This window comes from Python bivittatus, unplaced genomic scaffold, assembly GCF_059951505.1.
Source record: "Python bivittatus isolate LINGU-HERP-01145 unplaced genomic scaffold, Pbiv_v1 ctg000700_np1212, whole genome shotgun sequence".
Taxonomy (NCBI): Eukaryota; Metazoa; Chordata; class Lepidosauria; order Squamata; family Pythonidae; genus Python; species Python bivittatus.
This window is the reverse complement of record NW_028277098.1, coordinates 89,214,157-89,342,399: the sequence shown is the minus strand read 5'-3', so window position 1 is coordinate 89,342,399 and position 128,243 is coordinate 89,214,157. Positions and strand designations below refer to the sequence as shown.

General features: G+C 39.1%; 2 protein-coding genes and 1 long non-coding RNA gene across 4 annotated transcripts; 2 read left to right on the top strand and 1 right to left on the bottom strand.

The window, feature by feature from the left end:
- Positions 1-71,267: 71,267 nt before the first annotated feature.
- Positions 71,268-82,473, bottom strand: PFDN4 (prefoldin subunit 4). 2 transcript variants are annotated; one of them, XM_007430685.3, is made up of 4 exons: positions 82,239-82,473; positions 75,250-75,357; positions 74,152-74,292; positions 71,268-71,414 (listed from the first exon to the last, which is right to left on the bottom strand). In XM_007430685.3, exons 1-4 carry the CDS (start codon positions 82,260-82,262, stop codon positions 71,283-71,285), a joined length of 405 nt encoding a protein of 134 aa, XP_007430747.1. In that variant the 5' UTR covers positions 82,263-82,473; the 3' UTR covers positions 71,268-71,282. The 2 variants fall into 2 exon arrangements, with proteins under 2 accessions (XP_007430747.1, XP_088009579.1); XM_088153453.1 differs by lacking the exon at positions 82,239-82,473 and adding an exon at positions 82,028-82,181 and having other exon boundaries at positions 75,250-75,353.
- On the top strand, positions 82,038-95,314 carry LOC112540938 (uncharacterized). The gene is made up of 7 exons (XR_003084972.2): positions 82,038-82,174; positions 83,586-83,684; positions 83,865-83,907; positions 87,379-87,452; positions 88,207-88,295; positions 93,148-93,215; positions 94,571-95,314. It is a non-coding gene; the product is annotated as an uncharacterized LOC112540938 (long non-coding RNA).
- Positions 95,315-101,800: 6,486 nt separating this feature from the next.
- CYP24A1 (cytochrome P450 family 24 subfamily A member 1) lies at positions 101,801-118,237 on the top strand. The gene is made up of 12 exons (XM_007423503.3): positions 101,801-102,356; positions 103,101-103,291; positions 104,377-104,470; positions 105,297-105,393; positions 106,412-106,503; positions 107,458-107,569; positions 108,599-108,744; positions 111,320-111,486; positions 112,546-112,624; positions 114,475-114,666; positions 115,763-115,874; positions 116,328-118,237. The coding sequence occupies exons 1-11, from the start codon at positions 102,090-102,092 to the stop codon at positions 115,871-115,873; spliced, it is 1,548 nt and encodes a 515-aa protein (XP_007423565.1). The 5' UTR covers positions 101,801-102,089; the 3' UTR covers position 115,874; positions 116,328-118,237.
- The last annotated feature ends 10,006 nt before the right edge of the window (positions 118,238-128,243 follow it).

Below are 128,243 nucleotides of genomic sequence, written 5' to 3'. Positions count from 1 at the left end.
ACTGACTTGATGGCACATAATCAATCAAATAAGTATTTAGCAATATATACAAATGATGGAAATATTACTGTTTCTGTTGTAGGATATGTTAGGTTCTGAGTCTAAAAAAAATAAATAAGTGCAAGGCCCAGCTTGTTGAGGTCATCCCAACTGGGTGGCCCTTTCTCTTTCTGGATATGGTATTTTCTCAAGGGGTAATGTATATTGGTGATATAAATAAATACCTGCAAAACTATTTGCAAAGGAAAACGATTTTCTAAGAAGTGGGTTGGAGGGAAGAAAATCTGAACATATCAGTGACAAGAGAAGTTGGGTTCTTAGTGTGTTCTTAACCATCCTTCCCTCACCATCATTTATTTCAAAAAATATTGCGTTCTAACATGTTCTGCATCCAAGGAGGGCCATAAGTGCTTACATTGTCAATGTGGTGAGTATTCTGCTTCACACGCCTTGGGTTCAAAGGATGTGCTGGTTGCAAATTCTGAAACTGTAATCTAACACCATCTCAGGAAACTTAATTCTGTTGGAAATAAACGTCTCAAATCATAGCCAGAGGGTTTTTTTTTTTCCTCAAGCCCAACTCCCTGCTATTTCTAATACCAAATGATACCACAGATTTGAACATGGGATTTTCTACATTCAACACTTGATAATGACAATATAACAACTACTATTTAGAATTATATATAGATTTTCTACAGGATGATCTGTCCTCAATCTGGCCTTTTAGGTTTCTCAAGGGTGTATTTATTGTTACTGTAAAAAAAGTCCATCCAGCAAGGTGGATGCTTATCTTCTTTGCTTTCCTTCCACCTTTCCCAACATTACAGACTTCTCAAGTGAGCTGGGTCTATACATAATGTGTCCAAAATATTATAATTTGATCCTGATCATTTGTGCCTCAAGTGAGAATTCAAAACTGATTTGACCTATGATCCATTTGTTTGTTGTCCTGGTTATCCATGGTATTCTCAGGAGTCACCTCCAACTCTGAAGTTCAACACATCAGTATGCTTTCTATCCTGCTGCGTTACAAGGAAAACTATAGTCTGCACAATTCTAATCTTTGTACAGTACATATAAACATATCACAGCATCTGAATATCTTCTCCAAGACCTTCATTGCCACCATACCAAGTATTAGTCTGCAGTGAATGTCTTGACTGCTTGTTCCTTTACTGTCGACAGGTGATCTTAAAAGGCAGAAGCAATCCACCACTTCAATGTCTTCATTGTCAGTTCTACGGCTGGTTGCTAAACCTGTTGTCATTAGTTTGCTCTTCTTTATATTTAACTGTAGTCCCAATTTTCACTGTACTCCATGACTTTCATTATTAGAGCTTGCAGATGATCTGTATTTTGCCTATCAAAATACAGTCATCACCATAATGAAGGTTATTGACATTTCTTCCTCCAATTTTAAAACTACACACATCTTCCAATTCAGTTTCTCTCAGTATATATTCTGCATATAGGTTGAATAAATAAGAAGAGAGTATAGAGCCATATTCCATTCCTTTGCCAACCTGGCACCAATCTGTTTCACCACTTTCTGTCCAGACTGTGGCTTCCTGTTCTATGTACAGATTTCGCAAGAGGACGATAAGTTGTTCTGGGATCCCCATTTTCCTAAGGAAATTCCACAGCTTGACATGGTTGACACCACTGAAGGCCTTTCTATAGTCAGTGGAGCACATATTAACTTCTTTTGAGCATTCTTTAGCTTTCTCAATTATCTAGGATGCATCAACAATAATGTCTCTTGTTCCTCAACCTTTTCTAAAACTAGCTTGAATATATGAAATTTCCTTTTCCATGTAGGGGTCTAATATGTGTTGGATGAGGCTGAGCATTCTTTTGGAAGCATGTGAAGTTAAGTATATTATACAATACTATGCACACTCTGTTAAGTCTCCTTTCTTTGGTATTGGTATGTACACTGACTTTTTCCAGTTTGTTGGCCATTGTGTCATTCTCCAGCTTTGCTGGCACAATTTGGTTAGCACCTTTACAGATTCCAACTGTACAGTATTTTGGTATATTCATTCCACCTTTGTCCATGTATTGCTGCTTCTTGTTTCTTCTGGTTTTTGTTCATTTTGTTTTTTGTCTTGGCGGTCTCTTTTCACATTCATCCTTAACAACTTCTTTGATTTCGTTCCACATTTCTCTGGTTCCCTATCAATGAGGTTCAGGACCTCCAAGGGATTCCTGAAGTTCTGCTTGAAAATGGTGGGTATATGCTCACTCTCTTATCATGGAAACTGGTTGCCTTTGTTTTTCCACTTCAGCTTGATGTGGAATGTGCATCCTTGCAGTTCTTGATCTATTCCACACTCAACCCTTGGCCACATCTTTACTGTTATAACTGAGTTTTTCCTCCTCCTTGCATCAATAATGTGGTCAATTTGATTTCTGTATGCTGCACCCAGCGATGTCCGTGTGTTGTCTGGGTGGTTTGCAGAATGTGTTAGCATCTTCCCACATTGTGGGGAGAAAATTGAGATTGTCTTGTTATATTTGTTCTGGGTAAGCTGCAATCTTAAATAGAGACAAATGCTGCTACTCTGGATAATCTTCAAGCATTTTCCATTGTATTATCATTAGGCAATCTCAGCCCTGTGTTAGCATTTCTAATTGTGGGAGAAGAAAAGGTCCTCTGAAGTATTAGTGGCTCTATTATTAATAATTTACATAGATAGCAATTATAATTACATTATTCTGTAAAGTGGAAAAAAATACTTCAGTCTGTGATGCAGCTTCACAAAGATTTCTTTTGGTGAGAGAGGGAGAGGCATGACAGAAAGACACTAAATGATTAAATTGAAAGGATCAGCATCTCATTCCAGAGGTCTTCAGTTCTTTGCGCTTCTGAGCTTCTCTGCCTCCTCCTGAAGATGAATATGCGAATGATTCAGGTATCTTTCAACTATATCAACAGTAATATCCACCCTTAATCGTCTTTGATGAAGATAGGGAACAAATAACTTTTGTTTTTTGTTATAGCATATAGCCCATCCAGCTGTTGTGCTGTTTTAAAAGATATGACTGTTTTGCACATATGGACACCCTTGCCAATACACAAACACATATAGGTTATAAAAATTGGAAAAGCTGGTACAGGCATGAGTGGAGTCTCTAGATAGTCAACAGTATTTAAGGATTCTGGTGGATCAGGCTAAGGCCCATATTCAGAACAGGAGATGGAGATCTATCCATCTCTCACCATTGTCCTCCACAACTAGTGTTTGGAGGCATACTGCCCTCAACTCAGCAGTAACACTGAGTCTTCAAGATGGATAACCCTTAGTTTAGGAAAAAATTCTCCCCATCTACTTTCTCCATGCCATGCATGGTTTTATACACCACAATCATATCCTCACTCAGTTGCCTTTCCCCTCCCCTCAAGCTAAGGAGTGGAAGAGGTATCACAATAAATTCCAATAGAAGAGAATATATGTAGCTCTGGGTTGAATTATGGAGTCCTTAGTGCTCTCTCAGCTTGGTTGTTTGCTTGAAGACGTTTCATTACCCGACTAGGTAACATTATCAGTGTGAGTGAGTGTGAGGTTTGCTCTCTGTTTATATACCATAGCTTGCAAGGGAGCAAACCCCACACTCACTCACGCTGATGATGCTACTTAGTGGGGTAATGAAACATCTGGAAGCCAACAACCAAGCTCAGAGAGCACCAAGGACTTCACAATATAATATTTCTCGAAGCACAACATACTGATTTTCTGTGTGCAGGGAACATTTTTGTAAGGAAAAGTGTCTAGCTTAATAGGTTGCTGTTTCTCTCTGGTTCCCCTACTCACATGCAGGAAGAAATACCCTATTGGATAATAAGTAAGAAAAGCTTTGTAAATATCTCCCTTATCCCAAATGGCTTTCTCTTGATTCAATGCCAACTTATTCATGCTCAGCTTAGGGCAACCAGATCTGGACTATAAAAATCAAAATGTCCACAAAATGACAGTAATGAACTTAGAAAAGTTCTAGCTTCCTGCTGCCATCTAGTGGTCAATGGCAGTTTTGCAACCCAAGTATGGAAGCTTTTCTAAAGTTCACCTTTGCCCAAGAAGGCATTCACAAGATGGGGAGGGGTGACCAGTCCCAGAATTCCTAGCCAGCTTGGACACTAAGTTGGATAAGGCTGTTGTGGATCCTGCAAGTAAGTCTTTTGCATCTTGTGGAAATCCTCCCTGTATTATACCTAGGTCACAGTTTAGGAATTATTCTCATAGTTTGTTACCTATATTTGGCCCAAAGTAGGATCACTACTGAAGCAACTGCAGACATAAAGAATGCATAGAAATTATATCTGTGGTTGCATAAACCAAACATTCAGGCTAAGGAATGCAGTCAGGACAACAACATTACTGGAAGTTGCCTTATATTGAGCTAGACATTGGGCTATATCTACCCCAAGACAGTAACTGGCAGCAGTTTTGGGGGTTTGTTTTTGGGTTGGTTTAGTGTGTTTAGTTTTCAAGTCCTATTACAAGATGCCCAAAACTGAAGCTGGAATTCCAACTGAGCTTTGAGGCCCAATGTGTCTCCTGTGATTTTAGTAGAACATGGGTAGAGATCCACATAATGAGTTCTGACTTGAAGCTCTGTGTTGTACTGCTTTGATTTGTTTTTTAATTTGTTGTGGGTTTCTTTCTGTTAAATATTAGGGAACATTCAGAAATAAGCTCTCCAAAACTGAAGAGTGTGTGTTCAAATCTGAACACACACACTGTTCTGTTGCTCATTTACCATCTCTGAAGGGGAGGTCCTGGCCATTCTATTAATGGCAGGCAGCCTAGAATTAAAATTCTAGACAGACGCTTGGCCCCAGTGCCTTGACTGGACTATCACATTTTCTACCCCTAATGCCATTCTGAAGAATTTTTTTCCTTGTTTGAAGCTATGTAATGGCCAATGACTTGAGACACTCTCTTGATTGTTTTCAGTTTACTTTGCTTTGGCGGTTTACATTACAATGTTCAAGGGTGAAAATTTTAGTTTTCTTTTTTATGACTGCTTTATGGTGATTTTAATTTTATATAGTGTGTTGGGTGATGAACTGGGCAGAACTACTGCAAATAAATGCCATAAATCAAGATGTTATGCAGCTCCATCTTATGATCAGTCTTATGTTGATGCAGAAAGAAGTCCTACTGAGTTCAGCAGGACTATGACTAAGTGTTCAGGTGAGATTGCAACACACCTAAATCAATTTTCATGATCTCATTTAAATTTTAAAAGGAAACGATGCTTTAATTTACAAATGTGATGAAGAAAACTCATTATAAGTATATAATCAAGGATATACTTCAATGTCAGTAATCTATATGCTGAAAAGTTCATTTTTGTAAATAAATACATATAGTTATGGAGAAGAGTTTCAGGATTTGAGTCCTGGATTCTACACGATATCTTTGTAAGCATTTTCACAAGCTTATTTATGTAAAGGAATTTAGAGATGACCTTGGGAAAGATATGAAAGTAAGAAAGGACTTACAAAAAAGATTACACAGTCCAAAATTGAAGCAAGCATGAGAAAGAGACTCAAAATAATCCTACCCTTTGTTTAGTATAAAATGGAACATAGAGAAGCTTGGACAGGCTTTCAAAGATTCTCTTGACTTTTCTGGAAACCTTGTGGTGTCTGTTTCTTCACCAAGCTCACCTCTAAAGGCTGGCACCCTCAAAGCTTGTAGCTGAAAAATTTCAGGGCTTACATTTCAGCATGATTTTGTACGTGAAGTCATTTTTATAGAATAGCCACTTTTATTTTTAGAATAAATTATTCCAAATCTTTATTCCCTAACATTTATTATTGTCTCAAAGAGCTCTGGAATGATAGCAAAGGTAGAACATAAGCATGCCAGGTAGAAAGCTTTAGGTTTGACCTCTAGAATCTCTTGTGAAATTGCTGAGATCCTGGAGAAATTAATGCTAATCAGATTATCTCAGCAACCCCCAACTTTTTAAGGCTAGTGAGCTCATGTTGCATTTGGAGAACATGTCATGAAGTTTCTCATAAAAATGGTTGTGGAGAGAGCTTAGAAGATGCTCCCTAACATCCATACTTATTTGTGTCCCCTGGTGGGGGGGAGGTGTCACATATCCAAACAAAGTGATGTACTGCCACGACCCATTATTTTTATTTTCTAAGAAAACTTTGTGGACCGTTTGTGCCCCAAGGACTTTCTTGGATACCAAGAGGAAAGTACTTTACTGGTACTTTACTAAAATCTTTTTCTTTTCAAAACACATGGGGCAGGTAGACACTAAGACCTAGATTCTGAAGACATTATGGACAATGCAGCTAGTAGCTATGATGGCCTTGAGATATGTAAAAGATCAGAGGCAATTCCCAGGGTGCCTACTATCCATTATCTAATCTTAAGAACTAAGAACATAAGCAGTGTCCTGATGGATCAGACCTCTGGAGCATCTAGTTTACCAGTCTGTTCTTACAATGGCCAACCAGTTGCACAAGGAAGCCCACTAGTCTCCCACAGGTGCCTACACAGGCCTACCCTGTCATCAAGGCTAATAGACATTGATCCCCATGACTTCTAATTGGACCAATCCTTTTTTGAAGCCAGCCAAGCTGGTAGCCAGCTCCACATCTCGTGGCAATGAATTCTAAGGTTGTTCTACACTGTCAGGTGTTCAGCTCTGTTGCTCAGTAACACAGCGTTCTCCAACTTCTCCTCTCCAAAGCCCTGAGACTGTAACTCTCCCAAAGCTTTACATGTCAAGCTAATTTTAATTAATAATTATGATCCTTCATTCAGTCTTCAACTATATTATTTTAAGGATTTAAAATTTCAATGTTTTGAGGTTTGATTGCAGTTTTGATCCATATAGAGATGATGAGTTCCATAATGGTTTTTTTCCCCCCGATTTTTATCAAGTTCTTTTGGTGAAGGTGTTGCGTGAGAGGCAGTATATCCTCCTTGAAATAAGTGAATAAGGCTACCTCTGTTCAGTCTGTTTTTACCTCCCCACCACCATCCTGTCAGTGCAGTGTGAGACAAAAAGAAAAATCAAGCACTCTTAGAAGCTTGTCTGAGCAGCCATTGAGGCACAACTAAATAAATATTTTTCTTCTTTTCTCCCCATTTAAAATTAAAAGTCAACATTAAATTAGTAAACACTTTTCCTTCTGCTTGCACAGACCAAAGCAAGTTGCAAGGCCTTCTTTCATCACCAAATAGCCACCAAACCAACTTGAGTGGTCTGATATTTCTTGAAGAATAAATAAGAGATTCCCCTCTGAGGAAGTTGCACAGAGAGTTATGAAATTTCATGCTTTGTTACCTGCATCAGATAATTGGTTTTATCTGAATTCACCAAAGAACTTTTACTTCTATAAAAAGCAAAACAAATAAATCTTCTCTTTCTCTTCCTCTCTCTCATTCTCTCTCTTTCATACACATAGATACTCATATTGCATGCTAAGATTTATTCTTTTTTTTTTAAGCCATTCTTGTTTCTCTCCAACTCTGAATGAATGCAAACATTATCTGGAGCTCACTGAAGCTTAGCCTAATAAAGCAATTACTGCAAAATCTTAATGAAATGGCTCACTAATTAGCATGCCAGGCTCTTGTCGGTGCATAATAAGCATCATGTCCATTGACTGAAGAAGAATCCAGGCAAAATAGAAACAATGGCAGTCAGCAGATTTGGGAAACAGTAGGTGATGAGCAGGCATGTGTTCATGGACCATTGATGGAGCTGATGGAGTTCATGCTCCTCAGATTGAGTGCAATTTCTGCACTTAGCACAGTGGCTGAAACTCCAGGTTTCTAGCAACCAGAAATAATTTTCTGCAACTCCAACAGTAAGGTCATCTGAAAGTTCAAGAACATGTGTGTGTCTATTTCTTTTTTGCGCCAATACATTGAAAGGAAACAGTGTGTTGTCTTTAAAAATGCTGATTTTTCTATTAGGCAAAGAAATATTACATTTTTATACCAGTTCCTATCAATTTGATTAATGAAAATTTGCCTTAGAAGAATTTTTGAGAGACTTCTGGGGAAGAAATGGTGAACTGGAGACAGCTCTGCTAAAAGCAAAGCCAACAACCATGGCAGAATGAAGAGACTGGCTCGTTGTAATTCCTCTCCAGACAAGGAGAGGACTTGAGATCACCCACAACTGCTCCAGACAGCTGCTCCTCACAAGGAAACTGAAACACAGCAGTCTCCAGCAGGGTTAGAGCTCTGGGAGATGAGGGAATAACCATCTTGCTTAAACTGTGATCAGCGCCTTTAAAAGGACACTGGGTTCGCATATTTCCTTTTCTAATCACTTTTGGAAATCGCTTTTTAACTGCTTTTCAGTTATTCGGAACCTTTGGATTGACAAGTCTGGAATACCGGGTGAGTTTCCTTCAATTCTTAGTGAAAGAGGTTTTAAATACAAGTTTAAGGTTTATTTGTTTTTTTTCAATAAACAGCAAAAGGGTGACTATAACTTTGATTTTGGAAAGTTACAAACAGACTAAGGATCCAGATGGATTTGACATAAGATTTTGGAATTAATTATAAGAATCCTTCCCGCGGAAAAAAGCTGTTGTTTTGAATCTTTTAAAACAAAACATGATAGGATGAGACTTTGAAGGTTGGACACTAAAGGGAACTAGAAGGACCTAAAGATTACAATTAAAGGAAAAGAACAGTTAAATTTGACTTACTAATACAGAATGGAGCAAAATATTTTAACATTAGACATACTGATGGGTATTTTGAACAATGAACCCGGAAGTTAATTTTAAGAGTGTCTGCCTCTATAGACAGACTGTGTTTAAAAGATGTTATGAAAGAGGAACAAGTTTTACCAGACAAGACTGAGACTGATCTGAAAGTGGATTTAAAAATGACAAGCTACAAGAATGATATGAAAAAGGATGCTACACTGGACATACAAAAGAAACCAGCTAATGTCCTAATATTTAAAAAAGATATAGAAATCACAAATCAAGAGAGTGACCTGGATAATTTTCCTATATTGAATTTACAAAAGAGGCTTGTTAAAGCTTTGAAGAATTTTGTGAGAAAGGACAAATAAAGGACTATTTATTTTAGATTTTATTAACAATCTAAAGATCAAGATTATTAAAAGTAAAAGGAAGGAATATAAAGTTGGTTTATTTGATCAAGGTTAAAATAGATATGTTGTTATCTCTGATAACCCTTTATGGACTTTTGCTGACCAGAACTGAAATGATAAGGTTTTAAGGATTTGTTTATAGATAAGAGATGGGATATGGGATCATTAGTTGTATTTTAAGAGAAGATGATAAGTTACTAACATTGTTTATACTTGTTGTGATGAAGGGGGAAGTTATTTCTTTATATATTTCTTTTCTTTTTCTTTACTATATTCATATTTTTCCTTTTCTATTTTTTCCTTTTCTTTTTTCTGCACCTTTTCTTTTTTCTTTTTTTTTTCTTTAGTTTGTATTACTTTTTTTATTGTTGTAAGTGAACAAGTTAAAAAGATATTTTTTTGCCACATTTGTGTGGTTAGAATGTGGTATCCTCACACTTACTGAGTGACACATTGGTCAAAAGGTTTGTATGAGTGTCCTGTATTTCACCCTTTACATCTCTTCTGCAGTCTACAATCTCTAAATCTCAAGAATAGATGCCATGAGGGAACTCTTCCTTGGGGCTTTTTCAATATCAGTGTTACCATAACCTTAAGAAGGAATTTTGCCCTTAAGAAGCTACTAGGATTTTCTTCTCCTGGAAAAATCCAAACAAATCTTTATCCTCTAGTTTGGTGCATACATTTTGAAAGGCTGCTTATGTTCAGGTCTAGATAGTTTTGATTCCAATTCAAGATCAAAATCAAAATTCTCTTAAAGCTAACTTGGTTTTGCCTGCAATGGATATTATAGTTTTGGATATAATGGTCTTATAGAACAACTCACACACCCCTCTATACATTGGTATTTCTTTTGGTGGGAAGTATATAACTAACTTGGGAAGAAACATGATCTTATCATTAGAAAGAATAATATACATTCAAATTATAAATAATGTTTAAAGAATGGAAATAGATATCTGTAATTTGGGAATGAATATCTGTAATTGTCTTTGAGAATGTCCTTGAGAGACAGGAGGAGGAGGAAAGGAACTGCAGACTAGACAACAGTAAGATAAGAGGTAGCTTAGCCCACAGAAGGAATGGAAGTGTGGCAAATGTCTCAGAAGGGACCATCTCTAGTTTATTGGACTGTAAAGGTGAGGGGAGAGAGATGCATTTTGAGACTTGCAAGATTGATGTCAGCCCTTCGAGGTAGTCCAAACAAGAAGCACCAGCTATGAGTACTAACACTACCTTTATTGTTAGGTTACAATAGTCTTGTAATCTGGCAAGTGTGAAAGTACATCTCTCCCCCCTTGCCTTTACAGTCCAATAAACTAGAGAGGGTCCCTTCTGAGACATTTGCCACACTTCCATTCCTTCTGCGGGCTAAGCTGCCTCTTATCTGACCATTGCCTAGTCTGTGGCTCTTTTTTTTCCTCCTGACTCTCAAGGACATTCTTACAGATCATTACAGTACCTGTAAGCATGCAAAGCCTAGCTGGAAACCCTCCAGGAGGAAATAAGGAAGAAAGAAGTTATTCAGAACCCTCCTTACAATGTGTTCATGTGGTCAAGCAGATGCTGGGAATACTTGCATTTGGATTCATACACTGAACAAAGATTAGACTCAATGACCAGAATGTTCTTTTCCAAATCCATGATTACAGGCATAGATAGACAACCAGTGGTCCTCCAAATAGTGCTGAAATACAGCTCCCACCATCCCTCACCACTAAGTACGCTGTCTAGAGTACCTGGGAACTGAAGTTCAGCAACTTCCAGAGGGCCAAAGTTATCCGTTCTATCTAGGATACCAACACATCTACTAGCAGCACCTAATGGATCACAACGTATCTAAATCTACCCTACCTAGTGGCTGGTATATTTGAGCTATCCATGTTAGCTGTCTGTCCCCAGTCATTTGGTATTTGGACCTTGGATCTGACATCTAGTCCTAGCCACATCATTTCCTATTGCTCTTAATCCTTCGGTCTTTGATTGAAGACTTTATATTACATAACTCATCCACCCATTTCTCCCCCTTGCACCCCCTCCCCCATATTTTTGATGCTGAAAATGTGCAAGGACATTGTGAGGATGGATGATCTGCAGTTAGAGATTTAACACTGAAGGCTAAATTTACCATAGAAGTTTAAAAATGGTAGTATTAGGGAAGACTGTCACAAGATGATTAATATGGAATAGATGTGATCGTTCCTGTCCAGCTTCAAACTAGTAAAGCCCATTAAGCTGAAATCTGTATAGTCATGTCAAATGGACATTGCTTGTTCTTATGTCTACCCAGAGAAACCAAGTTGTCTTCTTCACAAGGAAATCAATATTGGCTATCATTGGGGCTTTGTTTCATACTAATCAAAATGAACGTCAGCCTGCAGCTGAATTTTCACTTGTTTGGGGTTCTAATGCATTGTTGAAGTGAAGTTCTTGATATTATGGAAGCCAGTTTGAAATACTCCAAGGGCTGTACTTTAAAATCCTTGTCAAATGTATATCTACAATTTCACTGAATTGGTCTAAAACAGTGGTCCATCCAAGCTATTTCAGAATGGTCACAGAGCTTTAATGTCAGCCCAAACTCAGAGAAACCAAGGATTGAATCAGAGGTATACTGTGTTCAACTTGCTCGCTACGTGCTGCTTCCCTGGTCTTTTCAATTGCTGCTGGCCATGTGCTGGCCATCCTGCCTATCTGCTGTTAGGAAATAGAAAAGAGCACAAGGTGATAAACTGTCCAGAATCAAAAGACAGGAGATCACACGAACGGAGCAAGGGAAAACAGGAGCTAAAATATACAAGTGAAAACAGGATGTAAGTCGTACGTCAGGATTGTAAATGTCATCAGACTGATGTTACGAGAGCCAAGGCAACAGGATTATCACAAACACGGATTTATGAAAGCTGAATTTCAGAAATCTGATCAAGGTTTTGAAACTTATATTCAACTGACCCTTGTCATGACCCTTCTCCATTTCAGCTTGTTCTATTTTAGATAATTTCAGTTTGATTATTGCCTTTTTTTCCCCTTCTAAGCTGGATTTTCAGACTTTGCTTCTGGCTATCAACACACCTACATCATAGATTCAGAGGCATTCCAGATTCTTCCAGCTCCGGTTAGAAGAAAAACTGGCCAGAATAATCTTGCTCAGTTGTTCTTTGATTAAATAGTGAAGTGTCTTGAACCTCCTCCTCTGATTCACAGCGAGATAGCTGTGACAGCTGCCTGCAGAGACAAAAAGAGACATGTATGGTGTCACACCGTACGTTGCTCCAAGGAACAGGGCGGTGCCCTGCAGGTGTGGAATGAGCAGCTGGGGGGGGGGGGAGCAACTGAATTCCTCCCTCCCAGCTCAAGTCACTGAGGTCTTCCTCCCACCTCAGAAAGCAAGTCTTCTTGCGCTGCCCTAGCAGAGCAGATGAGCACTACAGCATTTGTAACAGTGCCAGAAAAGGAAAATATTCCACATTTTGGAAGTATACAACCCTCAGCCTATCAAAATGAAGTGGTATGAGAAAGATGCTCCTTGCAGATTTCAGCTTTCCCTCTTTTGTTAAAGTATTGGCTATAAAATGGCAGTTATGTGTATTATATGAAACTGGCATGTCCTCCATTTTTAGCAACAGAGCAGGAGTAACCTGGAGAATTTCAGGAAAATTTAAATCATAGCTGTGCTGCTAATTTAACTCTGGCACATGGGCTACAGTACTTATCATCATTATGAATACTGATCTCATATATTTTGCATCATGATCAGAGCCAGCTTACATTTATCTCAATTTTTAAAATACTGCAATGCCATATCCAATTCCCTACACATTGGCCAGTGAGCGTATAATTATCTGCTCCTCAGGTATTTGGGGAATATACAAAACAGCAGGTCTTTTTCAGATGCATTATGACTGCCCACTGTTATACATGTAGCGGCAGTGGCTACAGCAGGTTAGAAATTAATTCTTTGCCCAATGAATTATGGACTTATGCAATTCACTGCTACTAGAATGTGAGGATGGTCTCTTGTTTAGGCTAAAGCCAGTGATTCCTGAACCAGGAACCCGAAGGCCATAGAAACATTTTAGAAGTCTCAAACATTGAGAGCTAGTTTGGTGTAGTAGTTAAGGCACTGGATTGGAAAAGGGGAGATGGTGAGTCCTCTCTTAGGCATGACAGCCAGCTAAGTAACTTCAGGCCACTGTCTCTTAACACCTCGTCGAGTTGTTGTGCTGGGAAAAGTAAGAGGAGGGGATATTTTGTATGCTGCCTTATGTGGCACAAAATAAAGGTGGGCTATAAATCTAAGGGTGGGCTAGATAAATGAATGGATTTCATCCCCTCCACCAGGTAGGAGAAAGTGTTCCAATCTCCAAGGAGAAATCTTCTGTCAAAACAAACGAAAACAAAAACTTAGACTGGCCCCTCTACAAGCTTCTTGGGTTAATCAGAATAGGCACCATTCAGCCGGTTTGCAATTCCAGCTTCTGAACCTCACTGAATTTTAGCAGCAAAATGCTAATTTCTGGGAATTAAAAAACGAAAAGACATACATTGAGTGTGTTAAGCTTCTGCTGGGTTTTAAGCCCCTCTTTTCCTTATCCCCGCTCCTTCAGGGATATCTAGTTCACCATTAAACCTCACCCGGAAGCTGGACGGAGCCCATTCCAAGAAACTAGCTTGAGAAAACCTGTCAGACAGACCCCTCCCTAGTTCACATTAAGATTAAGGGAGGGAAGGGGGAAGTGCATTCAGATTTGCAAGATCCTGTTCTGTAGCTGTTCTAATAAAAGTAGTCTTGACTTATATGGCATTGGTTTCATAGTCTGGTCTACCTAAAGGGCTGACAGGAGAAGATTGGTTGTGGTGCCAGGTTTTTGCTTTTATTTATTTTTATTTTTTTATGGTTTTGTACTACTGCTGTGAGGAATCCAGAGTTGTGTCTTTCAAGGTGGGTGGCCAAATAAGTTTTAAAATAAATAAATAAATAAATAAATAATAATAATAATAATAATAAAAAAAAAATAATTTTCAGGGACTATGCCCACATACATTCTTCATCCAAATTATGCCTTATTTTAAAAATCTGCACACTATAAATATGTGCAAATAAGAACAAGTATTGTCATTAACAAACCTTTCCATTCTCTGCTATAATTTTATTCTGTGCATTGTGCCAATGAATAAATTATAGATTTATGTAAATTAGATTAATTACACATTTAGCTCATGTGAAATTATTACTTTTAAATGAGATTGTCCTGTTAAACATAGTTCATATTCAGTGTTAGGACTGCAAGTATCACATATTAGTAATGCTGACTTGGATTATTTCAGTTCTTAAAATCCTGCATAGATTCCTTAAACTGCAATCTTAAAAATGGGATAAATCTTACGGAACTCATCGGGAATTATTTAAAAATGCAGTAGTGTGTGGGTTGTGTCAGTGTGTGTTGAGTGTGTAGCACTGCAAAACATTCATTAAATCTCCATCTTACACTTTTCTGCAGATTGCAGATCTAACTTGATAGATTCAGATAGCCTTAAACATAATGCTTATCCCAACCATTTTCCAGATGTGCAGGTGCAAATTACTGTCCAATCAAATGTATTATAGAGTAAGGAAAGAATGAGAAATTCAGTAATGAACTTGCATGACTGTAATGTACTACTTTACCTGTGGTCTTAGATCAGTAACAGATCAGAGAAAAACTGATGAAAAAGTAAAGAAGGGTTAGTGAAACTGATTTGCAATGGAACAACTAGACAAGTGTTGAATTTACCTAAATTAAGCAGTGATTTTCTAACACTGAGCTTCAGAAGGAGATAACATTTATCACATTTGGTTAGATTAGAGAGGCTGGTTTGGTTTTGTTTTGGATTCAAAGACAGTAGTAGTTGGGTTATTTTAGGGCTATAGCATGGGGCAATGCATAGCATACAAAACTGGCATTTGCTAATCTTTCTTATCATGGTGTGTAATGGTATGTGGGAAAGACCTTGGGAGATGGAGGGAAAAGATGCTGCCGAGGGAATGGTCAAATAAGAGACAGCATAGCCTGCAGCTGCATAGAGAGCGGAGCAAGAGTCTCAGAAAGGACCCTCCCTAAGTTCTTGGGCTGTAAAGGTGAAGGCGGGAGAACTGTACTTTCAGACTTGCAAGATTCAGTTAATGTAGCTTTACAATAAAGTAGAATTAGTTCATCTGGTTGTGTTTCCTGTCTGGTTTACCTGGTAAGGCTGACATGGTGTCTTCTATGAGATCTTGCCTGAGCCCATCATTTACCTTAAGTGGAACAGAAATTCCCTGGGCAAATCTGCATAGACACACCTGGTCTACATTACTTATAATGTATTGGTATTGGTTATATGTCTAATATGGTATCTTCCCTTGTAAAGCTTCTGGAATGGGTGGCTTGATTAAGCTACTTTGGGTGGCTTAGTGACTGAGTGGTTCAGACATTATCTTCATGCCCCATAATCTTTATGTTGTGATGCACATCTTCAATATCTGATGAGTTCTTCCTATTAAATAACTAAATTAGGCATCAGCAATTGTAACTTGCAGCTTCTTCCTCTTGGTGGAGAAGACCTTTATCTATGTAAGCTTCCAATACCAAATTGTGATTTAAAGACAATATAAAGGGGCAAATGTGGCCTTTGAAGACTTGATTTGCAGCCAACCACAGGTATTCATGATTCTTTCCTTTCCCCTTCTGCCTCTGTGGCCTCTGTTAGAATGCTACTAATAACAAAGTGTCTCAGAGTGTTGGTAGTCTATCGGAGAACTCTATAGTTGACCATAGAGTTTCTGAAGCAGCTATTAGTCAAACTGCTTCTTTAACCCTGCAAGTGTTCACTAGTGATCTGAAACGGTTCAATAATGTACCAGAGCAACTCCAAAGTAATTACACCTCTCTCCAAACCCTCTCCAACAATCATGTCATTGTGTATAATTGTGAAAATGAAATGTTTGTGTATAACATGTTTACAAATGTAGTCATCGAACCACTAGCTAGCAAAGCATAGAAAGAATCACTGCTGTTAAGAAGAAAGCTTTACATCTATTAATTATCACTGTATGCAATAAGCATTCTATCATCATTTTTTTCAGTAAAAACCTGTATATTTTCAGTGAATACCTAACTTAAATTCACTTGTCCATTTCAAATGTTTCCATTGAATGCTATGTGCTACTCTTGGGTAGCAGTAAATTTAATGAAAGGAGGAAGACACCAACAGAAGCCACTCACAAATTTTATGCCAGCTAAGATGACAGATTTTGCTGGAGCACCATATAACCTGAAGTTATTTTGAGAGGTTGACTTTCCTTCCCACATGCCCACCACCTAAGAGAACCAGCTTCTGAACAAATGCACTGTTAAAAATGCAATTTCCTTCTAGCTGCTACAGGAAATTCACATCAAGCTTTGCCTGTCCAGATGGCAGAAACCCCAAACATGGGAGAAATCCATATGTCAGTTTGACGCCCTAGCTCTTGTTGCCAAGGTCTGTAATGGTAATATTTTGGCAGTTGGAAGACAGAGAGAACTAAATTTTCTCTTTCTTTTGTACATGCACACATTTAAGGGCAGGAACTGTCCAAAAGAATATATTTTAAAATCTCAGTGATTTCAACAGGAGAAGGAAACAATTCCTAAAAAATCAACCATCTTTTTCCTTGGTTTCACTATGGCTGGATCATATGCAATATTGCCCCCAAATCAGCATTAAATAATAAATGGCCCTTTGTAATAGCAAAATATCTGAATGATAATAATATGAAGTTACTTACAGTCTTAGAAAACAAGGATTTTGTTTTTGTTTAAGTAGACTTTGTATTCAAACAATAATAGGGAGCACTAATGGAGTAAGGTTATTTTAATCAACTGTTGTTATTTACCACTTAAGACCAGCTGTTAGCCAACTGAATATTAAACAAATCTGGTTAAATCCAGCAAGAGGGATTGCATAGACATTTTCATTTTCCTGAGATTAAGAAGGAATCACGCTGGCAGCCTCTGTTCCGAGGATTATGTTATTCTCATCACAGTCATCCTGTACAAGTCACAATGGTGTCACTTGTGTCATACCATCATGACCTGAAATATATAATTGCAAATTGCGTGTAATTTGAATCATATGCATGATGATCCAAGACATACTTCAATTTTGGCATTGGGTTTTAACTGTTAGGATCAAGCACAGTAGCAACATTCAATTCTGGGCTCCTTCAGGAATAAAAGCATGTGATAAAAATAAATAACTTAATATTGTAACATCACAACATAAGTCAACCAAAGAAATGGAAATAATGATCTAGCTAGGGATACATACAAGAGGGGATTCACTCAGATCACTGTGCGTCTCAGTGGGTGGGTGGTTTATTTATTTGTTATTTAGAGAAATCGTCCCTCTCACACACTGAAAGTGCATGACTCTGCTTGTTGCCATTAATTTCTACTGTACCTTCACTAGTTAGATGAAGGATTTCCATGCCTATGCAAGAACTCTGCCACGGATTCCGGGGGGGGGGGGGGTTGACTGGCCTGTTATTATCTTTTCTTAGCTGAAGAAATTCTATTTATGCGCATCTCTGTAGCAACCTCTTTCACACTGCATCTGCGTGCACAACTGGCAACGGTTGTTTGCAAAACAACATTATGTAGCATGCTGCTAGTGATGTTGTGGCTAGACCAGAGGAGACAGTGGCAGTCTCTATCTATCTATCTATCTATCTATCTATCTATCTATCTATCTATCTATCTATCTAATCTGTAAAATAGCCATTTTCTACCTCAAGATATTGCCTTGTTTCAAACCATACAAAGCAAATCTCATACAAGACAGCACTTTGAGTCAGAAAATCAAGATTCCTTATCATATCGAAGCTTTGGTACATATGTACCAAGCTCTTAATAAGAAACCCCTTTCAGCTTCTATAAGAAGGTGGAGGCCACTAATCCAATCTGGATCCCTTTGAATCAACCTCCATAACAGCCTTAATATGACATGCTTCAAACATTCAAAATATAAGATACCATTTTACATTGTATGCATCTACCCACTAAAGAATGTTTTTTATTTTGGCCTTTTTTTGTTTTGTTTTGTTTTGTTTAGGGTTGAAAAAGTGTTTCTTTTCAACACCTACAACTGAAAAATTATATCCAAGAAATAGACAGTAATTTCCAATTGGGGGAGATCATAAGCAGCAGCTTAAAAGTGATGGCCAATAGAGGTGGGAAGGGGAAATATTATTTTTGCTGGACAGCGAGACAGAAAAGTTTTCCATGCAAAAGAATTATTATTGTTGTTGTTACTATTATTACTATTACCATTATTACTCTTACTACTGCAAGGCAAACTTAGCAGTCTCAAACATGACACACCTACATCACGGCTTGCAATTAAAGGTTCAGTAATTAAGAGACGCTTTGTAAAAAGAAAAATCCTTTTTCCAAAAAAAAAAAAAAAAAAAATCACCTCACAAGCCTGCAATTAATAAGGGTAAATTAGGATTTTTTTGTTGGCTAACAACAAAAAAACCCCTCTCATTTGAATAGTTCTTCAGTGGAGGTTTCCCTGGGAGCTATCTTTCATATCCAGTGGTCTGAGACTTCTCAGCTTAACTGGCTGTCAGGCCTTGAGGAAGGATATGAAGCTGGCTGTTGTAGTACCTATCTGGAAGGTCCTGTAATTGCAGCTTCCTGCATTAATAAAATGCCCTTACATTTTCAAAGTTATTAAATAAGAGATATAATACATGCATCTAATCCAATCACTGAAGTAGCTTCTTCTGTTTGATTGTTCCTGGCTTTACATATCATCCTAACCCATGATTTGTTTAACCAGTCTGTTAAGCCCTAACTAACTGGGATTACACAACACACTGAAGCCATAAACCATGGTTTTCATACATAGCACTGGGGCCAAATCAACCACATTAAAGTTTGGTTCAAGATGTAAAGAAATCTGTGTGATCATGTCCACCAGTAAATTATTTCATGGAGAAAAGCAAGCTATAGTATATACACTGGAAGCTTGTGTTCAAACACTAAGAGCAAATCTCCCACAAGAGCTATGCTAGATTAAATGAAAGTACTGTTTTCCACGGGAGCCAACCAGATATCTTTGCAAAGTCCATGAATACATCCAAAAGAGAAGAACCTTTCCCTGCTGTTGCTACTGAGTAGCTATCCATAGCACATTATTTCTGGAATTTAAAAGATCCATATAAGAGTCAGTTTGAGGTAGTGGTTAAGGCACCAGGCTAGAAGCTGGGAAGTCATGAGTTCTACTCCCATCTGAGACCCCAAGCCAGCTGGATGACCTTGGGCCAATACCTCTCTCTCAGTCTGAAGAAGAAGGCAAGGTCAAACCACTTCTGAAAATCTTGCCAAGAAAACTGCATAATTTCTCCAACCAGTTGCCAGGAGTCAAGACTGACTTGAAGGCGCAAAATAGATAAATAAAGATCCTACACTAAGTCTTTTTTCCATATCCCCTTTAAATCACGAATACAAAACGCTCCCAACTGGACCACAGATTCAAAATAAGGGCATTAGGTAGGAGCTGTCATCTTAGAATTATTTAGCCATGGGCAGCCTGAGAGTTTATGAAAATGAATGGGGACATCTCTCTTCTAAAAAATGGTTTACCTCTTTCCCTGTCACCATTAACAAAGTCCTATCCCACTACATGTGTTTTGCAGTGAATGACAGGGATCACTGTTGCCAAGCAAGAAGTGGCCTTCCTAGATTTCTTTCCAACCACCCCCCCAATGAGATTTCCAGGTTAATCCATTTTACCCTCATTTTGCTTTACTTCTACAATCTACTGATGGATAGCAAATTTATATGGTAGAAAAAAATGCATAAAGAAAGAAATGTCAGATTCTACATTACGCCTGAGTAAACCTCTTTGCTGAACCCACGTGTCACAAGAGTTTTCTTGGAGCCGAACAGGGTAAACCTTACAAGAAAAACACTGAAGTTAGGTATATAACACTTTTAAAAAAAAAAAGGACTGAGGGTGCTGCATGCATGAAAGAAAATAAATACGAGCTTCATGTAGGAAGAGCGTGATGATAGGAAAGCTTAAGTTACTTGAGTCTGTCCTCAGGTAAGAGCCTGTAGTGTGCTCCCCTCCATTATGGAGAGCGAGAGTGAGTGAACTGCTCAGATCAGAACCAGAAGATGGAAGTGAACAGAAAGAGTAAGGAAATGATTAAAACCCTGAGAATGTCTACCCAACAGGAGGCATGTTACTCGGAGACATGCAAAGTAAGTCTTTCAGACAACAGGAGATAAAAAAGGGCAGAGTCCTTCGGCTAAATATCTACATATATCTAATTGGTCAATAGGTTGATAGATGAGGAAAGCTAATCCATGCAAAGTTGAATTCCGACATCTACTCCCTCAGTAGATATTGGAATCCTCTCCCTCTAACACTAAACAATGTATGTGTGCTCCCCATTTTATGATACACTCCCTACTTATCTTTCCAAGCCATTTAATTTCCAGCACCTTCTAGAACTTTCAGCAGAAGGCATCAATATGATCAAGGTGGTGTCCTTCCTCTCGCTTTCCTCCTCCTCCTCCTCCTCCTCCTCCTCCTCCTCCTCCTCCTCCTCCTCCTCCTCCTCCTCCTCCTCCTCCTCCTCTTCTTCTTCTTCTTCTTCTTCTTCTTCTTCTTCTTCTTCTTCTTCTTCTTCTTCTTCTTCTTCTTCTTCTTCTTCTTCTTCTTCTTCTCCTCCTCCTCCTCCTCCTCCTCCTCCCCCCCTCTTAAAAAGCTGAACAAATGCTGCCTCAGGCCAATACAGTAACAGCTGTTAATTTTATTCTAAAAGCCACTTGTTTCAAATGTTTCAGCTTGGATTTAGTTTCTGGGGCAGACAGGCAGAAGGACACATTTTCTGTGTGAGCATCTGCCAGCAGAACCAGAACCATTTCATGCATTCTGAGCAGGTGAGAGAGAAATGAGCTCACATGGAATGGAAATTAACTTATAAGGCATCTGCCTCTCCTTTTCCCACGATGGGTCCCTTGCTCGTTAGAACAGATGCAGCAGCTCTTCCAGTAGGCAGCAGAATTCATATGGACACTTAGTGTATTTGTGACCATATTTACATGGCGTGGAAGGAGCCAAGATTCAGATTTTGGGCATTGAATATCAACATGTTTTTGACTAAGTGTGCGTTGTGTGTCTTCGAATCAGACTTGACTCCTGGTGACTGCCTGAGCAAGTGCCTGCAGTTTTCTTGGCAAGATTTCAGAAATAGTTTGCCATTGCCTGCTTTTTAGGGCTGAGAGAGAGTGACTGGCCCAAAGTCACCCAGCTGCCTTTGTGCTTAAGGTGGGACTAGAACTCATGGCCCCCTGGTTTCTAGCCTGATGCCTTAACCACTACACCAAACTGGCTAAGAGTGGCCTTTAAATTGCCATAGTGCCAAGAGAGTTTTCTAAAAGCCTAGGATAAGTTAAACAGCAGCTCAGGTAGACCACTGTAGTTGCCCTAATGCAGATGTAAGAGTCAGTTCCCTGACTAATAAGGATTTAAAAGGCCAAAATGTAAACAGCCAACTGGAAGCTTCCTGTTATCAGTGAAGAGACCTACCTCCTCACTGGATCACATGAAAGCTGTTAGAAAATCAGAGCATTTCCATCTTGGTGTACATGAAGATATATTGGTCCTAAACTGACATTAATTCATTTGGTGGGATTCTTGTCACCTCATCACACTCATCTCAATAAATCTTGCTAAAGAAAATTTTATGACAATCTTGTTCAGGAACAAACAAACAAGCAAACCACACCTTTGGTTTTAGGCAGCTGCTAAAGAGCCCAATAACTAGGGAGATAATTTCTCCTGCGTTCCCCCCCCCCCACCAGTCCTCATTTAATTCAATGAAAGATTTTTTTTTTTTCAAAGAAAAAGACAAAATTCTCATGGGCAGAGTTTGATGTTCTTGCACTTGTTTCATTACAAGGTGTCCTGTTTTTCACTCTATCATCATTCCTCCAGCAGTTTGCAAACTTCTTGGCATCTTTCACTTCCATTAGGGTTACCAGATCCATGCTGTAAAGAGTTTGTTTTCTGTATCTCTTTGCTGGCATCTAGTAATCATGTGGATTTTTGCAGCCCAGATCTGGGAGTCCTAATTAAATCCCAAGAGTCAAATGTAAATTCCCCTCATGGATCTTCATCAGCAGCAATGGTTCTGTTGCACCCAAAAAGGAGACCTAGGCTAAATAAATTGTTGGAGAATTTCTTCTTCTCTTAGAGAAATTTAGAAGGACCATGCGCCCAATTTCTCTGTCCACAAATTTGGTGGAGAACTTTGGTAGTAGTTTGAAGCATTCGAAAGGAAGAACAGCTGTTGTCTTAAGGTGGCTTGGTTTCATAGATAAGGTTGAAACAACTTTCATTTTAACTGTGGTTGTAAAATGAAGGTGAAATGGTGAGGCTATTTATTCACTTAACAAACACCTACTGTTTTTCTCTTCCTCAGGAACAATGATCAGACAAAGCATGGTGTAGTAGTTAAGGATACCCTGGGTTCACGTTTATCTTCAGCCTCTGAAGCTTGGTGGGTGGCTTTGGACCAGCCACTCTCTCTCAGCCCAGTATGTCTCTCATGGTTCTTATCGCAGTAATTTGGGGACACTATTGTGAATTTCTATGAATTTCTATGAATTTCATGAATTTCTATGGCAATTCTTTATAAACACAGAACAGCTTCCTTCAGGAAAAGGTGACCGTCTACTCTAGCCTTCCTTAACCTAGTACCCAGCAGATCTACTTGCATAATTCCAGGTAGCATAGTCAAAGCCTGGCAAGAATTATGAAAGTTGCAATCCAACCCAATGCATCAGGTTGGAAGAAAATGCACTATAAACATTACCAGCAGGCATAGTTGACTGGCGTTGCCCAATGCCTTTTATTCCATGTATGTTATACTTGACTGCAAGGTGAAATTCTTTCTGCCTATGATGGAGATTGGTTGGTTGCTTGCTTATCTAACAAGAGTTAAATAATAAAACAAGACTATTAGCAATTCAACCATCTTATTATTAGTTCTGTTGCAGGAGCTCCTCTATTAAGATCTTATAACTAACTGAAACAAGTGGAGTAGATGGAACATTTCCATCTTTGGAACTCCATAACTATCTTCCTTGCAAATAAATGGCCGTGTGCAATTGGCCAACCCAACAAAACTTCAACATAGAGATAAGCACACCCTATCCCACTGATTGAGTGTTTTATTACATTGTAGAGTAAGTTAGAAGTACATACTATTTTTTCCCTTTGAGTTAAAGGAACTGACCATACAATGAAACATCTACAGAAGCAAGGGTCTACATTTTTATACATCTGCCCCAAGCTATAGAATTATTAACTCAAACTATTGCCACCTTGCCTAAATAAACACGCACACACACACAAATACATGTGTATTGTTTTTCCTGTGTCTGCTTCCAGATGGAGATAAAACTGCCTAAGGAAGAATAGTCATTCTGGGTGAAAAGAAAATACAATTGGAATAATACAGCAATTCCACACATGCTGAATCTTAGACAAGGTCAAGTCTTCAAACATAAGTTTAGACAGGAGGGCATCTATTGGAAGGTGTGGAAAACTTGTTTAAAATCATTGTAAAGCATATGACTAACCTGCACTATTTTTAGCACAGTAAGCTAAAAGGGAAGAAAAATAACTTTTTCTTTAATGATTGAGATTATTCTCTTACTGTCATCCATTATTTAGGGATTTCCATTAATATAGGTGGTATATTATTAACTAGTCACAGCAAGAAGGATAAACCCTTGGCTCACAGAATGAGAATCCAAAGCAAAACAGGCAACACAGAGCCCCAAGAAACAAAAATGCCTATGGATGTCTTTCTTAGTGTCTCCACATTACCTTTTTAAAGAGGTTATTTAAATAATTTAAATAGGTAAGCAATGAAATAGAATCCTAAACACATATGGAAGTAAAAGGTAATGAGTTTACCTGCCCCAGAAAAAAGAAAAAGCTGAGATGAGGGAGATCCACTGGGGTGAGAAGTCAAATGAGGTGGTAGGGAATAATTTCATGAATTTGCTTTTCAGTAAAAGGCTGTTTTCTGACTGGCCACACCTGCCAGAGCCACCATTTTGTGGCAGAGTACATGCTATCCTATGCTCTTCAAAATCTAAATGTGCTCACCAGCCCAGAAAGATTTCCTATCTTGAGTTAAAAGTAATAAGAGGGATTAATAGAGCAGTAGGGTGGGAAAGAGAAGCTGCAGAAGCCAGGGGATGAATATAGCCTGGATTCAGCTGGAAATGAAGATACAGGAAATGCACTGGAAAAGTATGTATGAAATAGGTTTGAGCAGAAAGTTGGATTTTAAATGAAGAACTGAAGTAACAGAGAAGGGTAACCTTGGGCCAATTTTCCAGAATAAGCTCTATGGGAAAAGGAAATGGATGGACTGTTTTTTTCCAAGCAAGAGATTTTGGGGATAATGGAATTTGAGGAGCGAAGATAGGATCTTCCTGAGAAGCAGGAGCTAAGGAGACAGGCAAAGTGTCTTTCAAGCAAGATTAAGTAACCAGTGGTCCCAGGTCTAATTTCAGAAGTCCACCACAGGCTATCCATTCAAATTATTGACAGACCTGATCTGTTCTTTCCCTAGTAGTCACTCACCAGGGAGGGAGAAGGGGAATGCGGGGAGGTTGAGAAGACAAAGGTCGAGAAAGAGAAGTGCAGATGAGAAATATAGAAGAAAGGGGACAGGAAAAAGAGATAAAAGAAACATCTGCATCCTCAAGTGGTTTCTTCATGCTCTTCTTTTTAGGCCCCTCAAGTATGACAGTCTCTTTGACTTCTGGGTAGTCACTGGTATATGAGTGGCTAAACATGCAAATACTTCGGAGATGAAGGCAGAGATTTGTCTAATGAGAACCAGTTTGGTGTAGTGCAGTGTTGTCCAAACTTGGCCACTTTAAGATGAGTGGACTTCAACTCCCAGAATTCCCCAGCCAACACTGGTGTAGTGGTTAGGGCACCAGGCTGGAAACTAAGAGACCGTGAGTTCTAGTCCCACCTTAGCCACAAATCTGGGTGACCTTGGGCCAGTTATTTTCTCTCAGCCCTAGGAAGCAGGCAAGGACAAACCACTTCTGAACTATTGGCAAGAAAACTGCAGGGACCAGTCCAGGCAGTCACCAGGAGTTAACAATGATACAAAGGGTGCACACGCACACACACACACAGGGCAGTCATAAAGGTATTTTTGGCTACCCAACGTAGGAAACAGCACTATGGCTGTATTTTTTTTTTCATTTTTCTTTTCCCCATTCCCACTTCCTTCCTTCCTCAGGAGAAGGAGATTTGATGGCTGGGGAAGGCTTGGCACTTAGATAAAAGACTGCAGGTTTTCCAAACACGGTCCAATTATTTTTCTCCTGCTTACCTCTCAGAAAAGCAGTCCTTGAAGAGGAGGAGAGGACAAACTGAAAAAGATAGCAGCTCAGAGATTTGGGAAGTTTCTCAGACACATATATCTCTTTGCAGAAGCAAGCCCTGACCATTTTAGACCCACAGCATCACATTTAGGCTTTAGGATTTTGCAAACTCCTGGTTGAAAACATCTTATTTGTCTTTAGTTTCTGCCTGCTCACACACCTGATTTTAAAATTAGAGAGAGAGAGAGAGAGAGAGAGAGATCATGCTTCATTGCCAGATGGAAAAGACTTGAGAAGCTAAATTCTAAATTCAGTTGATGGTGCAGAAGATGCAGGAGGCAACACAGCATCCAGATTGCTCCTCCAGTTTGACATCTGCATTTCAGCTAGTTGTCAACACTGACAATTAGAGAGAAAACATTGCCTAACTTCTAAATTGATGCCATTTGACCTAAAAACTGCTAAGAAATGTATACCTTGACAAACACATCTATCCAGCCCCTTTTTAAGCAGTAGCTTCCAACTTGCAAACTGCTTTGTGCTGTGGAAGCATCCAAGGAGAGGTCTGTGAAATTCATTCATGTGCAATGCAGAACATTTTTCACTAATGTTAGGTCCATGCACAAATACCTCAGACTTTCCTATATTATTTAAGTTTTCTAAAGCAGTGGCATCGGAAATAAATTTTACAGGGGAAACCAAAGAGGCAAAGTGAATTTTGCAGATGGTAGCATCAAGCATGCTCTAATAATATCCAAATCTGCCTAAAGCCCCTTAAATATTGGAGACACCTCCATTAATCAGTGAAGCCAATTTTTAGTATCAGCTGAACACCTTTATAAGAGAGAACCAAAAGAAGGAAAACTACCCCACACATAGATTTCTCTGCTAATAGGTACAGCAACATTGGCCACCAACTGAGACAGCTGTAAAAGGAGGTTCAGTGGATTTGTGGAGGACAGGGCTGTTTATGACTACTAGTTTTGATGTCTGTGTATCACCTCCGGCAGTTTGCTGTCAATATCAGTGCCTAGGTAACATCAGCAAAAATGTCTATCACCATTATGTAACTCATGCCCTGACTACCTTTCAGCTGGACTACTGCTTTTGGAGATAGCCTAGAACCTTCAATTGGTATAAAATATGGTGGCTAGACTTCTGACAGGTCAGCTTTGACAATTTGACAATAACACCTATTCTGAAGTTGTCATGCTGATTGCCAATAAGGCTTTTACCTCAAATCAAAGTGTTGGTTATCTCCTTTAAAGTCCTTTATGATGCAGGACCAGGATTTATCAGGCAACATCTTGTGAAAATCAGATTTGCCCATCTGAAGTGGTCATTTAGAGTTCCCCTTCCTTCAAAAGTTCATGAGAACTAGCCAGGCAATAGTACTTCTGTGTTGTGGTTCCCATTTTATGGAACACTCTCCTCCTGGAGGTGTAGATGGCCCCTACTGTGCAACTGTTCTGAAAACAAGCTAAAGTAGCATTGTTCCAAGAGGTTACTTGAATAGTATCTTAGATACACTAGGATTTTTTTTTAATGTATTGATTTGTATTATCCATATACCATTTTAATGTCTTTCTTTCTACTTCGTTGTACCCAGCCCAAAGTCCATTTGGATTGGGGCAGGCTGTATATATTGTAAAATAAAAAATATGTCCTGCTTGGACCCAGTTTGTGCTGTCTAGATCTGTTTGCTCTTAGACCTCCCCAAATACTAACCACAAAAGGAAATGAGCAAGAACACAGTTATTATATCATTTCAATTGATAATGAGGATTAAGGATGAAGCCAAACTTACAAAAAGGGGAATTTTGGTATACAAGCCAACCTGTACAATGAAAAAAGGCCACTTTGTAAATATTCCTATTTATATCCTCCCAGACACTTGTATTCTTATGATTATTATTCAAAACCAAGGGGCTTTGCTGCTTATGTCTCTATAACTCATGACCTTGTCAACCTAAGTGTTCTAAACCTGGAAAGATGCAATCAATAACTGTCCTGGAAACTAGAGTGATATTGATTTGTGTTTTTAATGAGCCTGACTGCTATAATAGATCTGTTTGACAACTACGTAATCTAGGTTTTATGAACTCTTTAAATATACCATGGTTATACCGTTATGTAATAAAATAGGGCACCAGCAGGGCAGGGTAAACTGCCTCTTGAATAAATGGCAAAGTGTAATTAAAGCTTAGGCAGGAATTTATGGTTCCTGCTGTGGGAATGACTGATGATCTATAGCTGATTCAGATTTGCTAGGCTGATTTTTTATGCAATGTGGTAAATTTTGACAAGAGGAGCAAGGAAGAGGATATTCTGATTAGTCAAAATGTCATCATTGATGAAACGTTAAAGTTTCTCTGTGTTGCGCTGTATTGTCACTTCCTTTGAAATCTTATAAAACTAAATGTTGGAGGAACAATTGGAATGTTCCTAACACAAACCTTTTTATATCTTGCTTCTCTTCCACCATATTTACAGACCGAAAGACCTTCACTGTTCCTGAAGACAAGGGATACATAGCCACATACATTACTGCATTCTCCTGTAGAACTCTTAATATATGTATAACACTACATTTATGCTTTTCAATTTTATTTCAATTGCCTCTTTGCCTTATGCACTACCTAAAACTAATCTCCAGATTTGCTAATATCAAGTTGTCATATCTCTCATTAGTTCTGCTCTCTCCCAAGCTAGAAATCAGTTTCTCTAAAAACAGGAGGTACCTGAGATGCTCTCTGCCTCTTCAGAGTACAGCCAGTCATTGTGTCTTTATCCCAGAAGGCTGAGAGGTACCAGCTACTACTACAACTGGCAAATGCATTCATTCTGTAATCTCCATCTTTAGACTTAGTCTGATTTGAAGACCTCCTTGCTATTGCACCTGGTCTCACCTTTGGATTTTCCTGCTGGTTCTCCTCATACTTGCAGCCTTTGGATTTTGATATTTTGGTTGGATCTAATTCCAATTATATGTGTGCAACCAGGAGTCCCTATGGACCAACCTGCTTATCTTCCTATTTTAATGTCTGTGAGTAATGCACTTACTCTTCCTTTTACATACATACATACATACATACATACATACATACATACATACATACATATGCAACTCTCAGCTACTGTATGTCTTCAGCTCACCAAGAGTACATGGATGCCAGAAATATGAAATCATGAGTTCTACCAAAGTATCAATTAAAGAAAAATGTGGGACATGCTTAAAGTTTTCCTTTGGGCAAAACATCTGAGAGATTTCTAAATATTAAAAAGAATTGTTTATCCAATGCTAATGAAATTTCTAAGCAAAGTTTTAGTGTTCCAGCAGGTTGCCTTAGCATCATAAGATTTTTTTTCCTGAAGGGAAATTCAAAACAGATTTTAAAGTTTCTCATTTGGTGAGAAGGAGGAAAGAAGTTTGAAGGAAGCCTAAAACATTTAGAGAAAAAGGGTCATCTTTTCTCAGAAGCCTTTTTTCCGGCAAAAGGCCACAGAAGAGAGGCTGAACACTGCTAGATGAAAGAAGAGCCAGGAAGTGTGAACAGTGAGAAAGCAGACCACCTGTTGTGGGAAAAATGCCCACTAAATAAAGAACCAAAGCATCTGGAGATACTGCAACAAGGTATAATTTACTGACATGCACAATCCTACAGTGATGTCTGGGTTCCTGGCCAGAGAAATGCTGAAGAGCGTCAAAAGCTACAAAGTTAGATTATATAACCTTTCAAAAGGATGCCATGAATTACAAAGTTAATGTAAATTACTATATGACCCTCATACCAGGAATGCTACATCAGATAAGGTGAGAAGGTGACCTTATTATGGAGGCCATTCTGGTACCTTCAAATTTCTGCATTTCCAAATATGGTTCTTTCTCCATCCTCCCTTTCTGATAACTAACATAAACATTTCTTCTTTATTATGGTCATCAAGTGACCCCTTTCACATTTACTTAAAAGACAACAGCCCCTTCTCCCTTCAAGGTCATCCATTGTCACAATGTTGTTGCCTGCTCATTTAAAGTCTTTTATAATACCCAATTTTCTTAGTAAGGAATTCAAACAAATACAGCAACGTTTTCCAAATTAATTTCTAACTTCAATACATGTGAAAGCCAAGAAACACAAAAGGTTTGTTGGTTGGTAGGCAGCTAAATTTTGCATAGATATCCAAAATAATGGGCCAAATGAAAGCTCAGAAAGCTAGATGCCCACAAGGGACTAGCTTTAAGAAAGAGACTCTTTGGCCCTAAGCAAAAAATGTGCTACTTCATATCATTTGTTTTCTCAATGTAGGAAGAGGCAGGCTGGAAAGCAATGCCTCCCTGCTTCCTCTTACATGCAAAAAGGCTGTCTGCAGGATGAGTTGTTACCTGCTTGCTGCTGGTCTACATAAAGAAAACCCCCCTCTGCTTTGGCTAATCCCTGTATTTCCTCTTCAGCCATCCCCTTTTCAAAATGGGAGGTGGTAAGCAATACCATGTAATGTTGTGTCGACATGATCATTTGTTAAATATTATGGCAGCAGAGAAATCAAGACAACTGCATAACACTTTTTGTACATTAGAGAATTAAACTAGGTTACTGGACTTAATTTTTCCCTGCAAGGTAAAGACGGCATTGGGTTTTGGTACCATAACCACAATGAAAGCCTAGTTTTACTCTAACCATGCTTGCACTATTTAGTACAAGCTAGCATCTCTAACCTAAAGACAATCTTGCAAACCACTATACAATTGTCTGCATCCCATCCAATTAGAATGTATGTGCAGTGTTCTGACATGCCCTCAGGATGCAGCATTTTTCTCCACAGTTTAATCAACCCACTTCTATGAGGTCAGTGAATCTCACAAATGATTTGTCCATATGTTGCTGAGCCCAGCTGAGCTCTTACCCTCTAGAAAACCTTGACAACACTGTGGTTCAGCATGCAGTGCGTTCATCATTGCTCTTTAGGATCAGTGCCATCACGGATGAAAGTATCCATAATCCACTAGATTCTTCTTTGTATTTAGAGCCAGAAGGCTTAATTTCTTCCATAGATGCCAAAGCATTCCTCCTTCTGGCTTTTTTTCTATATCACAAAAGGAAGTGAAAAGGATGGGAGGACCCTGATTAAGAAGATCAGCACTACTAAATACAGCAATCCCAAAAATGACAACAACTAGTACAGTATGCTTAAGAATTCCACAAAATGCTTAACATTTTGCTCACTATTCATCCCTGGAAGCCACCGATCACTAAAAGTACTATTTTACTGCAGTATTTTTGTTGTAACAACATCGTAACATCTTTGCAAACAGGTATTCAAGGGTCTTGCCATAAGCTCTGTTGGAACACAACTGTTCGATAGCCAACACTGTCTAGAATCCATTTTGGTTTGCCAGGAATAATCCTCTGCCATCTTCACTTAGAAATCTTTCCTGTTAAGTCTCTTACTAACTCTTCCTCCTCACCAACACAGCAGCAGCTCCACTTTCCTGGGAAAATATGTTATTTCTCTACTGTCAAGGTCTGGTATCAGCTAAAAAAACAACAGAACGTCTGACCGAGCATATACTTGACAGGGTAGCAGAGAGTCATAGGAGACTGCCTCATCTGTATACAGACCTCTGCCACCCACCTGTCCTATATTTTTTGTTATTTGTCACTTAACAATTACATGTTAATATTGAACTGAAACATAAACACAGATTTTCAGTTTAGATGTATTTTTGCAGGGATGAGAACTACTGTACTGTCAAATGCCTAACATATAAATAGCCTCTCCATACCAGCTAAATGCAAAGCAAAGCTGTTTTGTCTCCCTCCCCCCCCCCATTTAAAGAAAAGGAACGTCAGAGAAAAATAAATTAGAATTAGAAAAAAATAAAACCTCATGCCATTGTCATTTCTGAGGAAAAAGAAAGCACCCTGAACCTATGTTTGAGCATCATTATATTATTGTTGTTCTTAAATTTATTCACCACCTTTCTGCTTACAGAAGCATTCAAGGCACTAAACTGTTTACCCAGGGTTACTTTAACCACAATTTTCTCAATTAAGCCAATTGCCTGATTTATATGATACACAGAACTATAAAGTAGTTACATTGTCTGGATTCACACTACATATTAATGAAAATATGGCTGGCTTGTTTATGGTCCAATGTCTCACGCAACCTTGCAGTGGTCTGCAAAAATCAGAAACATCACTAGATGACAGCAAAGAGACACAGAAAATTTGCCATCCAGATTTGGAAGCCCTAATAATAATGGAGCTACATGAACTGTCCAGTAGAGAAAACACATTTGATTTTCATATTTCTACATAAAAGCCATAAAGCTGTGCATTCGTACCCAGAAGTGGATATTGCTGACTTACTTGTGAGTAAATGTGCCTGTACATAGAGAATACCATCTTTACTTTTCTTCAATTTTATAAGAATGGATGGTGATGATGGTGATGATGATGATGATGATGATGATGTTGATGATGATGTTGATGATTCCCTACCTCTGATTTCCCAAATATTGTTTATTAGCTTCTGGCTGGGAAAATTAAACCATCTGGTTTTGCAAAAATGGGTATCACTGAAAATAAATAGGTTGATCTTAGCAGTAAATGCATTCTGACTGCAACTTGTCGCATTGTTACTGTTTCTATTAATAAGCTTACAGCTTGAATATTACTTCTGTCAAGAACCATAATAATTGTTTTCAAACATAAAATATGGGTTGACATGTTTAATTGTTTAGCACTTTTAAAACCCACATTTTGAAATGTCTACCAGATTTTAATTTGTACATGAGCATGCATTCTTATAGAATTCAGGTTAGTCCAGGATAATAATTTGTGATGTTTCTAGTAATCAGCAGGTGACGTATTACTTAACTTAGTAATATACAGTAATGCTTTTTTATTGCACTTTGTATATGCAATTTTTTTTTAAAAAAAAATCCCTAGGAAATTAAAGGCAAGTGAAAGAGGGAGCAGAGTAATTTAGAAATTGTTGGGGTAGACAGATTCTTACAGTTTTCAAGGGATGATTTGGGAGAAGTAATGCTGGCTAAAGAGTCTTGGGCTGAGAGAAGGATTGCTATGCAGAACAAGGAACGTGAGCTACTAGTGGACCCTAGAATTTCCCCCCAAAGTTTCAGAAAATTCAGGCCATAGTTGTAATGGGCTGTGAGAATAACCTTGGGAGACAGAAGGAGGAGCCACTGCCTAGACAACAGTCAGACAAGAGACATCTCAGCCCACAGAAGGAAAGAGGATGGAGAAAGTGTCTCAGAAGGGACCCTCCCTAGTTCTCTGGAAAGTAAAGGCAGGAGAGGTGGGAAATGCTTTCAGACTTGCAAGATTCTGTCACTGTAACCTTACAATAAAGGTAGCATTAGTATGGTTTTGGTTTCCTGTCTGGACTACATTGAAACGCTGACAATAGTATAGGATCAGTTAATAGACAAATACAAAAAATAACGATAAAAATAAACAATTACTGGGAGAGAAATCTATGCCATCATCTTTATTTGGTAAGGAATAAGTGGGTTAAAATCTTGACTGTTGATCCCATGGCATGGCATGCCTGACCCAACTCCCCAGTAAGAAGCTAGGCAAAAGCTAGATAAAGCACTTGGAAAGGCACCATTTGAATCCAAATACGGTGCTGATGCAGAATTGTCTTTCACAAAAGGCTGCCTCAGTTTGCTCCAATAATTTCAAGTGTGATTAATTAATCAAGCAATCTAGTAATGCTATCTGACTTAAAGATCTATTGTTATCATCTGGGATTGGGTGGATTCCCAGGAGAGGTTGGTAAAATACTGGCCTCATTTCAATCTCCATTTAAATAGGTTGGACTGAGTGAGTTGCACACTCAATTACACCTTAAAATGCACCCCTATTATAAGAAGTAATTCAGCTGAAGTCAGTTGTGCATCAGTTGAATTTGAAGCTATAGAATTACAATATGTTTTCTGCTTCACCCAAGCCCATAATTTCATCTAGTTCCTTAGGAGTGGGGTATAGACTCCCTATTGATTCCATTTACAGCAGAATTACTAAAGACAGTAGAATGTGAAGTCAGTGATTTACTTACCAGATGCCATTTTGGATCAGCTATAAAATTAAATAAAACACCCAGTCCCTCCCTTTCAGGAAGGAAATAATGATTGATTATGTTAAAATAAGGCAAAGAAAAAAAGTCAATTTCCTGCATTAAAAAGTATGCTAATATTTTAATTGACATATTGCATGTCAGCAGGAGTTAAAATGAAATCATCTATCTTCCTAGCTACTTAATCAGAAAATGCCAGAAAACCATTCTTAATGCCAGAAAACCATTCTTGTTTGTTAAATGACAAGCTTCTCATTGTTCCCAGATCATATATGGAATTTACCAATCCTGTAATGAATAATACCATTTTTTCCTAAATACATTGGAGAAAATGGAATTTTTATTCACAAAGCTGACAAGGGTTCATAATACACAGCTAGTAAGGTATTACAGGTAGTCCTTGTTTAGCAACTGCCTCTTTTAGCAACCGTTTGCAGTTACAATGATGATGAAAAAGTAATTTTATGACCAATCCTCGTACTTACAATCTTCAGAGGCCTGTAAAGCAAAGGAAAGCTGAAGGAAGATCATCATAGTCGCATTTCACTAAGTGACCACTTTGCTTAACAATTGAGTTCCTGGTCCCAATTGTGGTCAGTAAATGAGGACTATCTGTAGTCCTTTCTTCTGAAGCAAATATAACCCTAGATTTCCACCAGGTTGAAAGGAAGCTCTTTTTAAACCCTCTAAAGCTGAATATGGACTCTACTTCTAATGTTTTGATCAAGGGATCTAGGGATCAAAACATTAGCCCTACCCCGCTTGATCAGAGTCCCCAGGATTTTTTTTAAAATAATAATCAGTTTCCATGGTCTGAAAATTTTTGAGAATCCCTGGTCAACAGACACTTATAGAGTGTCTTATAGAGTGTCCTATATCTTGAGCCTCCTATAGAATCTCCTAAAGAGTATCCTATATCTGGAATTTGGACAGCCTACATAGGCCTTCTTGGAAAATGGTTACATACCATGGAAGACCTGCCCTGTCAAAAATACCCATTTATCAGAAGGCAAACTAATGGGATCATTTCTCACTCCACTCCCCCAGCCCTGATGCTTTTTATTAACTTAGTTTGTCTTCCCCCCCCCCCCCGAGCAGATAAGTGCACCTGCAAACACAAGAATGTCCTACAACCACTTATCCAAACATTTTAGGAAATAAATAAGGATCCTGGAAGATAGCACTTTGCTCTACGGCATGCTAACATCACTTTAAAAAAAAAATTCTCTAAAATAAAACAAAACAAAACAGAATAGATTCTAGAGTCTGGTGGAAACCAAAGGAGATCTTGTTAGGTACAGTGGTACCCAAAGACACTATGTTCAGGATATAAGTACGTGAGAATACCCTTGCAGAACGTGACAATGAGCCCATCTGGTGCATCATTTTGTCACACAAAATAGCAGGTGAGTTTGTGAAAACTCACAAGACTGGAATGGAGAGTGATAGCTCTCTTCCATGATCACTTCTCAGCAAGTGGTATTTAAGGCCTGCTATCTGTGATTGAGGAGGTAATAATCAGCCATCAAAATGAGTAGCCTTTGATAGCCTGATCCTCCAGGAACTTGTCCAGCCCTCTTTTGAAAACAGTCCAAATTGTTCTTTTTTAAAAGCATCCAGGATCTAGAAAGAGATGGGCAATGCTATATGCAGCCTTCGGCCTAATTCTAGGTCACGTGATCTTTTTCTCCAACAGGACTAGACAAATTCATGCAGGATTAGGCTATCAATCACTACTACTCTTTGTTACCTCTGGAATCATGAGTGACATGCCTTGAATACCAGTTGCTAGGGAGCAACAGTAATGGAGAGCTCTTGTTCTCCTGCTCATGTTTGAAGTCTTACATGCATTTGACTAGCCATGAAACAGATTGCAGGCTTAGATGGAACATTGGCCTGATCCAGCAGGATACTCCTTATACTTTTATGTTCAGATTAATTTTATTCTTTATTTGTTATCAGAAGCAGAATTGCAATTGCAGCTTAATCTTCAGTAGAAGACAGTTCTGCACTGAAGAGCCAAGAAGATATAGTAGTTAAGGTGTGGGACTAGACTATGATTCTCTTAGTTATCTCACTGGGTGACTCTGAGCCAGACACCCTCTCTTAACCCAACCTATCTTACAGGGTGTTAGGAAGGATTGTTATATATGCCACCATGAGTTCCTGAAGAAGGTAGAATATAGATCAAATAATATAAATAACCATACCTAGCTGTCAAGTTTAGGTTACTTCCACCAGGGGGGGGTCTCAACACAACAGTAAGGACCAGCAATTTTCTAAGAAATTGATGAAGCAAAATATAAAGATAAAAGGAGGACATATAAAAGTCCTCCTATTTTTCCCCTTCTTTATTTTTCCTTCTTTTTGATAGGTAGTTTTAAAAAATGGAACCAAAATACACACTTAAGGGGGCAGGGAATTTACATTTCTTTTAATCTCTAAGTTCTGTTGTTGTTTTTCTCTAGGCCAATATACCATTTACTCAGAAAAAGAGAAGTCAAAATTCATTCAAGGGCCAATTTGTCCTTGGTGAAAGTGAAGTTTGTTCCACCTTGAAACTTTCAACCGTACAATTCATCTGATCCAGGCTTCTTTTGGAGAAGTATTTTAGCACTGAAAAAAATAAACAATACTTTATCAAGATAGGGTCTCTGCCTCTGATCAAAAAGGAGGCAATTTCTGACAAAGCATCAAGGAAATATATGAGGATTTAAAAAATTGTTCTTAAACTATTGTCATGCATCGCCTTCTTTGTGTTGAGGAAAAGCCATTGAGATCATTGATGGGACTAAACCTTTCAACGCTTTCGAGAGATTATGTATTTTTGACAGCTGAATATTGTTAAAGATTCAGGCTAGACTTGCTGCAGGAAAAATTCTTACAAATAGAGTTCATATAAACAAGTATACAGAAGAACCTCAAAAGTCACGCAACTTCCTTCTAAAGTTGTCTATTCCATTCTCACGCAATTCATACCATCAGGAAGTTCTTTACAATATGAACTGACTGGTTCAGGTTGTTATAACTAAAGCAACAGGAAATAATTTATTTTTGCTCCTTCATTTTTGCAACAACTCTTCAAATATTTGAAGATGGGCTATCACATTACTTCTTAATCGTTTCTCCAAGCCAATCCTAACATGTTTTCAACCTTTTCTTATAATAGCTAGTATCTGGTTTCTTCAGGCTGATGTAGTATCAAGAAATTGCTAGAAAGTTGGGGACAGGGAAGAAAAGATGTGTGAGCCTAGACTACAACAGGTAATGATTGCTTCTTGACTCAGAAAAATGTATATAAATTTGGTAAACTCAGGCCATTTCTTCATTTAACACCAGCACAAATAGATTTGCAAGATTATCAGTGATGAAGGAACTAGAAGAAGTGCATTGCTTGCCTTCTGCCCTTCCCCAATTACCCAACTTTGAAGTTAGAGGTGAACAATCATCTACCCTAGAGCTACATGCAGTCTTTCATCTATGAAGTTCTCAACTTAACTCCAAAAGCCCATTAAAACAATCAGAGCACATTTCAACCACAGCAGTCTGTCCTGACCTATAACATGAAAAAGGTGGGGGCAGAGATAGAGAAAATAGTGTCAAAGAGAAAGCAAGATAAAATATGAGAGGACAGAAAGACAACTGGAAATTTCAGAGAAGGGAGAAAGAGAGAAAGAGGCAGGGAAAGAGAATCAATGAGACCATCCACATTGGGCTTTGGACTAGCCTACTGCTTGTATAAGGCCCACCCATAGGATTACCATATATGGGCTGCAAAATTCAGGCAATGACCAGGAAGCAACCCCCCCCCCCCAAAAAAGCCCAGAAAACTCCAGTTTTTTGCCGCCATCAAGTGGTTGTCTGGATTTTTGTAACCCAGATGTGACATGCCTACCAACCAACCATTGACATGTAACCTCCAACAGATTATTCCTATACGAAAATACAATTCTGGGGAGAAAGAAACACTGGCCAATCTCTCTTTGGTGCTCAAGAGAGGCCTTCCTTCAATCTCACTCACCTAAAACCTCAAGATTTTGCTACTGTCCAGCAGGCAAGCTTCATGGATCCTGCAACTCAGGATCTAGGGAATTCCCTTTCACCATACCAGCAAATGGTTGTGTTTCTAATCTTTCCTGTATTGCTTTAATTCCTTGTTCTTATTCTGACATGGTTCAATATTTATTGCACTCCACCTGTTCGTGATGAGGAGCAGCATTAAAAATTACTAAATTGTAGATGAATTACAACAAATCTCCTTAAAGTATTTGGCATTTAGTGTAACAGTACCCAATTTCTCATAGATTCATTGCAGAACATGTACAAACAGAGCACACGAAAGGGAGATTAAAACAAAAAAAAAAGTCAAGATAATGGCCATGACTTCCATCTCAACTTTTTGACCCACCTCCCACAGAGACCCTTTGTACAAAAGAACCAGCTTTCCACACCTAGTTAAGTATACTGGCAAATTTAATCTGGTAGAAAGCAGCTGCATCTATGCGAATATTCCTGAATAGGGGAATAATTGGATTTCCAAGATAGCTGACAAGGGGTAGCACTGTTTTTCTATAGCTGCTCTGATTTTGCTCCTCACCCTATTGGTTTCCATTCTGTCTCAACGCACATCTCCATGTTGCACTCCCAATCCCCCTTGTATACAGAGTTAATAAAATGACCTCCTACACATGCACTTACTGTGGAAGAAATGAGTCAGTTAATCAGAAGAAAAAGCATGAAACTGAAAAATCAATAGATTTTGTGGCTCTCATGGAAATGGTAAGGAAAACAACACTTCACGGCCTCAAGTTGTTATATATTGAGGTGGTTAGTTATGAAGGAGGAGGAGGAGGACAACGAGGAGGTGGCGGCAGCGGTGGAGGAGGAGGAGGAGGAGGAGGAGGAGCAGCAGGAGGAGGAATCTTTGAGTCAAAGGTGCCAGCAGCTATCTTGGTTTATAACCTGCTCAGATCTCACCTTTTAGTTTTCATTCAGTTTGATGAAAGGGCTTGGGTACTTGAGATTCCTTTCAAAGAAGAGGATTTTAGATAAATTCTTATGGGTGGAATGCACTGTTGTAATTATTTATTTATGAAGTCTCTGTGTGTGCATATGTGTGCATATGTTGCTGAGAAAGAAAGAGCAAACCAGAGGGATAGCGAGAATTAATGGGCAGTAGATGGTTTGCTGGCAAGCAAATTTCATCGTTTGCCTTCTGGCCTGTGAGTGATTGAATATGACCAACATGTCAGCCAGCTTGTAATGAGCAAATCTCCCTTTGGTAGGCATTTTCTGAGAGTACCCAGAATATAATCTCATTATTTACAATTGCAATATACTTGAAGGATTTTTCTATAGCAAAACAATTTATATTTTTAACAGACATTACAGCTGGATTGTATGACAAAAACAAGCCCTTACAACCAAAGATACCTTTCACTGTATCCTGTACCTTTCACTGCACCCATAATTTCCTTTCAGTACTACTGATGTTTGAACTACCTTGAGAAAGAAAAGAAAAGAAAAGAAAAGAAAAGAAAAGAAAAGAAAAGAAAAGAAAAGAAAAGAAAAGAAAAGAAAAGAGCTTTATGCAAGTTACACAACTACCATTGACTAATTTGCTCCTTGCCACAATTTGCTTATAGCCGTAAATGGTGCAATCCTGCATTTTCACACAGTATAACAAAGAAGTGAAGGTGTGATTCGGCGTTGCTTGTTAAATTATAGGTTTTCTCCTTTACATTATTGGTCTTCTTTTAGTCATAAATAGCCTCTCAAAATGACACCAATAAAATTTCAAATATGCTGCTTCGGAGCAGATAACACTGTAGTATATTGGTTGAAGGACACATGCAAGACTCTCATTAAGATTGTAAGCAGATGTTCTGATTTCCTGGGGGGATATACAAGATCTTTTGATGATACATTTTGTGACATTTGACTTTATCTTTGATTCCCCTGCCAAACTTTTCTTAATGCCAGGAATGCTTCAGTTTCCAAAGGTTACCACTACTTGGTACAATGCAATTTTTTTTTAAATAATAAAATAAAATCCTCCAGTCCAGAAATAAAACAAGAAGCAGCTTCTATTTATTCCTAGGGCATGGATAATGAACTCTGACTTCTAATTTCTCACAGAAACTATATCACATTACAAATACCCTATAGCTATAGACTAAAATATAGCTATGAATATGAGAAAAATATGTTTCTCACTTACTTATTTTTGCATAGCTGTAGCCCACTTTCTGTCAAGTAAAGTGGCACCTAAACCAATGTATTAAATCTCAAGAAAACTAATAACAATTTGTTTGTAGAAACTCTGATCTACTTTGTTTCTGTTGGGAAAACATATAAATTCAAACAAGCATGATAAAATACTCTAATACTAGCTTGCATCCAAGCTCTATAATTAGAACTTGTTGAAATCATGTGTGTAAGAATGTGTCTTATACATACTGGTAAGCCATAATGTGATTTGTTTATTCTACAAACCATTTTCAAAGCCCACCATGTCTAGTGCAATCCATGAATCCAGCAATAGCATTACCTTAAGTCCCATACATTATAGGCTTATTTAAGGTATAGCTAACCTGATACAACCCAGAGGTAGCATATTTTGAGGTGGAGGAGATGGTTTAAGATTTCAGTAGTAAAGACGTGGGATGAAGAATGACAACATTTTTCCTTTTCTGGTTGAGTTCCTCATTTTGTTTTCAGTGGCTATTTACCTATCTGACCTTGGCTGATCTAAAACATTCAGCAGATTGGTGCTGACTAGCTTATGTATTGAGATCACCAAAGCACATCAAGACTATAAGCTAGACTGGGAATGGAAATTGATGAAAATCCCAGGAGACAATGCAAACCACTTCTAGATCATGTCAAGTTAATGGCATGGGTATGTCCATATAAGTCATTATGAGTTAAGCTCAACTCAGACATTACTTTTTACCTACTACTGTGACCGTTATAAGAAGTGATGAAGGCTCCACATTGGCATAATTGTGCTGCCAATGTCAGGATATATAAAAGGATAAGGTGGACTTTGGACCTTATGAATTCAAATCTTCCCTGATTTTCACATGGTATGCTTCTCTTTGGTCCTCTCCAAAGACATGCTTCTGACATCAGAGAAGGAAAGGGTGTGATGATAGCAGTGTTCCTAAATAGAAAGGAAAGTGAGCATGAACCTAAGACCAGATTGCTTTATCACATGGGTAAAATCAAGACTTCTGTACTTCTATAAGGAACACCCTAAATTCTTGCCAGGGAAAGTATAATGACTGGACCAAAATCATCCATCCCCTCCCCCCGCCCCTGCCATAATTCATCATTAGAGAAGAAGTGCAGGAAGATTGAGAACCTTCAGTGTCTGTCTCAATCAAAGGACTTTCCCCAAGCCAGGGGGTCACACCCTTAACTCAGAATAGGAAGTGGTGAGGCCATAACAACTGCAGTCCCCTGTGTATGCAGGTGTCAGCCCCACTAGGTAGACCAGACCAGAAAATCAACTCTACAAGAAGACTAGAACTATACTTTATTGAGACAATTTTGCAAGTCTGATTGTGCTTTACTTTCCCTCCTTCTTATTCCCCAGTGAATCAGAGAGGCATTTGCCTGAGTCATTTCCGAAGGACTTAGAGTCACTTCCTAGGACTTAAAGAACATTTCAGCCCTCTTTGCCTAGGTAACAGTTCTTGCATATTTCTGTCAAGGTTTACTGTCTACAGCAAGCCTAGCTGACTTCTCACAAGCAGCCCTCCATAGGAACAGGGGATTACTTGCATGTAGAACTTCGCAGGACGGTCTTCCTCCTTGCTTAACAGTTGTCAGCTGATGCTTGATTGGGATTCCAGAACCTCAGAATATTCATGCTTGCACTTCTTGAATATTGGAAAACATATCTCATTGGTTTAACTTCGCTTCTCTGGTTTGGCTTGCGTAATGTATCAATGATAAGGTGGATTTGTTATTGGTAGCTTAGTGGATTGTGTTAACTAATATTGTGTTTGTAAACCATACTTTATGACTTTAGTTTAGGGTCCCAACCATTGTGCATGGTTTAGAAGCCATAATTTATAGTTTAGCATGTTTTTTAAAAAAAATATAATTTTTATTACACATTTTAATTACAATAGTAAAAACTAATACAAACTAAACTTAGAGAAAGAGAAGAGAATGGAAAGAAAGAATAATAAGTGCAGGGGGAAAAAAGAAAAGGAAAGGAAAGGAAAGAATATAATAAAGAAAAAGAAAAGAAATATTTAAAGAAGTGGCTTCCAACCTTCATCACAATAGTATAAACAAGTTTAATATCTCTTAACCCCCTGTAAGGTTAAGCAGATATCTCTTCATCCTATATCCCATCCCTTATCTATAAGCAAATCCATAAAACATCAACTTTTCTATCCAGTTGTCAGCAAAAAGGCCATAATGGATTGCTAGAACATTGGGGGGGGGGAGGCTTATTTTAACCTTGATCAAATAAACTAACATTATATTCCTTCCTTTTACTTCTAATGGTCTTAATCTTTAATTCAATCAAAGATTGTCATAGGATTTGATTTCTCTTCAACTTTTCTTTTTCCCATCACCCAGATTTCTTCAAGGCTTTAACAAGCCTTTTTTGTAAATCCAGTAAAAAAACATTTTCCAGGTTATTCTGTTGGTTTATCATTTGTATTTCCCTTTTAATTTTTAAAACTTCAGCCAGTTTCTTTGTATGTCCAATAAGGCATCCTTTTCCAACTCATTCTCTTGGTTGGTAATTTGTAGTTGTACACTCTGTCCTTTCTCTATCTTCTCAGATAAAATTTGTTCCACATATGTCATTCCTTCATTAACATCTTTTAGACATTGTTTATCCATTACTGACAGTGCTGATATTGTAGTTACTATCTTCTGGCTCCATCCTTCAAACATCTCCTTTAATATTTCCAATGTTATAAAGTTTTGTATCATTTTGTAAGTCCCAGTATTAACTGACACCAGGCTTGTATTTTTCTTCTTCTGCTTAATATCTTTAGTCCCCTCTAGTATCCAGTTTCTAAAATCATCATTTATCTTTTGTTATGACTTGCAATTGCAAGAATAGCTACAAGAAATTGTTTATTTTTTGTCATTAATTCCAAAATTGTATAGTAAAAGTCAATATTCCAAATTTATCTGGACCCTTAATCTGTTTATAACTTTCTTGGATCAAAATCTTATTTAGCTTTTTGCTCTTTATTTCAAATTCTTAAGCTTGTAATTAATTCCTTCGTTTCTTCAGAATTGAAGATAAACTCATCCAATGATGACTTTTCAGACTTGTCATTCTGAAGGTCTCTAATGGCTTTAAGGTGGTTAATAAGCAATTTCTGAAAGTGATTAGAAAGTGAGGTTTGTGGACTTAGTGTCCTTTAAAAGGCTCTGCTGCAGTTGTGAGCCAGATGGGTGATCCTGTCATCTCCTGGCGCTCAAACCCACAGAAAATTACTATGCTGCAGTCTCTTTGTGAGGAGCAGCTGTCTGGAGTACAAGTGGGCAATCTCCCATCCTCTCCTTATTCAGAGAGGTTCCAAGAAATCGGTCTAGTCGCTGGTTCCTTGGTCTTTGCTGCGGTCATTGGCTCCACTTTCACACAGCTGTCTTCATTTTGCAAACCTTCCCTGGAATTCCATTTATAGTTTAGCATGTTGTATGAATATGCCAAATAGCATTTCATTCAGAAAAACTTCATTAAGCAAATCAAGGCTTAGTGTGTAATATGAATGTGGCCTGTAGTAGTTGCTTGGCTTTGATTATCTGACTCTGCCTGGATTGGGAGATTCAGCCTTTTAACTTTTGGACTGTTTACTAACATTGTTATGAAATCTTTTGCCTAAATCATCACCAACAGAATAACTATGAGCAATGAACTTACATAAAAATTACATTTGAATGTTCATGTAATTTTTATTCTTTATTTCTTACAAAGTTGGATGTTTTATAATTGTAATAATGAAGGTTCCTGGTTAAAAGCATGGTAACTTCAGAAAAAGATTTACTGATCCACCAAAACCAGAAGGGAAAAAAAAAAAATCTGGTCCAGCAAGAGTTCTTTCTTCATATTTCTAATTTTATTGGGAGCTCACTAACCAAAAATTAGATTTCTATTTCCAAAGCAGGCATTGCATTCTGCATAAAACAGCCTAAAGCATTCCAAAAAAAAGAAGGAAGTATCTGACAGGCAGGGAACTGTGGAATCAGAAAATACATAAATAATACAAATAAGTAATATACACAGAAGAGAGGTGGGGGGGGGGGGGGCTGGAGAACATATAGTTGCAGATTGTCACTAGTTTTTGCACAATCCAATAAGTGGCCTTTTTTAAAATAAGATTCAAGTGCTCACTATTGTACAGACATTTAAAGACAAGAGTAAGGAAAAGGGTTTCTACTATTCATGAAACAAAGCTTTGGTAGAATTCATATCCCTAAAATTGTGGTCTGATAATCTGAAGAATGGTGGCCTATCAACTGAGACACATAAATGGGGATAAGAGATTTTACAACTTTTCAGTATATAATTTTGCAAATCAAATAGGCTTAAGGTTCCCACTTGAACATATTACATGATTTCATTTCCTTCATATTGATATAATAATCCTTATATTTTCTTTTCCCAAAGTCCCTATGAAGAAAGATTCTGCAAGTCGCTAAGGCTTTTCATCCAAAGCTAATTCTTGTACACATATCTGCTCGAAATTAGATTCCTTTAATCTCCTAAGGGTTTATTTTCAGGTCAATGAAGTTGGGATTTCCACCTTATAGATATGAAACACTGCCTACAGTTAACTTTCTAGCTTCTAACTTTCCAGCTTGTAATTTAAATTATTATTGTGTATCCTTATCTCATTGGACAGGCCTTAACAGGATTTCAGAATGACCACCTTATTTCTTTCTCCTCACCAATTATTTTTTATCCAGGCTAAGCCACCATTGATTGTGCCACCAAATGTGACTGTCAAAAATCAGACACTGTTTAGGTGAGAAATCCTTAAAAATGGTAACATTATAATATACCCAGAAGGAAGGAGGAAGGAAGGAAGGAACCAGCTTCATCACTGCTATGTCATCTTAAATGTGGTCCTCAGGCCTCAAACATTGTGCTCATTGTTGACTTAAATAACTTCCCAATATTTGCAAAACATGTCTTTCTTCATTCAGTGTATTTGAACTGCCTTGCCAGAATGCACTATTTTCCATATAGCACATACAGGATAATTTTTTCTAGTGCTGTGTTCCAGCATATCTTTCTAAAGGAGAATAATTTATTGAGTGAGTTAAGATCCTTTTGGTTTGACTGGGTTTTTATCATTGTTGTTATTATTCTTCCTTCCCAGGACAAAAAATCCTGGTTGGGAAAAAATACCTTTCTGCTGGATGTTTCTGTTGTTCACTAAACTGCCTGTCCAATGAGACAAGGATACAAAATAATATGGGTACTGAATTTATTAGTTTTTTTTTTTAATGGTGATGAGCTCTGTGTGTGTGTGTGTGTGTGTGTGTGTGTGATTTTATTATTTTATGGTGGTTTAGACCAAGTTTGGTGGAGCATGAAAAAAGCCTCTAAATAATAAAGGAAAAAGATCAACAAATAAAACCTACCATCCACCCCAGCCCAAACTAAGCAATGTAGTCACAGTTCTTTCAGTGGTGAATTAAGTATATGGTTCAATTGCTCTCATCAAGACCAGTGGCCTGAAAGGTGCTTATTTTTAAATTGTTCCTTGCATTTATGTTTGTTGAATTTCAGCTTAGTACTCAATTCAGTTTGCAGCTGATGATGATGATTAATCATGAGACTATCTTTCAAGGAGGTCAAGATATCCTTTGCTCAATTTGGTTCATAAAGAGGGTAATGCAAATTCTGAGAAGATGAGAAAGCTGCCTAGCCAGTTTTGTATCTTCTACTTCAGCTTTGTCACATCGTTAGGTAGTGTGGCCATCTCTGCAAAACCAGACTTTTAGCTGTCTTCTTTGATATTATGTTCTGGGCCACTGAACCAAAGCCTCATGATAAATTACTGCTCTGTGACTTTCTGACTTCAATCTTTCCTTGGTAAACAGTTTGCCGTTTTATGCTTAATATAAATAAATACATTTCACAAAGATACAGTTGTATCACAAGAAATTGGAGAAGCCAAAGAACTTTCAGGGCCTTCACTAAACATTTTCATCTGAGCATTTTATAATCTAAGAGAAATGAGCAAGCCTGCCACATGGGAGATAGGGACATAGGGACAGTTTGTTCTTTAAAACAGGAAGCAAAGTGTGGGTGGAAAAACTGCCAGACTGATTTTCTGACAAGTGAACTGAGAAGCTCCTATCTTGGTTCGATGATTGATGCTGAAATTAATTGCAAATTGAATTTGCACACAACACTGGGCTAAAGTGTAGTTCCCTGGTTTGTGGGAATCTTACCTCTGTGGTTAGCTTATTGGTTCAGTGTCTTATGCAAAAGCAAGCGATTGGCTTAATTCAGGAAACCATGGTTCAGTTCATCAGGATTATCAAACTTTGTAAACACTGCCATAGAATGACCACATTGCTATGTTTTTCCATTTCTGAAAGCTAAGGTAACAAGGTGGCCCAGAATGAACAGCAGAGCTGAAATCCAAGGATAACGCTGTTTTCATTTTCTAACAGGGTTTTCAGACTGTAATTAAAAGATGTACCTTTGCTTCTTTTTTTTTTTAACAAGATATATGGAGGAGAAAATGGTTTTTTTTTCTTTTTTTGCTCCCTACATCTTTCCTTCATGGTTGCAGAAGCTGTTCCTGCTGGCTGAAACACTCTTGTCTCCCCAGACAAGCAGAGGGTGGACTCCTGAACTATACCCCTCCCCATTACAAAGTCTTATATAACCTTTCAAGCTCATTGAGCAGATCCATCTTTCCATTATTGTAGTTTCCCACAATGCCCCTAACTATTATTCTCAGGCATTCTAGGAAATTAAAATGGCAATTAGTTGTGCTCATCACAAGCTATTCAGTAAGCTCTCCAACAACCTTGGTGTATACAAAACAGCCCTATTAGGTATTCTAGCTAAAACTGAACTTCCATACCTAGAGTTAATTAAGCCCCTCTTTCCAGAAGAATATGTAATGTTGTGACTCCATACAGAATTACATGATACAGATAACAGCATATTTCTTTGAGGTTTCAGAGCCTTACCTGTCTGTAATATTTATGAATTGGCAATTTCCATGGTTTGTTCTGATATCCAGTTTGCTTTCTTCTGTTTCTTCATCTTTGGCAGTCTCTTTTTGTATTCATCTTCACAACTACTTTAAGTTCATTCCACAGTTCCGCTGGTTCTCTGTCAATGGGGTCAGGACTTCATATTGTGGAAACTACATGGCTTTCTTTTCTTCTTTAGGTTAACTTGAAACTTGCACATGTACAGTTCACGATCTGTTTCACAGTGAGCACCTGGCCATGTCTTTGATGGTATAATTGAGCCCCTACATCTCCTTTCAGCGATAATGTAGCCAATTTGATTTCTATGTACTCCATCTGGTGATGTCCATGTATACAGATGTCATTTTATTGTTTGAACACAGTATTAACAATGAAGAAATGATTGGATTGGCATAAATTGATAAGTCATCCTCCTGCTTCATTTTGGTTTCCTAAGCTGTACAAGCCAACTACATTTTCCTCTTTAATGTTTCCAGCTTTGGCATACCAGTCTCCAATCATAAGCAGCACATCTTGTCTGCATGTTCTGTCAATTTCAAATTGAACTTAATCATAAAACTCACCAACTTTCTCTTCTTCTGCATCAGTGGCTGGAACATAAACTTGGATGATCTTCATATTAAAGGGTTGTCCATGAAGTCTAATTGATATTATTCAGTCATTGATTGCATTGTAGCCAAGTACTGTTCTTTCTATTCCTTCCTGACCATAAAAGCAACACCATTCCCTTTCTTTTCCATGTCCTGAGTAGTGAACAGTATGATCTTCTGACTGAAAGTTTCCAATCCCATTCCATCTCAATTTGATGCCTAAGATGACAATGCGTAGTAGTTTCGTTTCATCTTTCACTGTGTTGAGCTTTCCTTTATTCACACTTCTTACATTCCACATTCCCACTATAACACTGCCTTTGCACCTTTGGATTTTCTTTTCCTGTAATGCCAACATCAGCAACTAGACATCTCAATGGCTTTGATCTAGCCACGTCATAAACACCATTAGTGCTCTGAAAGATCCTCAGCTCTTCCTCAGTAGCATGGTGGGTACCATCTGACCTGAGGGACCCATCAACCAGCACTATATTGTCAATCATTCTGTTTTCCATCCATCCATCCATCCATCCATCCATCCATCCATCCATCCATCCATTCATCCATTCATCCATTCATCCATCCATCCATCCATCCATCCATCCATCCATCCATCCATCCATCCATTTCTTGGTACAGTAAAATACAGTAGTTTACCATTGCCTTCTCCCACACAGTATGAACTGAAGTTTTTTTCCCATTGTCACTCAGTGACCATCTGCCTCAAGCATCATTGCTGACGCTCAATATAGATGCCTGCTTGCTTTAGCTTCACACCTTGATCCTACTGGGAATGTATACTCTTGGCATACACTCCTGGTGTCCTTTGCTTCTCACTCCCAGGAGCAATCCCCCACTACCACAATGAGGCAGCACAACAGGACTTGGGGGGGGGGGGGCGGAGAAGATGGTGTTAATTAATATCCTTCAAAGGCCTACCTAGGTGAAAAGGGACTTTTAATTTTTACACTCCAAGCTAATTACTTGCTGAAATACCTCTCCAAAGCACTTAGAAATCTAAGCTGAAGTACTGCACAGCCCTGCTTTTCATCAAGTCACTGAAACATTGCTGAATTGTTTGTCTAGGCTTTGACTTACATGTTAGCATGTGGATTTTAAAATTGTTCTTTAATCTTCAAAAGAGTTGTATTAGATTTTTGGTTGCAACCACTTGTTCTTCTAGGTATGATTTTAAACAAAACCTAAGACAAAGCCCATGAGAAGAGACAAACATTACAAGTAGAAATATGATCAGGTCTATAAAAGGTCGGTTTTAATTGGTCATAAAGGAAAAATAAATGATGCATAATAAGATCACTCCCAATTAACCAAGTTAGATACAAACAACAGACCTCATTCTAACTATCAATTTTGACAATCTTATAAAAATATTAAATATTAAATTATAATAAAGAGAATACAAAGTGCTATTTATTCACTGCAGTTCTTTAACAGTGTTTCATAAAAAGGGGCAGGAGGGAGGGGGGGAGGTATGGCATGCAAGAACAGGCAATTCCACTTGTATGTGATCAACCTCAGAAAAGCATTGCAGCCCAACAAATTAAAAAGAAAAAAGGGTATGCATTACTGCTTTCACTTGGAGCTTTTGGGGAAATCGTTTAATTAGAAACTGACCTTGAAACATCAATTTGTAAAACATGACTTCAGATTCATGCAACAAGGATGAAACAGCAAGTTCACCTTTCACTCTACAATGGGCTTGTCGGACAATGCTTTCCTGACCGGGCCCAGTGGCATCTGCAGGAAAGGGAGGGGGGCTTAAAAAATGCAAGATGGCACAAGGGTCATCATGATGCAAGCTGTGCCCCCTTTGTCTCTGGGTCAACATCACAGGCACATACCAAAGAGCCTTGGATGGCAACACTACTGCCATCATCTAGTCTTACAAGGTACCACTGACTGCACATCCTATGAAGATCTCTTAGAATCACTTAGGAGCCAAGAAAGGATCAGTCTACTTTAATGAATAGTAGAGGAATTATGCACTCATGTGGGTTGGAGGCTGTTCTTTGAATACTCTTTTAAGCATACACAACCCAAATTCTTATCATTCATATGAAGAGACTGGCCCTCTTAGGCCAGCATTTTGTTTCCCACATTGGGCAACTACTTAACTCTGGGGTATTGGCAAGCAGGAGAAGGATACATCCTGCCTACCCACATTAGTCTCCTGCAACTGGTATTTGGAGTCCTGCTGCTGCTGCCAGCCTGGAACAGTTGCTCTTGATAGACCTGTCCTTCATGAATTTATTTAGTCCTGTTTTAAAGCCATCCCATTAATGGCCAGCATCTCATCTTGGGGCTATAAATTTCACTGGTTAATTATGCACTGGGTGTGAAGAAGTGTTTACTTTTGTCTGCTTTAAATATCCTTCCAATCAGTTTCATTGGATGACCCTCGGGCCTAGTATTTTCATCGAGCTTTACCAGCCCTGAGCAACATTTCCTCCCTTTTTTCAATCATACTGGGAAGAAGAAAAGCAAGTGTTCAAGTTCAACCTTTTCTCAAATCCCCATTATTACTGCCCCATTTTCCTCAGATGAGAAGGAATTTTTTATCTTTAATTCTTTACTGAGTTACTGTATTATAAAGGATTGTTTCAATCTACCAATACATTTCCTGTTGAAAATTGATTACATTATCATCTGAAGAGACAAAATCATTTGAAATTTTTCAATAAGAGTACCCTGGGGTATGGTGGTATGGAGGGTGTTGAGTACTGTGCAAATTCCAGTGGATACCATCTGCATCAGTAGAAGTTGATTCTATCTTATTTCCACATCTCATGTTATCCTCAATTGTCCCCTAATTCTTACGGAATTGTGGGGGGACGTGTGGCATGGAAGAACAGAAAATTCCTCTTGTGTGTGGTCAGTCTTGGATAAAACTTATAGCCCAACAGTCACAATTTTAAAAAATGGCCAGTGCATTGGTAACGTAGCAAAATTCCAGATGCTTACAAAAACCTATAAATCTGGGGATCTTTAATTATGTATGTTGTCTAATGTGGTTATGTGTGTGCAGTTTTATTGTAGCCAAAGCAAATTCATTAGCTTTATGAGAGAGTGGTTATTACTTCATCCACAGATTGTTATGCAGCTAATGACCTGAAGATGGGAATGTAATTAAAGTCTTCACTCAAGAGCTTTACCAGTGTTACTCTTCATTTTAATGTATTTCTTTTTTCAACCATACAGAGCACTAATTCTCTCAGAAATGAAAAATGCTTATGCAAATCACAGATTAATATATTCATGCACACACATGTACGCACACACAAAGTTGTGAATTAAGCTCCAGAGTGGGATGACAAACAGTTAAGACATTCATCAATAAGACTGATTCTAAAATCTGCTTTGCTTTATTACAATATTTGCAAAAAATACAAAACTATTTTGCCACAGCATTTTGTCCAAAATATTAAAAGATGAAAAGAAAGCCAATGTTTTTTTTAAAAACTCTGAATGTGCATCTCTGCAGACATATTAGATATCAAGAAAAAAAATTCTCTACTACTCTCTTTTGCAATGGTTAGCATTTTTAGCAACCCAAAAACATTTTTTTTCTAAATCAATTTTACACATCACATATACTGGGATATACGTGGCCCATCAGATGCTTCTCAGCATCCTTCACCATGAGCAATGTTGCCTGAGGACGACAGAATAGCTTGATCTCAACTGGAAGGCCACAAGTTCCCAACCCTTCCCATGTGCTAAATTTGGAACTATCTGTGCACGCAAGGAAAGGCATGCTTTGGGAAATTGTTCAGTCCTTATTCTGAAGTGGACTTTCCTGATCCACAGACAAGGTAGGGAAAAGAATGTAGTTGTCTAAGAATGTGTGCAATTAATTCTACGGAACAGTCTAAAAACTACCATAAAAAGACAAAACAAAAAAAAGAGCTCTATTTAAACAAAATGAAAGTGGATCCAAAAGATTAGAAAGGTTAGCAATTAGTGTGATTGCTGAATATTCAGAATGCGATAACATTGAATTATTCCATACATGATGAGCTGCCCACAGTCACCCTCCAGGGGAGATGGGCAGCATACAAATTAATTAATTAATTAAATAAATAAATAAATAAACAAACAAACAAACAGACAGACATCTTTTTCCTTCACTTTGGATACTTTCTGAATGCACCTATTGATCATTAAGGCACAAATTAATTAGACTGAAGGGGAAGGAGAAGAAAGAAGAAGAATTACTGTTAGAAGAAGGAGAAGAATTAACAGTATTATTATAAGACATCCTCCATTTTTGGAATATTCAGGTTTCACATACAGAAAAAAATTAGGAAAAGTCTTTGGCAAAGGGAAACAGCCCAGGGAAGTTTGAGAAATACTCAGTGAACATGAAAGAGTGACAAACAGTTGGAGATGGAAAATGGTTGAAAAGACGATGGAATGGAGGCTCTTGAATGAGATGTAGTTCTCTTCCAAGTCTTATCTCAACCTTTCTGTCCATTCATCTCTTATCTGATAGGCAAAATGATATAGGAAGCTGTTCTCAATGCCTGAATTCAGCAAAGAATAAAACAGTAAGAGAGAAAGACCTCTAGCATGTAATTTAGCATCCTAAAATAAAATAGCTGATCTTATTCACATTATTTTTTACTCCAGCTAGTAGTAGTAGTAGTAGTAGTAGTAGTAGTAGTAATAATAATAATGTTGGCTACAATTCTTTTTTTCCTGTGCATTTGACAGCTACAGTTTTAAAGAACCGACATCCATAAGATTCTCTGATTTGGGGCACCTGAGGAGAGTAAAAACAAATTTAAGCCACCCAGAGTTGCTTTGTGTGAGATGGGTGACTGATAAATAAATAAATAAATATTTTTTTAGATAGTGAAATATACTAATTGGCTGGCAGTTGTCTGTGGTCAGCTGTTAACTGCAAAAGGCAAACATTGATTGCCTGACAGTTCTCTGCGAGCTCTAGACTCATCGACATATGAACATGATCACATTCAGAGCTTCTCCATATCTGAATATAAACTATTCAAAAAAGTTCAGCTCAGTCTGTGCTGCCTTTCTGAGGAGGTCTGGGAGATCGAGAGACCATTAAAAGACCTCTAAGTGAACATTTCAGTGGGTTGGATCCCCTGAGATTAATCACACTAAAAAAATAAAATCTCCTTCTAGTCATATTTGACTCCTGGTAACTTTTAGTACACATCCATGTTATTTTCTTGACAGAAGTACAGTCATAGTTTGCCAATGCCATATTCCAGGATATGTGTATGCATGTCCTCAATTTTCTAGCCTAGCCTATAGCTGCCATCCAAATCTTAAATGAGGTCCAACCTTACTTAGGTCCTGAGACCCAAGTCACACAAAATGTCCTTTAGGATGAAGTCAACTCAACTTGACTTTCTTATATACCTCTACCTAAAAAAAAGAAAAGAAAAGAAACTGGCTGGTCTTTGGAATGCTTAAATAGCCTGCATAGTTTTAATCTTCTGTTAGGCCCTGGAAACAATTTAAAAACGAGTGATAAAGCATTTTAATTATCCCAGTACAAATATAAAAAGTAATTAATAGGTGATTAATCATCCTTCCTTTACATTAAATCTCAGTCTTAAAATATGTTGTTCATAAATGGTCTCCTGTATTTATTTTGATTAGAACTTTGCTTAAAACACATCAAAAATAAACTCCTTAAATGTTTTGAGGAGAAGGGATAATTCTCTAGCTAAGTCTGATAAAGCACTGAGACCTGTAACAAATGGATGCAACAACCTTTAAATCCTTTGCTACAGATAAAGTAGGCTTCTCATTATTGTTTTGCTACAACTTTAGATGGGGAAGCATCTCTTCTGACTTCCTCTGTGTGAGTCAGATTTATAATCCTGCATGGAAAAGTGAGGAAGACAAATGTTGACAAGATGATAAACAAACTGAAATAATACAATTTGTTCTGCATCATTTGTATGTTGTGTCAGTATACAGATTACCCCCCAAATTACCCTGGGCAAATCTATTATACAGTTGCTGCTGGATCATTGATGGAGCAGTGCCATCTGACTGGGTTTTATTTCCACTGGCAATAATCACAAGAAAAAGTGGAGAAAGTTGCTGAGATATAAAGGCTATAAGTTCATCATCTAGTGGCATTCAAACATGTATAAGCATTTTGGACCACTGAGCAATCAGTGAATCTATATCTTTAAATGTGGGTTCTGATGATCATTTCAAATCAAGAGGCATATTTTTAGAGTAACAGTGGGTAAGTTGATGGTCCCATTTGTTGACTGTTTATCTTGGTAGATCTATGTAGCATGGTCAGTGATCAGGAATTATGGGGCTGTAATGCCTTGGGGTTGGGGAGGAATTCCTAGTACATAGACCGGTTTATTTCTAATAGAAATAATGATAGTGACAATAAGAAGGCTAGTGTTGATTAGGTAATGTTGAAATACATAAAGTGAATTGTGCATGAGAGTCTCTGTATCTGTATGAAAGAGTGATAGAGGAAAAATACCCTACTCTTTAAAGTCATTCCCTTGATTGAAGTAATTTAACTTGAAGGTTAATATATTCTAAACTAATTCAGAGATTAATAACTGCTTAAAGATATATGAAAAACATTTTGATGTATATGAGACTAGTGTCATAACCTATTTTAATATGTCTGCAATGACTTTGGGAGCTGATCTGATGAGATTTGAGAAGAAATTTGATTGCATGATATTCAGAATGACAAGGACAGAGAAGAAAGGGTTGTTTCCTTGTCCCACTCTTTTAATCCTGAATTCTTACTCCTGTTTATATAGAAAATGAACATAAAATTCTGTTCCTTTACATTAAGCTTTTTTATTCCAATAAAATATACTAATTCTCATGAGGCTGAATGTGCTTTCTCTTCAGGAATTTTCAATTAAGTTTTTCATGTACATTTTACATGTAGATGTTTACAAGAGCTCAGTCAACAGTCAGAAGTCCTCTAAAGAAAAACTATTAATCTTGGAGTTTAAATTGAACATTGCAAATCAAAGGCATTGTAGGAACATATTAATCCTCATTGAAATTGGAGCATAATTTGTTGGATGAAACTCGGACATATTTCTTGTATGGAATCACTAAAACACACCAATCCATTTAACCCAGTACCATTTGCTCCCACCTTCTCCATCTTAGTATCATCTATATATTTTAAAATCATCCCTCCAACCACTTGGAGGACTGTTGGGTTGGACTGTTTTTCTATCTCAAGCTAACAGACTTTAGAATTTCTTTTAATGGTGTCTCTGAATTTTTTCGTTGTTGCAAAGTGATAGAATATTAGTATTGTGTATCTGTGTGTTTTGCTTATGTACCTCTCCTTCACTCTGCCCATGGTGTCCACCCCCCGATCTACAAATGTTCTCTCATGATGCTTTCTCCTGGATCTAACAGAAGCCAGGAATGCTGCAACTGCAAGATTGTACAACTAGGGCAAGATAGTGCCCCATAATCCTGGGCTACTTAACTGCAAAAACTGCAAAAACAGTTCCATCACAGGTATCTTCAGCAAGCCAAGATTTCATCAAAATGAAGAAACATGTCTTGTGATATCACAGTGCAAGCTCTCCCTTTATATATCTTGTTTGCAACATCATGATAGAAGTACAAAAGAGACACAATTTACATTGTAACTGCAGGGCCCATAGCTCTACCCCTGAGAATTTTTTCTTCTTTGGGTGATAAAATAGTAAAAGCGGTTTCTTTTGTATCAAATGGAATGTTAAAAAAGAATGCAGAAAAAATGGGCAGGACATTATTTATGGATTTAATTTATATCCCACCTTTATTTTGCACAGTTATAATTTGACAGAATGTTCCACAGGGCAATGGCCATCGCCAAAAAGCATTGCTTCCAGGCCCCCCACCTCCTGGAAGCAAAGGACTGTCCATAGGTTTTCTCATGAGAAGCATATTGAATGGGTTGATTCCACTTGAAGGAGGTGGTCTTGAATGGCCCTTGGACCCAAGCCATAGAGGGCTTGATAGGTTAAAACTAGCACTTTGAATTGCACCTGGAAACCTACTAGAAGCCAAGAACGGTTCAAAGCACAGGTCTTATACATGTATGGCAGCTCTCACCTACCAACAGCTGAGCCACTGCATTTTGCGCCAACTTTGCAGCCCATGTAAAGCTCATTCCAGGAGCTGAATAGGCCAAATTGTTAAATAACCCAAATAATGCCTAACCTTTTCATTGTTTTGGCTCCAGATGCCATGTTGCATCATTACCTTTCAGTGGCACTACCTATCTCTTCTTGGTTGAACTTGAAAAGCCAAGTAGACCTGTGCTTGTTTAGTATTTGGGTGGAAGATTACCAAAATATCCAAAGGCAATAAGCTATACTTGCCAACACCCATCACCTGCTGTCAAATTATAATTGTGGAGCCCTAAGGAGATAAGGTGAACTCAACTGGTGTTCCTCTTCCATGTCATAGCATTTCATGTTTCAGCATTTCACTCCTGTAAAACTCATAAGGACACTGATACCAGTGACTATTCTGCAGTCACAAATGTTAGAACAGTCAAAATATCCAGTGGCAACCTAGAAGCATGAATAACAATTTGCATACGTTTGAATCATAAATGTGCTCTGGTGCAGCTGAGCTGTCAGAGTTCATTTATTTATGTTTCCCCTGACATGTTTCTCATTTATCCTGCAGTTCACCATAGTGCTGTTTAAACGGGAGGCAGGAGAATGATCACTATTTATTTTCAGTATGTACCACTGAAAATTGCTGTTATAGCAAGGCGGCTATTCTGTCACAAAAAATTAAGCTGCTGAAAAGCCCCAAATTTTGTAATTCATCTGAAAAATGACAACTTAGAAATCCTCTGAGATTTTTTTCCCCAGTCCTCCCCGAGAACTGTTGGAGAATTCCAACTGTTGCAACAAGCAAATAATTCCAACCCTTCCAACAAACATATTTGATCCAATATCCAGTGATTCCTATAAGCAGAATGGAGGAGGCCACTGTGGATCAAACCCACCATCTTTTAACAGGCTTGAAGGAAACAAGAGACATGGGCTGGATTGAAACTTACTGAATTCTTCAGCAGCATGAACAACAGAAATTCATTCCATGTTGCACAGATTTTTTTTCATTCCTCTGAAATGATTGGAAACTTCTAACTTTACCAGCCTATCGGGTGGAGAATTTTAGGAAGCCACTTAATAGAGCTCTAGCATTCATGGCACCGCAGGCCACCTTGAATTTCAGAAGGCAGGAGGAAAGCACCAGAAGTCCAGAGGTGACAATCAAACAAACCAGAAGAGCAAAAACAGAATAAAATCAAGTGGGCAAAGAAGTGCTTTTATTTGGGGGGGGGGGGGATCCAGCAAAATCCAGGTCATACTTCCTAATATCAGGCAAATTAGGATAGCTTCTGTGATAAAAGAGCCGTTTCATTTCATTTTGCTTTATTTTTGTTAGCAGATTAGTAGCTTGAAAGATTTTCTGCCTCAGTTTAAAAAACAATTTGACTTTAAAGTACAGGTAGTCCTCACTTAATGACCACAATAGGGACCAGAAAATTGGTAGTTAAGCAGGGCAGTCGTTAAACGAGTCACCACATGACTGGACCTGATTTTACAACCATTTTTACAACAGTCATAATGTGAATCATGTGGTTGTTAAGTGAATCCAGCTTCCCCAATGGACTTTTTTGCTGGAATTTGCTTAATGACCATGTGATTCACTTAACAACCACATGATCTTAACGACCGCAGTGATTCCCTTTACAACTGCCATAAAAAAGGTTACAAATTGCGATCACATGATCACAGGGAGGTGCAATGCTTTGCAACAGTCCTAAGTGTGAGTACAGGTCATAAAGCACTTTTCCTGAGGCCGTTATAACTTTGAACCATCATTAAATATACAGTTGTTAAGCGAAGACTACCTGTATTTTATTTCTGGTATCTCAGTGGAGGTCTAAGTAATTTGTTATCCTCCACCTCTCATCCACTGCAGTTCTGTCCTCTCCCCAAAAAGGGTGGATTGGCAATCAAAAGACTGGCCACCCTGGGTTTTAAACAAACAAATAAACAATACTAAAAGGCCAGTAGAAAGTTATTTTGGAAGAGAATAGCACAGATTCCCTGACTTTGGCTTCCTCACTTCCTTCAGTGTGGCCTTCCTCCAAACTTGGTGTCTTTCAAATATGTGGGCTTCAACTACTGGGAAGCCTGGCAGTTGAAATCCACACAACTGAAGGGTGCTAGGGAGAAAATTGCCCCAACAGTTCTCTCGGGTCAACTCAGATTCTCAGTATGAACTTTCTGTCCTCACCTCTTCCTTTGCAACTTCTGGAGAACATACCTGCTCAGTCTATCTTGCTTTAGAACAGGCCTGAGACCCAGAAGGAAAACAGTCTGTTTTGCTTCAACAAGATGGATGGATGGATTTATTTATTTATTGGCCTTAAAAGCTACTCCAATCAAACTGACTCTGAGAGGTATACAATTCCACAAATCCCTAATTTGGGTTAAAAACAGATAAATATCTGTAATGTAATCAAAATTAAAACTGAAAACCATAAATCATAATACAACCAATACATAAACCAGGAAGCTAAACACTGAAAACCAGGGAAGCAACTCACTGTGAAGAGAAATAGTCTCAACAACTCTGTCCCTCAGGCTTGATGGAACAACCAAGTCTTTAGAAATTTTCTGAAAGTCAGGTGGAAAAGGCCTTTTCAAAGGTCTGGGTGGGATGCTATTCCAGAAAAGGGGGCAGTCCCCTGCTCATTGTAACAGATACAGCAGCTCTTTATCAGGCAGCTCTTCCAGTAGGCAGCAGAATTCATATGGACACTTAGTGTATTTGTGACCATATTTACGTGGCACGGAAGGAGGCAAGATTCAAATTTTGGGCACTGAATATCAAAATGTTTTTGGCTAAGTGTGTGCTGTGTGCCTTCAAGTCAGACTTGACTCCTGGCGACTGCCTGAGCAGGTGCCTGCAGTTTTCTTGGCAAGATTTCAGAAATAGTTTGCCATTGCCTGCTTTCTAGGGCTGGGAGAGAGTGACTGGCCCAAAGTCACCCAGCTGCCTTTGTGCCTAAGGTGGGACTAGAACTCATGGTCTCCTGGTTTCTAGTGGGATGCCTTAACCACTACACCAAACCGGCTCTAGTTTGTTTCTTAGGATGGCAGAAACAAATGCTTAGATCAACATAGTTATTATTCTGCTAAACTGGTAATAGCGCTGTGAATGCAAGATGATACAAAGTCCATGGAAATTAGATATAATCATATTCTTTGCTCAATTTGTTTCCCTGTCTAGAGTTATTTTTAACCTTGTATACTTTAATTGAGTGGGTGTCTAAAAGCTTAACTTGTTCCATTTAGCACAGTGAATAATGTGGCTTTTCCATCCATGTTTGATATGCAGTCATTTCATTTTCTGTCTTTATCATACAATCTTTGAATAGAACACCATGCTGATCATAGGGCCAGCTTCCTTATACTGTCATGTCAAGTCTTGGTCAGTGACTCATAAGAAAAATTGACTGATTATACTGTCGTATGAAATTCTAAAGAAGAGTCAAGCTAATTCACACTTCTCTTTAAGGAAGAGGTCTGTGACTTGCATTTTTCCTGGAATCTTTGCTCCTGCTAGAGTAACAGGGGAAGGGATGACCATAAAATCTTGAATGCCTGCCAGAGGTGGCCTTCAACCCTTTCTTATAACAAACGGTGTCAGTAAGGTTGTTCTGAGTTTCTTTCTCACATCTACTCCTTTCCCAGGAATGAATTTTCTTTTATTTATGCCTTAACTGTTGCTGCATACTTTTTTCAAGGTTATCAAGATTTCAAGGTTCAAGGTTGGAAGCATTATAAAGGAAGTGTGTTTTTAACATATTTTAATTAATTAATTAATATTTATCTACATTATTCAATATCTATTCTATTTTTACTGTAAACCACCCAGAGTCTCCTCACAGTGAGATGGGTGGTGACAAATTTGAAATATAAATGAATATAAATAAATAAATATCTATGCATTCCTCTGTAACATCAAAGGATCAAGGTTGCCCGCTCTGCTGGAAAAGCAGCATGCTTTCAGACCAGACACAATGCATCTGTTTCATTGGCTAGGTGTGTTTTACTACTTTATATGGCAAAGTGTTACTTCATTGCACATATATGTTCCCTAAATAGTCATTAAGAAGCTGACTCATCATTTTGAAAATGCTGAATTGTCATTTCCCCATTTTGAAGCCCCCTTGACATGAGTACTGAATTTATGGTAGTTGTTTCCTTAGTGGATGAGTTGCTCATCAGGAGATAATGGAGGGTGGCCTTCATTTGTTACAATTTATTTCTACAGGTGGCTGTGCCAAGCTTTCAATAAATTCCAAGCATCTTGATACTTGGAGCATCATTGAAAGGACATTTCAGTTGAGGTGTCAGTTAAAATGAAGCATCCTTTCAAATCCTAGTGCCTGAGGAAAACAGGGGCTGATAGGGTTGTGCATTGAACATCCTTAACAGGTGGCCTGGCCAAACTTATCTGGACTTGGAAGCTAAGCAGGGTTAGTATTTGGATGGGATAACACCAGACAATACCAAGCCATAACTGAGATGTTCAACATGCTGACAGAAGGCAAAGAGAAACCTCTTCTGTAATATCTCTAAGACCTGGATATGCCCAAGAAAGTTCCAAACATTGAGTTCAAGTCAAAGGAGACTTACTGGAAGCTGTTTGTAGTTGTGCCCTATAAAAGCAGCTGCTTTGAATACATTCAGCAGCATTTCTGGTGAAATGAAGGGCTTGGTTGATACAGAGCAATCCACCTTGATGGAAGGTATGACTGTCTCAAATTGACTGGAGTCCAGACAATTCCATGACCTGAACTGGTGCTTCCTTGCACAGGTTTCTTAATTGAGCATTTTGGAAAAAAACAGCTTGGGAATGTATTTAGTAATTTATTATTTCAGCTTTTACGCCCACACACTCATATAAGAATTTAATAATAGCTCAGTCTGTAAGGCTACAATTGTTTCAAGTGTAGTAAGAAGATGGTGAATTCCAATTCTTTTCTTCAGAGTCCCACAAAACAGTGGCACAGGTATGTGTAAACCATGCATTCTACAGTTATAAAGACAATTACCTTTGATTTTTAAAACAAAATGCCATTAATCAGAAATGTCCATGGGATGAGGGTAAAAAAGTCAAGTTGGTGGCCACAACCATATAACCAAAGCTACCATGTTAACTTTTTTTACCCATCTATGGATGTCTCTACCATGAACCTGAGATCAATTTTTCCATAATTATTTAAAGTTACCACTCAACACCTGGCTTCCCAGTGGCAAAACCATTTTAATTTTTTTTAGGTGGACTAGTGTTGTTCTGGCCTGAACAATATGAATGAAAGGGGGGGAAAACATATTAAAATGTATTATTTTTCCAATGAACTGTGTACAGGTATAAGCTTTTCTTAATGTATCCTGTATTTGCTTCAGTAGTTCAAAAGTGGAGGGTTATAAATAGGAATGTTTATTTAAAATGTAATCACTAATACAATTGATACGTCTGCTAAATTGCAGATTTGTAACTGCAGATTTAGATTAGGTTACCAAATGCCTGTATTTGAGTGACTTTTATATATATGCATTAGAGAATTAGACAGGTTGAAAAGCTTAGTGCTACACTAACAGATGACTTAATCAAGTTCCATCTCTGGTATAACTGACTGTTCAGCTAACATATTTCAACTGGGAGAGCTATATGAGTTAATCAGAAGATTAATTAACTGAAGCTTTAACCAATTAATTCATAAATCAATTAATAAGCTGAAATAAGAGGATATGGAGGGTTTTTTTAAAAAAAAATCCATCTGAACACTGGTAACATTGAATAAAAGTCAATGAAAGGAGAGAAGATACAATATTAAAGATTTATTTTCTTTTTTATAATCAAGCTGGACCTCAATTATTGAATTATACTTCCTTTTGTTATCCTCCAGAAGGTCAGCAAGTTGAAGTTCTGATAATATATTATAACTCCTTTCTGTAGGCAAGGAATTGGGTGTCTCAAAACAAAGTTAGAAATACCAGGATCATACTGGGGGACCTGGCAGTTGGACAAGCTGGATTAGCTGGTATATGGAAAAGGCAGAGATGGAAAGGGCAAGAGCTGCTAGTCTGTTGGTCTTAGAAAGGAGAGATAAGAGAAGTAGTGGTGAGATAGCTACCCTCTGAATGAGAAACCAAGGGTGGTAATGCACTGCTTCCCTTTGGGGTGAAAGTTGGGGGAGGGCTGCTCTTTGCTTCTACTAGACCTGGATGAGAGTGGGGTCCAGAGGGGAAGATAGGTGATAGAGAGGAGTGGGCAGAGAATAGATGGATGGCTGGTGTGAAGGTAGAAGGAAGGCTGCTGAGGGACTACATCAGAAAGCAGCCACTTACAATGTAGGAATGAAGTATGAGTTAAGCCCCGAGGTTTGGAAGAATGGAGTAAGATTATTGTCCTTATAGAATGTCTTGGGGAAGTGGGATGGTAAAGTTTACAGGGGAGAGAAGATGGAGGAAGGATCAGGCTGGGAGGCAGTGTGTGGGCTGTTTTTGGAAAATGGGGATTGGAAATTTGAGGCCAATCACTGCTACCAGCTCCCCAATTTCTTCTTGGGATCCAGGACACAACTGGCTATGGTCTCTGGCTGATGCTACTGAATGCCAGTATCTGATGATGTGATCTTGGATGAGAGGACACGCTTGACTTGGATAATTGAGAACTCACTGGATGAGGAGTGGGGCATTCCTCTCTCTGGGATTCAGTGATATACTCTTTACCTCAAACAAAAATTAGCATAAGTGAAGTAAAATGAACTCCGTATGAACCAGAGGTCATGCCAGTTTTCATCTTTTTTCTCTCAGGACATTCTTACAAAGCCAAATATGTCATGTCCCTTAGCTCTTAGCGCCCATAAGAAATGGATTCTGTTTCATCATACCATGAAACTTGTGTTCCAGAATAAAATAAAGGGGGAGAAATTTACTTTTTAATGAATAAATAAGAAAACTAGGAAAAAAAGAGAATAAAAAAAAGCATTTTATTATGGAAAAGGTCATGGTCAAGTCTTTCCTGAGTGAAGCTCAACTAGTAGTAACTTCATTGACATACGCACGTGGTTTTCTTGACAATAATACATAAGTGATTCACCATTTTCTTTTTTTCAGGAATTTTTTAAACTTCTAGTCTAGCCCACAGGTCTACTATTCCCAGAGGTCTCCCATCTCCCACATTAACCCTGCTTTTCCATACCTAGACAAGGCCAGCTAGGGACTCCACTTGAACATGCTACAATGGGAAACAGAGCATCTTGAAACAATGAATCAATGAAATTGCATGAGTGGAAGATTTTATAGGAACTATTATTTGATCCATGACTTTTTTTATTTATTTTTTTTGGTGGACTTGTTTCTCCATGCTATTGGTGCTAATAATTATCAATCAACACTGAGTTGAGCAGGATTTCTATTCTGGCAGAAGACCTCTCATCCTAAATGAAATAAAAGGTTTGAAGGCTGGGTGATAGCTTTGCCTGAAAGGAGGCGCAAGAGGAATATTTCATAGATTTATTGTTATGCTAAAGCCCTTCAAACCTCAACCATCCTTATTCTTTTCACTCCATCCTGCCCCAAAATGAAGCAGCTGCAGATGTTTTGATGCTTTCCTATTAGAGCCAAAGATCAATCTTTTATCAAATCAGATCTTGAATTTGGTTAGATTTTAATTTAATCTTGTGCCTTTAATTCTTGAATCTCAGATTAGAATGAAATCTTGCCATCTTCAAACTGCAGCTTTGAAGAGAATCTTGGCAAATCTACATATCTTTTTGCATACAGGGGCATCTGCAGGGGACAGGTGTCAAAAAAGTCAAGGCACAGAGACGTAAAATAAGAGGTGAGGCTTGAATAGCATAGTCGCAACTACCATCTGGATCTTTCTGACACCTTACCTTCCTGACGCCACTGGCAGCAGAATGAACAAGGCTAGCCTTGGTGTCCGTGAAACCCACTTGTGCATATTGTTCAAAGTGATACAAGAGAGAATTAATATGACACTTGGGCAAATATTGGAATCAGTGCAGCTGATATTATTAGTCTATTTTTCTTTTGGAAGGAACCAAGAATGGTATGCAATAATAAAACAATCTTCAGTTTAAAGAATAGATAAAACAATCACCCATGAAACTAAGCAATAAAAACAATAAAAATACAATAAAAGAATAAACAAAACTATGTCATGCTTCATTGCTCCATAAAAATGTGATCTTTTTGTTCCCTTCCCTGCCCCCCTCCATTTCCTCCCATTGGAAAGCTGACAAACATGGTTATCTTCCAAGTCAGCCCGGGAGGGAGGGAGGAAGGCAGGCAGGCAGGCAGGGAAAGTAGAGGGAAAGGGAAGGGAAGACTCAAACTTTTCTGACAACCAAAGCAAATTGAATTTCAGATTATAAAGCATGAAGTTTTTATTTTCTAATCTTTTTAACTTTTAGAATAAGTTGCTTCCTTAATCAGGAGTGAACTGATCAAGAGCATCCAAGCTACAGGCAAAGTGCAAATAGCCCAGATATTGAATGCTTAGAAAACAGAGAGGGAGGAGTGGGAATGATTTAGTGAGTTATTCAGTTAATCCACTGGAGAAAAATCACACTCACTTCTTCATGACCAGTCTGAGCCTCCAGTGATGTCTGATAAACTCACCCTCATGAATAATATATGCTGTTTTAATAGCTTTTGAAGAAGTCTTGTCGCTCTTTTGTCTTGTCCATTCAGATCAGAGGTACACTAATGAAACTGATTATCATTTTCCAAAGTCAGTCTCTAATACAGTGGTACCTCGGGTTACGAACGCCTCTGCTTACGAACTTTTCGGGTTGCAACCAGCTCCAGCCGCAAAAATTTATCTCGGTTTGCGAACTCCACCTTGGGGTATGAACCGGATCCGCGGCCATTTTCTGCCATGCCACGTGGTCCGTGGCCATTTTCTGCCCGTGCCACGTGGTCCGCGGCCATTTTTCCGCCCGTGCCACGTGGTCCACGGCCATTTTCCACCCGTGCCACGTGATCCGCGGCCGTGTTTTCACCCTGCCGCGCAGTCCGCGGCCGTTTTTCCGCCCTTGACGCGTGGTCCGCGGACATCGGAATGGATTAACGGTAATTACATTGAACCTTATGGGAAAATTTGCTTCGGGTTGTGAACAAATCGGGTTGCGACCAGAGTCACGGAACGGATTAAATTCATAACCCGAGGTACCACTGTAATAATAACCTTAAGCAGCTCCCCCTCCCCCCATTCAGCACAAAGAGATGTGCTTACTTCAACTCATTTGTTCCAGTAATTCTATGTTGGATTCAGAATAGGGCTTAGAGAAGAAATAAAATAGGATTTCCATTGAAAATGGCAACCCTGTGTGTTCCATGCGCTATGCTCTCATACGCAGCTACTCTCCTAGAGAGGCAAATATGGTTATAACGGCACTGGCTAAATTGTAGCATATATTCTGGAAAACAATACAGGCCTTTTTTCCTAGTGGCAACCCCATGATTGTAGTTGTATACTGTAATTGAGAACCTAAATCTTTTTGCACATATAATAGTAACTTCCACTACCAGCCTATACAGCAAGATGGTAAAGTTGTCATTGTTTTACAGATGGGAGTACTAAGTCTAAAAAAGGCAAAACTTACCTAAAACAATCTATATCAGGACTGGGGAACTTGTGGCTTGCCAGATGTTATTGTATTACAGTTCCCATTATTGTATGCATGTAGAGGTGCATATATGTATGTTTTAAATTACTGGGGCCTCTATATTGTTCCAATCCAATAGAGTTCTGAGCAGCTTACGTTTTCTTCTCCAGCAAGAGGGTTTAAATACATCAATAGGATAATAAAATAAAACAACAAGACAAAATAACAACAAAAACAATAACTAAAGAAGAAACTAAAGGCTGTCATCCCTAACCCTTGACTACATAGAAAAGCAACAAATCCTTTCCCCCAAATCTATGTGTTCATCAATTAGGTAGCATTTAAATTAAAGTTTCCTGTACTTAAAAAAAAACAAAACAAATCTATTGATTCAATAGCCCTATGGAAGGAAATAGCTATCCAAAATCAGAGAGGCAAAAACTTTCAGCTGTAAAACTCAATTTCAATATATTCCAGCTTTTTCACAATTTTACAGCTTCGCATGGTTTTTGTTTTTCCAATTGGTGCTCTATCATCCTAACTGAATGAGAGGACAAGGCTGGGGAACACTCATTCCTGCATTCCCAGTGAAACATGGACATTTCTGGAGCCAAACCATCAATGGTGTAGCTGAGGGTGCAATGAAATACTTTCCTTATAAGTGTAGTGTTTTTGCTGTTATTCCAAATGACATAATCAGGAATCCGCTGTTTGGGAGGTTTCTAATGTCACTGCTTGTTAGAACAACACTCGATTTATTCTTGCACTGAGTTCAGGCAACTGTTAAATGTGCTAAGCATCACTTTTGCATGGATGGGATGTCTGTCATCCACCGGTACTTCCCTTTGGACATGTTAACTTCTATTTTGACATATGTACTTTTCTGCAAACACACACAACCCCTGACTGTACAATTGCCTTAGATTAATCATTACCACAGGCCGAAGCCTGCTTGGTGTCTAATTTTACAAGTATCACAAGTGACACATATTCAATCAACAAGACAATGATAGGTTGCGGGACAAGAGAAACTTGACCCCAAACCCATCACTGAGATATTAGGCACAGCTGACCATCCTGAGATGAATACCCTGCAACAAAAATACAATAATAAAGATGTTATTATTATTTTTACATTATGTTATATGTAAAAAAATACAGCCAATGTAGAGAAAGGGCATTCAGTGTGGCATTTCTAACTGGAATATAAAAGATGTAATAAAATATTATTATTGTTATAGTTATAACCTAGAAGGCTGACAGCAAAGAAATCAAAGATGATTCTGTTTTTGAATGAATGTCACCACACAATTTTTTTTCTTACCGTCTGGGAAAAAGACTTGCTGCATTTAATGGGGTTGTGACTTGAAATTGATGTAAGCCATCTGAATATTGCCTATCTTCTAGCTAAACCCTGCTTAGCTTTTTGAGATCAATCAAGATTGAGTAGTTATTACACCTATTGTAGCTTTTGTTACCAGCTAGTTCTCTCTAGCTTGTTATATACAAGTTGACCTGTCATGAAATACTGTATTTATTTTGAAATGTCTAATTCACACTTGCAACTCAATACTTAATATTATAACCTACAACCAGCAAACACCCATGTTAGCTATACCTATGTATATTTCAATTTCAAGAACATTTTAGGATCATTCAAAGATTTTATATCTCACAGCAATACACAATATGGCTTTTAGCATCTTTCTTTAGAAAAGTATCTGGGTAGAGGCTCCTGGGTGGGTCGGTATATCCATATTCACCGTGCAAATTCTGGAATACGAAGCGATTTCTTGCATTTATGAAAGGACCCTTCTAGAATATTTGAAGTTCAACTTTACTTTGAATATAATACTTTCTCAGCACACTTCAAGGCCACATACTCAGGTACTATTCAAATGCAAGTAATGAAATCTAGAGAAGTCAAAAGATACAAACCTTTGTGCCCATTTAATAGTTCTGCCTTTCCAAAATGCACGTCCATCGTTTCTTCCTATGAAAAGAACATTTAACTGTGCTGCTTGGGAACAGAGATGGAAGAAACCTAATTCTGAATCAAGGGGAAATTTTAATTTAAAACTAAATTTAATTTAAGTGTTGATTTTGGAAAGGCCAATGCTGAACATGCCATCTTTCACCACTTTTGAGCAGTGTATGTGCATGAAGAGGTAAGTCTAATTTGATGCTGACACATTGCTCCAGTATTCCCAAAAATCATCATTGCTGAAGGATGAAAAAAGGGCTCTATGATTATTTGCCTCTTGCTTCTGCAACTGTGTGAAATCTACCTACATATCTGTAAGTGGAACGTGGAGATCCATGTAGACTTACAGTCTCATTGTCATAAATGAAAAGGATGGCAGAGGACAACCTTATGGCTCTAATCCAAAGCCGTATTGGCAGTTCTTTGCCAAATGAAACTATTTAGAGAAATAACTTTCTTCCTAAGAGTGGAGATTGCCAGCACTCTAGTGCCATCTTTTGGACTGTCCAAGTAATAGAGACTTCATTTGCTGCAAAGAACAAAGAATTAAAGAATAGTCAGATCTTAGCAATTTTTAAAGTTATTATTACAGAATTTTCTATATGCGTGTTGGCTTAATACCACTAATACATATGGTCCTGAGTGCCCCAAAAACAAACTGCTCTCTCTCCGATTCCTCATGAAATATTTAACTGTGTTAATATTTAACTATTTAGCTCTGCTTTCTAATTACAGCATTCCTGGATTTCAAAAAGCAGTTAAAACAACAGCAACAATTAGAAGAACAACATGGGATGACAAAGAAGTAGAAGTATAGCACCTCTACAGCAAAAGTATGACATTATGATCATTAATAGGACATTTGGGATTTTAATTTTAATTTATTTTAAAATGGCTATCTCACCCAAATACCTAAATATAATGCACAGGGGGTATCCTACAGATATTTTGGAATAGTTTCCAGAATTCCTTGCTAGGCTAGTCTCAATGCATATGGGGGACACCAAATGTTGAACTTTAGCTTTAAAGAAATGCCTGAGTGAGATCTCTTCCAAAAACAAAAACCCTTATTCCCCTTTATTTCTCCAGGTCCAATCTCCTACTATCTTGTATTTCCTTTAGAATAATACTTTATTATGACCTGTACAGAGAGAGAAAGAAAAAAGAAAATACTACAAAAAGTAATAAAGCATCCAGCTGCATAGATGTAAATAGACTTATCATAACATGAAAATTATAAACTTAGAACCTATAAACTTATAAAATGTTAGAAAGAAATTTTAGCAGGATTGTTTTCTGAGCCGGGAATAAAACACGCAGGCAGTTGCTTGAACCAGAGGTGAGCTTTATTTCTGAGAGTGGAACGTGCAGTCCGCCCTCAGAGGCGGCTGTGCTGAGTCTTCCCTGGCAGCCCTTTATTTAGAGCAGTGTTTCTCAGCCTTGGCAACTTTATGAAATGTGGACTTCAACTCCCAGAATTCCCCAGCCAGTATATAGAGAAACTAATATGGAGAAACCTTGCCTTTTGTTCCTCCAAAGCGTGTGAAAGCGCACCCTTTAGGAATTCCAAGAAAGTGCACTTCGCTGGTGTTCCAAAAGGGACGACTGTGCAGTCAGGCACCCTGCTGAGTTGTGGTTTCCACTTGTTTAACATTGTTGATTAAAATGGTAATCTTTTCTGGGAAAGGATCTTTTGTTATTTGATCAAAGAGACCTCCAGTTAAGCTCAGCCAGGAAGGAATGTTCTCTCATTTAATTGGCGTCTCTCGCTGCATTTTAATCTATGTATTGGGCCCATTCCAATGGTAGTTTCTCCCCTTTTGCGTTGATGACAGTGGGAAGACTGTATGGCAGGAGGGTTTGATTTCCCTCCCGCAATAGCTAATCTAAATAACTAAACCTATAAAACCTATTATCTATGAAACTTGTCCACTTTATCACTTTTAAACCCACTTAAAAATAAATAAGAAGATGAAGGCAGTAAATAATTTTGTAGCATACAGTATTAAAATAAGAAAAAAATGTAAATAAAATGTAAAATTTTGCCTAAGCCTGGTGGATTTTTTTTTTTTTTTTTTGTCCCTAAGGCACTTGATCTCAGAGCAGAATCTCACAACTTGGCTGAAATATTAGGGGCTATGTCCTTTAGTAATAAACGGAGGTAAAATTCAATATCCAGCCTTTAAGCCCTTAAAGAAAGGTTATCATATTAATATCTAACTTGTTCATAAACAGCTAGTTGTATAGTTGTAAACAGTTAGCCACACCAATTAGACCCTTCCACCAACAAACAGTAGGTTTCTGGGGTTTGAGCCAGCTCCTTCAGAGGTTCCATATCAGCTCTTCTTTCTTTAACCATTGTCATGGCAATCTTAAAATCCCAGTTTACTTAAGTATTCAGGTGAGAACCCACAGGTAGTAAACTTGTGCTCGGAGACTAATTGCCACTTGTCTTTATATTTCTTCAGTGACTAGAACAGAAATAATTCACTGGAGTTTAAGGTAACTCTGATTCAAGTTGTTAGTATTCTGGACCAGGCCTGGGTTTCAATGCTTGGCAAGTCTTCTTCCACCCTTGAGACATTAGACACACATCTGGGAGCACCAATTATAGCCCTAAGGAAAGCTGACTGAATCTGTTTGTAGGTTGTAAAATATAAAGATGGACCTAATTCAATTCCTTACATCATTTGCACTATAGGTTTGGCCTGGAATAGCTTGATTGCTGCCAGATCGAATTTCTCTGATTTCCATAAAATCTTGACTGTAGTGCTTCTCTGTACTTTCAAGGCGACATAGGTAATTTGAGCTTTTAATTTCTATTGCTTTGGAAGACAGATGCTTATATGGGTTCATTTGTTCAACTATATGATTATTAATTGACCATTTGTCTCTTCATCTGTTTTTGAAAAACACTCAAAATTCTTGGGTTTTTTCATGTGACAGTCAAGGATGTCAATTTTCTTGCTTAAAATTGCTCCAACTTGTTCCATGGGATTGAGTCAAATGATACTTGAAAAATCAACAAATGCAGCATATAATTTAAAATGCAACTGCTTTCTAGTTTTCCTTTTGGAAAGAATCTTCTATCTGATGTGTGGGGATACTGATTGTGAATGATGGGACAGAACTCTAGCATATCTAATGAAAATTAGATTAGGCTGCCCTAGACAATTGATTTTTAAGTTTTCCCATCTCTTTCAAAGATGCATTTTGTTTTTGTTTCTTTAATATAGTTTTATTAAAAATTTAAAAAGAAAAATACAAACTAATAAGAAGTAATAATTAGAATGAAGAGAGAAGAAAAAGGAAAGAAATAAGGAAAGTAGCTAAACGTGCAGGGAAAAAAAGAAAAAAAAATTATAAAGAAATTACTTCCAATTTTCTTTTACAACAGTTATAAGTATAAATGTAAATTAACCTCTTACTCTATGGTTACAGCATTGCTTACATTTTTTCTATAATCTGTTTTTTCCCTAATCATCCAAAACCATATATAATTTCATTTTTTTCTGTTTCACACAAAAAGTCAATAAGGGGTTTCCAATCAGCATTAAACTTAGACAATGTCTTATCTCTAATTAAAGCTGTCAATTTGGCCATCTCAGCAAGTTCCATCATCTTCACCATCCATTCCTCCATTGTGGATAAAGTCGAAAAGATGCATTTTGGATGATAATTTCTACTGAATATTAAACTGATTTCTAACTTGTGCTTGTTCTTGAAGTATTTTGTACTAACATTAAAAATGTGGTTTTTAATATATATATATATATATATATATATATATATATATATATATAATAGACACAAAAAGAGAATGTATTGCCATGACCTTTATTATTTTTTTCAGTAAACCTTTAAGCACCCACCTTTAATAACATGCCAGAGAATTTGGACAAGTTTGTTTAAACGTATAAATAAACCTAAGTATGTAAAATAAAGAGTTCTTTCATTAAATACATGAAACAAAAATGTAATTTAAAGAAAGCGGGGTTTCTCAAAAAATGACTATAAAGCAAAAATAATCAATACAAAAACATCCAATACTATGTCTATTCTGTTTAATTATCATCTGCCTCAAGATTTATATTGTTGCCAAACTTAGCATAAAGCTGGACTTTAAGATCTGATAATACTCTCTGGATGGATTCCACTTGTGATTCCAAAGTTCCAATTTCTTCCTGTAAGTTTTTCTGGCAAAAGAAAGAAAAGGAAAAATGTAAGTAATGATTTCAAGCAAACATTTTCCCCTTCAAAAAAAGGATTTACATTCATCTGTTGCAGCAAAATCAACAAAGATTCTGTGTCACCTTAAAGACTAGCACTTTTATTATAAACTTTCATGAATTTCATGAGATGTGAAGCATTATCCTGATATTTTTAAAAATTCTTTAAGAGACAACTTTCCTGATGCAATTATTATATCAGACTATCAATAGCTAACAAATTGTTACATCATCATCTATAGAATGGCTGTGTAACATTGCAAGATAATGCCTTCTGAGTAGGAATTCTGCAATATTTGAAGCGTTCCTACATTCATTATATTGTAAGTATAATAATATTGTAAGTTTCACTGACAATTCCTTGCACAAATCAGAGATACAGAACAATGAAAATGAAACTGCAATAATGCACTGCTCATGTATAATCTTTAATGCAGTCACATTTGGAATTCTAGCATACAGGCCACTTCTGAACAGTGTATGTGCACGAAGAGGTTAGTAAATCTAATCTGATGCTGACATGATTATTAGCCTCTTGCTTTTGCAACTGTGTGAAATCTACCTACATATCTGCAAATGGAACATGGAGATCCATATAGACTTACAGTCTCATTGTCATGGACAAAAAGGAAGGCAGAGGACAACCCTACAGCTCTAATCCAAAATCATATTGGCAGTTTGTTGCCAAATGAAACTATTTTGGAGAAATAACTTTCTGAAGTGTGAGAATCCTAGTGTACAGACTATCTCAGAAAGGATATTGATGACTGCAGTTCAGATAATGAACTGCTTTTTGAAAAAATCCAAGCTGAAGAAAACGCACAAAATTATGAAGTCTTCAAGATAGGATCTCAACAATATTTCATATGACTATGCAGTGAAGGTAAAGAACAGATATAATGGACTAGCTCTGATAAAGCAAATGATGAAGAACTCTGGACTGAAATTTGTGATATCACTGAGCTGCAGCCATTAAAATACTCTGCTTTGTAAAAAGCAAAGGAAGGCAAAATGAAAAGCAAAAACTAAATGTCAAAAGCAACAGAGGAAACTTTATCCAGCTAAGTACTGCTTTCCAGGAAAGAGATAAGGAGTTACATCTAAATACCTGGATATCCTTGGGATGGTGTATTGAAGTAAAATCTGTCTGCCGATGCAAACAAACTAAACATGCTGAGGTTCCTTCCTATTGGGAGTTGACAGGAGGGCCTCCAGAAGCAGATATTCTCTGGGGAGGCTCTCCTCAAATAGAACAATTGCTCCCAAGGCAAGAAGGAAACTTTCCCTTCTTGTCTTCCCAAAACTTGTAAAGACGTGGCAATTTTGGAAGGCTTCCTAGAGCTAGAGGCATGACTCTGCTGCCTAAATGAGATACCACACCATAAAAATTGTACTGTTGATTGATGTACAAAGCAAGATCTACTGAAGAAAGGAGATATTAAAGAAGAGACAGTACAATTATACAGAACCATACAAAAAAGGCCTCCCAAATCACATATTAAGGTACTATCACCAAGATAGAGTCAGATGTTTTGGAAAGTGATTTAATGGGCCCTAGAAAATACCGTCAAGGACAAAGCTGCAGGGCTTGATGAAATGCCACTGAACTGTTTAAACCTTGCAAAATGATGTTATTATAGTGCTGCTTGTTTGTAAGCAGCAATGGCCAAAGGACTGAAAAAGATTAATCAGTGATAATGAATGCTTATGCTACTGAATGGTTTCGCTTATCTCACATGATGCTGAGACAATGCTTAAGATTTTGTAATCCAAACTTCAAAAATACATGAAACTATCAGAGGAACAAACTGGTTTCCAAATGGGAAGGGTACTCAAGATCACACGGTAAACATCCAATGAATAATGGAAAATGCAGCAGAATTCCAAAATAACATTATTTTTTTTTGCTTTGTTAATCACACTAAGGCTTCTGACTAGGAAGACTACAAGTTATGGACAGCTCTTAAAAATATGAGTGTATCAGACCAGCTTATCCACATACTGAAAAAATGTTTCACCCAACATGAAGGTTTTATGTATATATTATTGATTTTTACTATGTGTGTTTTAATGTTACTCTAGTGTGGATGCTTTATCTGAACAACACTATATGCATGAATTTGTATGAGGACCAGGAAGCAACAGTTACAATGGAACATGGAGCCACTAATAGGTTCAAAACTGGAAAAGAAGTGCTCCAATGTTAAATACTGTCACACCATGTATTCAACTTATATGCTGAACCCTATTTTGACAAATGCTGGACTAGAAGAAACAGAAGATGGTGTTAACATTGCCAGGAAAATAAAACATACAGCTATGCTGATGATACCATGTTAGTGGCTGGAAAGAAGGAAGTCTTCATGAATCTCTTGTTGACGATGAAAAATGTGAGTGCAAAAACCAATCTTATGCTCAATATTAGAGACATCACACTGATGACAAAGATATACATTGCTAAGTCATGGCGTTCCTAGCTGTGAAAGTTAGCAATCAGAAAGGCTGAATGACACCAACAAAAAATCAATGTCTTCGAACTATGATGCTGAGAAATTGTTGGGAGCAAGAAAAACAAGTAATTCATTGCTAGATACAATAGAGGAAAGAAGACTACCTGGGAAAATATTTGCCAGTTTTTTCCCCATCTGTTCTCACTGCAATGCCATAGAAGGACCACAGAAATAGCACAAGGAACAGAACTGACCTTTGCATCCTCCAACATCTCTTCTGTTTCATCTTGGGGGTGGCTAATGAAGACATCTCCAATTTGATATGGTATCAGTAATGAATCATCGTCAAGCACCATGATGTCATCACAAGCATCTTGCAAGTTCTGAAGCTGTTTCTGCATTCAAGAAACCAATTATTTTCCCACCTGTTTAACCATCAACACGATATGCAGTGATTCAACTTAGGATAAACCATTGGAAGTGCATGCACATTTTTTTTTTTTATTTTAAACTGGCTGTGACCATCTATGAAACAGCTTTGGGACAATTCAAAAGAACAGAACCAACTAGCCCTACTGGTTGCCTTTCAACAATGAAAAAGGTAAATTTAAGTGATTAAAATACAGTGATAGATTTTAGTGGCAAATGAACTATCAATTTGATTCTACAAGGTGAGCTAATTTAAAGTGATTTTGAAGTGATCAATCTCATTAATCAATTCGGTGACTTGATTGAATTGCTTTTGAATTGAACCTTCACACAGTTTTAAAAGGTTTGACAAAGTCCTTACTTAGATTTAAAACGCTCTCTTAACTGAATGGGCTTGTGGTTGGCCCATCCTTAAAAAGCTATATGTGCTAAAAGAGACTTAGAGGATGATAGCTAGAATAGTCAAAGAGTTTGGAATGTCTCTCCTGCAAGGGAAAACTAAAATATGGTCATATTTAATTTTGTGAAAAAATGAGTTACAATCTTGAGGTTCTAATTAATTAATTACATTTGTACACCGCTTGACTCCCAGCGACTCCTAAAACTTTAGTGGCCAATTTTAAGCAAATCAAACTTCTGGTAATACAATTTGCCAAAAGGAAAAAAGTATGCCAGTAATATTATAATCTGGTAGAAGAAATATTTCTGCAGCAAACTTCTTCCAACTCTACTAAGTCAGTGAAAGAAACCTGTGCTTTTACTATCTGTACCACTACCAATTCTCCTGAATACCACTGGCATACAAATGAATCAAAGCATAAGGCTCTGGATTGCAGCAACCAGATTTTTGCCAATTAACTTTACAACAAAGTTTGTTTATTTATTTATTTGATGTGATTTGGGTACTGCCAGATTCCAGTTACCTTCTTATCCTCTATTTCTTCTTTTAGTTCTGTAATTCTACTGGTGTTTCTAGCAAACTTGTTGATTTTCTGCTGATCTTCAAAAGTAACGTTAACATCTTCTGCTGCCTATACAAAAACAAAAGCTCCACAAATATATTGCATGCAAACAATAATCTGCTTTTTTCAGTTAAATTAAGGTACATCATACACACCATTATTTCAGCTTGTGAGAGAATAACGAGGTTATTTTCCAAGACAGGAAGCGATCACATACTCAGTAGGGACAAGATGATGACAGAATGAAAGTATAACATTGACAGACAAGGAGTACAGGGAGAGTACAAGGAAAATTTCTTAGGATATTTGCATACACAATTGTAACCATAGGAAACACCTGAGATCATAAACCAAACAAGTCATAGTGACCTGATTCACATATAACATTATGCTAGGGCATATTTAGTGATGGTTTGTTCAACAAACCAAAACAGCTACGTCTGCACTTAATACTAAATACAATGGATAATGTCACATATGACACTACAATAAAAGATAAGCAAACCCCATTATGGCTTAATGTTATCATGCTGTAGTTGAACTATGTCAATATTTTAAATTGGTGTGGTGTGGGAACAGAGGGGAGAGACTTATGAATAAATAGGAGAACAGTATGTCCCATAAAAATAAAAAATACACAAAAATCAACTCTAACAGAAAAATAATCACAGGATTAGTCAGCAACTTAAAGAAAAAAACCTGCACAGGTATAGGAGGTGAATATGTGGTACGTGTAAAAAAGATAAGTCAGCAGTGTGATGCAGCTCCAAAAAATAAGTAATTAATGCAATTTTAGGCTGTAGCAAGAGAAATATAATTTCTAGGTCATGAAAGGGAATAATTCTGTTTTGGCCAGATTCCATTTCATATATCATGTCCAGTTCTGGCACCACATCTTAAAGATACAGTCAGACAGAAAACAAGTTCCAAGAAGAGCAATGAGGATGATCTAAAGCCTGGAAATGAACTCCTATGAAAAAGAGATTAAATGATCTCTTTTCTTTGAGAAGAAAAGTCTAAATGGGGAAGATTACCTCTCTAAGACCACTACCAAGATCATCAAGACTACATCTCTAAGACAAGCTGAAAAAAGGAAAACAAAACTCCAAACCAAACTGCTCAATCTAAATCCCAGAAGCAAAAAGGCACCTGAACCCAGATGGGTAGTCAACATTTCCAGCCACCCACTATCCACTACAGAACACGATATCCTCCAGGAAGGTCTCTACTATAACACAGACAGTGCTAATCATTTAAAATTCTTTGCAGCCTTGGAAGCAACATTTAAAACCACAGGATTAGACACAGAGATCCAAGAGAACATAAGGCAGACAATCATACCCCAGACCAGAAGAACACAAAAGCAGAACCAACTCAAAGCAGAGGACAGAGCAGCCCTCAAAAACCTAAAGAAGGACCAAACCATCACCATCCTCCCAGCAGAAAAAGGCCGAACCACAGCTATCATGGACAGAACACAATAAATACAGAAAGCCACAGAATCACTGGAGGACAAAGAAACCTACATCCCAGTAATCACTAGCCCAATACAGAAACTGGACAACGAGATCAAGAGAACCCTCAACCCTAATGAAGAAAGGTCAAATCACAAAAGAACAGTGGTGGATGAAAAGCAGTGGACTCATCCTCACACGCTTCTATGGACACCCAAAAATACACAAGCCCAACATACCTCTTCATCCAACTGTATCATTACCAGGGAACCCAACTTACAATATAGCCAAAGAACTTACAAAAAAGCATGGACATCTCACAGAGGAGGGCAAATATTCTATCAATTCCCCACTACAGTGCCTCCAGAAAATCAAAGACCTAAAAATAACAGAAGATGAAATTATAGTTTCATTGGATGTCACAGCACTGTTCACATCCATAGATCCAGAACTAGAAAAAAAAAAAAAAAAATCCATGGCAGCAGTACTACACATGCCCGACCTAGCCAAATGCACTAAGATTGAAATACCCAGAATCGTGGATCTCATCAACTTCTGACACACTACCTACTTTCAGTGTGATGGATAGATATACCAACAAATCAGAGGAACACACTCTCAGGACTCACAGCACAGACCATAATGCTGCATCTAGAAACTATACCACTCCCATACATACAACAAAATGGATCCGGTATGTAGATACCTTCATCATAATAAAAAAGGAACAACTAGAGAAGACACATGAAACAATCAACAACATCTTCAAAGGAATACAATTCACAAGGAAAGAAGTAAACAACACCACACTACCCTTCCTGGATATCCTCATCAGCAGAGGAAATGACAGCAAATTAGAAACACAAGTCTGTCAAAAAACAACCCACACTAACCAAGTGCTCCATTCCCGAAGTAAAAACCCAACTTCTCACAAGAGGAGCTGTGCTGAATAATAAGCACAAATGCACTGCAGCAACCCAGAACAGCAGAAAAAGGAAACAGACTGCCTATACAACATCCTCCAACAAAATGGATATCCATGCAATTTTATCAAAAAGTGCTTGATAACTCAACCCACTACAGAACAAGCTATGAAAAGGATAATACTACCGTACATCAAAAACACCTCAGAAACAACCAACAGACTATTGCAACCACACAGCATCACCACAGCACACAAACCAATTAAAGTCCTCCAAAATATCTTAAGTAAACCAAAAGACCCAGTAGCCCAAGAAGAAAAAACAGGAGTCATCTGCAACATACAGTGTAAGGACTGTAACAGCCACTATGTAGGACAGACAGGCAGAAGACTAGCAGAGCACATCCATGAACACCAACTAGCAGTCAGAAGACACAATGAAAACTCCTTAATCTCACAACACATGGACAGACTCAACCACAGTTTCATCTGGGAAACTGTCAGCATCCTTGACCAAGCTAAATCCAAAAATGCTAGGGAATTCCTGGAAGCTTAGCATTCAGACAAATCAGCCATCAATAGACACCACTCCATTCAAAAGAGGCAACAAAAAGCTAGGAAGGAAACAAAAAAGACCAGAACACATCCTCTCTAGCAGCCAACACCCAGATAAGCAGGGATTAATACCAGACAAATAATCAAGCAGAAAACAATATCCTAATCCAGGAACTACCAAGGAGAAAACTACACCCCCACCAACACTGGCAGGGCAAGCTACTGAATATAAACAGGGAGCAAATCCCACACTCACTAACACTGATGATGTTACCTAGTCAGGTAGTAAAATGTCTACAAGCAAACAGCCAAGCTCAGAGAGCAGCAAGGACTCCACAAAATATTCTACTGCTTAGAAAAAGAAAGCAGTCAAATGACAAGGGTAGAAGAACAGGATAAAGATGGAAGAATGAATCGTTCTCTCACCCAACCATTTGGAGCCCAGAAAAATAATCCCAGGATTACCATCAGTGCTAGTCTGATAATATAATGTAGATTTCTCCCCTTTTGGACTACAAAGATTGTTTTATATACTATGCTAGCTGGGTGGTAAAGAAGTTAATGCACTGCCATTTGGTGTTTGCTCAGTTTGGACTGAAACTGCCCTTGAATATTGATTAAAAAGTTTTATGAAATTATTTAGTTTTATTGAAAAATCAGTTTTTTCCCCATAAAATTAAGCAAATAACCAAACAATTAGGAGAGGACTATCTGAAAACTTTGCTGGACCCCACGATAGTGGACAATTTCTGTCCAGTATCCAACCTCCCCTTTTTGGGGAACGTGATTGAGAAGGTGGTTGTGCAGCAGCTTCAGATGACCTTGGATGAAGCAGATTGTCTGGATCCTTTTCAGTCAGGGTTCAGACCTGGGTATGGTACAGGAACAGCATTGGTCGCACTTTTGGATGATCTCTGGCATGGGCGGGATGGTGGCTGTACATCCATCCTTGCTTTACTTGACCTCTCGGCAGTTTCAATACCACTGACCATGGTATCCTTCTGGACCAACTCAGAGAATTGGGGGTGAGCAGCACAGTATTGTGCTGGTTCACCTCCTTCCTCCAGGGTCAGTTCCAGTCGGTTGTGAGGGGAGGAGAGATCCCACCCCTGTCCCCTGCTATGTGGGGTGACACAGGGGTTAGTGCTCTCCCCTCTCCTATTTAACATCTACATGAGACCGCTGGGTGAGCTCATCTGTTGCCATGGGGTGAGGTATCATCAGTATGCTGATGATACTCAATTGTACATTTCCGCCCCTGGCGACTTAAGCGATGCTGGGGGCGTCCTATCTTGGTGTCTGGAGGCTGTGAGGATCTGGATGGGGAACAACAGGCTTCAACTGTACCCTGGCAGGACTGGATGGGGTCACACTGCCCCAAACAGACCCTCTGAGCAATCTGGGGATCCTCCTGAACTCACGGCTCCTGCTCAGAGAGCAGGTGGCAGTCATGGCTAGGAGGGCCTTTGCACAACTTCGTATTGTGCGTCAGTTGCACCCATTCTTAGGCCAGAGGGACCTACTCACGGTCATTCATGCCCTGGTCACCTCCCACTTAGACTACTGCAATGCGCTGTACATGGGGCTGCCCTTAAAGAGTATCTGGAAACTTCAGCTGGTGCAAAATGCAGAGGTATGAGCAGTTATGTGTGTTTCTAGTAGAACACACGTTACATCTATGCTTTACGAGCTGCACTGGTTACCAGTTTGTTTCCAGGTCCAATTCAAGGTGCTGGTGTTGACCTTTCAAGCCCTTCGTGCCATGGGTCTGGGCTATCTGAGGGACCGCCTCTCCCCGATTTCATCTGCCCATCTTACCAGATCTAGCAGAGAGGGCATGTTACAGTTTCCATTGCCTAGGGAGCTACATCTGGCAGACCCCAAGCGGTGGGCCTTTTCTGCTGTGGCACCTGAGCTCTGGAATCCTCTCCCCCTTGAGGTGAGGTTGGCCTCATCATTGTTGAGCTTCCGGAGGTCCCTTAAAGACTTGGTTATGGCAGCAGGCCTGGGGACCCCAGGGGACGGGGGAATTAGTGAGGTAGCTCCCTTATTTTTAACATCTTTTTATTCTCTCGGTTTTATTTTGCTTTATATATTTTTAATGTATTGATTGTTTTTAGCTTTGTTGCATGCCACCCAGAGTCGCTTGTGGTGAGATGGGCAGCTATAAAAATTGGTTTAATAAATAAATAAAATATTCTCTTTTATGCCTTTGATCTTTAAAGCAAGATTCTACCTTCTGCCCCTAAACTCACAGAGTATTTTAATTTTAATAAATTTTAATTATTTTTATTATTTATAACCTTTTAGCTACAAAGTAAAATGATAACTTATGTCTGGACAACCCAGCATAAGTCGTCATTATGCTTGATCATATATCTTTTAAAAAGTAATGTGTTTGTAATACAATCATAACTTATTCTTAAAACCAGATTAATAAAATATATTCAGCCAACACAGAGGCTGTTTTGAAGTATGTTCAAATCCAAAGCAGGGATAAATAAATAGAAAATATACAAAACAGGGAAGACTTTCTAAGCATGAAACACCAGAGCTCCCTTTATTCCTATAGCAGCAACAGCAGCACATATATAAAAGAAAAAAAAATCCAAATAAACAAACTAATATTGGGCCAACAAGAGGGTAAAGTCTCCTAAGTTGAGGCTCAGCTTGAGGAAGCGTTAGCCAATGAACTCAATTCCTGGTGACTTCTTGTACATACTCCAAGAGGATTTTTTTAGGGAGTAATTTGTGATTGTTTTATTCTAGGATCTTGTAGGTTTTTTACCTTCCGGTCTAGTTTATAGCTATGAGAGTTCTTTGTCTTCCAACCAAATATTAACCAGGTCTGGTGGGATGGGGGCGAGGCAGAGACACACAAGCCCTGTCCTATTTATTGATTTTTATCCCACCTTTATTTTTTTATCAACTCAAGGCGACATACATGCTCCCTCTTCCTATTTTCCCAACAACAACCGTATGAGGTGGGTTGGGCTGAGAGAGTGTGACTGACTCAAAGTTACCCAGCCAGCTTTCATGCCTAAGGCAGTACTAGAACTCAGTCTCCCAGTTTTCAGCGCAGCAACTCAACTACTAACCCAAAGGGGCTTTCATTTCTATGAGTTATAACAGTGCATATACACTCCAAAGGGGCAGGGCTCGCACCCAACACTGCAATGAGCCCACCAAAAACCCTGACCACGTTCCCCAATGCTTGACTTCCAAGTGCAGACAAGATCAGCCTGGGGGAGGAATGCTGTAGCCCACAGAAGTCTATGCCATAACCTAAGACTTTTATATTAGAAAAGATGGAGACTGCACGCATTCCAAAACTAAAGTAAAATAAAGCCTCTTTTCAGTTGAGCTGGACTCCTCGCCACTTCTCAGACAATCTATCTGCTTGGGACCAGTCAGGAAACAGTTTTCCATGTCTTTTTTCTGGGAAACTTTTCCAACCTCCCAGCCTAGGACTTCCTTGTGGTCTCCTCTCCATGCACTCCCTGACCCGGCTGAGACAGGTTCAGCCAGCAGCCAGGATCACGTGGTGCTTCAGATGCTGATGCCCTACAACTCCCAGCAGCCCCACGCAGCCTGAGCTGCACAGCGCTCTCTGGAGGCGCGAGCGGGACGTACAAGTTCCCCGCCCCCCGAAGGAGGCCCCACCTCCGCCCTGCCCAACGCAGCCCCTTCCAAACGCGGAGGGCGCCAGGTTGGGAAGTGAAGCTGCTTTCTCCGGCGCCACGCTCGCCTCCCGCCGCTCCAGGGCAAAACATTGAGCTCCCCCCTTCCCCTTAACAGCCCTTTCAACGCGCCTCCATCTCGGGCAGGTCACGCCGCTTATGGCCTCCGCCCGTCCAGGCCCAAGGCCTCCCCTCCGGGCGCTCTCCGGCCTCCTCCCGTTCCTCAGCTCCAACTGAGGAAAACGCCAGCGAAAGCATCGCCGGAGGGGGGGAAGGTAACCCAGTAGAACAGCCGCCACTCCGCCCTGAGTTCGCTGTCCCGCCCGGCCCGGCCCTCACCGCTTTCTTCATGGTGGCCGCCATGTTGTGGACTGAACCACCTACTCTTCCTCGGCGGGGAACTTGCCCATTTACTCTTGGCTGAGGCTCCTCCCCTGCTTTCTCTTCTGCGCCTGTTCGACCGGGTCGCAGTGAAAGGAAGCGGCTTCAGGGTTTAGTGTGAGGAAAGAGGCATCTTCGAGGACGGTCGGCAGTCAGCTTCCCCCATTTCAGTGGTGGTTGGTATGCCCCAAAAGAGGAAAGGAGGAGGAGGCTGTCGACCGACGGTAGCGGGAGGTGGGAAGCTTCTTTGGCCAGCTGTGATGCCGGCAAGAACCGGCAGATGGCGCAGCGGCCCTGTCAATGATGTGGAGGTTGGGAGAGGAGAAAGGAAAAAAAATTGCATTTTGCAAGATAGATTAAAGGAAAACTCTTTTTCCAGTCAAGTGCAACACACGGGCACATCCCTGCAGCTGCCTTGGAAGAACTTGTCATTTGTTTTATCGAGTCTTTCGGTAGGCCAGCGCATCCGGGCTGCAAAACTCTGGTAGCAAATAGTGCAGATGTCTGGGTTGCCATCTGGGGCTCTGCTGGAGTTTTGCAGCCCAGGGATGGTAGACCCATTCTGGAATGTTTTTCTGGCTTTCCAGTCTAGGCCCCAACCCAGTTTTCCTCGTGGTCTCCCTTGGAAGTGTAAACCAGATGTGACCCTGCTTAGCTTTTTCAGATCAGCCACACATTCAGTTAAGACCATGATCAGATTTTTGTTGTTGGCCAATTGCTGAACTACAGCAAAAGACAAAGTGATGGAAGTTGTTATTGTCTTACAAGTAAGCCACCATTCTTTAAGATGGGGGGGGGATGATCTCCCCTTTTCTCATATTATTTTAATTTTAAAGGGGGGGGAACTGTTTTCATATAGTTATGGCCACAGATTCTTTCCTTGAGACCTAAGTAAAATATGGCATTTGTCTCAATGATGAACATTGATTTATGAGTTGCCCATAGGGGAAAAAAAATCACAGTTCCTTTTGAGAATATTATTGGAGAAAATGTTGTTTTGCAACATGTCCTCCCCACTATTTTTTATTTCCCCCCCTAAGTATTGGCTTTAATTAAGGCAATGTGGGAGAATTATTTTTATATGGAGGGCTCTTCCAGTCATTAGGGCCCCATTAGTCATTGGGAATGGGCAACATAAAAATAAAGTAAAATAAAGCGATTTCTAGTGTCAGGATTGTTGCACAGATTTGTTTTCTGTATTAGAGTGTAATGATAATAATTTTAAACTTCCTGGACTTGACACCACTAATTTTGCAAAACGCTTGGAAGGGTATATATTTTACAGGATACCTCTATGACTCTTAGGTCCTTGGCTAACACCTGAATCATAGGAGTCAACACCCAATCAATTAGACTGTGATATACATTTGAATGAATAGAATAATCGGAATATAAAATCAAGTGGTAAGTTTGAGAAGGCTATCTTCAAAACATAAGCACACAGGTGGGTTATTAATGACTTGTCAGCACATAATGACCTATTAATCACCAGGGGGAAGTAGTATATAAATAATTAAGGATGCACTCTGTGTTTGTCTAAAAGTCTGCTAATTTCAGATTACTTCCTTCTGTTTTTCTTCCCAGGTGCAAACATGCAAAAAAGAACATGTTTCTGGACTCTCCTCTGGTAGGATGCAATTAGCTAGATGATAATTTTTGCCTATTCCTGTAATATACATGGTTTCCTGTAAATGAATCTTCTTTCCCTTCCAATTATAAAACCTGCTTCATTAATCATTGCTCGGATCACTTTACCATACTCAGGAACACACACATATGCACACAGAGTGCTTCAACCACCCACCATTTCCTTCTAACTTAGGGTTTCAAAATCCTCAAGTGTTTATAAACTTAGATATGGTATCTGGTCTCTGTATATTTTAATAACTGAAGCTGAAATATGGACATGGGCATCTGTGGGGGTCATTGGGGACAAAGGGCAAAATAAATATAACAAAGCAAGCTTTGTCTGTTTTGTAGATGCGCCATGATGATGCACACTTATACAAACACAGGAGGAGTTTGCATCATGTTGGGATGCTTGTTTCCTCATTTTGATGAAACTCAGGTTCTGTGGATGCCTCTGTATGTGAACCCATTATTAACTGCTAGTATGTTGCTAACATAGAAGATAGTCTGATAAAACCTTAGTTGGTTCAAGCAATAACTCCAGAGACATTTGTTTGAATGCAATTAGGGCCTTCTGCCTCATGGCATCCTAAGTACAAAATAGCCTTGCAGAGTGACCAACCTTCTGCTATTGTTGCCTTTTAAATAATAACAACAACAACAACAAGGATAATAAGGAGAAGAATTCAAACACCATTTAAAGGCCATTTGGCTGATGTGATACAAGCATGTTTTAATGGCTTTCCTCTACCGCGCCCTCATCTCAGCCAGGACAATACCTAACTGACTTTGGGCTCAGAAGCTAAACAGGCTGGGATGTGGTGGGTCCTTGGAGGAAAGACCATCAAAAAAATCCCAGGGCTGTACAACTTACATTAGATAAATTTGGGGGGGGGGGATCTTGGAAGAAGATGGGCACTTCCATATTGTTGCCCCAAATTCTTCCATTTCCACCACTACTTCTCAACCTAATTTCTTTAATTGCAACTATTTTTAGTATAATAATACAAACCACGACAAAATCTATTGGGAGGAAGAAAGGAAGCATAATTTTTTTATTTAAAAAATAATGTTATTTTGCAGTAATAATACTTCTCCTTGTTACAAAAGCTGGACCGGCTGGGTCACTGTTTCTGTTCAGGACAACTGGCTGCAAGGAGGTAATGTGAAAGAAGTAATTGATTTTTGAGCAAACTTTGGCTTAGCATTTCTAGTTTGGCGGCATTTATGGAAATGCAAGGCAGTGACATGAAACAGCAACCAGTAGTCAGCTTCCTCCCCATCTTTTCCATGTCTCTTTTATTTATAAATAAAATGCCAAGCCTGGAAAATTAAGGGGAAAACAAGAATTGCACTGAACAGGGGCCAAGTGTGTCCCCTTTAAGCTATACCTGCATATGTAATGCCACACTAATGGGTCCCAGGGGAAGGTCTGCAAGGGAACAGCAAGCAGCTGATTGATTGGAGAGCTAGGCCAGTTTGGAGTGTTTATTGGTGGCTTTTGGCCCAAGGATGATGAAATCTGTTGCACAACAGCACTAGTGGTAGATGGCCTAAGGAACATCATCCTCATTTTTTCCAGGAGAAAACTCCCAAGTGGTGTAGTGGTTATATTGTAGATGGGCCAAGGAATTCTGAGGGCCAGACTAAACATGACATCTGTTGCCTGAGTGTGGTTATTGTACATACGTGTATTCTGTATGGGTGTTATTATACAACCGAAGCTAAGGGAAAGTCCAAGTAACTGCCCTTCAAATGCAGCTAAGAGCACTAGAGAAGTCATTTTTATCCAGAGGATGGTGAAAAGAGAAATAATTTAGCTGCACGTAAATTATGTCCATGGCCCCCAAAAGCCCACCTGGGCTCATATTAGTTGAACCGTAGTGCTGAAGCCCACCCCCGAGACACATGCAGCCGCGCACACGCCTGCCTCAGCAAGCTTCTGGATACGGCAGTCACTCTGATGGAGAATCTACCTTGGCTTGGTCTTTTATTTATAAATAAAAGAGGCATGGAAAATATGGGGAGGAAGCCCATGGTTACTGCTGCTGAGAAAGGAAAAGGGGTAGATTCACTAGGAAAGGCAAAAGATGAATGAAAATTGACCGAAATGAGGTGACGGGAAGTGGTAACTAGACAGGGAAGGAAGGAAAACACAGAAGCCATGTTCACATATTACAAAAACTCGCAAGATGAACAAGCCCTGTTAAGGACAGGCTTATTTCACACTGATGTTCAAAGATGGCTACAGCAGTAAGGTCTGAGCCTCTTCCATCACACAAGCATGGACAGGACAGTGTTACCTTTCTCCAGTACTGTTCTGTAACAGCTGTGCAGGGGCTGTTTTGTCTGTAGTTTAAGAAGGAGTGTGTAGGCATCCTCTCAGTAGGTGGCAACCTCTAGCCAACTCTGTCTGGCCTAAGCAGGGTGAACCCGGTTAGTACTTGAATGGGAAAGTTTCAAAAAATCCCATGATTTCAGGCTAAAATGGGAGGGTTTTTTTAAAAAAAAATTGTATTGCAATTTTAAAAAAATAGAGAGAAAACAATATAGGGAAACAAAAGAGATTAATATATGTACATCCCAACAAATGAATTAGTTTTAATTATAATACCAGAACAAAAAGAAAATAAGCCAGAAAAGGAAAATCTCTAAATAATTAATGACAAAATTCATTTAAATTACCTATTTAATATGTCATGTGTTCCTATAATAACAATATAGTAGGTTACACATAAAAATGTGTGTGTTCTTACAAAATAATCAGAAATCTGTGCCAAAGGAAAACATATTGTCATTTTTTGATTAGTAGAAAAAAACAGCCTTTTCAGAAATGAGTAAGTTACACATTTCTTGAATCCAGTCTTTGATATCCAGGGTAATAGTACTTTTCCAGTTACTGAATATAATTCTCTTGGCTATTCCAGAACAAGGCTGTGGCAGACCACGTCTGCCCCAAGGAAACCAGCTGGACATGAAGTCACTGAGTTGAGATTGACTTGAAGCTTGAGAGCCCTCTCCTCCATAAAGAGTTTGCATATTTAAAGATTGATGCCAAGGGCATTTTCCAACCCAGGCACTCAAATGTCTTCCCTAAGCTAGCCTTAGATCAGTTGTCCTTAACCTGGATCCCTCCAGATGGACTGTGATTGGAACTCCCAGGATACCCAGCCAGCCTGTGGCCTGGACATATAGGGGTTCTAATTCCAACTCACCTGGAAGATGTCTGATTCATACAGGCTGCTTTGGGGATGTTGCTATTGTTGCTCTTTTTAGAAAAAAAAAGAAAAGCTTCTGGAAGTATTCCAGTTCTCTCTTCAGATTCCCCAGCCTTGGGGCTTTTGTCTGAGTTGCTTTCCCTTCTCAAAGGGATTCTGTAGGTGAGGTTTTCCTGCCGGAGCTCCAGCAGTTTTAACATGAATAAGCATTATAATATCTAGATATTTTGTTGTTGTTGTTTCTTTTCCAGGTGGTGGATGTGGCAGGGGCAGCTCTGAAATCTGACAGTCTTTCTTCCACATGCACAGAGGAGATTTGCATTAGGTATACAGTATATTGCTGAGCCTTGTGTGTCAGCTTCTTTGGCTTATTTTTCTTCCCTGCCATTTAAAAGTGAAAGCTGTGTCCTTGGAGGATCAGATGAACTCACTGAACTCAGTGGCCTTTCCACAAGGAAACAGCTTATCACTTTGAAACTGAATAGCTTTCTAGCTTGCTTTTCTTTTTCTTTTTCTTTTTCTTTTTCTTTTTCTTTTCCTTTTCCTTTTCCTTTTCCTTTTCCTTTTCCTTTTCCTTTTCCTTCCTTTCCTTTCCTTTCCTTTCCTTTCTTTTTCCTTTCTCTTTCCTCTTCTTTCCTCTTCTTTTCTCTTCTTTCTTTGAACAATGTCATTCTTTTACAACAATATGAACTTCCTAATTGGAATGCCATAAAAGCTGTTTTACCACTTTAAAAGCGCTGGTACAACTATAGTTCAAGGTTGGTTTTGCTCATTTCTTCTTCCCCCTAAATGGGTCCTAAAAATAATCCTGGAATGTTGGTTCAAATATTACACCTGTCAGGAACATTCCGTAAAAAGATGTGTTTGGTTTAAGGTGGTCCAGACATGTTATGTGTATGCCTAGGGGTATTCTGAATCACGGTTTGCCCTTTGAATCCATATTTCTGCACAAGCCTAATAAGAAGTAAAATAAGATAGTGTGACCTGTGTGGGTCTTTGGTGTGCCTTGTAAACTTGTTCTTGAACTGTCATGTTCACTCCCCCAGCATTAATTAAAAGTTTGTCTCGTCTCTCTGCAGACTTATGCCTCTTTCTGTCAGAGGTGGGGAACTTGCGGCCCTCCAGATGTTGCCAAACTACAGCTCCTAACAACCCCCTGCCAGCAATGGTTAGCAATTGGGGATGCTGGGAACTATTATTGGAAAATAATACGAATTATTATTATTATTATTATTATTATTATTATTATTTAATTATTATTATTATTATTATTATTCCATGGAAGTACACTCATTGGAGAGAAGAGATTGTATCCTTGCAAATATTTCTTATATCTTCTAACTGGAGGCTTAGCCACCTAACAAGAATATCTGGGAACTATTATTGGAAAATAATACGAATAATAATAATTATTATTATTATTTAATTATTATTATTATTATTATTCCATGGAAGTACACTCATTGGAGAGAAGAGATTGTATCCTTGCAAATATTTCTTATATCTTCTAACTGGAGGCTTAGCCACCTAACAAGATAAGTGTTGGGCAATAATCTCCCTTGGTATTACATGCCCTCAGGAGTTTAAAGCCATTCCTGAGGAAAAAAAACTATAACCAGGAAGAAAACAAAAAGCAGCAGCAAGATGCAAGTCAGAGAGTTTATCCAAAGAGTCTCCCTGGCCGCCTTGCATCTAATCTTTAACATCAGTGCACAAAAGTGACTATACCCGAGCTAGTGCTTAGGGCACTGAGTTCAATGAGCTATATGGCCCAAGAGATTTGGGTTAAATGACCTTGCAGAGAGATGGAGCGATAGTTCAGCTTTTGTGTATCTTGTATGTGTGTGTATGTGTTTGAGAAAGAGGACTTAGGAAATGAAAGCCCTTATTCAAGTAAGGAGAAGGGGAAATGCAAGAAGATGGACTGTTACATGCTGCACCCTTATGAGCCAACACACCCTGGCAGAAAATGTGGAACTGAGTAACAGAAAACCATGATAACAAAGGGGTAGAGATCTAACCACACAGAGAATATTTGGTGCTTGGTTTCACATCCTTTAGGAGACAGAGTAAGCCAGTAAGGCTATAGGAATATTTTAAGTTTGTGGCAACCATGGATTCTAATATGCAGTGCAGTTTGGTCAGGGGTGAAAAACAGCAAATGGAGAGGGGATAACTCAGTTGGATTGTCACCTGGCATCAGCTATTTCTTGAAAATGAGGGAAGAGAAGAAGGCTGCTCTCACCATCACTTGGCACAGTTCAGCAGAGGGCCATTTCATGGGCTCAGCTGGCAGCTGGCAATTTCTGCTCCTCAGACTGTTTCCATTCCAGCTGGTTGTTAGAAAACTTTTATAAAAACTCAAGCCTGAAACTGCTATATTCCTCCTTCCTGCCTTTACTTTCTATGTATGTCTTTTTAAAAATAATTAGAAGTTTTGTCAGAAAACTGAGGTAGTTGTTCTTTTGCTCTGTCAAATCATGACATTATGGATAAAAGCTCTCCATGCCATCCTATCTTTCACCACATGACGTAATCCTTACAGGTGCATGTCCTTGATTCATGTGCTGTTGTCCTTTTCTCCTTCTGTCTCTTTGTCTAGTGTTGTCATCTTTTTCATAGATGCATCAGCCCTCATGATATATCCAAAGTATGATCATTTTTGTTGCATGATCCTTGCTTCCAGTGAGCATTCTAGCTTCAGTTCTTCTATAATTGAACAATTGGCTCTCTTGGCTGTCCAAATAATGAAGCAATCTTCTTCAGTACCATAACTCAAAGGAGTCCATCTTTTTCCTCTTGCTCTTATGCCATCCATCCATCCCTCGCATCTTGTACATCATTACAGGGAATATCACTGAAGGGACGATTCTGACTTTTGTCTTTGTTTATCTTAATGAGTTTGTCTAGGCTCTTGATGCCTTTTTGCCCACCTTTTTGCACACCCACCATCTTTATCAATTCTTGAGGCTGAAAAATGGTAACTGTCAACTACTATCATCTCATTGTTTATCATAAAACTAGAAGAAAATGAGGTAACAACAATGATGATAATAATGATGATGATGTTCCAGACCTAGTAGAATTTTATCTATTCTTTTTTAAAATAAACTCTTCAATTATTGGTCATGCCCATCCCAAATACTGTCGCTGTGCAAGTCAAGTCCCTTCTGCTGTGTGATATGGGAAGCAGTGATCAGACATTCTGGCAAAGATCTCATTGGACAAACTATCCTCCTCCTACAGTTATTCAGCCCTTGATAGCAGTGATTACTGGGAAACCACAGCTTTTAAGAATTGGCATACTTTTCTCATGTCCTGAAAGCAAGATGATGAGTCTCATCATGGTTTCAAGCTAGACCATTATGATACCAACTTCATTTTATGTGTTATGCTATCTAGAATCCTTTTACTCTGATTTGAAGACTTTCCTTTAATAAAGTGGTTCCCAACCTGTATGAGATCATTGCTGATTCACAGGGGTGCTACATGTGGTCTTTAATGCTGGCACCCATATAGGTGTGCGTGTTCTAGATAGATGGATGGACGGACAGACAGACATCTCAGGAGACTGACAATTCTTGCAAGATGTTCACATACTTGAAATTTCATGATATTTTGGCATTTTTGTCCAATGTCTTATAGGATTTCAAGTGAGAACACCAACATCTCCTGAGATTTGTTAATCTTCTGAAATGTTGACTATTTCATGTCATTTTATTTACCTTTAATTGACTGTAAAATTGAGCTCTACCAAATACCATTGGGGGCTTATATGTACCATGGTGCCAACAGACTATTGGCTCATATGCTGGTCCTCCAAAGCTTTCAATGATGACATTGTGAACCATATAAAGGAAACATGTGCAAAGTGCTACTTCAATGGGTCTTGAATCTTTGTAGTTAGCTAGAGTGCAGAGAAACAAATGCTGCATCTACCAGTTCAGACATACTTCTGTTCTCAGTTCTTCCCTTCTAGGTAGAGCTCACCTGTTGCCAGGATTGATCCCTGGTTCAAATTACACCTTAAGTGTGACAAGCAGACCTGAACTTGAGGGATGCACTGGTGTCCCATGGATGTAAGAGGACAGAAACTGGCTGACATTCACCCTCCTTCTCTTCCATAGGCCAATCTTCTGTATTCACTTGAGTTAATGTTGAAAAATGACATCCAGTCACATCTCTGGGACATTTTCCAGCATAAATGTTGCCCTGGAGCTCTAAGTTCAGCGGTATCTCCAAAGGCAAGCAATTATTACTAGCTTATCATCTGTTTTATCACTGGCCTATCTTTCCCAACAGCAGCAATTATCCACACAGAATGGCAATCCCATCCTGCTAGCTTGTATTGTAAAAAGATCAGCAATGTAACCTCTGTCACCATGCTTTATTTAGAGGCCTGAGGGGAGCAGCACGTATTCCATCCCAAACTACTCTTCCACTTTTTCCAGAATGCAGAGGACAGCACTGGATCAACTGTCTCATCACTTGCTGTGTACCATTCAGTACATGTCAGAAGCTATAGAGAGAAGAGCCCCCCTCCCCAAAAAAACCCTCCCACCTTGACTCATTATCTTTATTCCTAATTTGTCCTCTTGGGAATCCTTCCAGTTGACCTCAGTCACTTGCTTAGCTCTAAAAAAGTCTGGCAAACCATTCACATTTTTGTCAGTTCAGAAGTACGTCAAAACTAATATGGCATGAATCACAAGAGTCTCAGTTGACAATTCCTACCGCTCCAGACTTTGGCATTGCTTCGGGTTTTTGTGTAACCTTCTTTCAACAAACTCATTCAAGAGACTTGTATGATGGGTACAAATGCAAATTGCTGATAACCCAACTGAAAGGTTCTAGCTGTTTGTTTTATCAAAGTCCCCTGCTTCCTAGACTGAAAGTGCCTGCTATCTTTTTAAATTGGACCAGATTTTGTGGTCTGACAAAGAAAATGTAGCTTGCTAACCGCATATAATTTGTTCCATTAAGATTTGAATACTGACAGGCTTCCTGAAGTGAGATCTTTCGAGCTATTTAGGCTAATTCTGGAAATACACCTGTGGAAATGAGATTTTGCTAAACAGACTTTTTTTTAACCTATTCTCAGATTTCAGTAACAGTATGAGCCCCCTAAATCCATTCAGTGCTAACTAAGAGGAGGATCAAGGATAATGATTTTCATTATGATCATTTAAGAAAATGTACTTTAAAATCAGCAGAAACAGAGACTGGAAATACCTCCTATTGGCTGGGCTGATCATGATATCATTCTTCTTCCTTCTCCACCACATTAGTTATGCATAATTGTATTCCAGCATAAATTATAAGGTATGCTAGACAGTCACACTGTGCTTCATCAAAGGGCTTTGCATATTTCACAATCTCAACTAATACTTAAAACAGCAGAAAGAGGCTTTTGTATGTATATTTTTTATGTACGTATGTGCAAAAGTTTCTTCTGGCTACTTTCAAGGTTGCGGAGGAGGGCTCAGTGGTATAACAAAGCAAAGTGATGGCTTTGTCTTGCTTTATTTTACTTTTTTTGATTGAGCAACATCCTTAATAGATTGTCAGAACACTGTGGATATAATATGTCTTTTCTCTAGCAAAGCATCTGAAGTGCCCCATGAAATTATAGGTTAATTTTCTCAGGGGTATGTTTGAGCTGGAGACCAGAACACTTTGGTTTGAAGCACAAATTGCTTATAGACAGTGCTGGTGATAAAAACAGACTTAAAGAGGGGAGGGAATAAATCCCTCCTTATAAATTTACACAGATTTGACTATACTTGTGATTGGATGCAACAGCAAGGTAATTGATTGGATACAGACAATAGCAAGCATTTGATTGGATATATATCACATCATGTATATATCACTGAATTCAATGAGGCAATTAGAGTGTAATTATGTGGTAATGGAACAAGACTACAAAGACAAATTAGAAAGTGTTTTGAAAGAACAAAGAGGTGGTTATTCTATGAACATAGTTTCTTCTAGGGAGTTACTTTCTTTTGCTTTTCCAGAGCTCTGCTCGGCTCCCAGGATCCTTCTCAGCCTTTCAGCATTCCTTGGCCTTCTAAATGTTTTATAGGTGAGCTGAGAGCTTTAGTTCCCTTGGGAAAGAGTATTCGAGTTAGGGGCTTAATCCCCCCCCCCAAAAAAAGTCTCCTTCAAGAAACTGATTAGCAAACTAGTTAAGCATGAGCCACACTGCATAACCATAAGGCGGATCCACCATGGGCTTTAAAAAAGTACTGAGAGTTTACCAACAATTCCTCTTTAAACTGAAGTATCATCTGCAGTCCTATAAGGATCAATCCTGTGCCTAACAACCCTTCACCATTGTTGTTAATGGACTTGATGAAGTTCCAGGGGGAATGCTAATCAAATTGGCAGATGGCATAGAACTGAGTGGAATAGCTAATACTGTAAAAGACAGGAACAAATTCACAACAATCTTGATATCTTGGAGATGTGGGTTGAAAATAACGTAATAAATTAATAGAGACCATACAACATGGCCTCTATTAGGGAAAATGAATCAAATTCAGCATTATGAGATGGGATATCTGCCTTTGTAATAGTATTGTGAAAAGAATATTTAGAATTGTTGGCCAATACAACTCAATAGTGTGATATAACTGTTAAAAAGGTAATCAGCCTTAGGTTGTTTCAATAGAAACATAGATTCCAACTCAAGGAAGAAATAGTGAGCTTCCATAGCTAAGGGTGGATTTGGGCCTGCTTCTCTCTTGACCTATTCCAGCAGCTTGTCTATATGATACTGGCTCTCAGTTGTTAAAGATGTATATTTCTCTGCCTGGCACAGTACAAGGCTTGGGTGTTGTGTCTACCAAATGGCTTGGAATCCGAACAAATTCTAAAGAAGAATCAGTGTTTGTACTTGCGTGAAGTACAAATTGCACCTATAAAAAACTGGAGCTTTTTTTAATTGCCTCAACTGGAAAAACTAAAGGAATAATTTAACTTTAACTAAATGGATCTCCAAGAGCCCAGAGGTTAACTTATTTCTCCTCTTCCCTCCAGCTTTCCTTTAGAATGAGTTGAAGGAAATATTTTCATTCCTCCATTTTTCAGGCTTAGCCAACCTGATGCTCTCCAGAAGAACAGCATTGTAATTCAGATAACACCCAGCAAACATGGTCTGTGCATCCTAGAAAATGTAGTCCACCACATCTGGAGGGCACCAAGTTGGGGAAGGTTATTCTGGAAAGTTCACTTTGCCCTGTTGTGAATGCCAGTTGAGCTAAGAGCATTTCTAAAGTTAATTCTGGAACTACATGTCAGGCTGACCTTTCGGTATGATTTAAGTTCCCAGAAGATGGAGACCTTGCCTATATTCTTCCAAGACCTGTGTTTATAGAAGGAAGGATTAAAAATTGTTCTTACATGGTATGATAATCCATGTATTTTGTATAATCCTAGATGGCCTTGAGAAACTGATCACCTCTGCATTCTTCCAGTGAATTTCACCTCTTGTTTATTTCCATGAATCTTGGGTTGTAGAATAAATATCATCAATCACTACAAATCATTTGGCATCTTGAAACACTTTCTTCAGTAGGGCACTTTCCTTATACGTATGTTAGATTGTGGTGCTAAATTCCTAGCTGCATGTGCTAGAATGATGCCAGATTGAGACAGACTTTGACTTTAGGGGAGACAAAGATAGAATTGGATACAAAATTTAGCAGAGATGATTGACCTATTCAGATTCTTTCCTTGAAGATTGAGGCATTTATATAAAGGGGTATTGTGGTTGTTTTTACAAAGAGCTGATAAAACCTACCTTTGCATTGCAAATACATGTTAGCTATACTGCATGTAAGTTAGTAGTTTGGGCCTCTCTTGTTTGTTTATTGATAAAGGCTTTACAACTCCCTGTTGCAATCTTTATCACTGAAATGGGCTTCTGTCTAAGCTCTTATTTAGTCTGTGGGAGGGAGGGGGGATATTGCAAAATGTATTCTACTCTTTTCACATGCTGCTCCTCCTCAGTGATTTCCCCAGCATGTTAATTGCTGCTTAAACTAAAGTCCTTTCTAAGGAAAAGCTTTGATCATTTTATTTGTTACACTAATACTCACCTTTACTCTAAGAAATTCAACATGCAAACCCTGTAAAGTATCTTAAAATAGATTATGTGGCTGGGTCAAAATCAGTTCCTGAGCTCCAAGGCTGAGGGAAGACCCATATGTGAGTCTTCACAATATAAGGCTGTCACCCTACTAGCCTTTCCTAGTCTGGTATCTTTCAGATATGTGTGGAACTTGGTGGGAATTCTGGAAGTTGTAGTCCCACCTCCTTGGAATCACAAGGCTAGGGAAGGCTGCCTTCATTCATAATCAGTCTGTCATTAAATATATGGTGGTTTCTATTTAGGGTTAGGATTAAGAGTTACATTCTCTGCAGCAGCTGAGAATCATTTAATCTTCAACCCATCTTCTGAACTATGCAAGAACAGGGCCTTTGTAAAGGCCCCCCCTCCCCCATATTTCTTCCATCTGGTTTTATACCCATGTATGTTTAAAAGTAAAACAAAACAAAGATAAAAGTAGATATTTGAAAAAAGAGGGCCTGCAATGAAATGTTGCAATGTGGAAGGCTTTCCAGCAGGATTCCACCTTGGCAGTTTTTTTCCCAAGATCCTCCACTCTGCACCCTGCATTTCAACAGGCAGCAAGCATGAACCAGGCACTGAATGTATTTGATTCTCACTGACTATTACAAAGTTTTCCCCATTAAGATTATTTAAGAATGGTATATTGCGAATCCTGGAGTTTCCCCAAGCCTGCTAGTAGTTCTCTCTTCCAAATGGATGGCAATGTTTTTTCCACACAGGTGCTCAGACCCAAAGGTTGGAAATTGAACGAAAACCTACCCTCCCAGGCATGAATATGTGTCCCCTCCCCATCCCCTATTCTATAGCCATGCCATCTAATTAGAAGGGTGCAAGTACCGAGATCTCTAATGTCATAAAGCCCTTTAGCAGGAAGAGAATCAGGAAAGAGCAGCCATTGATGTCAAGATATAACTAACTTCCTCCTTTGATGGTATGTGTTTCAGGTATGGTTGCTACGTTCAGTAATTCCCTAATCACAGCTGAAGTAGCAGAACAACCCAACAGAGCCTGCTTAGAAAGATGTAAGATGGAACAGTGATTCTATGTTATTTGGCCACTTCTATAGGTGAAGGTTAGGGACTTCCAGGAAGTTGCAAGAGCACTTATGTGGCATCATATGGCACTATCATGCATAGTTTGGAAATAATTGCACTTGTGGGCAGTTATTGGGTTGCACCCATGCATCTACAAATGGCTTTTTTGTTTCTTTTTTCCTTAAAGAATGGGATAATGCTGTGCCAACTCTTCCCATCCTGGCACCCTCAGATACATACAGATGGCAAATCTTTGAATACCAACCAGCATTCTGTATCCCTGACTCATATAGAGGGTAAAAGCCTGGGATGTTCTCCTATGTCATCCCTGAAGGCTACCATCCTTCCCTGGGAGACAGTAGAGACAAAGGAAGGCAGCCTGTCTCTCCTGTGAAGCAACCAGGGAAATATTCCCAATGAAAAGCAGTAGCTCACTACATTAGGTAAAGAAATTAATATTTCCTATGTGTTTGGGGAATATTTTTCTCTCCTTATTTCTTGATTCAATTAGTGCTGCATTCATCTATGTTAGCTGCAGACACAGGCAGAAGAACTATCTCCCTTCCAATGAGGAAACTTTTAAAGTCCCCAGTAGTATCCAGGTGTTCAGGAATAGGTCCCATGGAGGTCAGGAGAGATACCTCCTGTTAGCAATAAATGAAACCTGCAAAGATGGAACATTAGCTGGATTATGCCCAAGGCTTGGCTCCCTTACAGCAGCCTTTCCCATCCTTTTAGCCTCTGGATGTGTTGCACTATAACTTCCACCACCCATAGCCACTTCCATGTGATATGTCTTTCAAGTTTAACTCTCTCTAGTGTTCTTAGCTCACACCTATTGGTTTTCTGTAACCATTTAGCAGCATTCAGATCCATATCTATTCGAAAATTCTGAAATTAAGCATTGCAAACAAAAGTTGCCTTGGATTTCCCCTTCCAGATGCCCTATAACAGCAAAGGCTGCAGAACACAAGCTTGTACCAGCATGAAAGCAGATGCAAAATCAGTTAAAGATGGCTTGAATGTCTCTAAGTAATTTCCAGAGCTCAGTGAAAGGTCTGAACATGCTCTTAAATGCAAGAAGTTATATTCAGCAAGTATGATAGTCCTGCTTAATTGGCAGTTGCCCAGTGAGATTTGAGACTGGCCTGGCATTCCTAGGGTTGCAACAGCATTCTCAAATTTCCCATGCAAGCAGCATTTTTTTGCAAAGGAGACTTACTTCTCTGCCTTTCTCAAACCCAATGAAAATAAGTGCTTTGGCCTGTTTTAAAGCATCATAGTATTATTTCCTTGCTTATCAACCAGAAATCCAGGTTGATTAAAGCAAAGGAAAGCAAAAATATTATCCATCAGCTGATTGGGGAAGGGCAGTCTTCTGATTATGATGACACAGGGGGAGAGATGAACCAGTCATCGGTGAGAACAATGTCTTGCTTGGTGGTGGGCATTCAAGTGACCCATCAGTGGGAAAGCCAAAAGAAACAGAATGCAGGAGGTTTTTGATCCCATCTTCCAGTATAGCTTTTTCTTTTAAAATCCCTTTAAAGGGGTTATAATAAAAGGCTGTCATTTTTGTAGCTGCTACACCAGGCCTTCAGCAGAAATGAGCATCCTGTACGAAGCCCATCTTTTTCCCTTGGGGATATAGATGGGGAACAACACAACTGGAAGGGGTAAACAAAACCAAACAAACCCCCTATGTCCTTCTCAGAATTGATGATCCATTTAGCATGAGTAGTCCCCATACAAAAATAACGTATTTTATAGCCCTGAGATAAATGTGGAAAAGTGCCCCAAAATAGATCTTTTTCATTTACTGTATTAGCTTTCTCTTCCACCTCTTCTCCACATACTTAAGGGGGAAGGGGGGGAGAGATGCTACATGATTTCCCTTTCTCATTTTATCCCCACAAGAAGCCTGTGAGGTAGCTTACGGTGAGACATGACTGGCCCAAAATGAGCCACTATGATTCATGGCTGAGTGAATAACTGAACCTGATTCTCCAGGCCAAGCCAAACACTCTAATCTCCCACAGCACAAACATTTGTTGTAACTTATCAAATAGAGTGCTTGATTTTCATGTTGCCTGTTCCAAACAAGCAACAGTTACGTAAATCAAGATGCTGCTATCTACTGGCAAATAAAGGGGACACAATTGTAATGGTACTTTAATTTTATCCTTTTTGTTCTGATGCTCTTTGAATGAAGTCGAATAGCCTGCTGGGCAACAAATTAATGGATCTAGAGGAGGTGTTAATAACCTCTTGTAGACCATTTTTGCATTTTTGTCCTGCTGAAACCATGTTTTCTTTGGAAACCCTCCAAAATATGATTTGTCCAGCTCTCAACCTTCCCCATATGAAAGTATCCTTCCTTAAAGGTTATACCATCAAAGAAAGGCAGAGCCCTGACTGAATGACAGAATCCCTGAGTAGGAAGAGGCCCATGGAGCCATTAAGCCGAACCACCTTGCCAAGTACAGGAATCCAAATCAAAACATCCATAACCAATGACCCTCCTAGTGAAGGAAAGTCCACCACCAATGGCATCTGCATTAAACTGCAATGATGGCAAAACAACGTGCTTACAATGATGTCATCACACATATGTTGCATCAGACACAAGTCTATAAGTCCAGGCGTTTATGTGATAACAGCATTGCACACACATTGTCATTTGGTCCCACCCATACTATGTGCACCAATCTCTCTGAATAAATATTTCCACTCTTAAACTGCTCTTAATATTAGGAATCTTTTTTTCAATACTCTGTGGGAATCTGCCCTCCATTTCTTCAGTTCTGCATCCTGCATTCTAGGATGATAGAGAACAGATCTTGTCCATCTTTTCTGTGATATTCCTTTAGCTATTTAAAAAGTGTCATATTCCCACAAGAAATATAATATTTACGTGGCTCTTGGCAGTAGTATTAGAATCGAGTTAGATGTTTCAGCACTCATCTTTGACCTTAACAACAACACCTTATTGTGTCTATCTAATGAACGCCTTTTTTTCTCTCTGTCCTTGCTAGAAATTGAGCATACATCAGTATAGCTCATTTAAAACCGAGGACAGGTGGAGAATGGCTGTTAGAAATGTTCACTTTTAAGAGTGAAATTGAAGACAGTGATTTAAAGGTCTCACTAAGCTAACAAGCACAGCTTTCCTTTGCCTTCCTGTCATATCAATACCATATGGCTGACATAAATGCTCCTTTCCCATTTCAGAATCTTCAGAAACAGCTTATGAAAAATGAATAGTAGTTAAGGAGTGGGTCGGTTCCTCCAAGCTGATAGCACATGCCAAATAAGGCAGTTTGCAATCTAGTAGGATCAGTTTGTAGTCTACTTCATTTTTATAAGTCAGCAACTTCCTAGTTTACTCGGAATTTTAAAAAAGCAGAATTAGAAGAAATTGGTGGCTTGCTCAAATTTTAAACATTCCCCTATCAAGCAAATGTTGGTTCCAGTGTGCAATTAATTTTTTTTTTTTTTTTTGTCTGCGCTCAGTCATTGCTGACCCTGCAGTGACTGCTTGGATGAGTCCTTGCAGTTTTCAAGGCAACTGTTTTCGGAAGTGGTTTGCCAGAGCCTCCTTCCTAGGGCAGAGCCCAGCTGGCGAGCGCAGGAGGCAGGGTTTCCGTTGCTTCGCGCCCTTTTCGGGCGAGCGTGGTTTTTCGCGCTTACCGGCAACTGCTCCCAACTCCTTTTTTGCAAGGCGCCGCCAGCATTTTTCCTCCCACCGGAGTGAGAGTCCCCATTTATCTACTCACGTAAGTTTTCGAACTGTTGGGTTGACAGGAACTGGGGAGGAAACAGGAGCTCACCCTGTTTAACGCGAAGGCTGGACTCGAACCGCCGAAGCGTCAGCCATTTCTGGCCAGCAACTTTCGGCGTCATTAAGCCGCTGCGCCACCGCGTCCCCCTGTGCAATTAATTAATTGCCAGTAATTTTTGCCTTTTCTGTTATCAGCCCATTTTAACTGAACTTTACCACTGCACCTCCTCCAGATTTTCAAGAGAGATCCACAAAAGGCTAAATCAGTTGTATTTACCCAGTACTAAACATCATCAGCTCAAAATGGGCCATATTTTTAAGACAGTAACACAAGATATGAGGTTCCTTCCCTCCCCTTTGCAGTTTACATTGGCATCAGAACACTAGAGCATTCCTGATGTTTTCCTTCAGTCATGCCAGTTTGGCCTTTTCCCTCCCAGCCTATGTTTAAACAGTCTTACGTTGCATTCTGGAAATGTTCCTGCTTAATCTGACACTGAGCCATGGTGTGTAAACTTCATTTTGCTCACCACCATCGCCCTTATAAAGGAGGCGTGTTCATGTGACCAGACCAGTTTCCTTGGCCATTGGTAAATTTCAGGGGTGGAGTGAGAAGGGAGGAAAATGTTTGTAACTTAGAGTGGGAAGGACAAACCATTGGCTATTCATTAGCCAATCACCATCCTCAAAACATTTCCCACCAACATTAATAGGACAATACCTTTCCCTAAACAGCCGCAACAGCAACAAATTTGGAAAGAATGTCGCTCCCCCGGATACTATATTCATATGGTAATGGCGGCATTATGCTAAAGATCCCTGTTTCTCAAAGGCTACACGCTGATTTTCAAGCAAACCAAGAAGCTCACAGAGCTATATTCTAGCTCAGTTTTCCTCCACCAGATCTGCTAAGTCACACATCCCAGCCAGGAGGTGCTCAAAAGCCGGTTGGCTGGGGGTGATGGGAGCTGTAGTCCAACGCGTCTGGGGCGCATCAGCCCGTAAAATCAGATATCTATAGCGTGCCCTTATTTTTCCTAACCGCAACTCGGAAGATGGGGAGATCTGACTCAGGACAAGGGCAAGGGGCAGCGGATCCTGCCGCCCTCTCAGCTGACAACCTCTGGCTGCTAATTCCCGCGCTTGTCTGCCTGCCGCTTTCCCGGAATGAAGGAGCGCGTTACGTAAGGAAAGTAAAAGACACGCCGCGCCCTCCGTCGCCCGTGCTTCTCCCGGCTTCGCCTCTCCGGCCGCAAAGCCGGCTTCCACCTGCCGTTGCGAGGTGCAACGGCCGAGGTCCCAGGCCGGAGAGGTCTCTCGCAGGCGCACCGCTGGCCTCGCGAAGGAAGGAGCTCGCCGAGAAGCGGGAGGAAGAGGAGAGCCTCCGGATCGAGCTCGCAGGTGCCACGATGCCTCCGCTCTGGGAGGAGCGCCGCGAGGCGGCCGCCAGGCGCTCCCTCTTCGCGGCGCGCCCCCGAAAGCCTCGCTTGGGCAGCGGGGAAGAGGCGGCGGGCGCTCTCGCTGGAGCAATCACCTGACCCGGCCCGTGAGCCGCGCGCCCCGCTGAGGCTCCCCGGGGCCGCCGCCCTCCCGCCCCACCCACCGCTCTGCCCTGCTCTCCTCCCCTGCCTTCTAATTGGCCCCAGAGGCAAGTCCGGCGCCCGGCCCCGGCGCTATATATGCCCGTTCGCCCGGCTATGGGACCCGGGCAGAGGGAGCGCAGCATCCTCATCCCGCGGCACTCCGGACATTCCCCGCCGCGGTGCGAGGGAAGAGGGATCCCGTCCGACGCCGCCCGACTCGAGAACAGTTTCGTTCGGTCGCCCAGACCTTCCCGGGGCTAGATCGCGGCCGCCCTTCGTAGCTCCTGGCCACTTTGCTCCCTCCCTCCCGCGTCTGGCTTTCGAGGGCACAGCCCTCCCGCAGCTGGAGGTTCGCCGGCGATCGAGCCATTCATCCATCCGTCCACCCATCCATCCACCCACCCCTCTATCCATACCCCGCATCATGAGTTCCCCGCTAAAGCGAGCCCCCCTGCTCAGCTCTCTGCTAAAGCGGCGAGGTCCTGGGAGCGCGCCGGCTTTCCCGCAGCAGCAACAGCTGCTGCCCACTTCGTCCGTGTGCGCCTTGGAGCCCAAGGCTCAGGTGCCCTCTTGCCCCAGGCACGCTCCCCACTCGCTTTCTGCCCTGCCCGGTCCCACCAAGTGGCCTCTGATGGGCAGCTTCTTAGACATCCTCTGGAAAGGGGGCCTCAAGAAACAGCACCAGACGCTGGTGAGTAATCTGTATTTCCCCCCTTCCCAGTATGATCCTTCATCCAGAGCAAACGCTGGCTGGCTGTTGGGGTTAAACAGGATCCCCAGTGCAGCAGCAGCTTGGCAGAACGGCTGCTGCTTTGCATGGCAAAGCAGTTGCTGACCTTCTCTGACCTAGAGGGTCTTGAATGGCAGGACCGGGAAATATCTCTAGAATGTCCCATGGTAGTTTGGAAGGTCCCTCAAAGATCATCTAGCCCAGCATCTCCTACCCAGTGATGGACTGTGCAGACGGCAGAATTCCCAGACAGCACAGTTTCCACAGACTGGGTCAGGTTAACCCCGTCAAGCTTCAGCCAATTCAGGGAAGCAGTCATAGGAGCATCCTTAAATAGGTGACCGTTCCTGCATCTTGTTTAAAAACTCCATAAGGAAGAAGAAAGAGCCACTTTTTGAGACAACATGTTTTTAGATCATGACACCAGGAAGTTCTTAATCAAATGCTTAATCGAAGCTCCTCACCCCCCGCCACCCCCGCCACCAATTTGAACAGATTTGTTCATCTGTGTGCAAGAGACATGTCTTACAGAATCCTAGATGGCCAGTGTGTGAACTGAAAGTTGCACATGCTGGGTATGCACTCACCTCCTCTTGCAAAGGATTCTGTGGGATGGCTGAGTCTCTGTGATCAAGTGTTTGGCTGCATTCAGTCATACCTGCCCCATTGAACCTCCCCTCCCCATTCTTTCTCCTTCCCTTGAAGGCTGAGTACCACCAGAAGTTTGGCAAGATCTTCCGCATGAAACTTGGGAGTTTTGACTCAGTTCATATAGGCGCACCCTGTCTGCTAGAGTCTCTCTACCGGAAAGAGAGCACCTACCCACAGCGCCTGGAGATTAAGCCCTGGAAAGCCTATCGGGATTACCGTAAAGAGGGCTATGGGCTACTTATCCTGTGAGTAAAGATGAGATGAGATGTGATTCACGGGCATTGTGGAAGGACACGTGCCACTTTGTGCTGAAAACTCCCTGCGCTTATATTGGCTTGCGGTTTTAGTGCAAGGGATGCTAAGAACAAGTAGTTTAGATTGTTTTTCAAACATACACCCTCTGTTTCATACATACCTTTAAGTCTCTCGTGGTAGTTTCATGACAGTATTTATAAATATTACATGATCATGGAAGAAAAGTCAAATGCCATTTCTTTGGGGTGGACCTTTTATATTCACATTAAACCTATTTTTGCACTAATTTCTTTAGGGTTCTTTGTCTTTTGACACCACATTCTGCTGTTTTATCCTGAAAACAGCAAAAGATATGCAGGCAAGGTTATCACAATGGCAGTGTAAACAAGCCATTTGCAGCATTGTCCTGGGTTAACGTGGTCCCAAACCTCCCGTTAACATTAGAATGGAAAAATTGCAGCAGGAGAAAGGCAATTTTAATCATATGCCCCTAAGATACCATTCAAGCTGGAAGAGAAATGCAGAATGTGAAGAAGGCTGTGTCATGATAATTTAATATCTCTTCCAAAGTAAGAGTTCAGCAATCACTTTCAGTGGTCTCCTCCAAAGATAATTGAAAATGGCAGCATCTAGTAGATCTTCCCAAAAGCTGAACAGGACTATCAAAGCTTGAGGTGAAATGAAGTCAACAGAATTCCAGAAAAAAAGCAGCAGCAAACCACAGTCATACAGTACATTTCCATGGGGTCCCCAGGGCTCAAGCTTGACTAAGGGGAATTTTGTCTTTATTTTATTTGAAGTAAATAATATATTGGAATGGAAAGCCATTTTTCCCATATTATCAAACTTGATCATCTGCTTGCTTATCTTCCTTGAAATATATTACCATTCACTTGTAAAACTACCCAGACTTAATATTTGGCTATTTAATTATTGCAGACTCAGTTATTTTAACTTTTCTCTCATATACTCACCTTTTATTTTAACCAGGAAATGTCAAAGGATTTGCAAAGTCTTCACAATTAATATAGTGGAACATATATCTTTTAATCACTTGAATATTTGTTTTTCATAGGGAAGGGAAGGACTGGCAGAGAGTAAGAAGTGCATTTCAGAAGAAACTAATGAAGCCCACGGAAATTTTGAAGTTGGACACTAAAATCAATGAGGTACTGCATAAGAATATGTGCTTAAAATTACCTCTAAAATGTTAAAGAATCCTAAAAATTGCTATTCATCTGATCCAGAGACAGATGTAATTTGAGATTTTGAACACTCTGGTTATTATATGGATTGCTTTAAAGGAGGAAGGGAAGAAATCAGAATGTTATCTCTACAGAAATCTTTCCTGACTTGTACCAGTTCAAAATATAGTTGAAACAATAAGTTTGAATGCATCCCACAGATTTCTAAGGCATGTAGAAATATAGCATATCTGGGGAAAGTGAAGGCTACAACTTTCTTCGTGACATGCCAACTTTCTATATGCGGGGGGGGGGGGGAGAATAAAAGTGAAGAGCAAATATTCATTTCTAGCCTTCAGTTCCAAATAGCTGAGTATAGGAAAGACCATATCACTTGGTTTTCATTTCACTTGAATTCATCAGATATGAATTATATATATATATATATATATATATATATATATATATATACACATACATACATACATACATATACATACACATACACACACACACACACACACATACATACATACATACACCTCTGCCTTATTTAAATTTGCCACATGGAAAGAGTTTCTCCAGCCATCTGATCATTTTGATCACCCCTTTTCTGCATCTTTTCTGCAGCATGTTTTGCGACGCACTGGTCAGAACTGTACATGGTATTCCAAGTGTAGAATTAGCATGCCATAGATTTGAAAGCATTATGATAGGCATTTTAAAATGTGATTTGTTTCTTAATGGCCATTCATTTTTCTGATGCAGAACACTAAGAGATCTTTTAATTCCACCTCAATCTCTTCCCCAGGTCCTAGCTGATTTTACGCATCAAATGGACGTGCTCTGTAACAAGAATGGAGAAATAGAAGATTTATATTCTGCGTTGAACAAGTGGTCATTTGAAAGTAAGTTTTGTTTTTTTTTTAACTTGCAATCTGGGATTATTGCTGCTTTTTCTCTACACCAGTGTTTCTCAACCTTGGCAACTTTAAGATGGGTGGACTTCAACTCCCAGAATTCCCCAGCCAGCAGCTGGCTGGGGAATTCTGGGAGTTGAAGTCCACCCATCTTAAAGTTGCTTATTAATCTTAAAGTTGCTTATTACTGAATATGTTGTCCTTGGGGGCTGATCAGCAGTGTATCACCAAAAGTGGGCATTATATATTCATTGCATCTAAAGGACGGGGGTTGGGGATTATTTAAAATTCCCCAGAAACCAGAGAGGAAGACAGCCTATGAGCTTCAGCTTCAGTTACAAAATACCAAGCAATATTTTGGTATTAACTCTGAAATAAATTTCACATAGTATGCCATAATTTGTTTTAACTAATTTTGGGCCATTTTGATCTGATTCAAACATAATGTGAAGCCATAAAACATTAAAAAAAAACTGTAACTGGGTTTCTACATCATGGAAAGACTATTCTAAACAAATCAGTTTATGGCTGAATAATATGTGACTCTAAAGAATTGTCAGATGCAACTTCTCCTTGATCCTCATCCTCAAACAGAAAAAAAAGAGGTTGACACACACATCCTCAAGAGACAAAATAGCACAGATATACATATCAGGTCATTTAACAGAACAAAATGAAAACAGCAGTCTAAGTCGCTTTCCAACCCAGCACAGCAAGTCCACAAAAATTATTATATAATATAGGTAGCAGCAGTAATACATCATTAAAAAATCCAGCTTCTTCTATTAAAAGTAGAATTATTTTTAGGGTGTGGGTTACTAACCAGTTGCCCTGTATTAACTCAACAAGGCTTGCTAGCTTATTTGCTTGTTTGTCGCTGACATTTTGATGCCAACATGTTTCCCCTCCACGTGGCTCTGAGCAGTATTTATGATTGTATGTTAAGCAAGTCTTGGCCAAGAGTCTGGGACGTGCTTTTCCCACAACTTCTTTTTTTATATACTAGGTATTTGCCTGGTGCTGTACGGGAAAAGGTTTGGACTTCTGCAACAGGACGTAGAGGAGGAAAGTTTGAACTTTATCAAGGCTATAAAAACGGTATGAAAACTCCATGAGCATGATAGCCGATTGATCTATAAGATGAGCAAGTCAGCTGTGTCTGCTTCTGTAGGAGCAAAGGGGATGCAGCCCAGTGATCCATCTACTTTACTTTTGCCTATCCCAGCCTTCCCTGCAATTGTTAGAATATTCAGCCAGCATGGAATTGAATCTGGGATATATTGCCTATACAGCATATGCCCTCTGAACTACACAGAGAAGCTGGAGTCAGGTCTTCTCAGTAGTTTGCATTGACTCAGTCCTTTGACCCAGTTGGATGGCAAATGTATTTGATGTTCAACAAGAGAATAATGCCATAAAGCTGCAAGGAATAATTCCAGGAATATAGGATACTGCCTTGTAGTGGGTTGGGTCACTGGTTGATTGGCAGCTATTCTCCAGGTTTCAGGGAATGTATTTTCCACCTTATATGAAGATGCCCAGAGACTGTCCCCAGGTCATTCAGCCTGCAAAGCAGGTATTCAAGTTCTGAGTGATAACCCTCCAGAAATACTTCAGATTGTTGCCCTCCAAATGATGGCTTGGACATATAAATTACTATGTTCACACAACACCCTTAATCAGGTCAGAGAAAGTCCCTAGTTCAACAATCAAAGCTTGGTTAGTTTTAATCTTATTAATTAGGGGGGCTTAGTATGCTGTGCAAACCCCATTTGCTAGGTAAGTGATAATTCTATATATTGTGTGAATTCTGAGAATGGGGTAATTCAGTAACCAAGTTAACAGTGTTGTGCAGTACAGTCAAATGTGTAAGGATCATTATGATTCCTGGTCCAGACAGAATAGCTTCTTGGCATTCTAGTTTTATGGCCCAAGTAAAATTTCTCTTGATTGAATCTAAGCTAACCTTTCTCTAACAGTAAAATATCTATTCTTCTGAACTTTTCCCAGTACTTTAATAATGGCCTTTATTCTTTTCATTATATATTACAGATGATGAGCACTTTTGGAAAGATGATGGTGACACCAGTCGAACTCCATAGAAGTCTAAATACTAAAGTTTGGCAAGCTCATACAAATGCATGGGATAATATATTTAAGACAGGTAACTAGAGATTTACAAGGGCATTTAAAATATTTTGTGGAATTGCATTTGCATCTTAGGTTTGGCAGTTGATTTTGCATCTTGCATCAAGAGACCAGTCTAAATATCTGGAGTTACATTTGTTTATCACAACCATCTTGTGAAAGAGGTTAGATCAGTGTTTTTCAAACTTGGCAACTTTAAGATGTGTAGACTTCAACTCCCAGAATTCCCCAGCCAGAATTCTGGGAGTTGATGTCCACACATCTTAAAGTTGCCAAGTTTGAAAATCACTGGGTTAGATGAAGACAGAATACAGGTCTTTGGCAAATCACTAAATCCCATGGTTGAACAAACATTTGATCAGAGTCACCCGTTGGGGGAGACGGGAAGCAATTTAATAACAAACAAACAAATAAATAAAAATCTTAGATCTCCCTAAGCCAGGCCAACAGACATAACAGGTCCAACATTCTAGAGTGGATATTTAACCTTTTTTCTGCTATTAGTTATAGTTGGTATGAATACTTGATTGCATGGCTTAAGTTCACCATGGAATGAGTAAAAAATACTAGAATCGACTAGTCAGTAAGGCAAAATTTTAGTTCAGACACTTTCTCTCCCACACAGATTTGAACATTATACTTGTATCCTAAGTTTCCTCCAGTGAAGCTCAGAGAAATAACTAGGGATTATAACAAAACAGGGATTTGAACCTTATCTTTGCACACTAACAGGCTTATCTTTCTTAAATGAAAGATGAAGCGTATCCCTTTTTGTAGACCAGGCTCCTAAAACCTGTGGCTCTCCAGCCATATTGGAACTGATTCTCCCAGAATTCCCTGTTTTCAGCCAGGCTAGCCAGTGGTCCTGGGAGATGCAGTCCAAATATATCCAGAAGATGATAGATTGGGGAAGGTTAGTCTAACCTGTAACATTTCTTGATGTTTTTGAATGTTTTAATTTCTTGTGTGAATGAAGAAGTAGACATTTGAGAATTGTACACCTTAATTGTATTGTTTAATCATCACTCTCTCTTTTCTCCTGCAGTGAAATGCTCTATTGACAGCAGGCTGAAGAAACACTCTGCAAATCCCTCTGAAGACTTCCTTTGTGACATCTACTTTGGGAGTCAGCTTTCGAAGAAAGAACTATATGCTGCTATTACAGAGCTTCAGATTGCTGGGGTTGAAACGGTAAATACCGGCGGCTTCTTTTCATTTGTGAAGAGTGGTTTCTGATTTCTGATCATCTCCCACCTACCTTTTCCCCTCTTCATTCAATCAGAGCTTGTTCTTCCTAGGTAGGGTTTTTATGGTTGGTATTGAATAAGAGGTTTTAGCACAGTGACAACATTGGCTTGTACATTCCATTTGCTACAAGATGCAACATTGCTGTAGTGGTTTTCCGTTTTTCTGTCTTCATGATTTCACAGAGAGTTCCCCACAGTGATGCCTTCCAGAGTTATCCCCTATAACTCCTGTCATTCACAGATGTTAGTCATGATGGGAGCTGTAGTGGAAAACCTCTGGATAACCCCAGGTTGAAGAAGCCTAGTGAAGTATAGCCTAAACTTAACTGTCTATTATTTAGCACAGCTCCATGGGAATGACGATCTGCAATTGATACTCGTTACCACTGGTGGTTGGCTCACGAAGTCACACAATATTCCATATTGTCATCTAGGTAACTATTTGGACATGTCCATGAAGTTATCTGGAGTTAAGGAAATGATTTTTTTTTTCTTTTAAACAATACAGACATGGGTGAGAAAAACGCCACAAGGACACTGATGCTTGTTTGGAAGTTGACATTTAGATCTAGGTAACTCTGAGATAGCTGACTTCTGCAGCAATCTACCATGATGAGACTGCAGTCTCTATCAGGGATGTGATTAGATTCAGTCTCTGAATAATACTTACATAATAATACTATGCTTACATCACTGCAGACATAGCACCTGGTTTTAAACACCTTAAAGCAGCTACATCCTTTCCCAAGATCATGCAGTAGCGGTGAAGGACAACCATGCAAATCCAGGAAAAGAGGTGGCTGCTTTGAGATGCTGTATTTGGGCTCCACATGCTCTGAAGCAGCTTTTAGAGATAGAATCCAAAATTCTGTACAGCCCTAGAATGTATCCTTTTCTTTCCCATATCTCCTGTCTGTGCATACAACAAATACCCATCTAAAGCAGAATCTTCTGGGAGGGGAAAGCTCTGGATTTCCTCTGTTGCCCTTGAACAGGATCTGAAACATACTAGAATTCTGCCAGATGTAGTCAATTGCAAGTAAAATTAATTAGGAATTACACAATTACCATGAAGGTAGACCTATGAGATATTCTGCCAGTACAGGTGAGAAGTAATGCAAAGAGTGCAAACTGGTGCCTCAAGCCATTAGAACTATTGCTGCCAAGTTTTAATTTTTAGTGTAGCAGAAAGGGGGAAATAACACTGCAAGCATTTAATTTCATTCTGACTAAATCAAATTTAGTTTTCATTCTGACCCTCCATTCATTGTTAACTTTTAGAAGTGTGCTCTTAGCTGACATTTAAAAGCTGTGGGAGGGAGGTCTTTGACTCTCCAAAAGGTTGCACGCTCTGATGGGGCTGATGAGACAAAGCCATCCACCCAAGTCTGAAGACCTTGAAGCAGGGCTTCATTCACACTTTTCTGTGTCCTATAGGGGTGTCTGTTTCATTCTAGAGAAGTCTCATGAAATGCTACTTGCATTCACTAGCATTCTCTAGAAGTTTAGAAAAGGGTGGAGAGTGTAAAGGAATTTAGTTTTGGACCTGAGAAAAGGGTGGGAGAGAAGAAATGATTGCTCAGTCCTGTAAAAGTAGAAAGCATGAGAAAGAGACTCAGAATGGCCCCACCGTGAGCTTGTTGTCCTTAAAAAGGGGCAATGAAGGTTTTAGACAGAAGTTCAAGATTCTGTAAATACACTTTACAACATATAAGTAGTTGGAATTACTGCAATATCTGTTTCTTAAATAGGCCTGCCTCAAAGAGCTGACAGGGAAGCAGCAAATATAGTTTATTGGGGATGGGGGGCAGGGGATTGTACATATATCTTCGCCCACATTTTACTTTTGCCTTCTAGCGTTCAGGCCAACGCCTTGCTACCGGTGCTCTGAATTTGCATTAAGGAAACCAGATTTTACTTATCCACACTTGAGACTAGAAGAGAAGGGCACAATGTTATAATACCCACACTTTCTACATTGCAACCCAGTTTTATTAACGATAGATATTCTTACATTAGACATACACAATGCTTTGGGGATGAAAGATTGCCCTGAGTGGTATGCTAGGAATCACACTAGAAACAATAACGGGTGGGACCAGGACAAAAAAAATGTGATTTTGTTTAATTTATTGTTAATTAAAATTAAATAGTTAATATGGATACCATTCAACTATGCATTTAATAATATTTTCCCTTCTGTTGCATTAAAAAATATAATTTGATAACCGAGGCTTTCGGGAGCTCATGTGCCCTCAGGACTTCAGATTGTCCATCTCTGACTTCCATCAACTGCTGTATCTCCAAATTGTGGAGTTACAGTTTTTTATCTAAGTTGTAAAGCCCTAATGTTTCTAAGTGTCTTCACTTTTTTTACAGAACCATTCCTAGGGTAAGACCAAGCTCAAGTTTTCTACCTACCAAAGGTGTCTGTGAAATAAAACAATTTTCCTAGTATGCTATTTTTAGGTTTCCTCTGTTAGTGTAACAATCTAGAGTGATTTCTACTGTTTTTTTAGACTGCCAACAGTTTACTTTGGGCTCTTTACAACATCTCCTGCAAGCCGGATGTCCAGGCAAAACTCTTTGAGGAGATACAGAATGTGGTTTCACCTGGAGAAGACCCAAATGGTGAACACCTGAAAAAAATGCCCTATTTGAAGGCGTGCCTGAAGGAATCTATGAGGTAAAATGATTTACGTACCCACGAGTAAAACTATTCTTCTCCCCCCTGAATTGGTGGCCATAGAGCAAAAGATTCAGGAAAGATTGCTCAAAGGAAGACTGATGTAAGATGGATATCTAAACAGAACAGGCTGAAATTTCACCTGGACTACCTCTTTCTCCTTGTTTGAGGGTAAGGAGCATGGGGCCCACCCTTGTTTTCCATTAATACATCCCATCTAAGCAGTATATTTTCTTCCCCATTTGTCTTTAGTAAGTATCCTGCACCTGATGGAAATATACAGAAGAAGGTTAGCGACAGTTAAATCAGCAGCTGTCACCAGCCCAATCTCCCAGAATGTCCTACTTCAGAGCATTGTGGGCAACTATGGTGGAGTTCACCCATGTCCCATTGAAACTCCTGAAAAAGGCTTCTAAGACAGCAACATCAAGGGCAGTGTCTGAGGATTCCACCTGCTGATACCATACAGCTTTTTCTTGCTATAGCCCATGCGTTCCCAGATATTACGCAAATATTCCAGCCCCCCTCCATCTTGCAGATCAAAACAGCCTATGTAGCTTCCAAGGCCATCTCATATCTGGGTTCAGGTCCAGTACAAGTTGCTACCTAATGCCAAGTCAATACAGTGGTAGTGTTGGACAGAGCAAGTTGTTTGTCATAGTCATCTGACAAATTGCTTTGATTGATCAAATGTGAAGATTTGTTCAAGTGTCCTAATCATTAAGTGTTTGGGTATATTCCCTTGGAAAGTGGGGGTTTCTTTTGGTACAACTGCTTTAAGGTTCTTTCCCAGTCTCTAAAGTATATAGCAATTTTGGTGGAAGTGTCTTCTCTGCTCAAAAGAATGGGAAAGAGAAAGAGCTTCAAAAAAGTCATATCAAATCTTTCTAAGAGATAAGAGCTATGATGCCCTGTGCAACAGGTTTGGAAAGTCACTTTGGTTGCTTCTGTAGAGCAGCCTTCTGGATGTTTTGTGCAGTCCATCTGATAATGTGTGTGTCCCTTGGTAGATATGTTTGACCTCAAACAGTAACCAGAACTGATCTCATTTTACTGTAGGTTAACACCTTCGGTGCCATTTACCACTCGAACCCTTGACAAAGAAACAGTCCTTGGAGATTATGCTCTTCCAAAAGGGGTAAGTAACTTCCACCACCTAAGTGCTTCATTTATTTTGATTAAATGGTTGAATTTATAGCCTGTCTTTCAGCCAACAATAGCACTTATATAAAATGTTCTTGACCTTATATCTTATCACATTTACTTACAGGCATGTCAGTGGTTCTGAGAGGTCCTGCAAAGTATTGGTGTGGCCAGGTCTCATTAATAAAATGCTTGATCCTCTTTGTATCATGGTACATGCCAAGCATCGTGTTGCAATTGCTTTTAAATCTCAAAGACTTCTTAGATGAACAGGAGATGACTCAAAGCTGCAAGGCCATAGGTACCCCAAAACCTCTTTTTTGCACCTCTCTGTAGCTCCTTCTGGCACAATTTCTTGCCATTTTGAGCTAGGAATTCACACAAGCTGTAATGTAAGATCTAAATTAAATTTAACATAGGGAAGGTTTTGTTTGTTTGTTTTTTTACTTAAGCTATCTCCCTCACCCCCCAAAATGCAGGAAAAATAGTCCTTATTCTTTCCATATGCATGACACCCAGTTTTATCCATTTCAACCTTTACTCACCCCTACAAAATATTATCTCTGGCTCCTTGCTACCAAAAAAAATTATCCACTCAGTATACCATCCAGCTTTTCTTGATCAGATAATAGCAATTTTCTCTGACATGGATTTATTTATTAGATTTATTAGGCCGCCCATCTCAGATAATACTTTTGGGTGGCTAACAATATGAAGAATAATAAACCACATTTTTAAAAAAAAGATGAAACATACAGCAACCAAGAGAAAATTACCAAAAAAAAAAAAAAATTAGCCAGCAGAACCAAGAAATGGGCTCCATCATACTTGGGGCCCCAAATTCAAGTATATTACCCAGATATTGCTGAGCAAACAGTGAGATATCCTTCATTTCAGTAGATCTTAAGTATTTTAGATTCTGCTCAGCCAGTATTCATTGTGACATTGTGGGGCTTATTTGGGAGAACAGAATAATGACAGCTGCCTTGATATCCATGTTGCTTTACAGTGGCCGTGTTCACACAGCTTGCTTAACCAGCTTATTCAAGGGCTTATCAACAGCATACTAACTGGTTAGAGTTAACTTGATGAAGATAATGATTTTTGCCTTGTGCAAACTGAGCCTGTTTGATTAGATTCAAGGTATTGAGTGAACTCAGAAAATGAGTTAATTCAGCAGGCAAATTAATTGTCCTGTGTGAACATGGTCAATATGTATAAGCAGACATGCAACCAGTGCAGCTCCTCTCAGTAAAGTTATAGGGGAAGATAAAATTATTTGTTGATTATTTAGTGAGCTGCCCAGTAAAACAATAAAATTCTAAAAATTCCTTCCTAAAATTCTTATCTTAGATTACAAAGACTGATCCTGATTTCTTAGGGGTATGGAAAGCTCTCGTTTCTGTAGTATTACTTAACATGCTTGAAGTCCGATCTTGATCCTGAAAATGACTCCAAATCAAATTAAATCTCATTTAACTTGGATTTAAAAAGCGGGAAAAATCTGTATTTTTCTCCCCAAGAATGCCATTTCACAAAAAAATTAAGACCCTGCCTCTTTTTTTTTTAACTCATTGGAAACATATCTTAATTGCAAGAAGGTTTGGAAATTATTTTCATAATTTTATCTCTTTGCTGTTGACCATGGTCTTTCCTTTGGACTGTGATGTATGTCTACTTTAGATGCAGCATCAACGTTTTGTTATAGGCGACTTCCTTGAGTCTTTTTTTCCAGAAGCAAAATATCTCTTGTTCCATGTTCATTAGCCACACTCATTTGACATTTCTCTCTCTGCCTTCCCTGCCTTGTAAATACACTTTGTGTGTTTGTGTATGTATTTACAGACTGTGTTGATGATTAACACTCATGCTCTGGGATGCAATGAAGAATATTTCAGTAACTGGAGTCAATTTCAGCCAGAGCGTTGGCTGCAAAAAAGCATCCATCCATTTGCTCATGCTCCATTTGGCATTGGAAAAAGGATGTGCGTTGGGCGCCGACTGGCAGAGATGCAACTTCAGTTAGCTCTCTGTTGGGTAAGCATTCAGTTATGTTAGATACATATATCTCCCCCCTTAATCTGTACAAAACAATCACCATTCTATGGCAGGGAAAATTTATTCCATATATGCTGTCTATACATACATACATTCGGCACTCTGTAATTTTGTTAATACCTGATGGTATTTGGCTTGAGAGAGATATCTGAGAGCCTAAGGTTTTCTTCCAGAGGACTCCAAGCAGAGAATACCGCAGCTTCGTATGCGCCATAACAATGCTTGAGCTTAATGCTCTTCTTCTGGCATGGCCACAAGGAAGGATTTCTGTATGTTTCTGCTTTGGTTTTGCGTTCATCGCAGTTCACTACGTCAACTGAAGCCAACAAAGTGTGATGAATCTTAATGAGGGTTAGAGGAAACAAGCCAATTTCCAAGCATGAATTATAAATTGGTTAGTTTTCACTCATTTTATGACAGTTCATGACTTAGCTGTGATTAATTTCCAATGGGTGCAGAAACTTGTAGTTTCCCTTCTTGTCACCGCACTGGAGGATGGAAGGGCAGAGCATGCAAAACTTTTTTTCCTATTAAACTGATTTATTAAAATATTAGTGGCAGTTTATTAGATAATAACCTTTAATATATCAACATTGATTTTTTTTAAAGTTGTAAAACAGCTTATAGATGTTCTTACATAAAGTATGTGGGGCCAGGATCTCCTGAAAGAACAATCCTGTGCAAGGTTTTCTGGGCAAGCCCCATTGAAAGGACTGAAAGGGTACATTGGTGCAACTTTTCTATTTGTATTGGAGGGTGAATTGTCCTTTTGACAAGATGAACTTCCAATTTTCATTGAATTCAGGAGGAGGACTCTCTTTGCAAGTGGTCTTCAAACAGAAGCTGGATGATACTCTATCAGAGATGCTCTAGTGAATCCTGCACTCAACAAGGGATTGGATCAGAAGATCCCTTCCAACTTTAGGATTCTGTAGTTCTATGTTGGCCTTCCAAAAGAGAAATGACCAGATGATGTACAAAGCATTGTTTAAAGCTTTGAAGTCCAGACATCTTAAAGTTGACAAAATTGAGAAACACTGTTCTAATGAATTTCATCTTTCCCTTTGTATTACAGCTTATACGGAAGTATCAGATTGTAGCAACTGATGACAAGCCAGTAGAAACCCTCCACTTAGGAATCCTCATCCCCAACCGAGAACTTCCCATTGCATTCAAACGACGCTAAGGTAAAAAGTCATGCTCCCATTATGGAGTTAATTATATGCTTGAGGTGATCTCTTAAATTCAAAAATAAAGCAGTTTCAGGGACAAAATGAGGGTGACTGGCAACCCTAATTCTTGTTTTATGCTTTTAAAAATGAAATTTCTAGCCCTCATGATTGCAGAGGGATAATGAAAGAAAAGAAAGGAGGAAAACAAAGCAACTTATAATCATTCTATGTTTCAAAAGTATATGCAAGCACAGATAAGCATTTGGGCCATGATATATATCCATTTTGCTAGGAATTAAATAAATAGGACATTTTAAGTTGGCTTGTTTAGTTTTAGTCAGTTAATTTTAAAATTTGGCCACTAAGGCCCTTCATAAATATATTTGCAAATAAAAATACGAGTAAAATTGTTGCTCTTTTCTTCCAAAACTGAAGAATCTATCATGTTCTCTCTTTGTTTTCCTATAGATTCTGTTGGAGGAGCAGTGGACCTTTTTGATAGACAACACTCTTGAATTCTCGGATTCCCAGGTCCTGCTAGAGCCTAGTTATATTTTGAGCAATGTGTGTTGACAGCAAGGAGAGAACAAAAGGATCCCTAAGCTAGCTTGGAGGCAAATCAGTCACGCTATGTTGAGCACACCTAAGCAGTCAGTTCACATTATTGTAAAAGCCAAACCCATTGCAAAGGTATGCAGTGGAAGGATGGCAGAATTAAAACTTGGCAGATGACAATAGATTTTTTTCATATAGTCTTGGCAAGAAAGAAAGATCCATTCTTTTTGATCTGCTGGTGTGAGATGTACAGTTCTCAGATCAGTCTACCCATGCTGTTAATGTTTGTAGGAAAACAATGATCAGAAAGAGATGGGATAAGTCTCTGAGTTCACTCTTGACTCAGGATGGAAATGCCGGAGGAGAAATTTTGCTCTGCCTGTTCCCCAATTCCTGATGGAATTTAAAATGAAGACCTTTGCCTGCAAGGGGGGGTCACATGATTGGGAAGGGGAGGGAAGCATTCTGAGGGATGGACTTTGTTTAGATGTTCATAAAGGGAAGAATGGCAGTAATAGATGTACTTCCATTTCTGCATTAGAGTAGGAGAACTGTGTTAGTCTATGGTGATAAGAAATCTGGAATGATGTTTGTAGAAATGCACAAAGGCTGTATTTGGAAAACAAAGTATGTCTGACTCTCACTGATGTTGCATTCTTGCAACTACTGGCCCCTTTAGTAAACTGAGTAACTATATACGGAGATGTATCACACATACACAGGCACGCACACACATAGACACAGACACAGGTTTGCAGGCAGACAGAACAATGACTCACATCATGGAATGCATACCACCCAGATTGTTATGCAGCCCTTCAAGGTGTTACATACTTTGGAGAACAAAACAAATAACTTGGGCTTGGACATGCGGAGCTATGTTTAAAGATGCACTTGATGACTCCATTATCCAATAAGATAATACAGGCAGACCAGTACAATGTATGTCTTACCAGATCATACCCAGCCCCTAAGTTATTTGTAGCAGCCCAACAAGGGTCCTATAATTTTTTTTCCCCCCCTTTTGCTGGCTGAGGAGTTGACTCTGTCATTAGATAAACTGATGCAACTTCCTCAAGTGGCAGATATTGGGGGGAGCAATGGCAGTTCTGGCCATTCCCTTCTCTCCATTGTAGATGCTCCTCACAACCTGTCCTTCACCTATTAAGCCATCCATCAGCTGTTCATATGTGGAATGTAGCAGAGGGAGACAGGCTGCCATCTTTCCCAAAGCCAACAAATGTGTCTTGGGCTGGCCATGGCTGCTTTTGTGGGAAGGCAAGATCATGACCTTTTAACTGCCTTTAAACAAAGAGTAAACAAATTGTTCAGTACAGTGTTGTACAAGTTCCATATAGGTTCATCATCTCTGAACAGAGAGCAACAAGATGGGATTCATTTTGCATCCTTCTCACGGGCCTCTGAACCACCGCTGTTGGAAATCGGATGCTAGCCTGATTAGACATTCAGTCTGGTCCAGCAGGGCTCCACTTAGGTTTCTGAATTCAGGCTGATGTGTCAAAAATTATGCAGATTGGAACATCAGCCTTACAACATTCCATAGAATATAAGGATTATAGTTCCCAGGTATTTTCTCCTATTCCTTTTGTCATAGTTTCCTTCTTATTTTGTTTGTACATGTTTTTTAATTGTATTTGTTTTTTTAAAAAAGTAAATGTGTTTCTTAAGACCTGTATATTTTGAAGAATTGTCAACAGCTTATTTTCTCTACAGAATGTCTTGTTTTTTTAAAGCCAATGTTAACATCCATTTCATCATTGATAGTTAAACCCACTCTTCTGAGAATTTTGTAATAAAAAGAATTTGTGGATATGATGTTTTTGTTTGCATTGAACATAATCTGTGTCTAGTATCTTCTTTCAAAATTAGTACAGTTTATAAAGATTTTCAGTGGGAATTGCTTGACATGCCTTCTCCTGTTCAAAATGGCTTCAAAAACACTTCAAAAAGTGGCCAGGTTTGGACAACACTGGTCTAATTGGACTAATAGACCATTATCAGAAAAACTCTTGTATACTTTGAGAAAGACAGTAGCTATATTTGGGGCAGGGAGATAGAAGTGACTTATTTCCCCTCTACAGTTTTTTGGGGGAAATTGTATAAAAATAGCAGACTTCACAAAGATGCCCGTAGGCTAGAAACCTGCAAAGTGGGAAAATGAAAAGCCATCAACATACTATTCTGCAAACACCCAGTTCCAGGTTCACCAAATCCCCATCTGGAATGAACCTAGCCCAAAAAAAAAAAAGCCGGGGGAGGAAAGGAAAAATCAAGCACTTCACTTCCATACCTAAAACTCTCTGACAGCACAGCCCTGCTAAAGATATTTTCTTTGAGTAGGAGCTAGAGTTCTCGGTCATAAAATTACACTCCACACACTTTTCATTTTATGAACATTTGGAAATACTAGGAGAATGTTATGCTTTTTTTGTCCTTGTGTTTTTCTATAGTTTCTCTGAAGCTTTGGAAGATCCGAGGCTTGGTCTTGATCTGTTTCAAAAGAATCTGGCTTCAATTAGCACAATCAACACATCTACCCAGTTCAGTTCAGATTTGGGATCAGGCTGAATACATCCTCAATAAACTTTGTTGTGTCCCAAACTATTTCTTTACCTTGCTTATAATTTCTGGATTACCACCATATATCCATTCTGTACTTTCAGCTGTACTTACAGCTTGTTCAATGTTTCCAGATCAGAATTGGAATAATAGTTAAAATTCTGGCTGAAAAGAAAGAGAAAGTATTTATAGGATGTGGATGGATGTCACTGAAAATTGTGCGAAGCAGTAGCTTTCTAACTTAGTCTAACTCATTCACACAAATGTCAAGTTGAAGTATTGGCCTGTCCAGTTTGATATGCTTCTCTATTGATGAGCAGTTAGCTTTCCAAGATTCGGGTAGTGGTTTTCCCACCATCATTCCCTGAAATATAAGACACTGAATTGGGATCCTTACCAGTAAACTATAGTCTCCTTTCACCTAGTAGCTAATGCTTGCATAAGCCATAGTGTCTCAGAAGTAGCTAAGCAAAACTTATTAGCACCATGCTCCACTGGTGGGTTGGTAGGCAAATAGAGTCTCAGAAGTGTGTAATGCTAACACTGTAAGTAGGATTTTTAATAGGAGAGGAATAAGAGAAGTGTTTAATCCAACATTATAATGAGCTGAGGCTAGGGAAGAAGTCAAAAATATTGTAAAGAGGGCTTCTTCAGATATGTTTACAAATATATATATTTTTTATTATTTACTTCAGTTAACTCTTAAGTGGTCATGACAAAAGGACAACAGGTTTTTCTTTTGTTTTCTAAAGTAGAACTATTCCACTTGTATTTTGATTCATTTGTCTCTGAGAAGAGCATACATAATCAGACAACTGTAAAGAATTAGCAGAAGAGCAGTATTCCAGCTGGAGCTTGATACTCATGGATTGCCTATTGACTTAGCTTTCATCAGATTCTACCTCAAGTACTCTGCCCATTTCTGGACACCGTATTTTGAAAATCTGGACACTGGAACAAGTTTGGAAAAGGGCAACAAGAATGATTAGGAACCAGAGGTGAAGAGAGATTAAAGAGACGAGGGATATAATAGCACTCTTCAAACTCCTGAAAAAAATGTCACACAGAAAATAGTTCTGTTTTATTCCAGAGTACAGGACATGGAATAATGGATTTAAGTTACAGGAAGGCAAATTCCAACTGAATGTTGGGGATTAAAAAAAAGCTTTCTGAAAATAAGAGTAGTTTGACAGAGGAACCAATTCCCCAGAGAGGTGGTGAGCTCCCCTTCACTTAGTGTACTCAAGCAGATACTGGATAGCCATCTGTCAGCGATGATTTCATTTGGATTCTTACTTTGACAAGGGAGCTGGATTTGATGACTTTGATGGCCACTTCAAAGTCGGTGATCCTATGAGAAGTTGCAGTATATTCTTGCTTAATATTCAAGTGTCAGGTATGACTAGAGAAACATGAGCCACATATAAGCAACCGATGGAATTTTGAGAGGATGTGATAGATTGTACTCACAAAATGGCTTCTTAGTTGACTGTATGAAAAATGGCTGCCCTAGTGGTCATGACCAGGCCCAGAAGATTTATCAGAAGCCAAGCTAGCAGCCAAGAATGTTTCCACCATCCTAATGGGACCTCTGTGTACCCGAAAGGCATTCCTGTAAATAAATATGATGCTAGAAGTTAGCGCTTAGCTTTAGATAGTGCTTTGTAACATGCCAGATATTTATTTTATTTAAAATAATGGTTTAAGAAAATAAAAGAAGATAATAACACTCATCAAGAGAGGTGTTTGCAGCCCATTGGGCTACCTCTTGCATAAGCTTTTGTGAGGAGACTTAGTCCTTCCCCTTCCAACAGTGATGGATTTGTATGTTATTCCAATCCAATTTATACAGGAAAAAAGGCAGGTGCAGAACTTGTCTTCTAAATGACTTTATGGACCTAACAAAATTGCTAGTGAGTAACTTAAGTGAATACAGTCTTGAATACTAAAGCCAAGCTGAATTTTAAAAAACCACATAGACTTTTACTGGAAAATCAATCTTTTCTAACATGTAAGCTCTTTCTGCCCAAACACACACACACACACACAAACAAATTAAAGAGCTATGCTGGCTAACATAATCAGAATCTATCTGGGTGGAATTACAACCTGAAGTATTTTAAATATTCACCTTTCTTTCTCACCTTTCTCACCTTTGATCCTCATAGCAAGACTGAACCTCTGCCCTAAAAGCCACAGAGCTGAACCTTTTATACCTTTGGATCTATTTATGACTTTTTACTTACCAAGCAAGATGACCGCTTCTGTTGCAACAGTCGGCATTTCCACCTGATCACCTGCAAAATGTAGACATGACTCGTTCTTAAAACCAGCTTACAGCAGCTTAACCAGTCAGGCAAAAGGACAATTAAAGCCTCGTGAACAGGCCATTAAAGCATTATTTGAGCAGTATAATCTGAGAATGTAAAAGTTTAAATGGGGCATTCTTTTCCAATTGATACTCCATATTCTGTGATTAATTTGGGGCTCTTATGACCTGAAAGACCAGGTCATGTTAGGGACAGATCAACATGAAGAAATCTATCTATGAGATTACTAAAAGTCAACATGAACTTGATGGCACATAATCAATGGAATACTTTGCTCTTAAGGCTTACTTTCTAAAACAGTGTTTTCTTGGTTATCCCAGATTATTTCTCTCTTGCTTCTCATTGGCCGGGATTTGGCTTTATTTTTGTCAGCATTCAATCACTTCAGTTCATTATTAGAGAGGGAAATATTTCCTAGCTCTATAGCCTTCCAGCATTAACTTTAAACCCCCAAATCTGCATGCTCTATGTTCGTGTAGTCATGGATACCAAATAAATGTTCCTATAGATGCATGTCAAATAGCATTTCTGAGAGATACAACCACATGTGTGCAGGGGGAATGAGAGAAGAATAGACTTTGGCACTAAAAATAAAAGCATGTGAGTCCACTGTGGTCAGCCAAAAAAACAAACAAATGGATCATCAAGTAAATCAACCCAGAGTTCTCACTTGAGGCATAAATGACCAGGGTCAAATTGTCCTACTTCAGACACATTATGTAAAGACTTAGCTCTCTGGAGAAGGGTCTCATGCTGGGAAAAGTGGAAGGAAACAGAAGAAGAAGGTGACCAGCAGCAACATGAATGGACTCAGCTACAGTGGTGATGGGTGCATGTTGGAAGACCTGAAAGACCTAGTTAGGGATAGATTATCATGGAGAAAATCTAGCCATGTGGTCACTAAACGTTGATAGTGACTTGATGACATGTCATCATCATCATCACATGTGAGTCATTGTAAACATCATACTTATTGCTAGGCTGATTAAGTTAAAAATCTCAGTGTAAGAAAGACCTTACTATGTACTTTGTTTTTGGTTTGTTTATCTGCATTTGAAAGTAGGATTTCCCAATTATTCCTTTAACTATAGTACAACACAATAATAATGTCCAGAAATGATAGATCCCAGGAGCTGAGAAATTAAACAAGGCACAGGGAATCCTCTTCTTTTAGGACAGTTGACAATCATGGAATCTCTAGCATCATCTTTATTCTTAAGAATGTAACTAGGACCATTTGGAATTCTTAGAAAGAAAAAGGGGATTGGTTCTAGCCTGAACCTTTGTTTGGAAGTGTGCCTACTTCCTCAGAAAAAAAGATAAAGGTAAGATGGGCTGATAGAAGCATAGGGAGGGGGCTTTCTCCCCTTCTTCATGTTTCTTCATCTCTTCATTCCTACAGAGACCATTGCTCAGTAGGAGAAAGGCCTCTCTTGCGAAAGCCCAAACAGATTGCTTGCAAAGAGCTTTTGTAATCTGGTGAAAGGTGGCAATTGTCTAACCCACATTCAGGTAAGCATAATTGCAAGAGTTGGACAAGAATAACAAGCTTCCCATGTTTTCACACTGGTGGGCTCTCTTAAGTAGTGCTGGGACAATGTTTTATCAGTCAAATATAATATCCTGGGCCAGCCCTACCACTGATCAAAGGCAGATAGCCATCTACAGCAGGGTTCCTCAACCTCAGCAACTTTAAGATGGGTGGACTTCAACTCCCAGAATTCCCCAGCCAGCCATGCTGGCTGGGGAATTCTGAGAGTTGAAGTCCACCCATCTTAAAGTTGCTGAGGTTGAGGAACCTTGATCTACAGTGAGACTGGTAGGGGACCAGCCAAGGATAGCAGCGATAACAGCAACTCGTTGTTCCCCTCTGTTGGAGGAATAGGCTATGTAAATCCTCCAGGCATATTTTAGTCCTCTTACACCAACATGTAGTGGAAGATGGCAACCCATCACCCATATTGAACTGAAATGTATCTAAAGTTTTGATTGGCTTCTGTACTTGAAGAACAGAGAAAGGGAATTGCAGGATCCTTTGCCTAGGGTGATAAAATAACTGAGTCACTCACCCTTTCAAACCTGGTAATCTTTTCTTGAAATGGAGATACAATGATTTTGGCTGCCCTTTACTACATCTTTTGAAGTTTGGTTAATATAACTGTTAATACTAATAACTGTGCTGTTAATACGAACCTGACCATGGAACCAAGACTGATTGCGATTATGGTTTAATTGTTAAACTCTTGTTTTAACAATATAAGTCTCTGAGAAATACTGATGTTGGTGCTGTGCTCCTTTTCCCCCTAACTTTCTTATATCTAACCAACTGTATAAAGTTGGATTGCCCTTAACTAGTTCTCGTAAAATTTTCATTTCTCAGATTAGTATCAAGTAAAACTCCAAGACAAAATGTGTTATATACTGAAAAGAAATAGGAATCACTTTTATTTTATTTTATTATTTTTCTTTGGCAGTTTTGATAATAGTAGACTTTACTCACACAATGTATTTTGATATATTTTGATACATATTCATATGCATTTCTGGATAAGCTGTGATTCTCCCAACCATGCTGATCCATCTCTCTGGTTTCAAAGTGACTGCATTTTGGCTTAATTCCTCTTGACACTGACTACTCAAGCACTCAATTAGAAGGCCCAATTGATTTCCTAATTTTGTTGCCTAAAGCACAAAATGCCCCAAACTAAGTATTTTATTTCTTGCTGTGATCTTTCTACAAGTCCTAATAACCTATTTTCTAGGAGCATCTCTAACCATACAGACACACATATACATACACATACATACATACATGCATACACCCACTGTTTCACATTATATTCTTCCACCATCACCACTATACTGTAAACATAGACACATATGAACCAGAAAAATACTGAAGATTGAACTATAGGGACCACATCAGTCCCAACCTGTAGAGACTATATTCTGCCCAAGTTGTTCATGCTGAAAACATTGCTGTTGATGATGTAGGCCCTTTCTTATAGCCAGCTGAAAGTGACACCTTGAAGGTCCCTTGTTAAAAGATATTTCAGGTTTGAATAATTAAGCAATTCAGATTTCTCCAACCCAGAACCACTACCCCTCAGATGTGCCATGATTACTATTTTCAACTAGGAGTTATAGGCTGAACAGGAGAGAGAGAGGTCCTGAAATAAATCTTCATACAGAGATTGTGAGTTCTTCATCTCTAGAGGTTTTTAAGAAGAGGCTGGACAGCCATCTCTCAAGAATGATTTAATCGGTTTTTCAGCACGTTGCAGAAGGTTGGACTGGATGATCCTTGTGGTCACTTGCAACCCACAATTCCATGTCTCTACAAAATCATTTATTTAATAGGTATATTTATTTAGAGCACTTTATTTAGAGCATCCTTATATTCTCCTTAGCCTAACAGAATACTATTTTAAAAAATGAACAAAAACAGAATCCATGAGTTTACAATCTTAAAAATGACACAAAGACTTTGAGTTTGTACAATTCATTGAACCATAAATTAACCAAATAGCCTGGGTTCACACAAAATCCTAAATCACTAAAGATTAAGCCAAGGTTAACACTAGCCAAGCTTAGTACATTGTATGAATGGAGCCACTAGGTCCATAATAGCCAAATATATTGTGTGAATGCAGCCAAAAAGTGAGTGGGGAGAGAACAGGGGAACAAGATAATTCAGGTATTAATTCTTCATGACTGATTTAGGTGTTCCTGGAAGAACAAATCACTCAGAGAAGATGTCCATGTTGTTCTTGTCACAGGGCAGTTGTCCTGATGGTCTCCAGTTAGCACTACAACCTCCATATTTCAATCTTTTGTGAACTCACTCCCCCTCCAGTTCTAATAAATGGAGTTCAGTGTTTTTTGCCCTAAGAAAAACTCATGCAATTTGTTCTGATTACAGGAATTGGACTGACAGATGAAAGACTAATGTACACAAAGCCAACCCACTCATTCGTCAGAGACAGGCATCCTTCAGGGTCCTTCCTTTCTTCTTCTTCCCTATAACAGCCTTAGCCAAATGATGTGGTAATAGATTTGCTCCATTACCAGAAAGATAGGCATCTTAAAAAAGCCTGGCCTGCAACAGGATGTTTGGATGGAGAACAGAGGTGGTACTTGACTTTGAAGTATTCGTTCGAGTCAGATCTATGATTTTCGAATGAATTCCAGACAATGAGACTTGGAAGTCATCTTTTTCAAACACTCTTATAAAACTGAACTCAAATTCCTCTTGTGTCATTCCTGTTTTCCAAAGGCTGCTTCCTGAGAAACAAAGAGAGAAACCCTCTTTATTCTCAAAGCTTTATTCTCAAGCTCTGTGTTTGTTGGCACAGATGATAAAAAACAAACATCTCTCCTTCAAAAGCACCAAAGGTTATGATGGGGTATCACGTGCATACAATTACTATTCACAGATCTGATTCAGCAAAATCTGCGAAGATTATAGTTAACACGATTATAATATTAGATTAAATTGCCTCTGCAAAATCACATTCACTTTCTTTGAGTTCATTAAGCTAGAATAGAAGTGTTCAGAAAAGATAAGACATGTGGATGCGGGGCTGGGGAGGGGAGCCCAAATCCACAGTTTGGCAATTACTTTATTACAGAAATAGAAAACCTGTGCCCAGCAGATGTTGCTGCAGTACAGCTCCCTAAGCACTGTTTGTGGTAAAAAAAAAACTTGGTTTAGTGGAGTACCTATGATGTTTTATATGTCCAATGTACCACAGAGCTATTGAGCATTATTTTTTTGTAACATTAGGGGCACATTGCTATATTGTTCAAACACACATACTCAGTTCCATGGTTGAGCTAGAACTTGCAAGTAGAAGGCCAACACTGAGGGATGCTGGGAGTTTTTGACAGGGCTACAGGTTCTTTGGTAAAAAAATAGCAAAGTCTCTTTCAAGTCAACATTAGTTCCTGGTGAATTCATGGAGAGGTGTGGGTTGTTTTCTTGGCAGCAATACAGAAGCAATATCTGTTTGTCTCTGAGATTTATGTTTTGAGTTCTCAGTCTTGTCCAGAGTCCTTGAATTTCTTGGTAGTTTCCCATCCAAATATTAACCAGGATTGTTCAGGGGTTTTTTTAGAGTTCCTACAAGATTGGTTAGATGCTACTTCTGCTTTATTAGATTCAGCCATGAAAAAAAAGTGAGCAGACTTCTCAAGTTCTTCATTGGACTAAATTAATCTATGCAATAAAAAGCAAAAACTTAACCTTCTCCCTATAAGTATGCTTTGAATGGGCATGAGGAAAGAAGACACTGTCATTTTAGCTGTTTCTAACAGCCATGAATACTAATACAATCAGGAGGAGGGAAAGGTAGTTTAAAGGATATTAATAGGTAACTAATCTGTGTCAACTGGTTTTGATTATACATGCACTCTACTTATTTAATTTCTGTGTCCTGACAATTGGAAGACTAGTTCTCTCCTCAGAAATTAAACTGACCCAAGATTCACCAGGATTCAGCCCAGAAACTTGTTATCTGAAATCTGAAATGTGGAAGCATGTTCCTTTGAGCAAATGCAGAGTGTATCTACCTCATCGATGAATAGCTAGAACCAACCCCTACATGAGGAGTAACCAGCCAAAAAAAATGGTCTCTCCTCAAGTTATTCACAAATATTATCTGATAGTTTCAATTTTCTACATTGTGACCTATGATTTAAAGTTCACCTAAATAATAATAGATCAAGCCTCAATTTTCTTCTATCTCTTAGGATGGTCAAAGGACAGGAAAAGGGTGCCCTTTCTCCTCAATTTCTCTAACAATAATTAAAACAGGGATTTTCTTTTTCAAAAAAATAATCAGACTTAGGGTTAGTCTTGGCCCTTGGTATGATAGGAGCCATATTCCAAAGATTAGGCAGGGCAGAGCAAAGAAACAGCAAGGACACAACTAAACTGATTTATATTTGACACCTTTCATTCAGGAAGGAAAGGTGGAATATATAGTGCTCCCACATCCCATTTTCCCTCACAACAACCCTGTGAAGTAGGTTGAGTTGAGAGAGACTTGCCCAAAGTCAACCTGGTGAACTTCTGTGTCTGAGAGTGGACGTAGACCTGGGTGTCTCTCATAGAGTCACACACACTAATCACTATACCACACAAAATGAAATATCGCTCAGATGACAGCTTTCCATGTATATAATAATCCCCTCCTCCTCCTCCTCCACCTCCTCCTCCTTCCTCCTTTTGTCACATTAAAAATTATAATTTGATGGGCATACCCAAAGTTTTTATTGGGATGCGTATAGTCCTGGGATCTCTGTGCATTGCTGGTAAAATATGAAGGGCTGTGGTCAAAAAGAACAAACAGCAGCCCATGGGTATCTGAAATAAGCTATGATTGTGTTAAAATAACATGCGCTTCATTGCATCATTGCACAATGACAAGATTATATAATGGAACGTGCATTGACCCCCTCCCCCCCACACCCCGCCATTCCTCCCCTGATAAATATACAGAAATAGTTTGGCCTGCAGGCTGTTCCTGGCAAGGTTTGGAGAACTCAGGAATTTCTTCTAAGGGATTGCCTAGAACTAAACTCACACGTGATCAGCTTTAGGAATACAACTCATTTCTCAGCTCTAGTGATCACAGCACTTCTACTACAGACAGTTTTCCTGATGAAATCTAAAATGCTTTGCTTGAAGGAATAGTCAAAACACAAAAAGAAAGGAGTGTGGTTTCTTATCTGGGAAAATCATTTTCTTGGACAAATGCCTGCTGACAAGTTGGAACATCTTGGCATTAAACTGTTGAATGTACCCGCTGAACTCAGAGGTTCACCTGGATGAAAGTGGGGCAGAAGGACTATGTCACATCATAAGCCTCTGACTGACCAATCATCTATTTCAAATTGGCAGGAGTCCATTTCAGAC

What these genes read in the sequence shown, in the direction of transcription:
- PFDN4 (XM_088153453.1), bottom strand. Translation starts at nt 82,157, where the DNA reads ATGCTTTCGCTGGCGTTTTCCTCAGTTGGAGCTGAGGAACGGGAGGAG. An exon ending in CCTGCCCGAGATGGAGGCGC is followed by an intron (nt 75,354 to 82,027) that starts GTTGAAAGGGCT and finishes TTGTATAGGCAG; the next exon opens with CAGAAGATGTTAACGTTACT. An exon ending in AAGAAATAGAGGATAAGAAG is followed by an intron (nt 74,293 to 75,249) that starts GTAACTGGAATC and finishes TCTTGAATGCAG; the next exon opens with AAACAGCTTCAGAACTTGCA.
- CYP24A1 (XM_007423503.3), top strand. Translation starts at nt 102,090, where the DNA reads ATGAGTTCCCCGCTAAAGCGAGCCCCCCTGCTCAGCTCTCTGCTAAAG. An exon ending in GAACAAGTGGTCATTTGAAA is followed by an intron (nt 105,394 to 106,411) that starts GTAAGTTTTGTT and finishes TTTATATACTAG; the next exon opens with GTATTTGCCTGGTGCTGTAC. An exon ending in TTCAGTTAGCTCTCTGTTGG is followed by an intron (nt 114,667 to 115,762) that starts GTAAGCATTCAG and finishes TTTGTATTACAG; the next exon opens with CTTATACGGAAGTATCAGAT.